At 42.2% G+C, this 144,179-nt stretch overlaps 1 protein-coding gene across 5 annotated transcripts; it reads right to left on the bottom strand.

Moving 5' to 3' along the window:
• Positions 1-5,047: 5,047 nt before the first annotated feature.
• On the bottom strand, positions 5,048-71,735 carry LOC132398223 (cysteinyl leukotriene receptor 1-like). Of its 5 annotated transcripts, XM_059977344.1 has the most exons (4): positions 28,796-28,814; positions 18,445-18,556; positions 15,827-15,911; positions 5,048-8,852 (listed from the first exon to the last, which is right to left on the bottom strand). In XM_059977344.1, exon 4 carries the CDS (start codon positions 8,823-8,825, stop codon positions 7,740-7,742), a length of 1,086 nt encoding a protein of 361 aa, XP_059833327.1. In that variant the 5' UTR covers positions 8,826-8,852; positions 15,827-15,911; positions 18,445-18,556; positions 28,796-28,814; the 3' UTR covers positions 5,048-7,739. The 5 variants fall into 5 exon arrangements, with proteins under 5 accessions (XP_059833327.1, XP_059833324.1, XP_059833328.1 ...); XM_059977341.1 differs by lacking the exons at positions 15,827-15,911; positions 28,796-28,814 and adding an exon at positions 71,614-71,735; XM_059977345.1 differs by lacking the exons at positions 15,827-15,911; positions 18,445-18,556 and adding an exon at positions 71,614-71,735 and having other exon boundaries at positions 28,796-28,880.
• Between the last annotated feature and the right edge of the window lie 72,444 nt (positions 71,736-144,179).

A 144,179-nucleotide genomic window follows, 5' to 3' on the forward strand; every position in this document is an offset into this window, starting at 1 on the left:
ACCGTCAGGTATGGAGGCTGCAATTTGCAGAATCAAAAGAGGCTGCAGAGATTTGTAGAGTCAGTCAACTCCATCACAGGTACAAGTCCTCCCACCATTGAGAATATCTTCAAAAGCTGGTGGCCTGTCTGAGAAATAAAGGACATTCACCACCTCCGACATTTCCTCTTCTCATTACTACCCTCAAGGAAGAGGTAAGACTCACATTCAACATTTTATGAACTGCTTCATCCCCTCAGCCACCAGCTTTCTGAATTATCCATGAACCCAGGAACATACCTTACTATTCCTGTTTTGCAATGTTTATTTTTTATTGTAGCTCACAGTAACTCTTTTTAATTACACTGTAATGCTGCCATAAAACAACAAATTTCATAATATATCTGTGACAATAAACCTATTCTGATTCTATTCCAATAACTAATTGACATCTTTTTAATTGACATAAAATGATTTGTGTATTTACTTGCGCGTAGCTTTGGAATTGAAAGCCAGTCTGGGGGGATCTTGTCAAAACTGTAGCTCTGGGATATACTGTATTCCAAATGTACGAGTTGTATTTAAACATAGAGTCCATGAGATTCACAACAGTGCTGTTAATCAATATCCAACAAAACTTTTTGCATTGATTCTCAGGAATATGTGTTTAGAAATTACAACAGCAATGGACAGAGTAGCTGTTCCTACCCAAATCATAATCATAATCTTAGAATTCTCTTGAAGAGCTGAGGCCAATTTCAACTTTGGCTGAAGTGGAGAAGAAAGGTATGTGTAGTAACCCGAGCTGCTCTGTGCCTATGCAGTCTGAGGCATCCAGTAGCTTTCCAAGAGTTCAATTCTGCCCATCTCTCCTAATCCTCTCAATCTCCTCAGGGTCAACAATTTCCTCATGGATCAACAGAATTGCTTTGCATCCACTTAAGGGATGTGCGTTTCACAGGCTGAGCCAGCACTGAATTGCTCTTCCATTGTTACCCTTGAGAAGGTAGTGCTGAGCTGCCTTCTTGAATTGCTGATTTTGCCCAGGTCTTGCTGCATTGAGTTGTGAGCTGCTTGATCATCTGAGGACTCGTGAATAATGCTGAATGTGTATTTATGAATGAAGGAAGGTCAATGACAGAGCAGCTCCAGATAGCCGGGCTACAGCATTACCCTGAGGAACTCCTGTATCTGAGATGATTGACCACCAACCACCACAAACACTATACTGATCATCCTTCGTGTTAGGTGTGATTCCAAACCGTGGAGGATTTTCCATTAATTCCCATTGGCTCTAATTTAGCTAGAACTATTTGATGTTAAAATCAGTCTGAAGCTGCCTTGATATCTAGTGTTTAAGTAAGATGCAAAAATCCTACAATTTCTTTCCTTGTTTTCCACAATGTCCTAGGAGACAGCTACTTAGGCATGGGGTTTAATCACTTTTATATCCCTCAACATCTCTTTCAAAATGTCAATATGTTTCAGGACATCATTGTTGTCTTTCCCAAATTTCCTGGCTTTTCTGACTCTTTGTAGTAAATACCAACAAGCAATATTGATTTGTCCTCCCCCATCTCCAATGGCTCTAAATGTGGGCAACCACATCAATCCTTAAGGGGACCAATTTTCTCCCTAGTTACACTTTTGCTCTTAATATACCTTATACATATATTTAGGATTACTCCTTTATGCTTTCCTTATTTCCTTAAGTGCACCTATATCCCTTCTACTTCTTTTGCTTGAGCACAGCTGCCTATATCTGACAAATACTTCTTTGCTTTCACTGATCAGACTCTCAATATCCTTTGGGAACCAGTCTTCCCTAATCCTGCCAGACTTGCCCTTCACTCTAAGAAAAATGTTGTCCTTGAACTTTTCCCCATCTCACCTTTAAGTCTCCAACTTGCCAGCCATTCCTTTTCTTGCTCAAAGCCTCTGCCAGTTAATGTTGCCTTGATGTCTAGTGGTTAAGAAATCCTTACAGGGCTCCTGCAATTTCTTCTCTTGCAAATTCTTCTTTCCTGAATCTAGGACTTTAACATGTGGATCAGTCCTATCTTTATCAAGAACTATTTTCAGACAAATAGAATTATGATTACTGGTCCCAAATGACTTTCCCGCCAACTCTCCATCTACTTCCCCAGCCTCATTTCCCACTAAGAGATTGAATTTCCCCGCCCCTTCCCCCCCCCCAACAGCTGCCAGTAGGATCTAGTAGGATCATCTACATATTCACTGAGAAAACTTTTCTCGACACACCTAAATTGTACGCCATACAAACCCTTAGTACTATGGCAGTTTCAATCAATCCTTGAAAAACTAAATTCATCTATTACACCAGCCCTACAACTATCTGTGATATTTTCTAATTCCTGCTGACTTAAAGTGCATATTCATCAAAGTGATTGGTCCCTTCATATTTCTAAATTCCTCCTATCTAGCCTCACTGTGCGATCCCTCAAGTACTGTATTTCCTTCCTAAGTACTGCCATGACGTTCTCTTAACTCCATCTCTCTTATGTCTGAGTATCTATACCTTACGACACAGAGCTGCCAGACCTACCCATCCCTCAGCCATGTTTCTGTCATAGCTATAATATCTTAGTTCCATGGGCACATCCTCAACCTGAGGTCACCTGAATTACCTGCATTTTTGAATTAAATGAATGATATTTAGCTTACAAGGAATTTGTCACTTCCTGCCTCATCATTCCTCTGCTTATCCTATCCAAACTTACCTGCTTTAACTTATACATATGCCTCAACTTTCTCATTTGCCACACGAGTACTTTGGATCATACCCTCTGCCAGACTAATTAAATCCCTCTTGAGCAGTTCTAGCTAATAGACAGATATTGTCTCACCTCTGTTTTGCATATTTCCTGCATTTTATGCATTTATTTCTGGCCACGTCATACCCTCCAGAAAAAGATTTATAAATTCTAGCTACCACGATAATTCACATGTACAAAAGCTGGATGAACTCAGCAGGTCGGGCATATAGGGCCCCTGCTCCGTCCTTCTTCAGTCCTGACGAAGGGTCTCGCCCTGAAACGTTGACTGCTCATTTCAATGGATGCTGCCTGACCTGCTGAGTTCATCCAGCTTGTTTGTACACATTCATTTGACCACAGCATCTGCAGTGTACTTTGTGTTTATGATAATTCACACATAGGTCACATCCTTAGTGAAATCTAATAACTTTTAAAAACAGAGGTGTTCAGAAGTTTTCAAAAACATTTAAATACTTCTAAAGCTTGTGATCAATAATAAAGAACTTAAATAAAATATTTAGAATTATATTTTGATACATTCAAACACATAAATACCTATAAATATTTCTAAAAGATAAAATTAAAAATCCAACTAAATATAAATACTTCTTGGAAAGATCTAGAAACTAAACTTCTTCAATTAACAGCCAATTTAAAAAACTTTAAATGACCGAATTCTTACCTAAGGCACTTGCCCCCATTCTTTTTCAGTTAAATCAGAAAATACCCCCATGACATATTGCAGAATTCTCCAGCAAGTGGAACAGCACTTAAGTACCCTCACCCATTCCGAACCGTGTAAGGATTCCTTCAGTCTGATGCAGTGTAAACCATTAGCGGTATTGTGCTTTCCATTTTAGCATATACGTGTGCAGAAATAACACAGCTCTCGTTATATTACATGGATTATTAATACCATAAGACATAGGAGCAGAATTAGGCCATTCAGCCCATCGAGTCTTCTCCACCATTCCATCATGGCCTATCCCGGATCCCACTCAACCCCATACATCTACCTTTTCGCCATATCCTTTGATGTTCTAATCGATCAATAAAATATCAACTTCTACCTTAAATGTAACTTCTACCTTCTACCTTAAAGGTTCTTGACCTCCTCCACAGTTTGTGGCAGAGCATTCCACAGATTCACTTCTGTCTAGCCAAAAAAATTCCTCCTTACCCCTGTTCCAAGAGGTCACCACTCAATTTTGAGTCCGTGCCCTCTAGTTCTTGATACCTCCACCATAGGCAACGTTCTCTCCACATCCACCCTATCTAGTCCTTTCAACATTTGGTAGGTTTCAATGAAATCCTCATGCATTCTTCTAAATTCCAGTGAGTACAGGCCCAAAGCTGCCAAACGCTTCTTGTGTGTTAACCCTTTAATTCCCAGAATCATCCTCATGAACCACCTCTGGACTCTCTCCAACACCAGCACATCCTTTCTGAGGGAATAGGCCCAAAACTGTTGATAATTACATATAGACTGAAGACACTGACAATTTGCTACCACATAATCTGGGCCTTCTGCTGATGGTTTGGTTGATAATTAAATATTCCAAAATAAGATTGTGCCTTCTGGTCATCACCTTGGTCAACACTGTTTATAGAAGGCAAAGTATAGGAGACCACCCTTGTCCAGAGCAACAAGAGGCCCTGATATTTTTCAGTAAGTCATTGAATCATGAGAACTGGATGGAATCTTTAGATTGCAAGTTCAGTAGTGAGTTGGAAGCATGTTAGCCAGAGAGCCTGAAAGGAAGCAATTTTTGCTGCTACTTATCTACATACAGTAGATGTCTTCCAAAAATTCCACATATTTTAATTTGTTCAATGTTTGAAGCATCTCTGGGATATTTTCTACTCCGGATTGTTACCTAGCCAACTGAGGGCAAAGTCTCTAAGCAGACTTACTTTTGGGAAAGGAATCTGTTTTTGGAAAACGCTGCACTTTATATAGCCTTGACTTCGTAGTATATTGTTTAAACCCAAACTTCTTGGACTTATGAATGAACCTTCCCACAAACCCTCATCAAAAGTTATATTGGGCTATTATCTAAAACATAGAAACTGAAATTATCCTTAAAATAACATTTAAAGAGCTATTGATAATAAAAGATACATACAGTCCATTAGGACATGAGGATGCAGGGTAAACAAATCTCATCATGCCTAAAGTGGGGGTGAGCAGATGAAATGTGGTCACATGGAGGAGATTCTTTATTTCATACGTAGCTTTTCAGTGAGATATTGCAATGTGAAATAACAGAAATGTGGAATGTAAAATAAATTTATTTTTTCATTGCTCAGAAAAACTTTATAAAAACTGATTAATAAGAAAGCTTGCTTTCTGTTTAATGACATTATATTGTGCAATTCTAATGATGTGAGATATCATAAATCAGTAAGACAAAATTACAAGGTATTGTTTCAAAATTATTTTGATAACTAATTCACTAATGTACATATATTTTACATTTTTGTGCTTACCTTCTAGTATTTTTCAATTGATGTAAAATTGATTTAAAAATACTAGGTTATAAGTTCTGTGTTTTTCTCTCTTAATCAAATTGACCTGACATTCTTTTACCCATGTTTTTATTTATCTGTCTCCTTGCAGGAGTATCGCTGTGTGGGACACAGGTCAATTTCTTGTAAGAAACAACCAAAGTTCATTAATTATGACATTTAACCCATTGTGAATTCTGCAGTTCTGGCCAACAATCGTTTTCCAGAAATAACTGGGTTAATTTTAACCTTATTGGCAATGACATTTAATAGGATGTTAGAATCCTATTATACAGAATATAAAGGCATAATGTTCTTCAGTTATTTCTTTGCAGCTGTCATTTTTTTGAAATTACTCATGATGTGATGTGTAGAATTATGAATACCAATATCGAAGTGCAACATGTTAATCTGCTATACATTTAGAAGTCAGTGCATTTTCATTGTAAATATTCTTAGAACTTCAATACATATTGATATTGAGTGAATTACACTGAAGCAAAGCTGTCCAAAACTATTTGAGAGAGAATTTCATGGGTCCTTAGGCACCATTTTCAAAGTCTGAATCAACTCTAAGTTAGTTTGCTCTAATGTCAAGGTGATCTTATCACTAGCTGTTGGTGTTTTATTTAGCATTTAGTCTTCAATGGTGTTACATCTATAGGAATAATTATATTAAAGTTTCCGGCTTTATATAATCAACCTGAGTAATGTCCTAATTGATTTGTAAAGTACACAGAATTTCATAAACTAGTTTGAGGTGGATTGCAGAGATGTAATCTGGAAACTTCAGCAATGAACTATGGAAACTGCTTTGAATATTTAACCTAGCTGTCATCACCATCTGCCTCTACGTAAGGAATAGTAGATCATTTGGTCCTAGTGCCAGTTCTGTTATTCAATGAGATTATAGCCAACAGTTTAACTCAGTGCCAATTTCGTACCGTAGTACTATATATAAAAATCTCTACCTTGAATCTCCTCAGAAACTGAGTCTCCATAACCCTCTGGACATGCAAGTTTTAAAACTTCACTATTTGCAAGTCGGAAGTATTTTTCCCCATCTCTGTCTAGCATGGCAATTCCTTTTGAGGCTCTGCACTTAGTTCCTCTGCCAGAGGAAACGTTAACTCCATACCTGAACTGCATACATAATTTTGTATGACATCCCAAATCTTCTTCCCTCAAAGGTTTTTGTTTTGGCCAATTTTACTTCATTGCTCTGCAAAGCATTAATTTCAATAAAATACTGTACATGAAAGGTTGGTAGAATTTTTCCAGAACACCCTTTAGTTTTGCAATGAGACCATGTTGGTCAACTATAACTTTTGTGCTTAGGAACATTTGTCTTAAACAAATTTATGTACATATTTAAATTTAAACAGAAGTAGGTATTTGTTAATGAAAAAAGCTGTTTCTACCAGAATTAAAGTGATCAATTACTTCCTTCTTGTTCACTGGAAGCACATAGATGTTTTTATTCCCTCTCCTTCACTGGCAATGGTGGGCATCACTTGTTCACCCACTCTCACACAGAAGGACATGTGGCAAGTATAGATATCAGCAGACATTTTGAGCGTGAGGTAAATTAACAGACAAGGCTCAATGAAACCCAAGTCATAAACACTTCCAGTGCATGCTGATGAACAAGTAGATAAAGTGATTCAATAATAATTGCATACTGGCTTGGCTGTGATGCTGAACTCAACAGTGCAATATGGTGACAGTCTTCTCTTTTCAATTCCACTGTCTCTCCTCAATAAGTGACGATATTTTATGCTTGCCTTTCAGCCTTGTTATCATTCAAAGAGCTCCACAGATTTTTCAGAACGTCTAATAGCCCATTCTTCTTAAGGAAACAATCCTTTTTGTCCCTTTTTTTGATGCATGGTCATCTTAAACTTGTGCTCCCTAGCCCCAGCTCAACATTCTGCTCCAACAATCTGGTAAAATCTATACGTGAGGCGATTCAAATTAGACCATATCCCCTTTCAGAGGTTGTTCAATTGACCAGAAGTTAGAAATAGACACAATCCAATGTAAGCAAGCTCCGTGGTGCTATGGAGTCTGTGGAAGTTGCAGAATCTTCACCGTCAGACTTTTTGAAGCAGTTGTCATTAAACTAATACTAATCAGAATGTAGAAGGCTCATAAAACATCAATCAGCAGCCTAGGAAAGGTAAATCTACTTCAGCATTTACATTTCAGATACCTTCGGCGCCAGCACTTGTAAATAAGCAAAATTATGTCTGATGTCTAAAATGTTTTTGGGGAAGCAATGCCTTTTTAAAGTATCTTTATGTCTTTGTTGTAAATGATACCAATAAGGAGATACTCTTCGACTGCTCCTCTGATTGAATCTAAGGACCTAACAGTGAAACTTGCTTTGTATTTGTTTTGCATAATAGAAACGTGATAGTAACAAAAGTTATGTTACAAATTGAAAGGTTGTTCCAAAGGTGTACAACATGGGATTCAGATTTTGCTGTTGTTGCTGTTGCTTGACGCTGCAGGAATGTAAGCATTTCCATCGGACTTCTCATTTTCTTGAATCATCAACGAGCGTTTCCTTTTGTTAGACATTTGGTGGCTTGACAAAGATGATTTTCTGCTGAAAGAAATTGTGAGCCTTCGTCTGAAGTTTTCACCTGAGAAGAAGTATAATAGTGGGTCAAAGCAGGTGTTGGCAGCAGCCAGACAGAGCGTGACTACAACTGACTTCTGCATATAAATTATGTCTTCGCAGCTCTTCACGTCTTGGTTCAGGAAGTGCAAATGCACTGTACGTTGTACGTGATACGGCATGAAGCTGATCAGGAAGGCAGCAAGCACAATTATGATTAGATGCACTGCTCTTCGACGCGATGCTTTTTTCTTATGAATAGCTGCTGTGCTTTTCATTAAAGTCCTTACGATAAAGGTGTAACAAACAAGGATGATGAGGAAGGGTAGGATGAAGCCCAAGACCACAGATACGTAGTTCATGATCAACAGGCTTTTTAGGCCATTTTTATCTCGTGAAGCTGGAGGTTCAAAGCACTTTGTTTTGTTTTCCACCTGGTGAGAGCCGGACATCAGGAATGGAGCACTCGTCAATGTCACAAAAATCCATATCACTGCACAGACGATCTTAGCCTTCTTAATATTCACTATTTTCATATTTTTAACAGGGAACACGATGGCCAGGAATCGGGTGAAACTCATGGCAGTCATGAAGTAAATGCTGCAGTACAGGTTAACATAGAGAGAGTAAGAGGTGACTCTGCACATTAAGTCCCCAAAGATCCATCTTCCTTTGAAGGAGTAGTATATCACTCTCAAAGGCAAGGTGCATACACACAGCAAATCTGACACTGCTAGGTTCAGCATGTAGATGTTGAAAGCTGTTCTTTGTTTAAAAGTCTTCACCAGCACATATACAGCAAAAGAATTTCCTGCTAAGCCCACCACAAAAACTAGGGAGTATACCGTGGAATAGACTTGATTGCGAAAATCATCAATCATCGGGCAGTCAAGCTGATCGACCCCTGATTTGTTAGTTGGGGTCACCTCCAGATTCATTTTAGCTTTTTGATATGTCTTCCAGTTCTGAAAGGTAAAACACAGAGAAACAATCAATGCAGTGAAATTTGATGTACACTTTTCAAATGTATATATTTTTATTCAATAATAGGATAAATATGAACTAACAAGGCTAATGTTTATGGCTCAACCACAGATTCATACAATCTCACCAGCTCATTCCTCTTACAGTGGGAGAGCATCTTGGAAATAGTGAGTGTAACTTGGTAAACACAAGGGATACTGCAGATTCTGAAAGCCTTGGGCAACACACAAAATGCTGGTGCAACTCAACAAGTCAGGCAGCATCTACGGAGGGGAATAAACAGTCAACACTTCCAGCGAGACAGCCTGATGAAGCTTCTTGGCCAAAACATCAACAGTTTATTTCAAACCATAGATGCTGCCTCCAGTGCTTTATGTGTGCTTCTCATGATTTGATAAGTTTTCAGATAGTTAAAGTTAAGGACTGGATATTGGGGGAAAGTGTTAAATTTGGTAAAAATAATTACAATAGTATTTGGCAGGAGCTGGTGAGCATAGATTGGGAATGGTTGTTGTTGGGTAAGTCTTATATCATAAGACTAGAAGTCAATTAATAAAGGAGCAGAATCAGGCCATTTGGCTCATCAAGTCTGCTCTGCTATTTGATCATGGCAGATTTGTTATTATTCCTCTCAACCCATTCTCCTGCCTTCTGCCCATAACCATTGACACCCTAACAACCAAGAACCTATCAACCTCCACTTTAAGTACACCCAATTACTTGGCCTCCACAGCCGTCTGTATTAATGAATTCCACAGATTCACCGCCCTCTAGCTAAAGTAATTCCTCCTCATCTCAGTTCCAGAGGGATGTCCGAGACTCCCTGACAATAGGAAACATCTCTCCTTATCCACTCAATCAACAATACATCTTTCAAATTCCCCTTTCTTCCAAACCACAGTGAGCACAGGCCCAGAGCCCTCTGGACTCTCTCCAATGTAGGCATATCATTTCTTAGATAAGGGGCCCAAAACTATTCACTATACTCCAAGTGCAGTCTGATCACTGCCTTATAAAGCCTTAGCATCACATCCTTGCTTTTATAATTTTGTTTGCTTGTTATGTTCCATATCATATGACATAGGCAATCATAGTCTCTGGATAACCGGGACTGTTCTTGGCAAATTTATCAGCAAGAGTGGTTTGCCATGATCAATACTCTTCAGAGTCAGTGGTCGCTAATCAGGACTTGTGATCTGCACCAGTTGTTCATACGGCCATCTACTGCCTGCTCCCATGGCTTCACATGACCCTGATCAGTGGGGGCAGGGGGGGCGCGCTAAGCGCATGCTACACCTTGCCCAAGGGTGACTAGCGGGCTAGCAGAGGGAAGGCGTGCCTTACATGTCCCATGTCCTCTAGTAGAGAAGTATCTCCATCCACCTCAATTTTATATTCTAGTCCTCTCGAAATACATGCTACCATTGCATGGTTCTATCTTAAGATGACACTGGTTTAAGATAGTGACTACTTACGGGTGGCAAAAAGACAAAATCAAGGAAACTACTACAGGTAGTCCCCGAGTTACGAACGTCCAACTTACGGACAACTTGTCCTTACAAACCGAGGAAGGAGAACACCGTCTGCCATTTTAAGTCAGATCGCGATGCTGTCTGCCATTTTAAGTCATTGCTGTTGACACTGTGTTGTGTGTTTAACTTTGTATTTGGCTTAAATTTTTCTTAGTAAGATTCACCCTGACCCCACCCCCCGTTCCGGTCGACTGGTGGCGCAACGAGATCAGTGCCAGGCTCGAGAACGGAGGTTACTGAGTTCGCTTTAGTGACAGACTGCTCCTGTGCAGGGTTGATGTCGATCCAGTGACTCCCATACCATCTGTGCCGGGTTGATGTCAAGCTCGCAACTTGACCTGGTTAAAAAAACACTGCCACCTCCAGTTTAAAATCCCACGCGGAATATTGCGGAGGATCAAATACCCAAACCCAGCATGGCCCCCACTTGTCCCATTTAACCCGTCTCAGTGTGGTGGAGTTTAGGACCCAGCGGACCTCGGGAACCGGCGCAGGTCGGGACCCTCCACTCACAGTGTTCCTGTTCCATTGACGGGAAGCGATCACAATTGAAAATAAAGCGTTTGGAAAGAGGTGAAACACCATCAATCATTGGAAAAGCATTAGGCTACAGTTGGTCAGCAATCGGAACAATTTTAAAGGATAACAGATAAAGTGAGAATAATGGAGCATGTGAAAGGCCCTGCCCTGATGAAAGCTACAATTATTACTAAGCAATGCAGTGATTTAATTATTGGAATACATATGTTTCTTAAGTGTTTTATATGCATAGAAAGGTAAAATATATACTATATACTAAGACAAACTGACGCTAAATAATACCGGATGTACGTGTTCCAACTTATGTACAAATCCGACTTAAAGACGGACTCAGGAACGGAACTCGTACGTAAACAGGGGACTGCCTGTATACACCTTATTAATAATGATCAACATTAACAATCCTAACAAAAGGTGAGCAGAGGGTGGTTGAGGCAAGTGGAGGTGGAGGTGCTGGCGTGGCATGGTCAGGGCAAGTAGAGACCAGTGGTAACATTGGCACAGGGAAGATCTGGTCTTGGCAAACAGAGTCAGAGTCAAGGCAGAGTCATGGCACCCCCAAGAGGAAGAGAAGTCCGATGTCTGATTGATTTAACCACCGGGCTGAAATGGAAAGTTTGGGTATGGGTCTAATCATGGTGGCAGGGTCCCAGCCCCAGAGCGGTCCGAATGCGAGCAATGATACGATGTTTTGGATGATTTAAGTGCTGGGCCAGATTGTAAAAGTCAGGGTGTCAGGGGCTGGTTCTTCTGGCTGATCTGCAACGTTTCTCAGCTCTACTCTGAAATGCAGTGCTGGCTGCAGTGATGCCTGGCTTCATGTCTGTGTCTTACAACATTTGCTCGACTTTGCGATGAACTGTGGCTGTTGCCTGCCCCAGCTGCAGTGATGCCTGACTTCGTGTCTTTCGTAAAGCTTCAGTTCTGAAGCTATTTGCTTATGTCTATTGTCTGCATGGTTTTTTTTCATTCTTTGCACATTGGATGTTTGATGGGCTTTTTGTTTAATGCGTTCTTTTGTGTCTTTGTGTTGTGACTGCCCATAAGGAGATACATCTTAAAGTTGTATATACTGTGGAATACATACCTCAGTAACAAATATACTTTTGCCTTCCTTATCAGGCCTGCAATGCTAACCTTTAGGGAACCATGCACGAGGCTCCCAAGTCCCTTTGCATCTCCAATTTTGAATATTCTCCCTGCTTAGAAAATAGTCTATGCTTTTATTCCTTCTGTCAAAGTGCATGACCATATACTTCCTTACACTGTATTCCATTTGCCACTTCATTCCCATTCTCCTAATCCCTCCAAGTCCTTCTGCAGACTCCCTGCTTCCTCAACACTACCCACCCTTCCACCTGTCTTTTTATTGCTCACAAACATGGCCACAAAGCCATTGTCGTTGAAATCATTGACATTTTATATGAAAAGAAGTGGTCTCAACACAGACCACTGCAGAACACCAAGAGTCACTAGCAGCTAACCATAAAAGGCCCTGATTTTTCCCACTGCTCGTCTCCTCGCCAGTCTGCCAATCTTCTATCCATGCTTATGTATTTCCTGTAATACCATGGGCTCTTATCTTGTTTACCGGCCTCTTATGTGGCACCTTGTTAAAGATGTGCTGAAAATCCAAGTAAACAACATCCATCAATTTGTCTATTCTGTCTGTCATTTCCACAAAGAATTCCAACAGATTTTTCAGGCCAGATTTCCCCTTAAGGAAACAATGCATTGCCTAGTTGGGCCTAGTTTATTATGTGCCTCCAAGTCTCCGAAACCTCATCCTTAATAATGCTCCAATATCTTCCCACTGATGCCTTTTGCCTCCCTCACTTTTTAAGGCGTGGAGTCATACCTGCAGTTTTCCAGTCCTCTGGAACCATTCCAAACTATGGTGATTCTTGAAAGCTCACCACTGATGCTTCCTCACTCTTTTCAGCTACAACTTTCAGAACCACGGGGTGTCATCCATCTGCTCCACCCAATAACAACTGGTCTGGAGTCAGGACCAACATGTTCCGAGGAAGAAAAAATGGTTTAATGGTAAGATGTTGCAAATGTAGTTGGAAAGGAAAAAGAAACACATGTAAGGTTTGGGGAGTGTTTTCTCTGGAGCATCAGAAACTGTCTGGCATGGAGGCATGGATACTAGATAGCCAGAGTCATTTTTCTAGGGTGGTTTTGTCATAGATTTAAAGTGTGGGAGCAAATTTAAAGGAGATTTATGAGGCAAAGATTTTTTTTATCTCTGTGCCAGACAGTGGTAGGTCCCTGGAATGTGCTGTCAGAGGAATTTTTGAAGACGGTTACAATCTACATTTAAAGGGCACTCAGCCAGGCCACATGAGCAGAAAGGGAATGAGATGACATAGATTACATGCAGGCAGATAAGATTAGTTTAGCTTGAAATCAAAGCCAGCACGGACATTGTAGGGCAAGTGGTGGTGTTTCTGTGCTAGACCGTTCTATGTTCTACGTTCAGTCTGCTGTGCCTGCTCAAGCAGTCAAAGTAATTATCATCACTAATCCCATTTTCCAGTACTTGGCACATAGCCTTCTCTGCTTTGCCATTTCAAATGTTCATTTAACTACTTATTAACTGTTAAGTGATGCGGTTCTTCAGAATTCCCTCAGGCATAAAGTTTCAGATTTTAACTGCTATCTGGGTACGAATTCTTTCTCCAAACCCCTCTGAATTTCTTCCCTTGAGATTTTAGCCTCTGATTATAGATATCTCTGTTTTTTGCTGTACTTGTTATGCATGCCTTTCATAATTTTTGCTTATTCTCAATCTTCTCTGCTCCAAATTAAACAAACTCACCCAACCCAGCCTCTCTTTATGCTCAATTGCACACAGTACTTCCGGTTTAAGATGGCGCTAGTGATGCCCAGTGACTACTTACCAGCGGCACAAAACAAAACAAGTAAAACTACTAAATACCTTGTTAATAACGATCATCTCTAACAATGGAGAAGCAAGCGGTGGCAGTGGTGCAGATGAGAAATGGCTGAGGGAAGTGGAGGCAGAGGCCCAGGGAAAGCGAAGGTGGGGTCTAGACAGAGAAAAGGCAGAATCATGATATCCTTTAGAGTGAGGAGAGTCCTGATGTCTGATCAATTTCAGTGCCAGGCTGGGTACAGGCCAAATCTTGACAGCAGGGTCCAGGCCCCAGAGCTGGTTGAGAGCAAGAACAACACAATGTTTGGATGAGTTAAGCACGAACCAAGATTGAAAAGGTCAGGGTGTTGAGTCCGGAGGTGAGGTGAAGACTGGTTCTGTAGCCTGCTCCAGCTGCAGTGATTCCTGGCTTCATGTCTTTTGTAGAAATTCAGTTTTGAAGCTATTTGTTTACGTTTATTGTTTGTATGATCTGTTTTTTTATCTGTCTGTGCATTGAGTGCTTTTTAAGGTTTCTTTGTTTAGTGGCTGCCTGTAAAGAGATGAATCTCAAGGTTGTATAATGTATGCATACTTGGATAATAAATGTACTTTGTACTTGAACTTCTGCACTGGTGAATTACCTCTATATCACTTACAGTGCAGTCTTTTCCTTCCTATAGTGTGGTGACTGGAACTACACACTCCAGCTGGCTTTCATCCAACCCGTGTTCTACATAGTTGAACAAAACCTCTCTGCTCTTGTATTCTACACTTTGGCTAATGAAGACAAGCATTCCATTTGTCCTTTTAACCAGTGATGCTGCTGCCTTAGGGGATTTACTATTCTTCAAAACATCTTTGGATCCTTTATATCCCAGTATTATTAGTCCTTCCAAAATGAAAGACCTTAAATTTTCTGAGTTAAATTCCATTTGATCTGCAGCCAAAACTGCCTTTTTTACCTGTCAACACCGCCAACGATTTTCATATCAACTGTGAACTGAACATTCACACCTCCTCTATTAACATCCATTTTACATCCAATCGACTAAATTGTCAATTTCCCATGTGGGTCCTTGTCAGCATGTGAACTGCATTAAGAGCAGTATCTTCATTTACACTCCTCTTTAACTCTTCGGAAAATTCAAAATCAAGAATACTCAAACCATAGTACCCATGACTATAAATACAAATGCAAGGTATCCTTTTCAGACCTCAGCTCTAACCTTTGCTTAGATTACTACCTGGGCCTTAATCTTTCTGTTGTTATCCTCGTGCCTTTAATATACTGATAAAATGCTTTGAAATTTACTTTAATCATGCCTACCAGTACCAGTTCATTCTTCCTCTTTCCCTTCCTGCTTACATTTTATTTTCAATAGGAAAGTCAAGTACTGATTAGCAATGGTCAGCTAATCTTGTCTCATGAATTTGATGGAGTTGTTTTGAAGGAGTAACCAAGTGGGGTGGCAGAGTGGAGAGACGCCTCTACCAAAGGGGGTGTAAGGCTCTCCAGCCGCCTGCTAGCCTGCAGATCACCCTTGGGCAAGCTGTAGCACCTGCTTAGCTCCCCTGATCAGGGTCCCGTGAAGCCACGGGAGCAGGTGGTGGATGGTTGTATGAGCAGTCGGTGCATATCACATCCTGGTTATGCGACCACTAACACCAGACAGACAATCTCTGATAAGTATTGATAATGGCTGGGGTCACCCGTCTTCTAAAGACACTGCCCAGAAGAAGGCAATGGCAAACACCTTCTGCAGAAACATTTGCCAAGAAGAATCACGGTTGAAGACCATGATCGTCTACATCATAAGACATGGCACATGATGATGATGATGGTGAAGGAAGTCTGCCATTCTAAGGCCGGCCTCCACAGTCAGACATGCAATCTATTACATAAGTTAATAAATTAATGGTGTGTATGTCTCTCAGGTGAATGTAAAAGATCCCATTACAGTAATCCAAGAAAAACAAGGACCAAAGGGTAATCACTAACCTTCAGAACTGGATGCAATTGGCAGTCAGTAAGTTTGCAGATGATATCAGAACTGGTGGTGTGGTGGAGAACTGATGAAGGTTGCCTAAGATAACAACAACATCTAAAACAGCTGGAAAAGTTGGTAAAAGGAGTAGCAGATAGAATTTATCATATATGATTAATCGGGTTGTGGAGTAGAGATACAGCTCTACCAAAGAAGGTGTTAGGCACTCCTTCCCTCTGCTAGCCTGCGGGTCACTCTTGGGCAAGGCGTAGCACCTGTATAACCTCCCCAAACAATGTCACGTGAAGCCATGAGCAGCTGGTGCATATCACAAGTCCAGATTGTGAGACCACTGACACCAGGCAGACAGTCTCCGAAGAGTATTGATAATGCTGGGGTAATCCGCCTTGTAAAGTCACTGCCCAGAAAAAGGCAATGGCAAACCACTGCTGTAGAAAAATGTGCTAAGAATAATCATGGTCATAGGACATGATTGTCTACGTCATTTGACACAGCACATAATGATGCTGATGGACCAAGGAGAATGAAGAGGACTGGGTGGTTTACATTGTCTATGTGGACCTTTACCAGACCTTTAGCAAGGCCCACATAGTAGTCTGGTTCAGAAGGTTGAAACACATGGATTCCATTGTGAGCTCAGATTGGAGACCTGTGCACAGTGGTATCTCAGTCATCGATGCTCAAACCAATGTTGCTTGTCATGCATATTAACGATTTGGAATAGAATAGAATGTAGATGCATGTAACATTGCCAGTCTATAGGAAGAATATAACTGAGCTAGAGAAGGAGCAAAATAGATTCACATGGATGTTGCCTGAACTGGAGGGCTTGAGATATAAGAAAAATTATACAGGTTGGAATTGTTTGCCTTGGAGCAAAATAAAAGTGAGATTGTGACATGTTAGATAATGTAAAACGATGGGATGCAATGATAGAGTAGATACCTGTGGTTTAAAGTAAAGGAGCTAGGAAGTTTATAGGAGATCTGAGGAGTAATTCTTTTACACAAAGAATAGCTAGTGTCAGAGAGTTATACTACATGGATAACGGTTCTTCATTGTTGCTGTTCAAGATGCCTAACTTGAGGCAGTCCCACTTGTCTATGTTAGACCCATATCCTGCTGTTTTTCTTCTATCCATGTAGCTGTCTAAATGTCAGTTAAATGTTGTAATTATTCCTCTCTCCACCACTTCCTCCGACAGTCATTGCATATATCCACCATACTCAGTGTGAAAAACAAAATTACCCCTCCAATGCTCTTTAAATCTTTCCTCTCTCACTTTAAAACTCAGTGAGGGAGATTTTGTGACTGGGGAAACAAGTTTCCAGGCAAAATTATTTGGGTGGAGGGAGGGTGTAACTCTTTTATAAGATAATATAAATTCAATTGATCATTAAATCCTAAGGAAGTAGAAAAATCAGGGACAGACTGCTGAGGTTAGTTAATAGGCTGAATCTTTGAGGAGTTAACACTGAGAGTAAATAAGAGCAAAGATGTTGCTGCCATTTATAGAGCTTGTGATAATCACTCACTTGGCATGATGAAAGAAGAAAATTATGAGAGAACAACAAAATGGAGCCAAGATTGGCTCAATATCTGGAGGCAAGGTGTAAACACAGAAAACCTGCTAATCTGAAAGGAATACTGTTAGCACTGGGGTTTCACAGAGTGAAAACAATTGTTCTCTGTATGAATGAATTACAACATAGAACACAAGAACAGGCACTTCGGCCCATGAGACCTGTGCCAGCTATGATGCTAATTTAAACTGTACTTTGGTATGGAGTTTCCATTCTCTGTTTGTACATGGTCTGTAACCCTCTATTCTCTGTCTGTACCCCTCCATTCTCTGCCTGTATATGGTCTATAACCCTCCATTCTCTGTACATGGTCTGTAACCCTCCATTCTCTGTCTGTACATGGTCTGTAATCCTGAATTCTCTGTCTGTACATGGTCTGTAACCCTCCATTCTCTGTCTGTACACGGTCTATAACACTCCATTCTCTGTCTGTACACGGTCCATAACCCTCCATTCTCTGTCTGTACACGGTCCATAACCCTTCATTCTCTGTACATGGTCTGTAACCCTGTATTCTCTGTCTGTACACAGTCCATAACCCTTCATTCTCTGTCTGTACACAGTCCCTAACCCTTCATTCTTTGTCTGTACACGGTCCATAACCCTTCATTCTCTGTTTGTACATGGTCTGTAACCCTCCATTCTCTGTCTGTACATGGTCTGTAATCCTGAATTCTCTGTCTGTACATGGTCTGTAACCCTCCATTCTCTGTCTGTACACGGTCTATAACACTCCATTCTCTGTCTGTACACGGTCCATAACCCTCCATTCTCCATCTGTACACGGTCTATAACACTCCATTCTCTGTACACAATCTATAATCCTCCATTCTTTATCTGTACACAGTCTATAATCCTCCATTCTCTGTCTGTACATGATCTATAACCCTCCATTCCCTGTCTGCTCCAATTGCCACTGAAAATTTGTACCCTGTCTGCTTTCACCTCTGGCAAGGGTGTCCGGGCACTACTTGCCATCTATATTAATGAACTTGCCTCATATCTCCTTCATATTTTTCTGCACTCACCTTCATTCTTCACTCTCTGGGTTTCGACATTTCCACCTTTAGTTGGAAGTGCCACAGTTCATAACAATACAAAAATTGACCGTGTGATCGATATGGGTATGAACTGTTCAAACTGCAAGATAAAGATGGGCAGAAAAACAGGAAACACAATTTAATGCAGAGAGATGTGAGGTAAAATGCAATAAGATAATGGACTACTAAACGATTAGACAGATATTGAAAGCTATTAGGAACAAATGGACTTCTGAGAATATACTCATAAATGCTTAAAAATAGGAGAACAGTTTAGTTGAAAGATATCATGAAAAGCCACTTTATTATTTGAGGCACCGAATATAAAAGTAAAAAGGTTACGCCAGAACAGTTTACAGCTGGTAAGTCATAACTTAGGAACTGTATACAGTTCTGGTCACCACTCTTAACAGGAAGGATGTGGTGAGTATCTGGAACAACATGTTCAAGGAAGCTGCAAGAGGTGTGTTCAATTATGTTTAAAAGACATTGGGACAGGTATATGCTTGGAATGAGTTGGAGGGAAATGCAGCCCATGTGACTCGCTCTGGTCCGGATGGATGAGTTTGGTTGAAGTATCTGTTTTCTACGTTGTACAATTATATAAGTGAACTGGAGAACATGTGGAGAAAATGTACCAGGGCAGGAAAGTAGTAGCTATGAGGAATAACTAAATGAGGTAGATTGTTTTGTAAGAATTAAGAAAGCTGTTCTAATTTTACACACACAAAATGTTGAAGGAACTCAGTAGGTCAGACAGCATCTATGGAAATGCTTATCTTGAATCAATTCTATTCTCTTGGCTCAGTCCATTCCAATCTGCATCCAAGACACTTCACATTCTCTTGATCTGCTCAACAACTTTCAGTTCCCTAGCCCTGACCACATTATTTTCACCATAAATGCCCAGTTGCTGTACACCTCTATCCCCCATAAAGAAGGCCTTAAAACTCTCCACTTCTTTCTCAAAAAAAGATACAACCTGCTCACCTCCATTACCACCCTCCTCTGTCAGAACTGCTTATCGCCCTCAACAATTATTCCTTTGGTTCTTCATACCTTCTTCAAACTCAACAAAAAGCCATGGATATCTGCATGGGTCTTAGTTATATCTGCCTTTTCATTGCAACCTGGAACTGGAACAGTCCATGTTCCAAGACTTCCTTGGTAACGTTCTCCAACTCTTCTGACACTACAGTGGCGACTGCATTGGTGCTGCTTCATGCTTCCATGCTGAACTTGTCAATTTCATCAATTTTGCCTCCAACTTCTGCTATTCCCTTGTCTCAGATCCTTCATCTCCATCACTTCTGTTCCCAATATGAGGCTTTTCTTTCCAGGGCATCAGAGATGTCCTCTTCCTTTGAAGAATGGGGTTCCCTTTCCTCCACCATTGCTGTTGCTCTCACCATTTGCCAGATATCCGTGCTCACCCCATCCTCCTGCTGCCTTAACAGGAATAGAGTTGCTTTTGCCCTTACCTAGCTCCCCGTGAGTCTCCGCATCCAACACATCATTGTCTGCAACTTCTACCATCAACATCACCTAACACATCTTTACTGTCCCCCATACTCTCTGATGGCATTACTCCCTCTGTGATTCACATGTCCATTTGTCCCTTGTCCCTCCCCTCTAATCCCCCTCCTGGTGCATATCAGCAACAGGCAACAGAAATGCTACACTGCCTACTTACTTCCTCCCTCAGCTCCATTCAGGGCCACAAACATCCATGTGAAGCAACACATCACCCGTGAATCTGTTGGGGTTGTCTGTTGTATCCAGTGCTCTTGATACAGCCTCTCCTACATTGGTGAACATTAATGTTAATTGGTACCTCCATTCCATCTGCCAAAAGTGGAATTCCCTGGTGTTCAACCATTTTAATTCTATCTCCATTCCCACATGTCAGCCCATGACCTCCTCTTTTGCTATAATGAGGCCACTCTCAGGGTGGAGGAGCAACACCTCATATTCTGTCTGGGTAGCCTCTGACCTAATTTCTCCTTCCAGTAAAAATTACTTTTATTTCCTCTTCCCTCTTCTTCTATTCCCCACTCTTGCCTCTTACCTGCGAACCTCTGCCTCCTGGTGCCCATCCTTCTTCTGATTCTTCCATGGTCTACCTTTCTCTCCTATCAGATTCCTTCTTCTCCAGCCTTTTACCTTTCCCATGCCGCTGGCTTCAACTATCTCCTTTTAGCTAGCTCTCCTTTCTGTCCTCCCACTTTTTTTTGGCATGTTCCCCCTTCCTGTCCACTCCTGAAGAAGGGTCTTGGCCCAAAATGTAGATGCTGCCGGGACCGCTGAGTTCCTCCAGCATTTTGTGTGTTGTTACTCTGGATTTCCAGTATCCGCAGAATCTCTTGTGTTCCTAATGTTACATATCTCACTTAATTGAAGTGTATGAAATTGTGAGGGGGCTGAATATAGAATGAGAAAAAGGTATGCTAACCTGCGCACATGGATAGTCAGTGATTGGGAGGATTACAAGGAGATGAAGAAACAAAATCTCTCTCCTAAAGGGTGATAGGAATTTGAAATTCAGTGACTGAACAGATGACAGATGAATAAACTTTTATCACATTTTAGCTATGTAGATAAGAACATAAAGAGTTGTTAATAAATGACTATGGAACTAGTTCTATAGGGAAATGGGATAGATAGATCTATTTTTATTAGCACTGACAAGGCCTTCTCTGCCTTAACTTTTCTGTGGGTCTATTTCCTCCATTCCCCATGAGAATTCACTTCCGCATCAGTATTCAGAACCAAGTATTAAGAAGAGAGCAAGATGCCCTCAGAAGTTCCCCAGACCACAGAACCATAGAACACTACAGCACAGTACAGGCCCTTCAGCCCTTCATGTTCTGCCAACCCATATAATCCTTAAAAAAAAGTACTAAACCCACACGACCCCATTACCCTCCATTTTACTTTCATCCATATGCTTGACTTTTTCTGTCCATTCACCCATTGCTTGGTCTCTCTCTGCCTATACCCTCAGCTGTAAGATGACCACCTTGTGAAGCATGTTTTCTACAGCACATAGAGTCTTGTCAATAGTCTCCAATGACATTACCCTAAACTTTGCTATCCTTTGACTGTTAATACTTCCACCACCTGCAGTTTCTGAGATATGGAATATCCTGGGTATTTTCCATATGACACAAGATACTCATTCCACAAGTTGTTACATGCTCTATTCAAAGATAAGCTATTTTTTTTAGCAAAAATAAACAGCTTTTAAAAATGAGAAGTTCTTACCAGCAACGTTTTGTTGTCCTGAGTTCATCCAGTAAGGATTATCCTTACCATTTTGTGAAATCTTACTATTGTCCTTCACCAACTAATCCCAATGCTATATCTCCACTCTAAGGTTTTACCACGTCTTGCCCTTTTTCATGATTGCTCCAAGAGAAACACCAGAGTGAGTGTTACTAACAGTTACTATACTTAGCCTACCAACTCACTCATACTGCAGATACAATGCTGCAGATGCTGGAAACTGGCACAAAACCATCTGCTGGATGTACTCAGCAAGCTGACCAGAATCAATGGTGTAAAGGATCAATGGACATTTCTGACACTTCTTTTTCCTTTTCCAGATCAGTCTCTCTCTTAGAAGACAAACCATCAACTGATATTTCCTACAAACCCACTAACCCCAGCAGGTACCTCTTCCCATCCTATCTCTTGTTAGGATGCCAGCCCATTTTCAGCATTTCTAACACATCTGGTCTCGAGATCAGGCCTGCGATTCCAGGACATCTGAAAAGTCCTCCTTTCTCAGAAAATGCAACTTCCTTTCTACTGTGGTTGATAGAGCCCTCTCAGAGCCCTCTCTCATATTTCCTCTGTTTCTTGAACTTCTGCTCTCACCCCGCCCTTCTGCATACAGGACAGAGACAGTCTAAGTCCAAGCACAAACTAGTGACCAAATCATAGGTTCAAGATTGTTTAGTGTCATTTCCAGTATGTAAGTGTAAAGGAGAATGAAATGATTGTTACTTTGGATCCAATGCAGCACAAAACAACAACACAATAATAATAAAACACAATAAATATAAATACATAAGATAGCTTATATACATAGACCGATTTCCATAAATTGACACTAGAAGACAGCAAACTGTGTAAATGCATATGGAAGTAAATAGCAATATGTAATGAGACCATGAGATAACAAGTTATGGTCCATAAAGTGAGATCATTGGTTGTGGGAACATCACAATGGATGGGCAAGTTGGTGTGGTTACAAATAAAATCTGCCGATGCTGGAAATCCAAGCAACACACATAAAACATTGGAACAACTCAGCAGGCCAGGCATCATCTATGGAAGAGAGTACAATCGATGTTTTGGGCCGAGACCCTTTGGCAGAACTTTACTTATCCTCTTTTGTTCAGGAGACTGATGGTTGTGGTGTAGTATCTGTTCTTGAACCAGGTGGTGTGAGTCCTGAGGCTCTTGAACCTTCTACCTGATAGCAGCAGCAAGAAAAGAACATGGCTTGGGTGGTGGAGATCTCTGATGATAGATGCTGCTTTCCTATGATAGCATTTCATGTAGATGTGCTCAATGGTTGGGAAGATGTACTGGGCACAATCCACTACCTTTTGTCAGATTTCATAATACTGAAGTATTATGTTTAAATCTAGCCATCTCATTAAAGCAAGAATGGAAGGCATTACAGAAATTCTGGAAAGAATCTACAAAAATAGTTCCAATGGATAAGGCACAACAATTAGAAGAATAGGTCAGAGAGGCCAATACATTTCTCTTTGGAGAGATGACTAAGGGCAGATTTAATTGAATTGAATAAAATATAGAGAAATTAGGATGGTAACAGACTGTTTCCTTTGGTAAAACATTTGAGGACTACAAATCACAGATGTTCAAGTTTTTCTTCTAAAAAAGTATGATTGAAATACAGGATACATTCAGTGGCCTTTTTTTTAGGTTCACCAGCTTGTTAATGCAAATATCTAATCAGTCAATCACGGTGGCAGCAACTCAGTGCATAACAAAACGTGCGGACATGGTCAAGAAGTTCAGTTGCTGTTCAGAACAAATATCAGAATGGGGAAGAATTGTGATCTAAGTGACTTTGACCATGGAGATGATTGCAGGTACCAGGCATGGTGTATATCAGAAACTGCTGATCTCTTGGGATTTTCATGCATGATAGTCTCTAGAATTTACAGAGAATGGTATGAAAAGCAAAAACAAAATTCCCAGCGAGAAGCTGTTCTGTGGGTGAAAGAGCTCTGTTAAAGACAGAGGTCAAAGGAGAATGGCCAGACTGGTTGAAGTTGACAAGAAGGCGTTATTAACTCAGATAATCATGTGTTATAATAGGGGTGAGCAGAAGGGCATCACTGAATGCCCAACATGTTGAACGTTGGAGCAGATGGTCTATGGCAGCAGAAGATAACACCAGGTTCCACTCTTGTGCCTAAGAAGGTAGCCAGTGCGTGTATTCTCATTGGGCACCCAACGACTCTGTGTTGATCAGGATGCTTGGCTGTGTGGGAAATGCCATTCAGAGAGATTTGTTGAGGAACTGTACATTTGATGCACCATCAATAACTCACACTGAGACGTAGGCGAGATATCGGCTTTTATTGACTGGAAGAAGGAACCAGGAGTGAGTGTCTATCATACAAGGTCTTGGAGACTGAGGCCGAGCGTCAGGCCGCAGATCTCCTTTATACAGGGGCCTGTGGGAGGAGCCACAGGAGCAGTCAGCAGGGGCGTGTCCCGACAGGCACATAGTTCACCACAACATTATACTGTATTTATTTGTAGTGCACCACTGCAAAGGAAATTTGTTTCCATTCCTAATCTTTTGTTTGTTATCGGAAATTAAACGGAAACAGATTGCGGGGAGGAGAGAACAAGGTGATGGTCACAACAGACAACACGTGACACCAGACAGCAGAACTAGAGATGAAACTAGTAAAGATAACAGTGAGGAAATGTGCAAGTGAAGCAGAATTAACACAGGAAACAGAAAGAACAGCCATAGCACTAACAAAGAGCGAGACAAAGAGATGGACAAGAAGAATACAGAACAATTTAAACAATACAAGAAATTAACCAGAGATCAGGGTTACTGAGAGGTAAATGGGATTGAGAGGGATATGTGGTTATGGCCCAAGTGCCAAGAGAGAAACACTGAAATGGATCAACAGTTCACTGACTTTTAATAGGAACAGTGCAGAAATAAATGGAAAAAAACAACAATAAATGCTACATCACTAGGGCTGTTTACTAGAACTGTCAAACTAAAGCTAACGCTGATATGGTGGGTCAGCAGTAAAAGCACATTAAGTAATTACTGCTCCTTAACAGCATCAATCTAAATGATAGCCTTTTTTCCCAGAACCTGGACAATGGTCAGCAGGGAGTGCTGACTTTGCTCTGTTTTGGTCAAGTCTCGACAAGACTGAAAGGGAAGGAAGGGACCAAATTACCACCAGAATGAAACACTTGTGGTGAACTACATATACCTGTCTGGACACGCCCCCTGCTGACTGCTCCTGTGGCTCCTCCCCCTGTATAAAGGTGATTGAGGCCTGAGCCCGGCCTCTCAGTCTCCAGGATGTAGTATGGCGGTCAACCACTGCTTGTTCCTTCTTCCAGTCAATAAAAGCCGATATCTCGCCTTCACGTCTCAGAGTGAGTTATTGAAGATGCATCAACACTACTTGTCTGGCATGCACATACTCACGAGCATGACTGCTGAACCTGTTCCGCAGCCCGTAGGTGCTACTCCCAAGATGACAGACCTGTCTCTGCTGGATGTCCCAGCTGAAACACTTGTACAGCATATCATGGACCGGAACCCTTCCTAATCCATGAGATACTGACCTGTGACCCACAACTGGCGAAGAACCAGAACATGTCACCCAGAATAAATCACAGACCCATCCACCAAGTGGAGAGCTGGGGTGACTGGAGCAAGGGCAGAGCTGGGAATCATGGAATACTGGATGAATCCTCATTGTTGATCATAAGTGCAACCTATATGAGGCCTTGTTGATAACTTTCTCCACTATAAATAGTTCCACGTGGGGACACTTTGCAGCTCTTGACTTTCAGGGGAAGATCGCTAGACTCCAGCCAGACCTTCTCCCCTGGGTTAAGAGGTCTCAGCCGTGGGTGGTGCTGATCAACCTGCCAATTATGTTTCCGAGTGCGTAGCAGAGAAGCCCTGTAGTGTTGGACAAACTATTCAGCAGCAAGAAATTCCACGTTAATCTTTTGGTCAGTGAAGACCAGTGGCTGGAATCCCTCCTGGCATTCAAAGGGGGACATCCTGGTGGAAGATGACTGCACGTTATAGTCATAGTCTCTGCCCAAACAAATTGGGCACTCCAGGACGTGGGATTGGAAGAGACAAAGCAATACAGAGTTGTCTCCAGCTGTTGATTCTCTCTCTCAGTCTGGCCATTAGATTGGGGGTGGAGAGGCTGGCTGGGGCTCCGGCAAAAGAACAGAGAGCCTTTCAAAAGTGGGATGTGAACTGTGGACCTTGATCAGACTCTAGTCCTGAGGGAGACCATGTAGAATGAATCATGGGGGTGGTGGCCTCATAAGCCACCACTTAGGGAGCTTAGGGAGAACAATGAAGTGAGCAAGGTTGAAGAATCGGTTTACACCCAGCAGAATGGTAGCATTTCCATCAAACGTTCTACTTTATTAGGTGCTTGGTAGATTTGGCATGTCACCAAAAACTTTGACAAACTTCTATAGATGCAAAGTGGAGAGTATCCTGACTAAATGAAGAAACCTATTGAATATTGAAACACATAGTCAAAGGGGATGTGGAAAGGATGTTTCCTACGACCGAAGGGCACAGCCTCAGAATAGAGGGACTTCCATTTAGAATGGAGATGAGGAGGAATTTCTTTCACCAGAAGGCAGTGAATCCGTGGAATTCGTTGTCACAAATGGCTGTGGAGGCCAAGTCATTGAGTATATTTAAAGTGGAGGTTGATAGGTTCTTGATTAGTAGGGAAGAGTCAAAGGTCACAGGAAGAAGGCAGAAAAATGGGGTTGAGAGGGATAATAGACCAGCCAGGATGGAATGGCGGAGTAGGCTTGATACGCTGAATGGCATAATTTTACTCCTATGTCTTAAAGTTGCATCACAGCCTGGTATGGAAACACCAGTGCCCAGGAATGGAAGAGGCTAGAGAAAGTGGTAGATACAGCTGTGCCTATCACAGGCAAAACCCTCCCCACCATTGAGTATATTTACATGGAGCGCTGCCACAAGTAAGCAGCATCCATCATCAAAGACCCAGGCCATGCCTTCTTTTCACTACTACCATCGGCAGGAGATACAAAAGCCTTAGATCCCACACCACCAGGTTCAGGAATAGTTATTATCCTGAAACCATAAGGCTCTTGAACTGGCATGGAAAACTTCAATCACCACTACTCTGAACTGTTTCTACAACCTACAAACTCACTTTCAAAGGCTCCTGGTTGCTTGTCTTCACTGTTTATGTATAGCTTTTCATAAATTCCTCTGCTTTTGTTTTCCTGAAATTCCCACAACAAAACAAATCTCAAGGTAGTATATGGTAACATATACGTCCTGTGATAATGAATTTACTTTGCAAAAGGCCAGCGAGACCACCATGGATTACGGGGAGTAGAAATGTCAGACTTCCATGTAAGCAGAACAGTCCAGATTAGGATGATTCAGTCTTTCTGTATTTGCTCAAGGAAAGCCTGAGCTCAGCCTATCAGGAGATTCTGGACCTAGATGTAGCAGTGTTATCTACTACCTGAACAATAATACCATGCGTCCAAGAGGGAGGAATGGTCACACAATTGCTGCAATAGGTATATCTGCCACTAAGAGTCTGTAGGGAGAAAACAAGCAAAATCTACACATCTTCCAGACATAAGTGGAAGCAAGGAATTGGAATTTAGGATTGTTGAGGATGGAGATATTTTAATTTTGTAAAGAGAGACATATTGCTCTGGAGTGTAGGACAAACAATCTTACTATTTGAGTCCCTTTATGGTTCAGAGGTTGGATTGTGACAAAACATGGACGTTGTTTCAGCTTTGGTGCTGTGAGGATGTTTGAACATGTGCTTCTTCATTACCAATAACTTCCTGTATTATTTTGTTTTAAAGTCTTAATGTTTAAAAGACTCCTTAATTGTATTTCAAGCTGTTTTGTCAACTGTTTAACCCTTAAGTGCAAGGAATTCTTTGAACTGATTCCAATTGTGAATGGTTTGTAAGTGTTGTACGAAGTATGACAACTTGTGAGTTAATATTGATTTGCACGTAGTGGGGAGAAGGGAGCAGAGAGAGCTGGATTCCATACTGAATCCAGGTTGATTGTACCTGTTGGACCATAATGCCTCTCTAACACCACCTTCTGTATCACTCTTTTTTTCCGGCTCACTACTCGTAAATTATTGTCCTTCTTTACTAGCCATTTCTGCAGTACTCATTTTAAGAGGTAGGACTACATCCTTGAATGGTGTGTAGATATTTTTTCACTCCCTAATCCATCACAGCAGTCAATTTTTGCAGACTCCAGCTCCCTGACCATAGTTTGAGCTCATAGGACTAGATGTTTCAATCCCTTTGATAAGCAGAACCTAACTCGGATCATAGCATAGAGACCTTGAGGTGGGGCTTGGTAGGGGGCAAATGCTTCCCAGGGTCATCAGGTGGGCACCCCCCTTCTTAGATGTTGCATCAATTATGCCCACTACATCTCCAGAGGGCTGAACAGTGCAATGCGGCATACAAAGTGCACCCCCTGCTTCACATCTGGCCAGCCATGGGTCATTTTAGGGCCCAGCTACTGTCACTCATCTCCATCAATAACCAGTGGCTGCTTCACTCGGCTACCTCCAACACTTATTTTATAGCTTACGACTGGCCCTGGCCTCAGACTCCGATCCCTTCAGCAATCTGACCACGGAAGTAGTGAAACCAAAGTTTTGAACTACAGATGTTTTCTGAGGATGTGGCTGCCACCATTGATCAAGGTTTTCATCAACTTTCGTCCTGCCACGTGCGTCATAGAGACAGAGCCAGAGGGCACAGAAGTAAGCCCTTCAGCCCATCAGGGCCAGTGTGGATAGCATGGACCTTTATGCTGGCTGCCACATTCCCATCAATATCATTCCAATTTGATCCATTCCTTTGCTGTTGGTGCTTATCTAAAGACATAAATGCTATGAGAGTTCTGCCTCACTCTTAAGGCCAATTTATACTTCTGTGTCGAATCTACACCGTAGTCACCGCATGCCCTACACCATAGGGTGACGTGCACCTCTCCAGAAAAGTAACTCACTCATTGTGGTGATGCAGACGGCAACAACTGTGATTGGTCCAGTTGGTAGCATCGCATTTCCGGTTGCTTCTTCTCCGCCATGTCTCTACACCGATGTGAAATAGAGGAGCCAAATTGTCAAATCTATCTGCCAGCATGCAAAAATGTTCAAAATGCATTTCCTCATCCATGTCTCTCACAAAGAAACTCAACACAGTGGCATAGAAACCCCATTGCCAACTAGCATTTTGGCACACACCACACTGCTTGCTATGGTGTAGAGTCTATGCAGAAGTGAAAATCAGGCCTACGGCGTAGCCCATATGCTGAAATATAAATCAGCCTTTAGGCAACACGACTCCAACCACTCTTGGGTGAAAATGTCCCTTACGTTTCCTTTCAGCCTCTTTACCCCTTATCTAAAATTTGAAGGCAGGATACCATTGCCAGGGACATAGATTTCCCACTATTTGTCACATTTTTAATCCTTTGCCATCAGACTCTTCTGCTTTAGAGAAAACAAATCCAACCTGTCCAGCCCCATTTCATATCTGAACCTGTCCACTCCAGATGCTGGTGAAACTCCTTGATGCACCATCAATAACTCACTCTGAGACATAAAGGTGAGATATCGGCTTTTATTGACTAGAAGAAGGAACCAGCAGTGAGTGACCATCATACTACATCCTGGAGACTGAGGCCGAGCATCAGGTCTCAATCGCCTTTATACAGGGGCCTGTGGGAGGAGCCACAGGAGCAGTCAGCAGTTAGCCAGTGCAATCATGACCATCCAACTGTGCGGCAGCCAAAACAATACCAAATTCTCTGGTGTAGCCCAACCAATGTTTTCTCAATGTGAACCATAACCTTTCTGCTCCTAATTTTATGCCCTGTCCAATGAAGGCAAGTATCCTTTATGCCTTTTTAATCACCTTATGTACTCACACCTTCAGAGATCTTTAATTTCTATACTAGGGTCACCATCATTCAGTGTGTAAATGCTAATGAGTCATTTTACCCTTATTAACCATACTTTCTACATTCCTATTGAAATTACCAAACAACCATAGCCCCAGGACCTAGTACATCACTGGTCATAGGCTTCCAATCGCAAAAGCCACCCTCCCTATTATTCTCTCTCTCCCATTACATGTAATTTTGGATTCAATTTGCCAACTCATCTTGGTTTTGTATTGATTCTAAACTTTAGGACCTGTTTCTCAATGTTAAAGACTACATCAACCATGCTGCTGATGGCAATGCATCTTGTTACCTCTCTATTTGGTTACTTGGGATTGAGACACTGATTCAGAAAGTCAAGAGATATGGGATTCAGGGAAATCTAGCTGTTTGGTTACATAGAAGGCAAAGGGAAGTTGCAGATGGATCAGATTCTGCCTGAAGGTCCATGACCAGCGGTGTTCCACAGGGACCCCTGCACTTTTAGATTTTTATCTATTGACTTGGCAGATGACATAAAAGTTGGTGGAGTTATGGATAACTTAGAAGGTTGACATAGGTTACCATGGGACATTGACAAGATGCAGAGCTGGAATAAGAAGTGTTAGATGGAGTTAAACCCAAAAAGTTGTGAAGTGATTTATTTTGAAGGGTCGAATCTGAAGGCAGAATAGAGGGTTAATGGAAGAATTCTCAGAATGATCATTGGGTCCACTCCCATAGATCCCTCAAAGTCACAGCAAAAAAAGTTAGTGTTGTTACAAAAGTGTATGGTGTGCTAACTCCCATTAGTTGGGAGAATTAATTCAAGAGGAGTGAGGCAATGTTGTAGCTCTATAAAACCCTGGTTAGACTACACTTGGAATATTGTGCTCAGTTCTGGTTGCCCCCTTTATAGGAAAGATATAGAAGTATCAGTCAGGTTGCAGAGGAGATTTACCAGGGTGCTGCCTTGATTAGAGGGCATGTCTTATTAAGTCCTAGCTTCCTCAATCTAGGACTTTTCTCTCTGGAGTGAAGGAGGATGAGAGGTCACTTTTTCCCGGGGCAGAAATGGCCAGTGTGAGAGGCCATAATTTTGAGGTGATGAGAGGAAAGTATAGGGGAATGTTGGAGCAAGTTTTGGTTTATATATGAGCACAGAATGGTAAGTGTGTAGATTGCCCTGCCTTAGGTGGCAGTAGAGGCAAATACATTAGGGGAATTTAAAAAAACTCTTAGATAGGCACATGGACGATGGAGAATGGAGGGGTATGTCAGAGGGAAGGGTTATACTGATCTTGGGGTAGGTTAAAAGGGCAGCACAACATCGTGGGCAAATGGTCTGCACTGTGTTATAATGTTCTATGTTCTGTGGTCTAAGAGACATGAGCGACTGCTTCAGGCCAAAACGTTAAAAACACTTTTTCTCTTTCTCTTGCTACTCAACCTTCTGAGTTTCTCCAGCAAATTGTTTGTCAGAATGTTCCCCTATAAACCATGCTGACCATCTTTGATTAATCCCTGATTTTCCAACTGTAGATCTTTTAAATAATTCCTTACAGCTAAAACTACTCCATTATACTTAAAAATCAACTCTCACCCTTGACAGCAATCTACTACTACTAGATATACAAGTTCTGGCTGTATCAAATGGTACTGTATGCAGTTATAACTGATTAAGATCACATTTAACAGCAAACTGTAACTTAAAAAGTACTTTCCTGAAGTTAAGTGAAAGTTTAAGATAGCAGAGATCAGAGCCATGAGTTTGCTGTTTTTGAGGAAATGTTTAAATGCTGTACGTTGTCAATTCATTTGGATGTGGTCCAAATGTGGAGAGAGAGAGACACTGAAGTGGTCAATAGTTCAGATTTTAATGCAAACAGGGTTTTAAGGGAAAGGAAAACAATAAATGCTAGAACAAGGCGTGCCATTAATTAAATCTCTCAAACAGAAAGCTAGATACCAGCACTGCAGCTGAAAGGAATAAATACAAAATGAACGCTGCCAGTCTTCAGCATGATTCAACTCGACAGTCCAATTTCTCAGGCAAGGCCAAATGCAAGCAGGTAGTGCAACATTGCTGTGCTTTGCTCAAGTCTCAACAAGCGCTACAATAAAAAGGAGGGAGTTAAATACCACCATAATGAAATAAAAAACATTATTTGACACGTGCATATTCAGGAACGCAATTGCCAAATCTGCTGCACTGTGAGACTGTGGTTGTGACCGGTGCAGCTCCTGAGCCCTAACAGACATGTACCCACTGGAAGTCCCAGATGAGTGGCTTGTCCAAGATGTCCTCCGCTGGGATCTAAGAATGTTCTTCCAAACCATTCCTTTCCCAGTCCACAAGGTACAGGATCTTACCATGTATCTGGCGAGATGCCAGGAAGTGCTGCACTATATAGACCAGGGAAACATCAACCATAAGACCATAGGAGCAGAAGTAGGCCATTCAGCCCATCAAGTCTGCTCCGCCATTCAATTATGTGCTGATCCAATTCTTCCAGTCATCCCCACTCCCCTGCTTTCACCCCATACCCTTTGATGCCCCGGAGGAGGGGGCAGTAGGATGTCTGGAGCCAGGGGAGAGTAGTAACTGGCTTGAGCTGGGAAGCATGGAATACTGGGTGGATCTTTTTCATTTTGTGGCTCTTGACTTTCAGAGGAAGATCCCTTGATGCCAACCAGACCTCCTCTCCTGGTTTGAATGGCTTTTATCTACGGGTGGAGCCGATCCGCCTGCTGGGCCTGTTGTTTCTGGGTGCGCAGCAGAGAAGCCCTGGCTTGTCTTCAGGTGCTCGTAGCGCTGGATCAGCTGTTCAGCAGCCGGAACTCCTACATCAACCTCCTGATCAGGGCAGAGTGGGGGCTGGAATCCCTTCTGGCATTCAAAGGGAGACATACCTATGGAGGATGACTAGAGGTTATTGTGTGTTATCTCTGCCCAAACCAGTTGGGAGCTCCACGACGTGGGGTTGGAAGAGGTAAGGGCAGTGCAGGGTTGTCTCCACTCCTGGTTCACTCTCTCAGTCTGGCCATTGGATTGGGGGTGGAAACCGGATGAGAGGCTGGCTGTGGCTCCTACAAGAGAGAAGAAAGCCTTCCAAATGTGGGAAGTGAACTGTGGTCCATGATCAGACACTGTCTTGAGAAAAGCCGGGGAGCATGAACACATGTTGGGACATTCTGGGACACCAAAAATTGGTCACCAAAATTGTCTCTTTATGAATTCCTGGGTCTGTTGAATTCCTAGATGTCCAGCCAGATGGGAGGAGTGATCCCATTCCAACACTTCAGAGTGCACTGTGACAGGGACAAACGGCTGGTTGGTAGGTCTGTCGCCTGGGCCTGGGTCCGACTGTTGGGCGGCCCTCACCTCTCTGACTCTTCGCCACATCACTGGAGCAGCATTACAAGAGCGAGGAAGAAGGGGCTCTGATCCATTGAACTGCCCAGAGAGAGCCCTGGCCTTTGTATTCTTGCTGCCAGGACGATAAGTGAGGGTGAAATTGAACGGTGTGAAGGAGAGAGCCCACTGGGCTGGAAGAGAGTCCCTTTGTGTCCTGAATGTAGGAGAAGTTCCTGTGATCTGTACAGACCAAGAATGGATGCTCTGCCCCCTCCAGCCAGTGTCGCCATACCTCCAGGGCCTCCTTGACAGCCAGAAGTTTTCAGTTCCCAACATTGTAACTCCTCCTGGCTGAAGTCAAGCTATGGGAATGAAAAGCACAAGGGTGCAATGGGCTATCGGCAGAATAGTGCTGAGAGAGGACAGCTCCAATGCTGACATCCGATGCATCCAACTTGACTATGAATAGCTGCCTAGGTCTGGATGTTGCAGCACCAGGCCAGTGGTGAAATGTCACTTTAGTTCTGATCATGCTTGGCCGGAACCGCCTGTCCAATGGAGTCCTGCTGAAATCTTCCCAGTGAGTGCATTTATGGGAGCTGCAACAGAGCCGAAGCAGCGACAAAAGTTTGCAAATCCCATGAAGCACCCTAAGTGAAGATGGTCTGGGCCACTCTGCAACGGTCTGATCTTCACCCGGGTCTATCTGAACACTGGATGGGGCAAGTCTATAGCCCAAATACAACACCTGGTCTTTATGGAAATCACATTTCTTGAGCTTGGTGTACAGGTTATTTTTGAGGAGCCATCTGAGAACTCTCCAGACATGCTGGACATGTTCCTGATGAGAGCGGGAATAGATAAGGTTGTCATCTAAATACACAAAAACAAACTGGTTGAACATGTCCCTGAGCACATCGTTAACTAAGGCCTGGAAAACAACGAGAGCATTGGCCAGACCAAAAGGCATCACAAGGTACTCATAGTGGACATTAGAGATGTTCAAAGCTGTCTTCCATTCATCCCCATCTCTCATATGAACAAGACTGTAAGCATTGCGCAGATCAATTTTGGAAAATATGGTTGCTCCCTGGAGATGTTCAAACACAGATGCCTGGGAAGGATTAGTGCCAGGTAGAAGGTCTATGACCAGTCGTATGGCCAGTGTGGAGGCAATGTGGGTGGCCTTCATTTTACTGAAGACCTCAAGAAGATCAACATATTCAGCTGGAATCCCGGACAGGTCCACATCCTTAGCTGACACAGGAGGGGATTCATAGACTGCACCCTGAGTTGGAAGCACACAGATAGACAGACATCCCAGTCCCCACTCCAGGAGTGCTTTAAGAGACAAATCAATCCATGGGTTATGTCGGAACAACCAGGGAGACCAAGCACCAGTGACAGCTCAGGCAAATCAACCGGAAAGAAAGAGAATTCTTCATGATGATTGCCTTCGAGCACCAGTTGGAGGGGTTGGGTGGAAGGGTGAATCTGGCCGGTGGCCTGAGGTCGACCTTCTGGGTCACCAAGATGTTGATCAGTTCTCTTAATTCCTGAGTCAGAATTCTCCACCTTTGAGCCAGAGAGATGTCCATGAGATTCCTGGCTGCACCAGAGTAGATATTTTCCTTAAGTTCATGGGTCTAAGACAAGGAAGCCGGGAGCATCACACAGTTAGGAGAAGCTGTCTACAGAGAGACCCAAACCATCAGAACTCCACTTCCTGTTGAGCAGTTTCCTCTTTTACTGGACTCTTGGGTCATGCCACCCGGAAGTGTCCTGGATCGCCATAATAGAAGCAGGAAACTATTCTCCTGTGCCAATCTCATTCCTCCTGAGATAGGCATATGCACCCCACTTGCATAAGACTCTCTGTGGACTGGGTGATGGGTGACGAGGGAGAGGGAGGAAGGACAGTGATCAGATGGCACGTAGGAAGCTTGAAACACCCTTTCCCTGCGCAGTCATCAACTCGAATAGCCAGATTAATCAGGTCATTCAGAATATCCTGCTTATCATGGACATCAACCTTGCGTTGAACCCCTGTGTTCAGTCCACACTGGAAAGCAGTGATGAGAGATCTCTCATTCCATGCCGTCTCTATTGCAAGTGTGCGGAAATTGACTGCATAGGCTTTCACCATCCTTCTGCCTTGGCGCAGGTCCAAAAGTCGGTGGGCAGCCTCCTGATCCCATACTGGAAGGTCAAAAGCTCTCCTAAACTCTGCCACGAAGTGTCAGAACGACTGGGCTGTGGAGTATTCTTGCTCTTGTAAGTGTTGAACAGACTGAGTGGAAGTCCATCTCGGAGATTAACTATGTACACCATTTTTCATGCATCATCACCAAAATGATCAGGCTGGGCTTGAAATGTCAGCTCGCATTGGGAAATAAAATTCCTGGAGCATCAGAACCACCAGAATATCTGCCAGGTGGTGGAATACGGTCCCTGTATGGACGCAGGAGTCTGTGGGGGTCTGGTCTGGGTGCCGGAGTGGGACCATTAGTGGCAGAGACTGTCGAGGTTTGAGAAAAGGAGAACCTGCGAGACGCTGGGAGTGGGACTGACATGGCCAGAGGCTGCTGAATTGTGTGGCTGACCACAGTGAGCTGGTGGATGGCGGCTGTGAGAACAGAAATTGCAGACACCTGTGTCCAATTGTCAGTGGTGAGCTGTTCAACTGTTGCAGCCAGAGATGATACCTGTTCCTCCAGATGAGAGTGGGCTTGTTGGCACGGGATTATCTGCCTCATTGCCTCTGTAACTTCACTCAGAACAGATTCCATTGCCCATGGCTTGTGAATCTCAGGGCCAAGGTCAGCTGCTCTCCCTCTGCTGGGTCTATCTTTGTGTGATCAAGACCTGCTGCCAGTTTGTTTGGATATGGCCCAAGTGCGGAGCAAGAGAAACTGAAATGGGTCGATGGTTCACAGACTTTAATGCAAACAGAGTTAGAGGGAAAAGAAAGCAATAAACGTTAGGCCAATCAGGGCCATTAACTAAAACTCTCAAATGAACAAATTAAATGCCAACATCGCAGCTGAAAGGAATATCCAAATACAAAATTAATACTGCCAGTCTTCAGTGTGATTCAACTCGATGGTCCACATCTCAGGCAAGGCCAAATGCAAGCTGCTGGAGTAACGTTGCTGCGCTTTGCTCATCTCGACAAATGCCGCAATGAAGAGAAGGGAGCTAAATACCGCCATAATGAAATAATAATTAGCTAACACGTGCATTTTCACAAGCACAATAGCCGAATCTGATGCGCTGCTGAGTCCGTGGTTCTGACATTTCTGGAAGAATGGAAGAATGTCCTCTTTAACGTATTTCAGTATGTTAATGTGTTTTAAAGAATAAAAATGCCCGTTAAAAAAACCAGGAAAGCTTACAACAAACTGAAATCCTGAGCGTACTTGGCATTCCAAAACGGAGGTAAAAGCTGGTGAAGCACATTGAACAGAGAGGAGTTCAAAATGAAACAATTGCTCGGCATACATCACCTGAATTCCCATCTACTTACAAATGCCAACACAAATAGACTGCTGCCTAATGAATTTACCAAATTTATGAAAGGGATAAACAGACCCAGTTCAAGGGCTGTGTGCACACACCCATAGCTTCCATTGCCCTTCAACATAAAAACGACCTCAAGAAGAATTTTAAAGCATCTCCACTTCACAATACAGTAAAATAGTGACAGTGTAAAATAAATTCAAGGCAGTTTGGGTGATTTCATTATACATTATTATTCAAATATTACTGAATAATTTAGGTAGAGTAAATGCCTCTGAAATGTTGCTACTGTACCAACTTCTACCACTTCCCTTGGCTATGCATTTTCAACACCAACTACTCTGTGTAAAAATACTCGACTTGCACATTTCCTTTAAAATTCTCCCCTCTCACGTTAAAGCTTTGCCCTCTAGTACGTAACATTTCCATTCAATTCTATCTATGCCTCCCAATTATTTATACCTCTGTGAGGTCATCTCGCAGTCTCTGCTGCACCCAAGAAAACAATTCAAGTTTGCCAAACCTCAGCCTATGGCTAATACTTTCGAATCCAGTCAACATCCTGGTAAACGTTCTACTACAAAAACCTCTACATTGTTCCTGTAATGTGCTGACCAGAACTCAACGAAAAATTATAAATTGCCCTAACCAAACGGGAGCATGAATTCCTGACCTTTATTCTCAATACCCAACTGATGAAGGCAAGTAAGTTGTGCACCTTCTTTATCACTATCTACTTGTGTCCTATTTTCAGAACACTATGCACATGCACCCCAAGATCTTCCTGTACATCAACACTTCTGAGGGTCCTGCAATTTACTGTCTACATTCCTTTTTTCATTCAACCTCTCTATGTACAATTGTTCACACTTGTCCCAATTAAACTCTTCTCTGCTCACTTTTCTGAAAGCTTTCATGTAATTTGCTATTAGTAATTAACCCTCTTATATTTTCATCCAAATCACTTTATTATATCATAATCAAAGGAGAACTAATCCTTTGGAATATACCTTCTGTCAGAACTTCACCCCTTCACCACTGCCCTGTGCTTTCTGTGGCCAATCTGATTTTGAATCTAATATACCAAGTCTCCATGGATCCCATGTTCCTTAATCATCAAGACTGGCCTCTCATGAGGAATGTTGCCAAAAGTTTAAAGTCCATTTATACAACATCTCAGGCCCTACCCTCATTCCCATTCATTTTGATCTCCTTCTAAAAATAAAAAAATCAAATTCATGAGGCATGGCCCCCCCTGCACAAAACCATGCTAACTTTCCCTCATGTTTATGCTTTTCCAGATGTGAGTAGATCTTATCCCCAACAATATTCACAAATAATTTCCTAACATGGACGTAAGGCTCAATGGCCTAAAATTTCCTGTTTGTCTTTTTTAAACAGAGGAACATTCTTGAGTCCTCTGCTCATGAAACAGGATACAAAGGTCAGTGTCAAGACTCCAGTAATCCCTTCTCATCTCTCTCATTAACATGGAATGGATCCCATCAGATCTTGAGGATTTATCCATCTCCATGTTCAAAAGCACCAACTCGGCTTCCATCTTGATAGTAACATACCCTAGAATGTCAACATCTCCATCCCTAATCCATGCCCAGACTGCATTTTGGAAAATCTGATCACTTGGCTGTGCTTCTCCTACCTCCATACAGGCAGAAGTTAAAGAACAAGGATCCAGAGATTAGTGCAACAAAGAGGTGGTATTGGTAGGTAGAGGAGCAGCTATGGGATTGCTTCAAGTCAGTGGACTAGCCCATGTTCAAGGACTCGTCTAAGGATCTGAATGAATACACCATTGTTGTCACAGACTTAATAAAAACGGTCATAGACTTGCACTAACACACAATCATACAGACTGTTCCCCAACCAGAAGTCCTCAGTGGACCATGAGATCTACAATCTGCTGAGGGCCAGATAAAAGGCATTCAAGGCTGGCAACCAAGAATGTTACAAGAGATTCAGATAGAATCTCCAGAAAGAGATCTATTTCATGGGCGAAGTGACAATTCTGGACTAAACATGAATCAGCTTGAATAAACTTGATGCTTTACAGTTTGGCAGGACTTGAATGCCATTACATCTTACAAAGTGAAATCAAGTGACATAAGTGATATCAGGTTTTCACTTCCAGATGAGCTCAATGCCTTCTATGCTCGCTTTGATTATCGAAACATGGAGGAACCATCACAAAATCCCACGGCCCCGATGATCCTGTGATTTCAGTCTGTGAGGCTAATGTGAGAGCATCCTTCAGGAGGGTGAACCTATGGAAAGCACTTGGCTTAATATAGGCCGCGTACTAAAGACCAGTGCTGATCAACTGGCTGTAGAATTCCCTGAAATCTTTAACCTCTCACTTGAGTATTCTGAAGTACCCACCTGCTTCAAGAAGGCTTTAATTATAACAGAGCCTAAGAAGAACATGGTAACCTGCCTCAAAAACTATCATCCAGTAGTACTTACATCCACAATGATGAAGTTGCTTGTGAAGCTGGTGAAGAAACATATCAACTTCTGCCTGAAAAGTGACTTGGATCTACTCCAGTTTGCCTACCGGCAAAACAAGACCACAGCAGATGCTCTTCACTCAATCCTGGAACAAAGATTCATACATCAGGATGTTCTTCATCAGCCACAGCTCAGCATTCAGGACCATCATCCTGAAAGCTAATCAATAAGCTCCAAGACCTTGGTCTCAATACCCTCTTGTGCAATTGGATCCTCGATTTCATCACTTACAGAACCCAGTCAATTTGGATTGGCAATAACACCTCGTCCACACTTTCCATCAGCATACATTCACCATGAGGCTGTGTGCTTAGCCACCTGCTTTACACTTATGACTGTTTGGCTAAGCACAGGTCCAATGGCACATTTAAGTTTGATGATGACATTGCCATGGCAAGACAGTTTGAAGTGGTGATGAATCAGTAGATACAAGGGAGACCGAAAAATCTGTCTGAGTGGTGTCATAATATCAAACTCTTACTCAATGTCAAGAAAACCAAGGAACTGATTATTGACTTCAAGAGATGGAAACCAGAAGTCCAGAGCCACTCCTCATCAGAGGATTAGACGTGGAGAGGGTCAGCAAGTTCATAGAAACATAGAAAACCTACAGCACAATACAGACCCTTCAGCCCACAAAGTTGTGCCGAACATGTTCCTACCTTAGAAATTACTAGGCTTACCCATAGCCCTCTAGTTTTCTAAGCTCCATGTACCTATCCAAAAGTCTCTTAAAAGACCCTATCATATCTACCTCCACCACCATTGCTGACAGCCCATTCCATGCACTCACCACTGTTGTGTAAAAAACTTAACCCTGACATCTCCTCTGTACCTACTCCTCAGCACCTTAAACCTGTGTCCTCTTGTGGCAACCATTTCAGCCCTGGGAAAGAGCTTCTGACTATCCACACGATCAATGCCTTTCATCATCTTGTACACCTCTATCAGGTCACCTCTCATCCTCTGTTGCTCCAAGGAGAAAAGGCCGAGTTCACTCAATCTATTCTCATAAGACATGCTCCCCAATCCAGGCAACATCCTTGTAACTCTCCTCTGCACCCTTTCTATGGTTCCCACATCCTTCCTGTAGTGAGGTGACCAGAACTGAGCATAGTACTCCAAGTGGGATCTGACCAGGGTCCTATATAGCTGCAACATTACCTCTTGTTCCTAAATTCAATTCCACGATTGATGAAGGCCAATTCACCGCATGCCTTCTTAACCACAGAGTCAACCTGTGCAGCTGCTTTGAGCGTCCTATGGACTCGGACCCCAAGGTCCTTCTGGTCCTCCACACTGCCAAGAGTCTTACCATTAATACTATATTCTGCCATCATATTTGACCTAGCAAAATGAACCACTTCACACTTATCTGGGTTGAACTCCGTCTGCCACTTCTCAACCCAGTTTAGCATCTTATCAATGTCTTGCTGTAACCTCTGACAGTCCTCCACACTATCCACAACATCTCCAACCTTTCTGTCATCAGCAAATTTATTAACCCGTCCCTCCACTTCCTCATCTAGGTTATTTATAAAAATCACAAAGAGTAAGGGTCCCAGAACAGATCCCTGAGGCACACCACTGGTGACTGACCTCCATGCAGAATATGACCCATCTACAACCATTCTTTGCCTTCTGTGGGCAAGCCAGTTCTGGATCCACAAAGCAATGTCCCCTTGGATCCCATGCCTCCTTACTTTCTCAATAAGTCTTGCATGGGGTACCTTATCAAATGCCTTGCTGAAATCCATATACACTACATCTACTGCTCTTCCTTCATCATTGCGTTTAGACACATCCTCAAAAAATTCAATTGATCTCGTAAGGCACAACCTGCCCTTGACAAAGCCATGCTGACTATTCCTAATCATATTATACCTCTCCAAATGTTCATAAATCCTGCCTCTCAGGATCTTCTCCATCAAATTGCCAACCATTGAAGTAAAACTCAGAGGAACCTGTCCTTGGAAATTATGAAGAAAACATGGCAGTGCCTCTACTTCCTCGGGAATTTGCGAAGATTTGGCATGGCATCTAAAACTTTGACAACCTTGTATAGATGCTTGGTGCAGATGGCTGCCGGGGCTCCATCAAGAAGGTGACTCGTACAAGCAGCTCTGATGGAAGTCATCAAATATTCTCATTTCAGCCTGCTGCAGCTGAGAACTACAACTATGTCTAAATTAGAATCAGGTTTATTATCACCGGCTTGTGTTGTGAAATTTCTGAACTCAGCAGTAGCAGTTCAATGAAATACATTATAACATGGAAAGAAAAATAAATAAATAAATAAATAAATAAGTTGATCAATTACAGTAAGCATATATGTATATTGAATACATTAAAATAATGCAAAAACAGAAGTAATATGTTTTTTAAACAAGTGAGGCAGTGCTCATGGATTCAATGTGCATTTAGGAATTGTATGGTAGAGGAGAATCACTGAGTGTTTACCTTCAGGCTTCTGTACCTCCTTCCTGATGGTAACAATGAGAAGGCAGCATGTCCTGGGTGATGGGGGTCCTTTATAATGGACAATGCCTTTCTGAGACACCGCTTCTTGAAGATGTATTGGGTACTATGGAGGCTAGTACCCAAGATGGAGGTGACTAATGTTACAACTTCCTGTAGCTTTTTTTGGTCCTTTGCAGTATCCCCTCCCCCCATACCAGACAGTGACGCAAGCGGTCAGAACACTCTCCACGGTACATCTATAGCAGTTTCTGAGTGTTTTAGTTGACAAACCAAATCTCTTCAAACTCCTAATGAAAAATAACTACTGTCTCACCTTCTTTATAACTGCATCAATATGTTGGGACCAGGTTAGATCCTCAGAGAGCTCGACATCCTGGAATTTGAAATTGCTCACTCCCTCCGCCTCTGATCCCTCTTTGAGGGTTGGTTCTTGTTCTCTCATCTTACCCTTCCTGAAGTGCACAATCAACTCTTTTGTCTTACTGACATTGATTGCAAGGTCGTTGCTGTGACACCACTCAACAATCTCACTCCTGTATGTCCTATCACTTCCACCTGAGATTCTACCAACAAAGGTTGTATCATCAATGAATTTAAAGATAGCTACACAGTCATGGGTATAAAGGGAATAGAGCAGTGGGCTAAGCACACATCCCTGAGGTGCACCAGTGTTAATTGTCAACAAGGAGGAGATATTATCACTAATTGTCTGGACAGTTAGTAACATTGTTTTAAGGTGATTAAAAACTCTTTTACTACTTAAAGTTGACAGAACTTGAATGGATTCTAGTGGCTGACGCAGTCCCCTTTAAGACAGTGGAAGAGAGGATGCTGCTCTAATTTAAAAGTTTGTTTAAGGAAGTGTGGCTTTCAACTCCCAATGCCGACCATCTTGATGGCAAGCATACGGTCTCTGGTAAATAAAATTGAAGATCTCAGAGCTAAATTTCGGTACCAGAGGGACTTTAGGACCAGTAGTTCTTTTCGTTTCATGGAACTTTGGTTAACTCCCTCCATTCCCAACACAGCGATACAGCTTGATGGGTTCAATAGACTCCACCAAGATAGGGCTGCTGAGTGTTTCAAAGGCAGAGGAGATGGAGTATGCTCTATGATCAACTCCTTGTGGTGTACAAATGTTGTGGTGCTGTCCCAGTCCTACTCTTCCGACCTGGAAAATCTCGCCATCAAGTGTTATCCATTTTATCTGCCACGGGAGCCTTCAGTGATCATTTTGGTCGTGGTGTACATCCAACCTCAGGCTAGTGTCAAACAAGCTCTAGTCGAACTGAGCGATGTAATAAACAGGCAAGAAACAGTGCATATTGATACCTTCCTTATCATTTTGGGGGTCTTAACCAGACCAACTTGAAAAAGTCTCTAAATAATTATTACCAACAAATCACTTGTAGCACTAGAGGAACCAACACACTGGAGCACGGTTACACCACCATCAAATGTGCTTACTGTGCCATTCCACGCCCACACTTTGGAAAGTCTGATCACCCACTGTACTTCTACTGCTTGAGTGTAGGCAGAGACTGGAGACTGCAGCACCAAGAAGGTATGGACAAGGGAGGCTCTGGGGTGCTGACAGGACTACTTTAAATCAGTGGACTGGACTGTGTTCAGGGATTCATCATGTCTGAATGAGTATGCCACACCTATCACTGACTTCATTAAAACCTGTGTGGATGAGTGTGTGCCTACCAGAACCAGGGGCTTCATAGACTGCTGAGGGTTAGATCTGTGACATTCAAGTCTGGCGATCCAGGAACGTACAAGAAAACCATGTACAGCTTGCAGAGGGCTATCTCAAGAGCAAAGCAACACTTATGAATGAGGTTGAAGGCAAAATCGAATGCATGTCAACTCTGGCAGGATTTGCAGGTGCGTCAAGGTAAAACGGAACATCGTGAATGGCAGCGATGCTTCACTCCCAGATGAGCGCAATGCCTTTTATTTACACTTTCAAAGGGAGAATAAAACTACAGCTCATGAGAATCCCTGCAGCTCCTCGTGGTCTTGTGAGCTTTGTCTCGGAGGCCGACATCAGCTGCCCTTCAAGAGGGTGAACCCTTGGACGGCAACAGGCCTTGATAGGAAACCTGGTAAGGCTCTGAAAACCTGTGTCAACTAATTGGTGAGGTTCTTCAAAGACATTTTTCAATCTCTCATTGCTACAGTCAGAAGTTCCCAACTGCTTCAAAAAGGCAACAATTATACCAGTGCCCAAGAAGAGCAGTGTGTGCTGCCTTAATGACTATCGTCCAGGAGCACTCATACCTACTGTGATGATTTGCTTGAGAGGTTCTTTATGGCTAGAATTGACTGTTCTCTCAGCAAGGACCTGGACTCACTGCAATTTGCCTATCGCCACAATAGGTCTAAGGTGGATGTGATCTCATTGGCTCCTTACATAGCCTTGGTTCATGTGAATAATACAAATATCTACGTCAGGATGCTATTTATTGACTGCAGCTCAATGTTTAACACAACCATTCCTACAGTTCTGAATGAAAGGCTTTGGAACCTAGTCCTCTGTATCCTCCTCTGCAAATGGAACCTTGACTTCCTAGCCCACTGCTCTACTCTCTCTACACCCATGACTGTGTGGTTTGGTGTAGCTCAAATGCCTTCTATAAATTTACCGATGATACAACTATTGCTGGCAGAATTTCAGATGGTGATGAGAAGGAGATATGTCAGCTAGTTGAGTGGTGTCGCACCAGCAGTCTTTCACTCAACGATAGCAAGATCAAAGAACTGATTGTGGACTTCAGAAACATTAAGATGAGGGAATATACACCAGTACTCATAGAGGGATCAGAAGTGGAAAGAGTGAGCAATTTTAACTCCCAGGATTTCAATATCTCTGAGGATCTAACCTGGCTACAAAAGGCACAACATGGCTACATTTCACTAGGAGTTTGAGATTTGTTATGTCACCAGAAACACTTGACAATTTCTGCAGTTGTATCACATAGAGCATTCGAACTTGCTGCCATCACCAGCTGGTATGGAGGAGGGGCGGGGGCTACTGTACAGGATCAAAACAAGTAGCAGAGAGTTGCAAACTTAGTCAGCTCCATCATGGGCACTTGCCTTCATTGTACCCGGGACATCTTCAAGGAGCGATGCCTCAAAAAGACGGCATCCATCATTAAGGACCCCCATCACTCAGGTCATGCCTAGTTCTCATTGTTACTATCAGAAAGGTGGTACAGAAGCCTGAAGTCACAGTCAGTGATTCAGGAACAGCTTCTTCCCTATTGCCGTGCAACTTCTGAATGGACATTGAACCCATGAACACTACCTCACTACTTTTTTATTTCTATTTTTGAACTGCTTATTTAATATGACTATTTAATATATATACTTACTATTATTCTGTTATTATGTATTGCACTGTACTGCTGCCACAAAGTTAACACATTTCACAACTTATGCCGGTGAACCTGATTCTGATTCTACATGAAAACCTGGTATGGGAACACCAATGTCTTGAACAGAAAGTCCTACAAAAAGTAGTGGATAAGACCCAGCCCATCACAGGTAAAGCCCTCCCCGCCGTTGAATATATCTACACAGAGCTTGGTCACAGGAAAGCAGTACTCATCATTAGGGACCTCCACAACCTAGGTCATGCTCTCTTCTCACTGCTGCCATCAGGATATTGGTACAAGAGCCTCAGGACTCACACCACCAGGTTCAGAAGCTGTTATGACCCTTCAACCAACAGGCTCCTGAACCAGAGGTGAAAACTTCACTCAGCTTCTACTTGCCCCCTCCCTGAACTGTTTCCACAATCTGTGGACTTGCTTTCAAGGTCTCTCCATCTCATGTTCTCAATGTTTATTTATTTATCATCATTGTCATCATTACTTCTTTTTTATTTCTTTCTGTTTGTACTTGTGCAGTTTGTTGTCTTTTGCACACTGGTTGTCTGCTGTTTGTGTGGCCTTTCATCGATTCTATTATGGTTATTGGATTTACTGAGTATGCCCGCAAGAAAATAAGTGACGGAGTTGTTTATATGGTGACATATATGTACTTTGATATTAAATTTGCTTTGACCTTTGATCTCTTGATCCATCATGCTCTTGTCTGTAGTGAATACCAAAGCACAGTACTCACCTATTACCTTATCTACACCGTCTGGCTCCAGACATAAATTTCCAAGAGTACACCTACTGCTCTCTTGTTTTTAATGTATGAATAAAATACCCGAGATTCTCTTGAACCCTTACAAAGATATTTCATGTTCCCCTTTTGCTCTCCTGATTCTCTGTGTTCTCTTCTGCTTCATTTATTTACCTCAAAAGACTTTCTTAAACTTTACATAGGTTCTTTTACCTACAGCTTCAACTAAGTAGATTTATAGAAGCTATCTGACAGTAAATGTGATGTAGCCTAGCAACAGTAGTTGGCTACTTATGGTATTTAAATTTTTTAGAAAAGAAATAAGATATGAATTTCTCTGTCCCTTAAAAACAGCTGCTAAAAAGTTTTGGCACTGAAGTGCAATTTTCAATCATGGCCACTCTGCCTGAGAGAAGACCCATAATGCATTGCTTTCCTCACTGGTATATACCCATGACATTTTAGCAGAATTAGTGAAGGTAAAACTCAGCAGGGGTGTTCAGTGTTCGACTACTAAGTACACATGGCAACTTATTCAAACAATGCTATTATTCCAGGCACCTTGCATCTTGACCTTGGAGCTGTCAAGCCAAGGGCTTCAGGATCCTTCCCCGTTCTGAGATGATGTGCTAATGGGAGAACATGGAAAGATAAATCAACATCAGTTGTGAGGAGCCGGTTGAGAAATGGAAAGGGTTCCGCCTCAGGGAGCTAAGTGATGATAATGGTGTTACGTTTTGGCAGTGTTTTTTCCCCTCTCTTTAAAGTTGTACATTGTAAAGCTTTCTGTTTGCATTATTTCTTTCTTATCGAGAATAAAGTCTATTTTTAGGGGCAAAAAAGTCAGGTGTGAGGCACAGTGGCCCCGATACAAGCGTGAAAGACTTCTTTAATTTATTCTAGGTAAATACGTTTCCCATAAATCCCATCTGAATATACCATTGACACTGTCCTTTAGGCTGCCAAGCCATTGCTGACACATACATAAACACACTTTCACACTCTGCAAGAGAAGATTGCTCAATTGCAAATTGGAAGTTCCACCCTTTAGTCTCAGTGACACAATTCTCTTGAGAACCCACTGCTGTTAATCATCGCCTTTGTACCGTGAGGCTAACAACTGGTTAGGGCCCAACATTATTGCAAATCACAGTACCTACAAAACTTACTTAGCATATTCTATAATCTTGCTGTTTCTTCTGCTCCTATTCAATAACAAGTCACAAGAGCACCCTAATTACTCATATCCTCTCCCCCCCACCCCCACTCGCTGTTATGCTTTAAAAAAAATTCAGACCTGCAGGCAGTCCCTTTGGAGGAGAGACACATGCCATTTGGCCAGATAATCGCAGTACCAATTTCCACCAAGGTCAAAGTCAATGCTAGTTTTGTTGTGGGTGATCAGGAAGGGAACTACAAAAGGGGAGTCTGCTGCTGATGCATCTGGAGAAGACTGGCATGTTATCTGGTCTGTCAAAAGTGGAGAAGTGAAGTACTGGACTATCCTGCTCCAATCACTTAGAAAACTTTGCTTACTTCATGGCAGTTTTGTCTGTTAAAGGTGACAGATCTCCTGATGCTTCAGTTCTTGGACAACTGATAGTGGGAGTGTGTCTCGCCAAATACACTAACAGATAAGCCCTTCAGACACATCTATACGCAGAGCCTCCTACAGACTACCTCATTATAGTACAGAGTTCAAAGTAAATTTATTATCAAAGTACATATATCTTCATTTCCTTGAAGGCATTTTCAAGAAAAAAAGAAATGCAATGGAACTTTACAAAAATCTAAACATAAACAGACAAAAAATAACAAACAGCCACTGTGCAAATAAAAATAATACTGAGAACATGAGTTGTAAGAAGTCCTGGAAAGTGAGTCTGTACGTTATAGAATCCGTTCAGAGTAGTGGTGAGTGAAGTTATCCACGTCGGTTCAGAAGCCCTGATGGTTGTAAGGTAATAACTGTTCCTGAACCTGGTGGTGTAAGACACAAGGCTCCTTTACGTCCTGTCCGATGGTAATCATGAGTAATGGGCCTGGCCTAGATGGTGGTGGTCTTTGACAATGGATACTGCTTTCTTGTGGCAGTGCTCCATGTAAATGTATTGGTTTGTGGGGAGTGTTTCATCTGTGATGGGCAGGTCTATCTAGCACCTTCTGTAGAATTTTCTGTTCCTGGGCATTGGTGTTTCCATATCAGACTCAGTTAGGATCCTCCTCACTTTGCTGATGTTGAGTGAGGCTGCTGTTGTGACACCACTCAACCAGACTTTCAATCTCACTCCTATAAGCCAATTAGACACCATCTTTGATTTACCCAATCACAGTGCTGTCATCAGGAAATTTAAATACGACATTGGAGCTGTACTTACCCATACAATCATAGTTATAAAGTGAGTAGGGAAGCGGGCTACACACACAGCCCTGGGTGAATCTGAGCTAATGTAAGTGTGGAGATGTTGTTCCCAATCCGTACTAACTGGGGTCTGCCAGGGAGGAAATAGAGGATTCAGTTGCACAGGGAACCGTCCTCCTCCAGATTCACCAGAGCAGAGCTTTGATTTGGAGGAAATCAGCACCGTGCTCTCCTGGCCTAACTGCTACCCATCACTGGTAGCTGTCTCTCCATACGAAATTCAGAGGGAACTCCTGCAGTAATAAAAGGGTATCAGTGGGTGAGGAGGGGGTACAGTTAATTGGAGGCAACACACACAAAATGATGGAGGAACTCAGCAGGTCAGGCAGCATTTATGGGAATGAATAAAAGGCCAATATCCTTCTTCATCACTGTCCTTTCCTTCCTTCTTGTAGGTCCTCTGGCAATACTGGGTTGCCTTAAGACCCTCTTGTGTCTTGGCTGGGCTATACAGAGCTAATAGTACCAAAGTATTAATCACTATGTACCCTGGATTCCTCAACTACCTGTGGAAGCTAGGCACCTGAAATGATCAGCTAAGGTACACTTGATTTCCCAACAAAGTTATATTAGTGAGTTAAATAACAGAGAATAGTTCTGCTGGTGAAATCCTTTCTTGTGCATGGCCCAAACTGTGTATAAATTACATATGCAGGGTTGCATAGGAGCTAATGTCATTGTTACAGACTCTGAGCACCAGAGTGTACAGAGCATGCCAAGATCTTCCTAAAGAGGGAAATGCAAGTAATTAAATTTGGTGTTCCAGTCTCTGGGGGAAAGCAAACACCAGCATAATGAATCTGAGGTATGGTATTTGCAAGCCAGTCACAAAATCCCACCAGCTCGTGTGCATCTTTAAGCATAGATAGATATTTGATCTTGGTTGCAAAGACCTAATTTCCAGGAACGTGCCAACGTCACAGCTAGTCAGCCAGTTGGGCTACTTCGGAAATAAGTTATTGTGCATGTAAACACAAAGAGGTCTTGTCTCAATCCACTTGTAAAGACACTACTAAGAAATTCCCAGCCCCAGCAACAAGCATGAACTTGTTACTCCTCACTGCTGTGCTGTGCTCAAGCTACAAAATCTAGTTGCTCTTTAAACGCATATTTTACCTACAGTAAAACATTCAAATAATTTCTTGAGCTGGAATAGATTACTTCACGAAATTGGCTTGGAAATCTGTAGAACCCTCTAATTTATCTTCTCAGCAAACCTACCTATTTAATTCAAGCTTAATCACAGGACATCAGCCAAGAGAAAAGGGTAAACTCGTTCCACCTACACTGCCTCAGGCACATATTTCCCGTTTTCTGGCAGGATAGAATCAACAACACAGAGGTTCCACAGTGGGCTGACACCTCCAGCATCCACAGACTCAGCTACAGACGCCTCAGATGGTTCGGCCACGTCAAACAGATGGACCAGGGACGCATTCCCAAGGACATGCTGAGTGAGGGTTACCGCCCACGAGGAAGGCCATGCCCCTGCTACAGGGATGTCTGCAAGCGTGACATGAAGCTGGCAGGCATTGACCTCAGCACACAGGAGGAAACAGCTGAAGACCAGACAGCATGGAGGGCCACAGTCAAAAGTGATGTGCAATGTATTGAACTAGCAAAGACCAATGTGCTCCTCAATTACAGAGCCAGAAGAAAAGCCAGAGCACCTTCCTCCTTCACCTGCGGCCACTGTGAACAAGACTGTCACCCGAGAGCAGAGCTGTATAGCCACTCCAGAAAGTTCACATAAGCCCGAACCTACAACCCCAAGAACCATCAGAACGAGTGTCACACCATCGTCTCCTGAGATGTATGGACGTTGCTGCCACCATCGATGAATCTCAGGACAATTTACAATGACCAAATAACCTACCAACTGGTACATCACTGGGGGAATGTGGAAAGAAACCCACACCAACACCAGTAGGGATGTACAAACTCCTTACAGATGGTGTCAGAGTTAAACTCTGAACTTAAGACACCCCAAGCTTAACAGTTGCACTAACTGCAACGCTACCATTTTCAGAATCAATGAAGTTACAGACTCATTCATTGCTGCTTTTTGCTGACACATGATACTTAATTTTCATTCTAAAATGCAGATAAGGGAAAGTTATCTGTAGTATTTGTAGAAAGTACTCCATTGCAACAGTTGTTGAGACTATGAAAAGGCAAAGAGAAAATCTTTAGTAGATAGCAGTGAAACTCTGTTACGGATGGTTCCAAGCCCGTTTGCAAAAGGAGGACGGTTAGGCCTGTAAAAACACAGACCTACTGAAACACCAGCAGAAGCTCCAAAGATCTAACCCCAGGAAGAGGAAGGATACACCAAGGAGGTGGGCTATACCTGGAGACAACATGAAAGACTGGCCCAGGATAGGACTCTCACGAAGAACTGTTGGAGGCCTGTGCCCTAGTAGGGATGATGACCTTAAGTACATAAATATGGTAGCAGTGACAATTGAAAGTCAATTTGAGCTTGAGGGCGTCACACCAGAATGAGATTTCAAGATGGATGTAGAAGGAAGGACTCTGAGTACTTGTGCAGCTTCTGTTAGATTTTCCAACACTGGATTTTATCTAACTAAGACTGGCAGAAAATAATATTGACAGATAATTTTTAAATTACTCTATGACAACAAACTGTTTTACTTATTTTTATGAATTCTGTACAGAGAATTCTGATATCTATAAAAAGAGCAAATTGTGTGATATAATCGTCAAGAACAGTGCTAATTTATTTGTCTGCAAATAACAAAGTCTGGTATTTTTGGTATTTCATTTGAAGTAAAGATAATGCCCTTTCAAATTTTAAACAAAATTGCAACATAATTAACAATGGGGTAGAATTTCCCACAGGCATAGGAATGAAAAGAGAATAAGAGTACTGCTGTCCAACTCATGCAAATTACAACGTCCATACCTGCAGTTCATAAGATTAAATCTGTGAGGATATTTTCACATCTTTATCTGTTTTCCAGTGAATTTCATTGATTAAAATGTGTAGCCTGTAATATTTATAGATAAGTCAATTTGAAACACAAGCTGAAATCATTTTTCACTGACAACTAAATGAGATAAACATGAGTGAATGGTATTATTTCTTCAAAGTGATTAATTGACGAAGTGAAAAGCTTAGAATACATTTCTCAAAATAAAGGTCGGAGTTCAATGATCTAAGAGGTGAAACATATTTATCATATGATCTCTGAAGAAGTAGCCTAAGCAGTTAAATATAAATTTAACATGTAACACAAGTACTTTTCTCTTTGAGCTGTAGATATAATAGTTCTGAGGTTAGTGCCAGTGATGCATAATCTTCTACAAAAGTATGTCCTACAAGCAGAAAGAAATTGCCAATCAATTGCTCAAATCACCAGTTATTTCAAAAGTCCCAAGTTAATACTCAGCTAAATAATGAATGTTCATTAATTGATTACACATGCTTAGAGCATAACAGAACACCTCATAGCCAACAAATTGTTTTTGGAGTATAGAAATTATCACTGTATAATTATTGTGTGGCAGGGGCTCACATATGCAAATATTGAGTCAGAAATTAAGCATATCACTGATGATAAGATATCAAAAGTGACATTTCTATACAAACTGGCAGAAATACCATCCTGTAAATATAGTCTGAAAATGGGACCTGCCTTGCAGTATCTGTGAACAGGACAAAATGTATAGTTCTCGTTGAAGCCAGGGAAATGCACTGATGTGCCTAAGTCAATACTAACAAAAATAAATGGGGGAATAGATTCCAACTCTGAGTAATCAAAGCTTTGCACAATTATCCAACATGAAACATTGAGCAAACTCAGGTCTAAATCCATTGCATATGAAGTTACTCCATGGTAAACATACCTCTTATGCATACATTTCTATTTTTTCCAGCTCATTATAGTGACCTTTCCTCACCGAGGTTCAAAGTTCCATCAGTCATTGGGCCTAGCTGTAAAATTGTTCACAATAGTAAATAATATAGTATTTTTCTGATGATTTGTATTTTTATTTATCTTCACATGCATGTTCTGTTTCACACATCAGTATAAGCTATGTAATCAGAATCTTAAGCATGTGCATGATAGACATCCTTCAGCTCTAACTTAAAACAGAAGCTAATGGTGTGATTTAATAACTTTACTCCTTTACATAATAGTGAAATGCAGCAATAAATATCAGGCAACTAGACATCTGCCTTATTCAGTTGAACATACTTCCTAATAATATTGGACAAATAAGCACGTGAGCTTCTATTTTATATCTGCCTGTTATTTGTATTACTTGTTTTTGTTTGAAGTGTTATAAAGCTGTAAGTACTTCCAAAATCAGCCAACACATTCTTGTCTCTCAGGGTGGCTCTTTGCTGAGCTCCCTGTAGAGGTCTGGTGCATATATTTGTTCAATGATAAGAAATTCAGCACTGCTGACCTTCAAAGGGACTGAAAGCCAACACACAGGAGGAGCAAGTGATTGCAAGAGCAAATGGAACGTTAAGCTTTATTCTGATCAGGTAATAGGAGTAAGGGAGTCTTAATAAGATCTTGGTGTAAATTACTTGGGATTTAGTGTAATGATTTGATCTCCATACTTAAGAAAAGAAATACTTGCCATAGAGAGAGTGCAGCAGAGAACAATCACTAGAGTAGTTACAGGGATGGTGGACTTGCTATGCCAGAAGAGATTGATGAGTCTGGTTTAGTTGCCATAGACTCTGAGTAAAACAGCAACAGAAACAGGCTCTTAAGCCAAATTTCCTCATGCCAACTATGGTGCCCACCAATCTAGTCGTATTTGCCGGTGTTTGGTCCAAGTGGCTCTGAACCCCTTTCAAACCCCAATCACTACTGCTAAACAAGAGCATCATGCACATAATCAAGTTGCACACTATTCTGATTTGTAAACATAGCACAGGTCCTTCACCATTTTTGCTTCTGATTCCTGGAATTCCCTACCCAACAGCAGTACAGGTAATCCAAAAGGACAGCTGCTGTTCAAGGTAGTGAATCATTCTACCCCTCAGCGCAATAACTGTGGGCTTACTAACAGTGCTCAGATCACAAAACAACTCAGAAATCTTCTACAAAGTCAGTGTGACTAGAAATTGCCACAGCATATGTTGTTATGCTTCCACACACACACAGCCAACTATAACACTTCCTGTGTATGGATCATTGCCAAATAAGTTAGATCAGCTTCGCCTGCAAGCAGCTGCCTTGGAAATATTGGACCTCCACATACTAGCAGAGCACAGGGTGTTCCCCAAATTCCATGTTAATTGTTTCATCCTTTTTCTATCCTCTTCAAGTTAATTGATGTTCTTAGTTCTCCAAACACACACAAATCCTTAAAGGATCCACTTTGCCCTGATCTCTCACCCACAAACTCCACCAATCCCTGCACAGATCCCAGCCTTGGACCCAGATACATAGTTTTATTCTGAGCTTCCTAATCTGCCCTATATCTTCACCATGTTCACATTTTTTGCAGCTTTCCAGCATCCATGTCACTTTTCTTCAAGGAATCACATTTTGAAACAAGCTTTGCTGGCTCCTCCCCACCATTTCCCAACTGGGTCTCCAAAGCTACCCTTCTAACCTTTGCTGGTTTCAGTTCCTTTCTTAGATTTGGAAAGGTATTTATCAGAATTAACTTTCACGGCCACAACTCTTTTCTTGGTAAATACTGCTGGCTCTGACTTATTCCACATGGTTTCATTCCAACTTCACAGTTTAGAACACTCATTTTTCAGGAAAGGGCATCTATCTGGAAAGGGTCATATGTCTGCCTTGCCAACCCCGCTCAGTTGTGCTGCTTTGTGAATTCCAATATAAAACACAAGCCACACCACAAAGACATGGTTTGAGAGGTCAGTAAGTTCAGTTAAAACCACACAAGCTGTCTGCTGCAACTTAAAAACTCTCATTCCCAGTTAAGATATCATCTTTTCTACAGGCACACCAGCCCTCACAGGGATCAGAAGCATAAAGAGTAAGCAATTTCAGCTTCAAAGTAAAATATATTATCTGAGTACATACATATCACCACATACAACCCCGAGATTCGTTTTCTGCAGGCATACTTAGCAAATCTATTGAACAGTAACTATAAACAGGATCAAACTGTGCAAATGCAGATATAAATAAAGCACAACAAATAAAGGGCATGAAGTAACAAGATTAAAGAGTCCTTAAAGTGAGAACATCGGTTGTGGGAACACCAAAAATAGAATGAATGCAGTTATCCTTTTATGTTCAAGAGCCTGATGGTTGAGGCGTAGTAACTGTACTTGAACCTGGTGGTGCAAGTCCTGAGGCATCTTTATCTTCTACCTGATGGCAGCAGTGAGAAAAGAGCATGGCCTGGGGATGTGGATCTTTGATGACGGATGCTGCTTTTCTACTGTAACATTTCATATTGATATGCACAATAGTTGGGAGGGTTTTACCTGTGATGTACTGGGCTGAATCCACTCAAAGGCATTGGTGTTCCCACACCAGGCCATAATGCAGCCAGCAGCACACTTTGAATGAATGAAAGAAATTAATTTATTTCAGTCAGTACGAACATAACAAAAAGCATCATTTACAACAATGATTTCACGGGACAAAATTACAATAAAAAACATAAATATTCTTTAAAACAGACCGAAAGGGTGTAGGCTGAAGCTACAGCTTATTATGCCTACCCCTCTTACTTAGAAAACAACATATTTGACATCAATCATCACATCAAAAACAAAAAAATTAATCTTTTAATACAAAATCCGATTCCAATTTATTTACATTACTCCCATTCATTTTAAATCATGTATTTTATATTTGTTCATTAAATATTTCTTAAATAATTTGTTAAACTTATTAAGTGTTATGCATGTTTTTAAATTCTTAATTAATCCAACTGTTCCATAGATTCACCCCTCTGACTGAAATACAATGATTTTTTACATTTGTTCTTATCCTTTGTTTTTGAAATACACATGTTCCTCTCAAATCATGTTGACTTTCTCTCATTTTAAACAATCTTTGGATACTTTGTGGTAGCTGTCCATTTTTACCTTATACATAATTTGTATTATTTTAAAATCAATGAAATCTCTAAATTTTAAAGTGTTTAGTTGAATAAATACTGGATTGGTTGGCTCATAATTTGTCTTATTTACAATTCGTATAACTTTCTTTTGGACTAGAAAAACAGAATTTGTATTTGTTTTGTATGTATTTCCCCACACCTCTACACAGTAAGTCATGTATGGGACTATAAATGACCAGTATAATGTATACAAAGATTCCTGATCTAAGAAATCTTGCGCCTTGTATAGTATTGCAATAGATTTTGACATTTTTGCTTTGACATAATTTATTTGTGGTTTCCAGCTTAATTTACTCTCTATACCACTCCTAAAAATTTTGTTTCAGATACCTTATCAATTTCAACATCATCTATTCTATGGGTTTGGTACACGGTTCCAAATATTATGAATTTAGTTTTACTTAGATTCAGTGATAATTTGTTGGTATCAAACCATTTCTTCATACATTTTAGTTCTTTCTCCACTGTATCCAAAAGTTGTTTCAGGTATTCCCCACTACAATATATAGTTGTATCATCAGCAAATAATATACATTTTAATGTCTGAGAAATCATACATATATCATTTATATACAAAATGAACAGCAATGGGCCAAGCACTGAACCTTGTGGAACCCCACAAAGCTACCTTCGAAAGTTTTGAATTTGAGTTGTTTTTATGTACATACTGATACCTGGATTCCAAATAACTACTTAACCAGTCATGTGCCACCCCTCTAATACTATATATTTCTAATTTTGTTAATAATAGTTTATGGTCAATGGTGTCAAATGCTTTTTTTAGATCAAGGAATATTCCCATTGTGTATTAATTTCTTTCTGTAGCGTTTGATATTTCTACAAAATCTTTTAATACTATTGCAGTGGTTCTGTTTTTTTCTGAAACCATATTGCTGTTTACAGAGTATATGATGATTTGTTATAAAATCATTTAACCTTCTTACAAATATCCTTTCTAATATTTTGGAAAACTGTGAGAGCAAAGAAACTGGTCTATAATTTGAAAATACATATTGATCTCCAACTTTGTATATTGGAATGATCTTGGCTATTTTCATTTTATTGGGAAATTTTCCAGCATTCAAAGACTGATTACAAATATGAGTCAGTGGTTTCACAACAGTCAATGATGTTTTAATTTAAAAACATATCACATCCATTCCAATCTGTTGATTTCTTACTCTTTGATTTATACACTCTATCAATTATTTCTTTTTCATCGGAGCAACTGATGAACATAGTGTAAATATTTATATTGATAGTATTACTATTTACTCCATCTTTATTGCTGGGGTCAGTAATTGATTTAGCTAATTTAGTTCCCACATTAACAAAGAAATCACTAAACCTATCTGCAACCACATGTCAGGAGAAGTTTGCCAAGGTTTTTGATGACATGCTGATTTTCTGCAGAATCCTGAGGAAGCAGAGAGGCAGTTTGCTTTCTTCGCAATTATATCTATTTGATGGGTCCAGGACTCGTCCTCTAAGATAGTGACTCCCTGGAATTTAAAGTTTCTGACCCTCTCCACCTCAGATCCTCTGATGAGGGCTGGCTCGTGCTTTCCCTCTCCTGAAGTCTACAATCAGTTCCTTGGTCTTATTGACATTGAGTGAGAGATCGTTGTTATTAAACCACTCAACCAAATTTTCAATCTCCCTCCTGTACGCTAATTCAGCACCACCTTTGATACAGCCCACAACATTGATGTCAACAGCAAACTTGTATATGGAGTTGGAGCTGTACTTAGCCATACGGTCATAAGTGTAAAACGAGCAGGGCAGGGGGCTAAGTACACATCCCCACGGTGCCCCTGTGCTGATGGACATTGTGGAGGAGATGTTTTTGCCCATCCAAACTGACTGGAGTCTATAAGCGAGGAAGTCCAGGATCCAATTGCACAAGGGGGGTACTGAGGCCCAGGTACTGGAGTTTACTGATAAGTTTTGAGGAGGTGATGGTGTTAAATGCTGAGCTGTAATTGATAAAGGATATCCTGATGTGTGCACCTTTGCCGTCCAGATGTTCCAGGGTTGCGTGTAGAGCCAACGAGGTAGCATCTACTGTAGACCTGTTGCTTCAGTAGGTGAATTGAAGCGGATCCAAGTCACCATTCAGCCAGGAGCTGATATGCTTCAAGACCAACTTCTCAAAGCAGTTCATCAGTGTGGATGTAAGTGCCACTGGACATTTGTCATTTAGACAGGTTACCATGCTCTTCTTGGGAACTGGTGCAATTGAAGGCTACTTGAAGCAGTGGGTACTGAGAGGTGAGAGGATGAAGATATCCATGAAAACACCAACCTGTTGATCAGCACAGATCTTCAGTACTTTGCCAGGTTCTCAAGACAGACCCAATAACTTCCTTGGATTCACTCCCTTGAAGGCTGTCCAGATGCTCAGATACTGAGACCAAAAGATCATCGGGTAGACATGGGGGTGCGGAAATGTTCCTCCCTGTTCTGGTGAGCAAAGTGAGCATAGAAGGCATTGAACTCATCTGGAAATGAAGCCGTGCAAAATTTATGTCGCAAAATTTAACAGAGATGTCAACATCTCTGAGGATCCATCTTGGGCCCAACATATCAATGCAGTTACAAAAAAGGCAAGACAGTGTTATATTTCATTTGAAGTTTGTGGAGATTTGGTATGTCACCAAAGACACCTGCGGATTTCCACAGATGTACTGTGGAGGACGTTCTAAATGGCTGCATCACTGTCTGGTATCGGGGAGGGGCACACTGCACAGGACCTGCAGCCAGTTGTGAACTCAGTCAGCTGCATCACGGTACCGGCCTCCCAGCATCCAGGATATATTCAAGGAGCAGTGCCTCAAAATGGCAGCATCCATCATTAAGGACCCCCATCACCCAGGACATGCCCTCTTCTCATTGCTACTGTCAGAAAGGAGGTACAGAAGCCTGAAGACACACACTTATCGACTCAGGAACAGCTTCTTCTCCTCTGCCATCAGATTTCTGCACAGACATTGAAACGATTACCTCACTGCTTCTTTTTTCCACTACTTGTTTAACTTTTACGTATATATAAAACTTCCTACTGCAATGCAGAGTTTGTGTATTATTATGTATTGCAGTGTACTGCTGCCACAAAGACAAGTTTCATGACATATATTGGTGAAATTACACCTGATTCTGATTCTAACTCCAGACTGTTTGCAGCATTTTCTTGTTGGGGTAACTTTAGATTTCCGCTATTTCCAGGGTTGTTTTTTTTTTCCACTTCATGTTTCCTGAAAGGATGATCCAATGAGCAAAAAATAAGTGCTAATTTTCCATTTGCACTTGTCCTACTTTACGATTTTTTTGCTAGAGAGCTAGATATTTGGGCAGTCCAGACTATGTCACAGATGTGTGGTTTCACATGTTTTGAACATCTCAAAATACACATTCTGCTTTTTTACTGTCACACATTTGAACACCAGTAAAGAACAATCCACCAGTTGAAATGGTTCCCTTTCTACAAGTGAGAAGTGACTTCCATAAAGAAGGAACAGGGAAGCTTTGTGTAAGACAGTCTGAAGGTCACAGAGCTATTCAGCACAGGGACAGGCCCTCGGGCCCAACTTGACCACGCTAGCTAAGTTGTCAGCCTCAGCTAGTCCCTTTGCCTGCATTTGGCCCATATCCCTCTAAATCTTTCCTTTCCAACTGTCTTTAAGCATTATAATTGTACCCAACTATATATGAGGGGTGATTAATAAGTTTGTGGCCTAAGGTAGAAGGAGATGAGTTATTAACTTCAAACTTTTTGCATTTTCACTCAAAGAGTTGTAACGAGAGCTGTATAACTCATCTTCTACCTTAGACCACAAACTTATCAATCACCCCTGCTGTGGATCCTCTGCAGGCACGTGCAGTCAACTCTTTGAGTGATAATGCAGTACGTTTGAAGTTAATAACATCTCCTTTTACCTTAGGCCACAAACTTATCAATCACTCCTGCTGTGGACCACTTCTGCAGAGAGGGGATCTGTATGCTCCGCAACTCAGCAGGTCAGGCAGAATCTATGGAAAGGAGTAAACAGTCAAAGTTTCAGGCTGAGACCCTTCATCAGGACAGGAAAGGAAGGGGAGAATTCAGAATAAGAAGGTGGGGTAGAGGGAGGAAGAAGTATAAGGTGGTGGATGATAGGTGAAACTAGGAAAGGGGGAGGGGTGAAGTAAAGAGCTGGGAAGTTGACTGGTGAAAGAGATAAAGGGCTGAAGAAAGGGGAATCTAATAAGAGAGGACAGGAGACCATGGAAGAAAGGGAAGGGGGAGGAGTACCAGAAGGAGGTGATGGGCAGGTAAGAAGAGAAAGTATGAGAGGGAAATGGGAATGGGAAATGGAGATGGAGAAGCGGGGAGGGGGTGGGCAATTACTGGAAGTTTGAGAAATCAATGTTCATGCCATCAGGTTGGAGGCTGATATTCAGACAGAATATGAGGTGGTACTCCTCCAACCTGAGTGTGGCTTCATACCGGCAGTAGAGGAGGCCATGGGAAAGAGAGGTAGAATTGAAATGAGTGGCCACTGGGAAATCCCACTTTTTGTGCTGGACGGAGTGAAGATGCTTGATAAAGCAGTCTCCTAATCTACGTCTGGTCTCACCTATACACAGGCCACACCAGGAGCACCAGATACAGTGTATGACCCCAATAGACTTGAAGGTCAAGTAGCATCTCACCTGGAAGGACTCTTTGGGACCCTGAATGGTAGTGAGGAAGGAGGAGTAGGGGTAGGTGTGCCACTTGTTCTGCTTCAAAGGATATGTTCCGAAGGAGATCAGTGGGGAAGGACGAGTGGACTAGGGAGTTCTCTCCTTTCAAATTCCCCCTTCTCCAGCTCTTTATCCCTTTCACCAACTTCCCAGAGCCCCCTCCCTCTCTTGGCTTCACCTATCTTCTGCCACTTTGCACTTCTTCCACCCACCCCTCCCTCCAACTTCTTATTCTGACTTCTCCTCTTCCTTTCCAGTCCTGATGAAGGGTCTCAGCCTAAAATGTTGACTGTTTACCCTTTTCCATAGATGCTGCCTGGCCTGCCGATTTCCTCCAGAATTTTGTGTGTTTTGCATAGAATTATTGAGTTCTTTCTGAACGCAAGCAATAAGTTCTCAATAATTATCAATGCTTGGAGGGCAGAGGGAAGTAAGATTCCCTAATCTTGTCATATTTGCCATTCACACTTAGAGCTGGATTTCTAAGGGAGGGACTGAACAGGCTGGGGATTTTTCCCCCCTGGAACATTTTCCGTGTTGCTTTGGATTTCCAGAATCTGCAGAGTTTCTCATGTCTGTTGATAATTTTATTATCTTTACTGTCAATGTCCAACTTGCTCCCACTTTCACATGTGTACAAAATATGTCTTTTCCTCTCCTTAACATCTTAATTGCTATCTCAAAAGACCAGATAAGCTACAAATATTCATTATATCAGCTTAGCAGGGACTAGGATCAATTGGGAGAGTGGGCAAGGGAATGGTAGATGGAGTTTAATTCCAACAGTGCCGTGTGGGATGGTGCAATTTGGGAAGTCAAACCAGAGCAGAATATGCATAGCAGGACCTGGGTTTGTTGTTGAATAAAGAGACATAGGTATACAAGAAGGTAGTTACCCGAAAATGGGAAAACTGGCAGACACATTTGGGAGGAAGGCAGGGAACATGCTTGCCTTCATCAGCCAAGTTACCAAGTATAAGAATTCACATGTCAAGCTACAGTTGTACAATATTTTAGTTAGGTTGCATTTAGACCATTATACTCAATTCTGGCGACTAAAATTCAGGAAGCGCATTGTTAAGCCAAAGAGGATGCAGAAAAGATTCACAATAATGTTGCCTGGATTGTAGGACCAGAGTTATCAGAGAGATTGGATAGGCTAGGTCAGTTTTTTCCTTGAGCCAAGGAGGCTAAGAGGTGACATGGTAGAGGTATATACTATTATGAGAAGTGTAGATAGTGCAGATAACTGTAAACTGTTTTCCACATCTAAAACTAGAAGGAATAGTTTTAAGGATAGGGATAAGGATAGGGAAGTTTCAAGGGGATAAGATAGGTTATTTTCTTTTCAAAGTAGTTGGTACCTGGAACGAGCTGCCAGAGGAGGTGGTGGAGACAGGAACAGTAACAATACTTAAGAGGTATATGGATGGGTACCTAAATAATCAGGACACAGAAGGAAATGGGACCAATGATATTGAACCTGATTCTGACTAGTATACGCAGGCATGATAGTCAGCATAGACCCAATGGTCCGGAACCTACTCCTATGCAGACGATACTGTGATTCTTCCAGCTATCTCATCTATACCTCCTCTCATCCTGCTTCCTCCATTCCTTTCTCCCTCTTTCTCTATTTCAGTCATATCTGTTCTGATGAAAAATGAGATCTCTATTAAGATGTTCTTCTCCTGTTTAAACATAGCCTTTTCTCTGCTATAATTGACAGGGTCTTCCATTTGTTGTATGCATCTTTCACTCTCTCAACTCCATCCCAGCAAGCTCCACATTCAATGGGATATCTATTAAATGAAATTATGTTCTGTCACCTACACTAGGATTCCACCACCAGACATATCTACTCTTTGTCTTGTCTTGTCTTGTCCATACTGCACCAACCGCTGCCGCTGGGCTATAAATGTGCAGGAGCAGTGTATGGTTAACTGTTTTGCTCAAGGACGCACACGCTGCCTCGGCTGAGGCTTAAACTAACGACATTCAGACCACTAGACCAATGCCTTAGCCACTTGGCAACGTGCAGTAACCTCTTTGCACATACAGCATTATGAGGGGACCATTCCTGACCATAACACTTTCCTATGCAAGCAAGATCGGTCGACCTTTATCTCTTCACTTTCCACCAGCCGGCCAGGGATTGACAAAGTCCTTCCAACTGAAACATCCATTCACTTGCATTGTTTCTACTTTAGTCTACTACATTTTGTGCCCACATTGTGGTTCTTGCATTGGAGATACCAAGCACAGATTGATTGCCTGCTTTGCAGAATATCACCAGTTTATCCCTAATCCACCAGTTTCTTTCATTTAACAGCCTGCCCGTGTCCCCTCCCCCCGACCTCTGAGACTGTAGAACAAAAATTACATTTGTGTTGGATCGTTGTATAAGTGAGTGTTGTTTGTTATTACAGAGTCTGTGAGCTTAATTTCCTTGTGAAATGACCAAAGGTAAATATTAATGAGTTTTCTCAGAAGTAAGCATTGAAGCCCATTGTTGGAAATAGCAAATGTATGGTACATGATAGCAAGCTAGTAATAAAGAGCACAGAGTGAATATAAATAAATGTCTAAAGTAAACTGGATATTACGTATAGTTACCAAATCATTCTTTGCTGATATTTGGCATCTAAATTTGTGTCATTTTAACATTGACAATCAATGTCATTATAGGCAATTGATGATATTTTCACTTTTCTAAAAATGACCTCAAGCAAAATGCAATTGCCTGGAAATACTGCCAAAGGAAATTTCAATTTGACAAAGACATAAGGCAAGTTAAATTGGAGGATTTCTCCAGTGTCGGATGGGGTGACGTCTGTTGTAACACTTGCCTAAAATTTAAATCAAAGTTTAAAGCTGGATCTTGAAAAGTTACATTTCCCAAGCTGCTGAAAATCCACAAAAAAGATAAAAATGTCTCAATAAGTGTTGTGGTTTTCACTTTATTTGTAGAGAACACGACAAAAATTCCATCAAGGTCAGCAAAACAAAAGAGTTTGACATTGACTTTGAGAAGTAAGGCAGAATACACGCCACTGCTTGTATCAGTGGTACAAGGTTGAAATGGTTGACAGCTTCAAGCACCTGGGTCTAATCAGTACTAACTTTTTGCCCTGATCTAGCCTCATGGACAATACAGCTAAGTAAGCACACTAAAACCTCTACTACTTCAGAAGGCCAAAGAAATTTGCCGCGTTCCTGATGACTCTCACCAATTTTTTTTTTAAACATACATATTGACAACATTCTATTCCAATCCATCACCACATGGTATGGCTGCTACTCTGCCGAAGACCACAAGAAATTGCGGAGAGTTCTAAGCGCAGCCCTGTTCATCGTGAAGACCAGCCAACCCTGCATTAACTGTCTACACTTCCTGCTGCCTTAGGAAAGCTTACAAAGTAATCAAGAAGCCCTCATTCTCTCCCTCCCCAAACACAGGGCAGAAGTTAAAAGAGCTTGAGAACATAAATTACCAGCCTCAAGGACAGCTTCTGTCCCATCTTTATCAGATCTGTATGGCCTCCTTATATGCTAAAGAGTATATCTTGATCTTTGTATCTAAATGGTCGTGGCCCTTACACCTTATACATCTACCTGCACTGTCCGTTCTCTGTAACAGTCACATATCATCCTGCATTCTGTGTTCCTATTCACTACTTCAAAATAATTGTGTACAGAATTACCTTTTCACTGTTTTTCAGTATATGTGCCATTAATAAATCAATTCCAATAGAAATCCCATCTCTGAATATGACAAGTGTCATAAAATCAATCAGCATTGAAACAGGCCCTTCGGCCCACCAAGTCTATGCTGACCATCGTGTCCATCAATTCTAGTTTATTCCCTCATATTCTCATAAACTCCCCAAACTTTGGCAAAAGACATTGAAGTAGAACAAGTGCAAGTGGTAAATTACCTTTGCACACTAGAAATGATTTGCAATGGGCAATTAAACCTCCAAACCATGCTCCTTTGGGATGTGTTTGGAAACAACAGCACCCACAGAAAACACACACAGTGAGAGGGAGAACACAAAAACTCCATAAAGAAAGCACTGGAGATGGGAATAGAACTGGCCAGCTGAAACGTAAAGCAACAGGTCTATCAGCTAAACAACTGTGGACCATTATGTTAACCACATTATAAAGCCTGTATTTCCTATAGTTATGTAGGTATAAACATTTGTTAAATACAAGTCAGGGAAGAGTAATTCTTGTGTGAGGGATGGGCTGATTCAGCTCGCCGCTCAGCTCTATGCTGAACTAAGGGTCTGTGGGCAGACTGTCTGTGGAGTCGGAACGCTTTTTGGTTGCGCTTATTGTTTGCTCGATTTGTTCTTTTTTCTGAGTGTTTGGCCAGCCCACCTTGGCCATGCCAACAGTGATGCCTATCTATGCTAATTTCATTGGCCCTCATTAGGCTTGTGTCCCTCCATGCCTTTCCTTCACAAATATCTTTCAAATGTTCTAATTGTGCCTGCCTCCAATGCTTCCTCTGGCAGCTCATTCCAGATAACTACCTCCCTCTGTGTGAAAATCTTACCCCTCAGATCTCCTTTAAATTTCTCCCTTCTTATCTTAAGATTGTGCCTTCTAGTTCTGGACACCCTTGTCCAAGAAAAATAGACTCTACCTCATAATGTTATAAACTTCTGTCAGGTCACCCCTTAGCTTCCTTCATATCAGTGAGAATAAATCCATCCCATTTAATCTCTCCTTGTAACTACAGCTGTCCATTCCAAGCAACATGCCTAAGAAATTCTTCTGCACTCTCTCTATTGCCACTGCATCCTTCCTTTAGTGTGGCAATAAGAATCGTGCACAATGCTTTAAATGTCATCTAACCAATGTTTTGTACAATTGCAACATTACCCCTCAGGACTTACACCCAACACCTTGGTTTACAAAGACAAGCACACCAAATGCCTTCCTCACCACCTTATCAAATATGTAAATGCTTTCCATGAGCTATGGGCGTGTGCCTTGAGATTCCTCTGTACATTAACTATTTGTTCTATATCCCATCAGAATTTGACTTCCCAAAGTGCATTACGTCAGGTGTGCCTGAATTAAATTTCATCTGCCCCTACTCTGCTAATTTTCTGCCTGATCTAAGTTCTACTGTATCCTTAGGCAATCTTCTTCACTCTCTACAACCCCATGAATTTTTGAGCAATTTGCAAATTTACAATTCAGACCACTCACATTATCATTTGAGCAACAAAGCTTCCAATGTCAATCCTTCAGGTTCACTGCTTGTCAGAGTTTTCCAATCAGGAAGACACACTCACCACTACCTACTTTCTCCTATCACCAAGCCTATTTTGGAACCAGTATGCCAATATGTGTCAAATTCCAAGTCCCTTAACCTTTTCTAACAACCTCAACCATGTGGGACTTTGTCAAAAGCTTTATCCAAGTCCAGGTAAACCACATCAATCTTTCTGCTCTCAATTGTTTAGTTAGCTTTCCTTGACATCCCATGATAGATAAGAGGCTGGGAATTTGTCCACTAGAATGTATGCCAATATTTCTAATGCTTCTCCTTCCTAATACAGATATACTCCAATATAAGCATATACCTCCCTTATCTATTTTGCCACCAAAACTTCTTGTGAATACAGTTGAGCTGTATTCATTCAGAACTTTGCTCATATTTCAGCATGGAAACAAGCCTTTTATCCAATTCTATGCTGACCTGGTTGTCTGTCTGAGCTAATCCCATTTGCTTCTGTTTGGCCCACATCTCTCTAAATCTTTCCCACATTCACATCTGCCCAAATATATTTTAAAGATTGTAATGTACCACCACTGCCACTTCCTCTGGAAGCTTATTTAGATACACATTGTCTGAAAAACTTGCCCCCTCAGGTTCTCTTTAAATCTCTCCCCTCTCACAAATCTTTGCACTCTAGATTTGGACCCACATTCTTGGAGAAGGGGTTGACCATTCACCTCATCTGTGCCCCCAATGATTTTATATCTCTCTATAAGGTCACCCCACTCTGCTTCTTTCACTCCACGGTGGATAAAAAGTCCCAGCCAATCAAGTATTTCCTCACAGCTTGCAATTTACCATTTCTAGCATGATTTGGGTGAGAACGTATAAGTTTGTTTCGTTAATTTGCAGAATAGGTGTCAAAGAACAGTGAAGCTGGTTACAAGATTTACAGACTGACTGTGATCAGCTGGGCAAGTGAGTCAAGAAATTGCAAATGGAGTTAAATTTGGATAGGTGCAAGGTTTTGCATGACATATCAGTGTAGAACTTTCTCAATGTATTGCAGGGCCCTGGGGAATGTGGTAGAACAAAAGGATCTCTGAGTAGAAGAAAGTTTAGTAGTAGGTTTGCCTGAAAGTGCCTTTGCAGGTACACAGGGTGGTACTGAAGGTTTTTAGCATACTGGCCTTCATCAGTCTGAAAGCTGCGATGTTATGTAGCAGTTGTATGAGACATTAATGAAGCTACTTCCGAAATATTGCTCTAGCGTTAATTACCCTGCAATAGGAAATATGTTCTCAAGCTGGAAAAAGTGCAGACGACTTCTGGAGAGTGATGGAGTGATCGAGCTGGTTGGGATATTTTTCTCCTGTGGGAGAAGGAGGGGTGATTTTATGGGGGTGTGAAAAATCATGAGGAGCAGAAGTATGGTCAGTACACACAGTTCCCCCCTACACCCCCACCCTGCACTGAGTTGGAGAATCAAGAACTAGACAGCAGAAATTTTTAGAATGAGATAGAAGGGAGTGAATTGGAACCTGAAAGGGTAACTTTTTCACTCAGAGGGAGGTCAGCTTATGGAATGATCTGCCAGAGGAAATGGTTGAGGCAGGTACAATAACAACATTTAAAAGTTGGTTTAGAGGGATGAGCCAACATGAACTGATTGGGCTACCTTAGATGGTAATCTTGGTTGGTGTTAACCATTTGGGCTAGAAAACTTGTTTCTGTGTGATATGACTCTATGACCTAATGACTCAATCCATCCAGCCTGATACCGTCCTTGCAAACTTTTTTTACACTCTTTGCAGTTCAATGACATCTTTCATTCAGCTAGGAAACCTGAAATACACACAATGGATTAGCAACTGGAATCTTAACTTTAATTTCTTTCATTGAATTACCACAAAACTGAGTCAAGGGTCCGGAGCTCACTGTTCTAAGTAGGGGTAGAATGTGGATAGCATGAAACCTCAAGATGTTTAAAAAGCACTTGGATGAGCTTAACGTGTGGACTGAGAACAACAATGTATCAGAGAGCTGGATGGCACATAAAAAATGCTAGAGGAACTCAGCAAGTCAGGCTGAGACCCTTCATTAGATCTTATCATTTTGTGGGTGCTGCTCAAGATTGCCAGCATCTGCAGAATCTCTTGTGCTTATGTTCATGCTGTGCAATTCTCTTTGGTCCAATGAGCACACAGTGGGTCCACTGCTTTCCCCTCTGCCAAAATTGTCTGTGATTCTATCTGGTTCATGAGGCAACATTAGACAGAGAGAGAAAATCGCATGATAACTTTTAAGCTGCAGAAAAATTTATGGGCTAACAGCTTCAGCCAAACAATTTAATTAATAGTTAAATCACTTGTGAGACAAATGTTAGTTTGTTTATCTTTACAGTAGTAATATAATACACAGGCTACAAAATATGTTGGCACATTCTGAGAATACGATTCTCCCATGCATTTATTTCTGCCCTTGTTTATTAAAATAAAGAACAAAACACTCAAAATATGTCTAAATATTTTTAAATTAAAAGAAGTAAAACATGCAAAGTCACATGCTGGGTTATTTAGCTTCTGTGTTCTGCATCTTAAATGTAAATATTAACAGATTAGCATTCATTGAGACAGATACTTAGTAATTGTATTTTCTTCTTTGAGCCAAGCCAATGGACCTGTTATTTAGCGTAACACAATTATAAAAATCTAGACATGCAGAATGATCATTTGGAGGCTTTTCCCTGAACTATTTCTAATTTAGCAGCTTCTGAAATTTGTACACTGACAAATGTGCAAATGTTATACTGCAGATGCAAAAGGTTTTAATAAAAATAAACAAAAGGACAATGAAAAATCTTGTAATATTACACTTACAATATATTAGGCATTTTACTGTAAAGTAGCAACTTTTAGACTACTACCATTAGTCTGTGGATATGTCATAGAACATATAAGTCAATGACATGACCTGGGATTCTTGGTGAGGGTGGACTGAACATTATCAGCAAAAACACAGACAGTATTTAACAGATTTTGAACACTAAATTTCAGTTGGTCTGATACCAACAGGTATTTCTTATTGTTTCATAAAATTCAAAAATATGCAATTTTGGCAAATGATAATAACTAAGAAGTCAGACGTAGCTAAAAATAAAATCTCATTAAATATCAATCCTTAGTAGAAAGGTAACACAGATTTGTGTCCTTGTGAAAATCTATGCATTATTATGAGGGCAAGAAGATACAGAAAGACAGCTCTGCCAGTAAGTAAGGGAACTCAAAATGAATGGTAAGAGAACTTAACATCCAAAACTTTGACAGCAAAAACTTCAGAAGTAAATGCAATAAAATTACAGTAAAAACAACATCCACATGCAGTGAAAGAACAAAGAGGAAAGCCATTCTATTCTTTCTACACGCAAGGCTATGAGGCTAAGGCACAGCTAAAATGCCAGTTATCAATTCAGTGATAACACCATTGTTATTGGCAGAATCTCAGATGGTGGGAAGATGTATTGGACGGAGGCAGATCAGGTGGTTGGGTAGGGTTGCAACGACAACCATACACTCTACATCAGCAAGACTAAGGAATTAATTGTGGACTTCAGGAAAGAAAGTTAGGTGTGCACCCACCAGTCGTCAGTAAGGAGTCTGTGGTAGAAAAGTTGAGCAGCTTTAATTTCCGGGGCATCAATATCTCAGAAGGCCTATCCTTGGTCCAAGACATTGACACAACCATGAAGAAGGCAAACTAGTGGCTCTACTTCATTAGGAGTTTGAGAGAGATTTGGTATGTCAACGAAGACTCATAAATTTATACAGGTGTACAGCAGCAATCTGACTGGCTGCATTACTGCCTGGTATGGAAACTCCAATGACCTGGATTGTAGGAGGCTACAGGTGGTTGTAGCCAGTGCCATCACAGTCACAACCTTCTGCACTAGTCTGTGCATCAAGAAGTTGGCATTTATCATTAAATACTCTCACCATTCAGATAAACCCTCATTGCATTACTACCTTCAAAGCCTGAAGACCCACACTTATAGCAGCTTCTTATACTCCACCGTCAGATTTCTGATTGATCAATTAATCCACAAAGCTTACCTTGTTATTCTTCTTTGATTTATTTACTTATTCAACTTAGAGTAATTTTTATTTCTTACGCTGTACTGTTAATGGAAAACAAATTTCATGACATTTGTCAGTAATAATAAATTTGATTGGTATTCTGATTCTTAAATAGAATGGTAACTACATCTGAAAATAAATACATGAAATAGTTATCTCTACCAAAAATGAATTGCTAAATACATGAACTCAGAGAGAAAATGAAACAGTTGCTTATAGTCCATGACAAGAACACGGTAAAACAAAACAAGCAACATATAAGAGGCACATATAGAAAGTTACAGGAGATGTTGAGAAAGGAGGCATGGATTCTAAACTGCATCTCAAAAAGAGCTGGAGAGGCGTGGAAGCAAATAGATTTAGCGGGGAAGCTCCAGACGCTGCATCCCTGTAGCTATATACATATATATATATAAAGTGTTAAAAACCATAACATTTGCATAGTCTTCAATCTGATTTTTTTCTGCAGAAAATGCAATAGCTTTGCAGCACTCGGCTTCCCTTCTAGCTCCTTTTAAACTAGGGTGACCTGTTTCTTCCTTCAGTTTAACCTCACCTGGTTTACTGGAAAATGTATTGTGTAACATCAAAAAAAGATGAATTAAAAGTTTGTTGCAGTAACAGGAAGTAAATTCATTAGACCAGAAAATATGCCAGTCTAACACCACTAATGTCCAATAATAACTTTTTTTTGGAGTTCTGCTATACATCAGTTAAGACAAAGTGGAATCAGATACGATTTTTTAAAAAAGTTTTAGCCTGAAATTAAAAGTTAATAGCTTTCTGGAACAGGAAACATCCAAGTGCTTGATCGGAGAAGACTGAATATACTTTTACCCCAATCGGAACCGGTATAAAACAGAGCACGCTACCTACTATAACTGGCATCCCTGGTCTGAATAGCTGGCTGGGAATTGTAGTGAAAGCCGGAAGTTTGGTAGGTATGGAGACCCCAGTACCAACTTGACTGGAGGAGATCTGGTAAACGGTAAATCCAAAGGAAGGCAAAATGTAGAAACAAACTCTAAGGGGGAAAGAATGAACTATGAACGTTTAAAGTGGATGAGAGAGTGACAATTCGACCTCAAATTCATCTTCCCCTCTATTAAGATCCTTTCCCTTCAAGTGCCAGTATATTCTACCGCCTGGCCTCTCCGGCACCGTCCGGTGAAACTACCCGCGACGTGGATCAACCTGTCACTGTTCAACCAGCATTTCTGTGAACGAGAGCTAATTGTAAAAGCGTCCATCGCCACGTTATCAGCCGTGTGCCTGCGGCGATGCTCCAAAGAAGATTTGTCATTGCACCAGAGCGTGTGTGTGCGTGTATATACATATAAATAAATAAACACACACACACACACACACACACACAGACACACACGTGTCTATGGCAATAAACTGAACTTTTTGACTTTATATCGCAGCACTGACGGACTGGCGCAAGTTTAGCGATGAATTGGTTACAGAGAGCGCAGGTGTTGGGGCGAACGCTGAGCAATAGCTGACACAGAGTAGTTGTTACACAGCGCCGAGGTCCTGGGGTGTCCCTTGGATACGAGACCCCTCTCTGCACTGCTCTTGCCAGCGGAGAGAATTCCCTCCGGATCACGCTCAACAGATGATGTCCACGGCATTTGAAAGACTTCAATATTCAGTGCAGCACACGACGTCGATTTTCCTTCTAGCTCGAGAAGAAATTTCCATTCTAACTATATTTTTCCCTTGATACTTCTCTTAGACCCCGAGATAATTATCAGAGCAACAGTGCTGATTTATATACACCGTTGATGAACGCCTTGGTTTAAAGGTAAAAAAAATGCTGAAACAGGGAAGTCCGATGAAAAGCCGACCTGAAATCTTTACAACGTTTTCCCCTTTTACAGATGCTGTCTGACTTCCCAGAAGGATTTCCAGCATTTTCTAGTTATATTCCAAAGTTTTAGATTCACCATGAATAGATGCGTTTAGTCTTCTAAAAAGACAACATTTAATTTATTTATAATTGCTGTCTGATTGACTGCATCAGCTACAATATTTACTGATGCAGGTTATACTTGTATATCAGCGGACACATCAGCCCAAATTCAAACACATCCTCGGTATAATACTGACTGTTTTAAAAGATCAGATTTTCGCCTGAAATTTACACACAACGAATAGTCACTGATAAGTCGTTAGACTTAACAACGGTGAATTCGCGGAATGTATGTCCTTCTGTATAAATACTGAATGAACACAATTTTCCAACCTCACCTTATGAGCCACTTCTCAGTTCGTCAGCTTTCTTCGCGCAATTTATAATCTACCGAAATGCATTCATCCGCGATCGCTCCTCTTTCTGCTCGTGAGCAAACGACGGCTGGACAACGAGCAGGAAATCCTCCTGCATTTTAAAAGACATTACACCGTGTCAGAGAGCCACCCCCTGGTTTATGCAACAACGCATAAAGCTGGCGAAATGCCAGAAACGGACGCAAAACCTGAGGACGCGACTCCAGGGATTCCAGATGCTCCAGAAGGGAAGATAAACAGACATTTTACGGAAATTAATTGGCCCACGTCACCTTCAATCACAGGAACCTGACGGAAGGGCGCGGATTTGGAACGGGACCTGGGGTTCGGAGTACTTCTGGTGGCGAATTTTCTCCGTGTGTCCGCCTATCTGTTCAAGCTTACAAGCTTTCTAAGGCACTTGGAACAGAAACACAGTTCCGAACCCTTTCTACCACTTTAGCAAACGTACTTCGGCATTTAGGAAGTGGAATCAGCAAAGTCCCGGAATTTTCGGGGCTGTTTTTGTAGGAATCTAGATAAGGGTGTTTAGGGTAATATATGAAAAGCAAAAATATGTTCACATATTGACTGAAATATCAATGTCAAGGTGTAGAAGAGAACAGGTCAAGATGAAGTTAAAGGACAATATCAGTTACTGATGCATATTGAGGTCTTTTGAAGAAGCTCCCAATCCAGCCGTCTTTCTTTTAGCTCTCCAATCCAACCCTGGTCCACTTTTCTTGACTCTTCTTCATCCATTTGCTCTTATGTTGTTCTTCCCTTTCCAATTTTCTCTTGTGCTGTCCACCACTACCTCTCTCTCTCTCAATGCTTCTCTTGCCCATTTCAGCTCCCCTACTCTCTATTCCTCTGCTGGTTACCAAGGTCAGTGTCAAATATTCCCTCAGGTTAAAGTTTCCTCAGCTTGATTTACATACCAAGAAACACATTGTGGCATTGTTCCTTATACCACTTCCTGTGGCCGCTCTCAGAGATATGGTGCTAAAATAGAAGTGGTTTGTGCTATGGAAGCAGCTGGGTATTTGCAAATCTGATTTATTTAGCCCTCATATTTAAGTTGAGTATGAGAGCATAATTGTCCAGATCTGAGGCTTTTAGCCAAAGCACGTTCTCAGAGAGGTACTGAGCCCACTTGTTTCCACTCAAAATGATTTATCCCAGCCATACCTCAAGCTTTAGTCACTGTTGTTGTATCTCAACTTCCAATCTAGATTCTGCAAACAATGGATCTACAGCTGACTACTTGCCCTAAAATCAGAAATTGATCCAAAAAAGTTTCTAAATCATAAAATTATTGCTGAATTCCACAAAGGATACGTTGTGACTGATATGCCTTTCTAGTCTGACTGCTTGTTCACAGGCATTGAAACTTCCTTTTCAATTTTTGTTTATGAAACTGTGTATTAGCTCCTAATAGTTATCGCTGGTGCACGTTGCTGTGTACGGGATGTTACGAATGTGCCACAGCTCTGAGGGGCCGAAGGGTAGCCCTCTCCTTTTTGAGAATCGCAAGATCACTATTGAGTCAGTTCAGGAGACCCAGGAAATGAGAGAAAGACATGCAGAATCCACAAAGAGTTTAGAATGTGTCCTGGCCTCTGAAAGGCGGAACCATTGATACTGGCTATTGTCTCTTGGAGAAGGAATTGTGTATTGAATCCTGTACGATGCATCAAAGCCCCAAGCAATGAACCGAGGGGGAGGTTGGTGGAGGGATTGCATCATCCCAACCTGATTGACATCCAAGACCCTGTGAGTCAGGATAAAAGAGGGTCTGTGGGAACAGCCCCTCAGACGCACCAGAAGAAACGCTAGCGATCCCGTATTAGCAAAAGCTGGTGGGAAGGCCACGTGCGCCCGTTTCCATTTGCCCCGGAATCAGTGAGCCTTTACCATGGAAGAACGTTTTTTAGCTAACAACGGGGAAATCAACTCCCAACGACTCTCGAAGGATTGACATGATAAAAGGAATGGGCAAGTTTTACCCGTCTTTCTCTCCAACCAAAAAGCTGCAGCTTGAATGAACTAAAGTGACTTTTATATTTCCATCGGACATTATCCCCTAGACAACGATAGAGCTATTTCTTATTGATTATTATTATACCCGTGCTTTTAGATTTAGTATTGACAACATATATTATCTGTATGTTTGTATTGATATTCTTTTTGTGTATTTTTATCAATAAATACTGTTAAAAATAGTACCATCAGACTTCAACGGACCTCTCTATCTTTGCTGGTAAGTGGCCCAGTTACGGGGTACGTAACAATTGGGGGCTCATTTGGGATTTGACACCAAATTGGGAGGCCAGTGAATCGGGCTTGTAAGTCCAAACTTGGACCTGGTTACGCGGGTAGCCAGACGGGAAACCAGCAAAGATGGACATGGGTGAATTTATAGAAAACCCGACTCTGGAGGCGCTAGAGGCGGCCACCAAATGAGACTTGATAAATTTGGCGAAGGGATTAAACCTTGCAGAGATGAGGTTGTCAATGAAAAAGCAGGAGGTGCGAAGGGCAATAACTCAGTATTATATTGGGAAGAATGTGTTTGCAGCTGAGGTATTGGAAAATATCCCTGAAAAGGTACCAGCTAGTGGGACGGCTCAGTTAGAGTTGGAGAAATTAAGGTTGGAACATGCAATTAAGTTAAAGCAGCTGGAAGCAGCTGAGAAGGAGAATGAAAGAGCTGAGAAACAAAGAGAGCATGAAATTCAGTTAAAACAGCTGGAAGCAGCTGAGAAAGAGAAGGAGAGAGCCGAGAAGAAGAGAGAGAATGGGGAGGCAGAGAAACAAAGGAAACATGACTTGGAGATGGAGAAGTTAAGGCAAGGGTGAAGAGATCAAGGGTCAGACCGAGAGGAGCAGTTTAATGTTAGTCGGGAGTTGAGGTTAGTACCTCCGTTTGAGGAGACGGATGTTGATAGTTATTTCTTGCTTTTTGAAAACGTGGCAGTGAATCAGAAGTGGCCCAGAGATCAGTGGGTGGCATTGTTACAAAGTGTGTTAAAAGGGAAGGCACAGTGGGCATGTATAGCGTTGTCCATGGAGGAGGAAGAGGAGGAGAGTTATGACAAAGTAAAGGCAGCCATTCTCCAGAGTTATGAGTTAGTACCTGAAGCGTATAGACAAAAGTTCAGAAATTTAAAGAAAGGGTGGAATCAGACATATACCGAGTTTGCCTATGAGAAGGGTGTGCTCCTGGACCGTTGGTGCACAGCAGAGATAGTGGAAGAGGATTATTGGCGTCTCAGGGAGTTAATTCTGATTGAGGAATTTAAAGGTTGTGTTTCAGAGGATATCCAGATGTATTTGAATGAGAAGCTGAATAAGTCCATCTCAGAATTTGCTAGGTTCGCAGATGAATATGCCCTAATCCACAAGACAAAGTTTTCCTTGAATAAAAGTTCCCAGAGAGACCGTGGGAACGATCGAGAAAGCCCGCCGGCTGAGGCAGAGGTCCCGCCAGGAGCTAGTGGTAAGATTGAGAGGGAAAGGCAAGATGGCCAGAGATTTCCGGGCTTTACCTGTTTTAATTGTGGAAAGGGGGGGCATATTGCATCTAGGTGCTTTGCTCTGAGGAAAGAGACAGGAAAAGGGAAAGCAGCAGTCCCTATCGGATGTGCTGTGGTAATCAGTAAATTGACAAGAGAGTCCCGGGTAGACAGAGTACGAAAGGGGTCTGAGACTTGTATGTCAAACGGAACCGTGTCTGTGAGGGAAGGAGACACACCAGTTCCAGTACGGATCTGGAGAGACACGGGGGCTGAACTATCATTGATTAGCAGTAAGGTACTAGATTTTGGTCGCAAGACGGGAATGGTAGCTGTGAAAGGAATAGGCAAAGGGACAGAAATGGTGCCCTTGCATAGGGTCATTATGAATTGTGAGCTGGTCTCTGGACCAGTTGAAATGGGGGGTGTGATCAGCATTCCCGAGAACTGACGCGGACATCCTTCTGGGTAATGATTTAACCAGTGGTAAGGTTTGGGCAGCAATGACGCTGACGAAACAGCCTGTGAGTGTTGAGGCTCTGCCCCTAGATTCCCAGATCTATCCCACATGTGTGGTCACTCGCAGCATGTTGAGAAAGGCATCTGAGACAGAGAGCAGTTTAAATCAGGCCAGTATCGATTTGGCCGAGACGTTTCTACCGACCCTGTTTCACGAGGGTTTAGAGGGTGGTAAACGAAGAGTAGTAAAGTGAAAGAGAGTAAGGGAGCGGAGGTAGATCTGCCTTTAGCGAGGAGAAATGTCCTAGAGACAGAAAATAAAGATGAGGAACCGATAGAGCGGTTAAGAGGTCCAGGGTTGGACATGGATGATCTGTCTGGTTTGGCAGAACTGTTTGAAGAAGTTGAAAATTCTAAAGGTGTTCCGGATAATGAAATGAGGGCAGTCCTAGATGAAAAGGGTGCCCTTACCTTGAAGAAGTCTGCTGGGTTGGCAGATGAGGTTGTTTCAGCCCGCGAGGTTGAGTTTACTCCGGAAGGGAGTTGCCCAGAGAGTAGCTGGGAGAATCAGGGGAATTTAAGATTTGGACTGGGTATGGGTATTGAAAGCCTGGAAGAGGCAAATGTCCCGTTTGAGTGTGTCCAAGATGTGGATGCATGTGGTACTGAACCTAATAATGGAGCTCAGAAAAAGTCTGAGATATTTGATTCAGTTAAAAAGGAAGGCAGTCCTTGCGGGTCAGATAGACTTGGTTCAGTGAAGAAAGGGTTAACCTTGGTAATAGTGGGAAGTGAGAGTTCCCAGGTGTTTGTGCTCGAAGGTGTGTTAAAAGTTAATGCGGAGATCAAAAATGGGGAGATGAATATTATTATTGAAGGAAAAGGGAAATATGTAGTTCCCAAATCGAATGAAGAAAATTTAAAGGCTGGATTAATATCAAAGGCAGCAACCATGCTCCAGTCATTTCAATGGCGTGGTACTACAAAGCCTACGGATCACTTACAGGTTGAGTTGGAAGATGACGGGGGGCCCCCGTGGTATTGTTATTCCAGAGTGTGGTGTGAAAAGGCAGAATTTGAAATGCTGCTTAAACAAAGAGTTCGAACTAACAACTAATAGCCTGAAGGGTCCTGAAGAGAAAACTAGCAACTTGCGAAAAATTAAAGAATTGGGTGGAAATTCAGAAGTTGGTCTAAGTTTGGGACACAGTGTTGATAAAATAACTCCTATGGAAGAAGCGGGCGAAAGCCTATTTCGCCAGGGTACCCAAGCTCCCCACGTGGGAATTAACCGGAAAAGAGGCAAGGGTTAATGGGGACACCATTTTTAAATAGCAAAAGCCGGTTTTACGGGATTTCAACAAAACAAAGCATGTGAATAATAAAGACAACCCCATGGAAGCCTGCCTGTTAAGTTTGAAAGCAACATCAAGATTAGTATTTGCATGAACTTTTGTAGTATACATGTAAGCTAAGATCACAACTCTCTCGTTTTTGTTTGCTGAAGGAAAGAAATAAAAATAGGTGGTTATTAAATTGAAGTCTGATGCTACAAGACTTTAGTAAGGTACAAGATGTTAAGATATTAAAGGAAGTGGCACTGTAATCGTTAACTGTTTAGATGCTGAATTGAATGTATACCTGTATTACTCTGTAGAAAAAAGAACTTTGGTGTTGTGTTAGATTCTAAAATCCTGTAAGACTCTGTAAACGCTTTGAAGAAAGGGGGTGTTACGAATGTGCCACAGCTCTGAGGGGCTGAAGGGTGCGGGGTAGCCCCCTCCATTTTGAGAATTGCAAGATCACTATTGAGTCAGTTCAGGAGACCCAGGAAATGAGAGAAAGACATGCAGAATCCACAAAGAGTTTGGAATGTGTCCTGGCCTCCGAAAGGCGGAACCATTGATACTGGCTATTGTCTCTTGGAGACGGAATTGTGTATTGAATCCTGTACGATGCATCGAAGCCCCAGGCAGTGAACCAAGGGGGGGGGGGGGGGGGGGGTTGGTGGAGGGATTGCATCATTCCAACCTGATTGACATCTGAGACCCTGTGAGTCAGGATAAAAGATGGTCTGTGGGAACAGCTCCTCAGATGCACCAGAAGAAACGCTAGTGATCCCGTATTAGCAAAAGCCGGTGGGAAGGCCATGTGCATCCTTTTCCATTTGCCCCAGAATCGGTGAGCCTTTACCATGGAGGAAAGTTCTTTAGCTAACAACGGGGAAATCAACTCCCAACTACTCTCGAAGGATTGACATGATAAAAGGAATGGGCAAGTTTTACCCGTATTTCTCTCCAACCAAAAAGCTGCAGCTTGAGTGAACTAAAGTGACTTTTATATTTCCATCGGACAATACATTATCCCCCTAGACAACGATAGAGCTATTCCTTATTGATTATTATTATACCCGTGCTTTTAGATTTAGTATTGACAACGTATATTATCTGTATGTTTGTATTGATATTCTTTTTGTGTATTTTTATCAATAAATACTGTTAAAAATAGTACCATCAGACTTCAACGGACCTCTCTATCTTTTCTGGTAAGTGACCCAGTTACAGGGTACGTAACAGGGATGTCCAGAGAGAGCGAATGGACTTGTCGTGTGCATTCTGGGGCAGTTCACCCACAGTTGCACCCACTGGACTCTCAGCTTTCCCCTGAGGCTTGTGGTACAGTAGCTGTTTGCATGTGACAGTGGCCACACCCTGGTACTCCACTTCAGTAGGTGGGCTAAACCAGCTGAGGGTAACCAGTAGGCCTCATACCCTGGTAAAATATGGACAAGTCTGTGCTACCCGGTGAAGTTGGTGAGCTTGGTGGATGAGAATAACAGTGAGATCCAATGGCCAAGAAGGCAGTTCTGCAACACCTCATGGAGAGCGAAGGGCAAGATAAGGCAAAGAGGAAGTCATAGTTATCCACTGCAATCAAGGAAGATCCCAGGTTGTGATGACTGCTTATACCACTGGACCCAGACTTCTGAGGTCACGAGAGTGAAACTGTCCCAGTGCAATGGCTTCTTCACTTTAAAAACTCTCCCACACAGGTTTCACTATCATTGTCAGATGCAATGAACAAGCAACGTGCTAACGTGTACTTTGGATTGACTGTAAATCCACGAAATTAATGCAGACACCCAATGGATTGCCTTCATACAATGCTTTCAACAATTGCGTCCTCTAAATCTTCATTTTCATTGCAACATTCAAGATGATTGTTGATATCATCAAATTCTTCATAGTTCCTAACATGTTGAAGTAGTGAAATAGTTTCATTTTCACTCATGGTGGTTTTTGGCATCTCGAAGCCTAAATGCTTGAAACCACAGTGAGCAAAACAATTCTAAGTTGTCTTAATGCTAATTTTCAGTGACAAAATTCACTGTTTTTTGAACACAACCACTTGCAAATCATGCTATTTAAAAACTGTTCACTCTATGCACAGTAAAGTGTCTATCAGCTATACAAGTTCACGTTACTGATTCTAGTTAGGAACTGTTTGGCAACAGTTTCCTGTCCCAATTAAGTGGCATAGAGTCCTAAATAAACAAAGGGAATCCTGGTTATTTTCTCTCATAGTTTCTGTGTCTTAAGAGCTGTCCTAAATAAGCTGCTACCTCAATTAACTGATGGAGCAATTAACTGGAATCCACTGTATTTTAAAAGAGCTCCCTAAATCTGCTAGTGGTGAACTGATTCCAAAAGATTGTAAAGACAAAACTGCAGGACTTAAAATCCAAATTATGTTATATAGGGTTTAGCTAATTTTAAAATTTAAATTCTGGTGACAATTCATTAACACAGTCAAAGGTTTTCATGTTCAGACTTACCTGTGCAGTTTTGAACATATTAAAGTTTGAACTGTAACCAGTGTTCTATTGGTACCGAAACAACTTGTTGGAGATGTAATTAGCTCTGGAACAAATTCTTGTTATGATTCTTTACCCTCACTGCACTTTCTTTGTAGCCATTAACTTTATCCTCAATCATTATTGTTTTACCTTGTACTACCTCAATACCTATGCAATGGCATGTTCTGTATGAACAGTATGCAAGACAAACTTTTCATTGTATCTCAGTATATTTGTCAACAAAAACCAAATGCAACTCCAGTTTCAATTTTAACTCTTCTTCAGTCCTAATGCACTGCCAAAGGAGAAGGAGGTTCTATTGTCCACTTGGGGAAAATCCACTGTACTTTACCTCTTTTCACTTCTAATCTGTTTCCTGTAACTTGTTGATTTACTATCCATGGCATTACAACCATGGGCTTCAACATTAATGACAAGCTTCTTCACAAAGTGAATCAGAAATCCACGGGTACAGCACAGAACATATTTCCCTCACTGACCCTGTCTGTTACATCATACAAAAATTTAGTAAAATACAATTAATCTTGAACAAATCTGTCTGGCTTTCTCAAGTCAATCCACACTTGTGGAACTGTTTGTTGATTATGTTCCTGATTATTGTTTGTGGAGCCTTCCTCACTACTGAGATAAAACTGGCTAGTCTATAATTATAACACCGTAAGTCATAGGAGCAGGAATAGGTCATTCAGCCCATTGAGTCTGCTCCACCATTCCATCATGGCTGATTTATTGTCCTTCTCAACCACATTCTTCTCCTTACTCCCCATAAACTTTAACACTCTGACTTATCGAAAACCTATCGACCACAAATTCTGTGGCAATTCCTCCTCATCTCTGTTCTAAATAGACATGCCTTGACTCTAATGCTGTGCCATCTGGTCGCACACTCCCCCACTATAGGAAACACCCTTTTCATATCCATGCTATCTAGGCCTTTCAATATTCGTTAGGTTTCAATGAGATCTCCCTCATTCTTCAAAACTCCAGTGAGTACAGGCCCAGAACCATCAAATACTCCTCGTACATTAGCCCTTTCATTCTCGTGAGGCTCCTCTGGACCCTGTCCAATGCCAGCACATCTTTTCTTTGATAAGGGGCTCAAAACTGCTCAGAATACCCCAGTCTGACCAGTTGCTTATAAAACCTCAGCATTACATCCTTGGTTTTGCATTCTAGTCCTCCTGAAATGAATACTGGCATTGCATTTGTCTTCCTTGCCACCAACTCAACCAACAAGCTAACCTTTTGGGAATCTTGTGCAAGGACTCCTAAGTCCCTTTAAACTTCTTATTTTTGAATTTTCTCACCATTTAAAAAACAGTTCCTGCTTTTATTCCTTCTACCAATGTGCTTGACTATACACTACCTTACATGATATTTCATCTTCCACTTCTTTGCACATTCTTCCAATCTGTCTAAATCTATCTGTTAACTTCCTGCTTCTGCAACACTACCCTGCCCCTCCCCCTATCTTCGTATCACCAGCAAACTTGGCTGCAAGGCTATAACATCAAAAGGAGTGGTCCTAACATCGACCCCTGTGGGACATTACTAGTGAGGCAGCCAACCAGATATGGCCCCCTTTATTCCCACTCTTTGCCTCCTGCCAGTCAGCCAATCTCCTATCTTTCCTTTAATGTCATAAGCTTTTATCTTGTTAAGTAGTCTCATGTGTGGCAGCTTGTCAAAGGCCTTCTGAAAATTCAAGTATACAGCATTCACTGACTTTACTTTGTCTATCCTGCTTGTTATTTGCTCAAATAATTCCAACAGATCTATCAGATATTTTATCACGTGCCTCCAAATTACCCTGAAACTTCATCCTTAATAATAGACTCCAAAATCTTCCCAACCACTGAGGTCAGGCGAACTGGTCAATAATTTCCTTTCATCTGCCTTCCTCTCTTTTTAAAGAGTGAAGTGACATTTGTAGTTTTTTCATTCCTCTGGAGCCATTTCAGAATCCAGTGATTCTGGAAAGATCATTACCAATGCCTCCACAATCTCTTCAACAACCTCTTTCAGACCTCTAAGATGTAGTCCATCTGTTCCAACTACCTTCAGACCATTCAGTTTCCCAAGTACCTTCTCCTCTGTAATTGCTACTAAACTCACTTCTGCCCTGACACTCTCAAATTTCTGGCATACTGCTAGTGTCTTCCATAGTGAAGACTGATGCAAAATAATTATTAATTTCATCTGCCATTTCTTTGTCCCCCATTACAACCTCTCCCGTATCTTTTCTGATTTCCACTCTCACCTCTCTTTTATTCTTTATTTACTGTATCTGAAAAATAATTGGTATCCTCTTTTATATTATTGGCTAGCTCAGTGTTTCTCAAAGTGAGACAGTAATAACCACAGGTTGCTAAATTTTCTGTCTTGCTATGCATTTCCACTATTTCCTGTCCTTACGTATATTTTTTTGGTTTTCATTTTGTTTTGAATTCACCCACCTTTAGCCAACCCTGAAGAAGCTCTTTTCCACTAATCTTGATGGTAAACGTTAATTGTATTTCTCTCTCCACAGATGTTGCCTGACTTGATGATGATTATTTTTTACCATTACCGCAAATTTTTCATTGCTTTCAAAATAAATATTTGAAATCTTTTTTCTAATAATATTAATGCATCAATTTAACTGTGGAATCATGCCTAGGTAATGTTAATGGGTAAAAAAAAAAGTAGATTTCATCACTGATGTTGCTATCAAAGGCAAGTAAAAAGACATCCTGGAATCTGGAAAAAAATACAACCTACTGATGAAACTTCAAACTGTTAAAGAGTAGAAACAACACGGGGAGAACAGTGAGTGAGGAATTTGCAGAATTCCTATTGATGAGAAGAGCCCACTCTCTGAGTTCCTCGAATAGTTTATTTTTCCATTAACATAAGCCAGATATGAATAAACTATATTCTCTATTTTATCTATTCCCACACATAGTGACATGGTCTCACTGGAATATCCATGAATTCTCATGATCTTTGTCATTTAGGGGTCACAATTTAAGGCTTCGTTGAATAAAATTCCATCAGTTACATCAATTGATATTTCTGAACTTGCTCAGAGTATGTTTGCAATCTTTCTAAATGCTTCGCGTGTACTTTATTCTGTTCCTTGATCTGATAGTAGTCCTTTCAATTTGCTCTTCAATCTATCCACGCTTCACTTGTGTTGAGGAGGGCAAAGAGTTGGAAAAGACCTACGTGCAGGGCAATGGCAGGGGTAATGTTAACCTTAGCACATTGAGAAGGAACAGAGCTAAAAGCATAGGAATGGTTCAGCAAATACAGTCAAAAGAAGGAGAGGTAATAAGAGAAAATTAAAGAGAAAAAGTTAAAATTAAATGGGAAACATAGTTCACAGTACTGTATGTTAGGTCCTTTTACTGGAGTCAGGAAAATAGAAATGACAAAAGAATTAAATTTAGTGACAGGAATTTGCAATGCTACAGAGACTATACATACAGTATACAGACCCTGCATCATTTTTTTTACATGCCCCTACAGAGAAGGTGTCATGACCCTGATTGTGGTGTCAAGAGAACCTCTCCCTCAACATGCAAAACAAAGGAGATGGTTGTGGACTTCAGGAGGAACGGAGACAGGATCACCACTATTGACATCAATGGATCAGGGGTTGTGAGGGTGAACTGCTTCAAGTTCCCTGATATACACACCACTGAGGATCTCACATGGTCTTTACATACTGGCTATGTGCCGAAAAAAGCACAACAGCACCTCTTTCACTTCAGACGGTTGAAGAAGTTTGGCATGAGTCCCCAAATCCTAAGGGCTTTCTACAGGGGTACAATTGAAAGCATCCTGACCAGTTGCCTGCTATGGGAACTGTACTTTCCTCAATTGCAGGACTCTGCAGAGAGTGGTGTAGACAGCCCAGCATTTCTGTAGTTGTGAACTTCCCACTATTCAGGACATTTACAGAGACAGGTGTGTAAAACAGATCATTGGAGACCCAAGTCATCCCAACCACAATCTATTCCAGCTACTACCATCCGGGAAGTGGTACCACAACACTAAAGCCAGGACCAACAGACTCCAGGACAGCTTATTCCGTCAGGCCATCAGGCGTTAATTCATGCTGATACCATTGTATTTCTAAGCTATATTGACAGTTCTGTTGTACATCTTACTGTACGTACTATTCATTACAAATTACTATAACTTGCACATTGCACATTCAGTTAGAGACGTAATGTAAAGATTTTTACTCCCCACGTATGTGAAGGATTTAAGGAATAAAGACAACTCAATTCAATTCGATATATTATTCTCCATGGGTTTGTTGATTTTATGTGTGAGGACTGGGCATCAAGCTGTGGTACCACGGGGGTGGTGGCGGGGGGTGTAGTGGGTGGGGTTGCTCAGGACTTTTTAATTCTGTGAATGTGTTCTGTGTGTGAGACTGTTGGTGACATGCTTTAGCACCTCGATGCCATAGTAATGCTATCTCGTTAGTTGTATTCATGTATGATTGAATGACAATGAAACTTGAATTGAATTGAACAAGCTGATGGGTGGGAGTAGAGTTGCTCTGACAGAGAAATGGTGTGGACTCGACACACTGATGGTCTCCTGTGCTGGAACAAGTTTATGATTCTATAATATTGATCCTGCACATTATACCCTGTAGCTGTGATCCAGCCACTGACAGATGTAGGAATTTGAACTCTTTGTTGACGTACCAAGCCTCCACTAACTTCAAAAGAAGTAGAACTGTGGGTGTGCCTTCTTCATGGTCACAGCAAAACATTGGACCCAACAAAGATCCACCAAGATGCTGATGCCAAGGAACGTGAAACTGTTCACCCATTCCACCACTGACCCCTCAATGAGGACTGGTGCTGTGCCCCTGACTTCACCTTCTTGCCGTCCATGATCAATTGCTTAGTCCTGCTGACACTGAGTGCGAGGTTGCTGCTGTGACATCACTTAGCCAGATCTACCTCACTCCTTTGTGCCTCCTCGTTGCCATCTGAGATTCTGGCAATATCAGTGGTGTCATCAGATGCTGTTTGAGTTGCGCCTAGCTGCACAGTTGTGAGTGCATTGGGAGCAAAGCAATGTGCTAAGCTCACATCCTTGAGCTTTCCTATGTTGATTGTCAGAGAGGGAAATATTATACTGATTCACACCGTCTGTGGTTTTCCAATAAGGAAAACAAGGATCCAGTTGCCAAGAAAGGTACAGAGGCCCAAATACTGAAGCTTGTTAATTACTACTGAGAGGATAATAGTGTTGAACGCTATGTTGTAATTGATAAAGAGCAGGCTGGCATATGTTCTTTTACTGTTTTCTAGGTGCTCCAGGGAAGATTGGACAGCCAGTGAGAATACATCCATTGTAGACCTGTTGTAGTGGCAGACAATTTGCAGCAGGTCCAGCTCGTTGCTCGGGCAAAAGTTAACAGTAGGCATGACTAAGTAGTGAAAGCACTTCATCAAAGCAGATGTGGCTGCTGACAGGTGATAGTCATTGAGGCATTTCTCTCTACTCCTTATGGACACTGGTCTGACTGATGCCCTTTTATAGCAGGTAGGAGCCTCTGATTGCAGTAATAAAAGTTTGAAGATGTACTGCAACACTGCAGCTAGTTGGTTAACATAGGTTTTTATTACCTTGTCTACCACAATGTTTGAGCCTGGTGCCCTGCAATAGCTTACCCTTTTGAAGGATTTTCTAACATTGGCTTCTGAGATGAGGATCGCAAGGTTGCTGGATGCTGTGGAGGTATGCAAAGGCATAGTATTATTTTCCCTTTCAAAGTGTGTGAAAAAGGAACTGAGTTCATTGGTGTGTGACTCATCGGCTGATGTATGGCTTTGTCTTATAGGACAGAGTGGCATGCATCTAATTGTGTCTCTAACTCCATACAGAATTGCTTTTTCACTCTCACAATGGCCTCCTGTAGATCACATATGGACTTCTTGTAGGGTTCTGGACCACAAGTCTCGAATGCCGCAGATCTAAAGCCTGCAACAGACTATGAATTTCCTAACTGATCCAGGGCTTCTGGTTTGAAAAGACATGGCATGATCTGAAAGGCATACGCTTGTTAGCCTCAATGCAAAGCAAACACAGACTCTCCAGTCTCTTTTCATTACGGAAATATTCCGCCCTGGGTCATATTCTGATATATTGTGTCCCGGGTAACATTCTGGTGAATCTCCTCTGCACTTTTCATTGCACATTCATCTACTTGCTACAACAGCTTAAACACACACACACACACACACACACACACACACACACACACACACACACACACACACACACACACAAAAATATATATGCTTAGAAACTAAATTACGTAACATCCTGTTTTCCTGAACTGATGGGTCTATTTCATTATCCAAGCTTCAGGACTTAGTTTCTCAGATGAAGGAACAGAATCTAGAGCGTGAGAAGCCCAGGATGGACTGAAGCAACCACTCCTGTTCTAAATGTGGTCATCTACACTCAGACATATGCAACAGGCTAAGTGAGTCATCCGTGATCTTGACAATGTAATATTGTGACTATGAGAAATCTCAATTAATCTGGGATGTCCCTCTTTGCAGTTTTTATAGAGCCCAGAATCTCAGCAGTTAATTAGTATTCCACTCAAATGCAATCTAATCCTGACCTTTTATGATGCATACAGTCTATTTTGAGTAGAAGTATCAGTGATCCTTTGATGAATCAAAGCTGTGAACTTAGCTGACCGGCTATGACCACAACACAAAGTTGTTTACAATGTCAGCAATTTTCACATCACCAGAGTGAGCTGTATGTATGGCTGGTGTTCTTGCTGCAGGCGTTTACACCAACTATGAAAAACCAATTACACTCCAATTACTTTGCACAAGTGGGTAAATACGTTCTTTGTCAACTTGAGAATAATTGCACCAATGGGAATGACCCTGTAGCGGTGTGCTACATGCAGCGCTAAAATTACGACACGGAGTCGGTAACTGCAGTCGAAGGAAAAAACTTTATTCGAAATCCTCAGCCTCACTTTTAAGCCTCCCTCAACCTGCCCCCCGTGGCGCAGAGGCTCCAAAGCTCTGTGCTCGCAAACCCCCGTAGGCTATCTAATTGTGAGCCGGTTCGGATGTGCCAGGAAATGGGTCGCCACATAACCCCCCCGCCAGAACCGGCGATACACCCCCTAATGTCCACAGTCTGGGCTGGAGCCTGCTTGGGAGGTTGGCCTCTGCGCCGAGGTGCCGGAAACTCGGCCGGTTGTGCCAGGTCCACATGGGCCGGTTTGAGGCGGTCCACCGTGAAAACCTCCTCTTTCCCCCCAACGTCCAGCACGAACGTGGACCCGTTGTTCCGGAGCACCATAAACAGCCCCTCGTATGGCCGCTGCAGCGGTGGCCGATGCCCGCCCCTTTGTACAAACACAAACTTACAGTTCTGCAGGTCTTTGGGTACGCAGGTCGGGTTCCGCCCGTGCTGTGAAGTGGGTATGGGGGCCAGGTTACCGAGCTTCTCGCGTAGTCTGCCCAGGACTGCTGCGGGATCTTCCTCTTGCCCCCGTGGGGCTGGTAGGAACTCCCCGGGGATGATCAGGGGCGCGCCATATACCAACTCGGCCGACGAGGCGTGCAGGTCGTCCTTGGGTGCTGTGCGGATGCCAAGTAGGACCCAGGGAAGCTCATCCGCCCAGTTGGCTCCTCGCAGGCGGGCCATGAGGGCCGACTTCAGGTGACGGTGGAAACGCTCCACTAGCCCGTTCGACTGTGGGTGGTAGGCAGTTGTGTGGTGCAGCTGAGTCCCCAAAAGGCTGGCCATAGCTGACCACAGGCTGGAGGTGAAATGGGCGCCTCTGTCGGAGGTAATGTGGGCTGGTACACCAAAGCGAGATACCCAGGTGGCGATCAGTGCCCGGGCGCAAGATTCGGAGGTGGTGTCGGTGAGCGGGACTGCCTCTGGCCATCTTGTGAACCAGTCCACGATAGTCAGGAGGTGCCGCGCTCCGCGCGACACTGGCAGGGGGCCCACGATATCCACATGAATGTGGTCGAAACGCCGGTGGGCGGGATTGAACTGCTGCGGTGGGGCTTTGGTGTGCTGCTGCACCTTGGCCGTCTGGCAGTGCATGCACGTTTTGGCCCATTCACTGACCTGTTTGCGGAGTCCGTGCCAAACGAACCTGCTGGAAACCATCCGGACAGTCGTCCGGATGGAGGGATGCGCCAAGTTATGAATGGAGTCGAAAACACGGCGCCACCAGGCTGTTGGGAGGACGGGACGGGGCTGGCCGGTGGCGACGTCACAGAGTAGGGTCCTCTCACCCGGTCCTACGGGGAGGTCCTGGAGCTGCAGACCGGAGACTGCGGTCCTGTAACTCGGAATCTCATCCGCCTGCTGTGCCTCTGCCAGCGCCTCAAAGTCTACCCCTTGGGAAAGGGCATGAACGGTAGGGCGAGAGAGCGCATCCGCCATGACATTGTCCTTACCCGAGACATGCCGGACATCCATCGTGTATTCAGAGATGTAGGACAGGTGGCATTGCTGGCGGGACGACCAGGGGTCGGACGCTTTCGTAAACGCAAAGGTAAGCGGTTTGTGGTCCGTGAACGCGGTGAAGGGCTGACCTTCTAGGAAGTACCTGAAATGCCGGATTGCCAGGTAGAGCGCCAACAGTTCCCGGTCGAAAGCACTGTACTTGAGCTCGGGTGGCCGCAGCTGTTTGCTGAAAAATGCCAGGGGTTGCCAGCGACCTGCGATGAGTTGCTCCAGCACCTCACCAACTGCCGTGTTAGATGCGTCCACTGTGAGGGCGGTAGGGGCGTCCATTCTGGGATGTACTAGCATTGCGGCGTTCGCCAAAGCTTCCTTCATTTGAACGAAAGCGGCGGCGGACTCCTCGTCCCAGGTAATGTTCTTGCTCGGACCCGACATCAGGGTGAACAGGGGGCGCATGATCCGGGCAGCTGAAGGGAGGAAGCGGTGGTAGAAATTGACCATACCTACGAATTCCTGAAGGCCTTTGATCGTGGTGGGTCGGGGGAAGTGGCGGACCGTATCTACCTTAGCGGGCAGAGGGGTTGCCCCGTCTTTAGTAATCCTGTGGCCCAGGAAGTCAATGGTATCGAGTCCGAACTGGCATTTGGCGGGGTTGATTGTAAGACCGTACTCACTCAGTCGGGCGCAGAGTTGACGGAGGTGGGACAGATGCTCCTGCCGACTGCTGCTGGCTATGAGGATGTCGTCCAAATAGATGAACGCGAAGTCCAGGTCCCGTCCCACTGCGTCCATTAACTGCTGGAACGTCTGTGCGGCATTCCTCAGACTGAACGGCATGCGGAGGAACTCGAAAAGGCCGAACGGGGTGATGAGTGCCGTTTTGGGGACATCGTCAGGATGCATCGGGATTTGATGGTACCCTCGGACGAGGTCTACCTTGGAGAAGATCCGTGCGCCATGCAGGTTTGCCGCAAAGTCCTGAATGTGCGGCACAGGGTAGCGGTCTGGTGTGGTAGCAACGTTCAGCCTGCAGTAGTCGCCGCACGGTCTCCAGCCTCCCGTCGCTTTGGGCACCATGTGCAGGGGGGAGGCCCATGGGCTGTCGGACCGCCGGATGATCCCCAATTCCTCCATCCTCTGGAACTCCTCCTTCGCCAGTCGGAGCTTGTCCGGGGGGAGCCGCTGAGCGCGGACGTGGAGGGGTGGTCCCTGGGTCAGGATGTGGTGCTGTACGCCGTGTCGGGGCATGGCCGCTGTGAACTGCAGTGCCAGAACCGATGGGAAATCCGCCAGGACCCTGGTGAAGTCATTGTTGGACAGCGTGATGGAGTCGAGGTGAGGGGCTGGCAACTGGGCTGCACCCAGGGAGAACGTCTGAAAGGTCTCGGCGTGGACCAGTCTTTTCCTGGGCAGGTCAACCAGTAGGCTGTGAGCCCGCAAAAAATCCGCACCCAGAAGTGGTTGGGCTACGGCGGCCAGTGTAAAGTCCCACGTGAACTGGCTGGAGCCGAACTGTAGCTGCACCTGACGGTGCCATAGGTCCTTACTGTGCTGCCGTTCATGGCCCTCAGGGGGGGCCCCGGTGCCCTGCTGCGGGTGTTGTAACTCATCGGAGGTAAAACGCTGATTTCGGCACCAGTGTCGACCAAAAACCGGCGTCCCGACCTTCTGTCCCACACATACAGGAGGCTATCCCGATGGCCAGCCACCATAGCCATCGGCGGCGGCTGGCCCTGGCATTTCCCGGGAACTTGCAGGGCGGGCGACAACGGCGGGCTTCTGCGCCCCACCGCTGGTGGTAGAAACACCAGTGTTTACTGGGCTGGGGGTTGGCGGGCTCTGCAGCCGGGCCTGGACTGGTTTGCTGCTGGGAGCATGGCTGGGAGATCTGTGCAGTGGACGCCCCACTCACCTTTTTGGCGTTCCACAGCAAGTCCGCCCGGGCTGCCACCTTCCGGGAATCACTGAAATCCGCTTCGGACAGCAGCAGGCGTATGTCCTCGGGCAGCTGCTCCAGGAATGCCTGCTCAAACAGGAGGCAGGGTGTGTGTCCGTCGGCCAGAGACAACATCTGATTCATTAAAGCCGAAGGAGGTCTGTCGCCCAAGCCATCCAGGTGCAGTAAATGGGCAGCCCGCTCGCGCCGTGAGAGTCCGAAAGTCCTGAGGAGCAGGGCTTTGAATTCCGTGTACTTGCCGTCCGCTGGGGGAGACTGTACGAACTCCCTGACCTGGGCCGCTGTGTCCTGGTCGAGGGAGCTCACCACGTAGTAGTAGCGGGTGTCTTCTGAGGTGAACTGGCGAACGTGGAATTGGGCTTCGGCTTGCTGGAACCATAGGTTCAGTCGCTGTGTCCAGAAACCCAGCAGTTTCAACGAAACCGCATGAACAGAGGCGGCGTTGGTCATTTCTGGTCCAAAAATCGTTTGGACCGTCGGGGTCACCAATTGTAGCGGTGTGCTACACGCAGCGCTAAAATTACGACACGGAGTCGGTAACTGCAGTCGAAGGAAAAAACTTTATTCGAAATCCTCAGCGTCACTTTTAAGCCTCCCTCAACCTGCCCCCCGTAGCACAGAGGCTCCAAAGCTCTGTGCTCGCAAACCCCCGTAGGCTATCTAATTGTGAGCCGGTTCGGATGTGCCAGGAAATGGGTCACCACAACCCCTTCTTTGGCATATAAAATTTTAAATCTTCTACCAAAATGTAACACTCTACACCATTCGTTTTCCTTTGTCATCCATCTGCCCATTCCTGAAGACGATCCATATCTCTTGGAGCTTTGTTACTATCTCCTCCCAGTTCACCCTCTCTCTGCAAGTTTTGTCTTCTGCTGACTCAACACCCTGGATACACAAGTCCAAGTGGACAACACAACATTGTATAGTATTGGCAGCAGTTCAATGATAGCCCGAGTGCAGACACAGAGTGAACAGTTCACTGAAAACTGTTCAGAACAAAGGAAAATAATAAAGGCCAGGCCAAACTTAACTAAACAGTAACACCATCACTGTGGCTTGAAAGCAATAGCCTAGAACTAAATTAATATTCCTCTTTAAAAGCATCTGTCTAAATCACTAATCTGTCCTGGAGTGTGGACTGAGGTAAGCAGGGAGTGTTATCATCGCTATGTTTCAATCAAGACTTGAGAATGCTGAAGCAAAAGGAAGAGAGTTAAATACCATTACAAATAAGCCCTAATTGGCTGGAACCAGTGCACTCTCATGTGTGTGATTGCCGTCTTCCTTCAGCTGCCCACCGCGAGAGCTCCCAGGCTCAACAGCAGTTGTGATTTACACAGTAAAGGCCCTTCAGCTCATGTTGTGACAACGCTTTATCCTACTTGAATGTCAATCTAACACTTCCTTTGCCTATACTTCATTCATTCATGTGCCTGTCTAGGAGTCTCTTAAGTGTTCCTGATATAATTTGACACTATGATCACCCAAGGTAGTGTGTTCCCTTCACTCTGTGAGAAATACTACCTCTAACCTGCTCCCCTGTACTTTCCTCCAATCACCTTTAAGTTATGTCCACCCATATTAGCCATCGCCACTCAGGGATAAAGATGCAAGATATCCACTCCATCAATGCCTCTTATGAATTTATACAGTTGTATCAAGTAACCTACCATCCTTCATTTCAAAGTGAAAAGTCCCAGCTCACTCATCCTTTCTTCCTAAGACATGCTCTCCAAGATTCAAAATTCAAGTTTATTTATCATGTGTATATCAAAACCTACAGTGAAGTTTGTTGTTTGCATTGGCAACCAACACACTGGAGGCTGTGCGGGGGGTGGGGGGGGGGCAGCTCGCAAAGTTGCCAACGTAGCCTGCCAACAATGCTCATCTGAAAAACACACACACACACACACACACACACACACACACACACACACACACACACACACACACACACACACACACACACACACACACACACGCACACACTCCCCTGAACTCAAGACAGTTCATATTCTTCAGCCTCCAGTGGAGCTGGATTATGACTCACATTCGGATGCAGACACGCAGACCTTGAGTTTTCAACTACCTCAGTGGACTCCCTGAAGTTTACACACTCAGTGCTCGGACCAGCAGGCCTCAGCTTCTGGACTTTCAATTCAGCCCTCAGGCCTCAGTCTTTGGCACTAACTACAGGATGGACCGATCACTGAACACCAGGCGTCAAACTCCGGACTCGCCGATGATGTGACGCTGAAAACTAGGCCTTGAACTATGGTCTCAACAAGTCGCAAACCCAAGGGGTCATCAGACCTCATTCCTCATGCCTGCACAAAAGTCCAGCTCCAGATTCCTCCAACAACACAATGACCCTGGGGCAGCCACCAGCCTTCGTCCGAGCAGATCTGTCGGCTGAACATTCAGCCTGGTCCATGGATCTCCCATGTCCATGTCACCGTCCTTTGAAAGTAGAGGAGAGAATTAAGACTCCAGAATCTAACTCCTCGAGCTCCCCCAATTCCCAAACCCTAAGCTCACCTCTAACTCCCAAAACTATCCCCACAAACCCCAAAAAATCACTAAGGAACAATGGAAGCTGAACTGTGGCTTCAAGTCGCCAAAAGGCAGCATACTGGCAAATCCTCGCTCTGCATCCTCTCTAAAGCTTCCACATCCTTCCAATATGGAGGTGATCAGAAATCAACAGAATATTCCAAGAGTGGTCTAACCAGAGTTTTACCAAGCTACAAAATTATCTTGCAGCCCTTGAAGTCAATCACCTGACTACTGAAGGCTAACACACCATCCACGTGGCAATCTTGAGGGGTCCGTGGACATGGATTCCAAGATTCCTCTGTTCCTCCACACTGCTAAGAAATCCTGCCATTAATCCTGTTCCCTTCTTTCAAGTTCAGCTGTCCAAAGTGTATCACTTCACACTTTTAAGACCATTAGGCCATTTGGCCCCTCGAGTCTGCTCCGCCATTTCATCATGGCTGATCCATTTTTCCTCTCAGCCCCAATTCACCTGCCTCCTCCCTATATCCCTTCATAGCCTGAACAATCAAGAATCTATCATTTACTGCCTTAAATATATCCAATAACTTGGCCTCCACAGCTGTCTGTGCAACGAATTTCACAGATTCTTCACTCTCTGGCTAAAGAAGTTGCTCTTAATTATAAAAGGATGCCCCTCTATTCTGAAGCTGTGTCCTCTGTTTCTAGATTCTCCCACCAGAGGAAATATCCTCTCCACATCTGCTCTATCACTCTTCATTCTAATTCCAGTGAATACAGGCCCTGAGCCATCAAATGCTCTTCATATGATGAGCTGTTCAAACCTGGAATCATTTTCAGGAAACTCCTTTGAAATCTCTCCAGTTTCAGTACTTCCTTCCTAAGATAAACAGCCCAACACTACTCACGATACTCTAAGTGAGGCCTTACTCATGCTTTATAAATTCTCAACATCACATCCTTGCTTTTATATTCCAGTGCTCTTGAAATAAATGGTACTATTGCATTTGCCTTTCCCACCATAGCCTTAACCTGCAAATTAACATTTAGGGAATCCTACACAAGCACTCCTAAATCCCTTTGCATTTCATTTTTTTGTATTTTCTCTCCATTTAAAAAATAGTCAACACTTTCATTTATTCAACCAAAGTGCATGACCATACACTTCCTGATACCGTATTCCAACTGCCACTTCTTTGCCCATTCTCTTAATTTGTCTAGGTCCTTCTGTAGCCTCTCTACTTCCTCAGAGTTACCTATCCCTCCACCTATCTTCATATCATCTGCAAATTTTGCAACAAAGCCATTCACAATTCCTTCATCCAAATCATCAACATATAATGTAAAAAGACTCGGTCCCAACACCTGTCCCTGTGGAATACTAGTAGACACTGGCAGCCAACCAGAAAAGGCTCCTATTATTCCCACTCTTTGCCTCCTGCCAAACAGCCACTGGTTTATCCATGTTAGAATCTTTCCTGTAATACCATGGGCTTGTAGCTTGTTAAGCAGCCTCATGTGTGGCAACTTGTCAAAGGCCTTTTGAAAATCCAAGTACACAGCATCAACCGATTCTCATTTGTTTATCCTGCTTGTAATTTCTTCAAAGTATTCCAGCAGATTTGTCAGGTGAGATTTTTCCTTGATTTTTCCATGCTGACTATGACCTATTGTATCATGTGCCTCCAAGTAACTCGAAACCACTTTCTTAACAATTGACTCCAACATCTCCCCAACCACTGAGGTCAGACTAACTGCCCTATAATTTCCTTTCTTCTGCCTCTTTCCATTCTTGAAGAGTGGAGTGACAGTTGAAAATTTCCAGTCTTCCTGATTCATTCCAGAATCTAGTGATTATTGAAAGATCATTACTAATGCTTCCACAAACTCGTCAGCCAACTCATTCAAAACCCCGGGGTGTACGCTAACTCAGCTGGGTGATTTATCTACCTTTGGGTCTTTCGGTTTCCTAAGAACAGTCTCCCTATAATGGCAACTTCACACACACCTCTGATGCCTGGAACTTCCAGAATACTGCTAGTGTCTTCCACAGTAAAGAGTGATGCAAAATACTTATTCAGTTCATCTGCCATTCCATGTCCCCCACTACAACTCTCTAGCATCATTTTCTAGCAGTCTAATATCCTCTCACACTTTACGTATCTGAAAAATCTTCTGGTATTCTCTTTAATATTATCGGATAGCTTACTTTAGTATTCCATCTGTACCTTCTTAATGACTTTTTTAGCTGCCTTCCATTAGTAATTAAAATTTTCCCAATCTTCTAACTTCCCACTAATTTTTGCTCTATTACATGCCCTCTCTTTGGTTTTTATGTTGGCTTTGACTTTTCCTGTTAGCCACAGTTACGTAATTTTGCCTTCAGAATATTTCTTCCTTTTTGTGAGGTATATGTCCTGTACCTTCCAAATTGCTTCCAGAAATTCCAGCCACTGTTGCTCTGCCATCATTTCCACCAGTGTTCTTTTCCAATCAATTTTGGCCAATTCCTCTCTCGTGCCTCTGCAATTCCCTTTATTCTACTGTAATACTGATATAACTGACATTAGCTTCTTTTTCTGAAAGTTCAGGGTGAATTCAATCATATTACAATCACGTACCCCAATGGTTCTTTTACCTTAACCTCTCTAATTAATTCTGGTTCATTGCACAACACCTAATCCGGAATAGCTGATCCCCTCATGAGCTCAACCATGAGCTGTTGTAAAAAATCATCGTGGGCATTCTAGAAACTCTTCCTCTTAGAATCCAGCACCAATCTGACTTTCCCAATCTACCTGCACACTGAATTCCCCCATGACAATTGTAACATTGCCCATTTGGCATGCATTTTCTAATCTCCACTTTTAATTTGTAGACCACATTAGTACTGCTGTTTGAAAGTCTGTATATATCTCCCATCAGGGTCTTTTCACCTTTACTGTTCCTTAGCTCTATCCACCATGATTCAATACATTCTGACCCTATGTCACCTCTTTCATTTTTGATTTGTTATCATTTTTTTACCAACAAAGCAATGCCATCCCCTCTACCTTCCTGCCTGTATACTTGAACATTAAGCTCCTAGCTATTATCTTCTTTCAGCCATGATTCAGTGTTGTGCCTGCCAATCTGTAACTGTGCCACAAGTTCATCTACCTTATTCTGTATACTGCGCCCATTCAAATATACCATCTTCAGTCCTGTATTCACTCTTTTCAATTTTGTCGACCTTTTACATTGCAACTCATCCTATTGACTGCAATTTTGCCCTATCAGCAGCATCTCCTTGCTAGGAGTCTCACTACACGTTTCCTCTGGTTGTAAAGTAAATCCTGCGGGAGAACCTTGCTGAGCTCAAAGATTGTTACATTTTTATACCCTTTAAATACAAAGACAACATTTTCAATATTTGGAATTGCATAGTTTTCTTCAATATTTTGGGTATGGGCAAAAGATTGCACAGAGTTGCACATTTACAAGGGGAACATAGCTTACGCGACCGATACTTTTTTTGTAATTTATTTTTTTATTGAAGTTCATCATCAAACAAACATTTCCATAAGATGTATTTCAGACATTGTACATATATATTATATTATCATATATATCACAAATCTCCACAAAGTATTTATCTGAGGTATACACTTATAGAAAAGAGTGGGAAGAAAAGACAAGCAAAAGGAAAGAACTATGTACAAGTAGGGAGTAATCTTTTTTTTTACAACAGATTCATTGATTTGTGAGAATAAAATCAGGCCTATGAGGCATTATGTACTTAAACCATTTTTCCCAGTATGAATCAAATTGTTCCAGCTTATGATTAACAGATGCAGTTATCTTCTCCATTTTGTAAATGTCCATTGTAATTTCCATCCATGCATTTAAAGTTGGGCTCTCCTGTGATAACCATTTCCTAATAAGAGTCTTTTTATGAGTCACCGACAGTATATTCATTTAATATTTATCTCTTTTCAACCATTCTTGAGGTATATATCCAAAATATATGGTCTTACTCTCTAAGGGTATTTCATTTTTAAGGATGTCTTGTAGGGCATTTTGTATCCCCCTCCAATAGTTTTTGATAACAGGGCAGTCCCAAAAATATGATAATGATTTGCATTTTGCTTTCCACAATTTATCCAGCAAACAGAGAGGTTACTATCATAATGGGATTTCTGAGAGGGTGTAATAAAATATCTTATCAAGTTTTTCCATTTCTGTGAACTGGTACACTTCCATTGATATCTCCATATTGTTGTCCATTCTTCCTCAGATATAATTATCCCTCCTTCCTTCTCCCATTTTGTTTTAACGTATGAAGTTGAATGTGTTTTAAGATTTGACAACCCCTTATACATGCTTGCCATTGTTTGAATTATATGCTTTTCTAAAGAGCTCTATCAAGCATGTACTTGCCTTGGTTACATTTTTAAGCATCTTATTAACATATTGCCGCATCTGTAAATACTGATAAAAATCTTGTTTTTCTGATAAGTGTTCCTCTTTAAGCATTTCAAAACTGAACAGTGGTCCTTCTTTCATTATGTTGTAAAGAACTGTTATTTCTTTAGCTGTCCTGTCCTTAAATCTAGCATCCAATTTATTTGGTGTAAAATCCGAGTCATATGCACACCATTTAAGAATTACAATATCTCCCGCTAGATTATATTCTTTTATAGTAGTTTTCCATATTTTAAGAGTCAATTTCACCCATGGGTTATCAATCGTATTTATGTACCTTTGCAGGTTGTTATCAGCCAGAATTGCTTGTATGGGGACGGGAAGTACCCGCTCCTCAACATTTTTCCATTGAGCGTCATATGATGGGTTGCACCAACATATCACAGCTCCCAACTGTGCTGCAAAATAATAATCTCTAAGAGAAGGTAGGCCTCATCCCCCCTTTTCCTTTGCTAATTGCAAAGTTTTGAGACGAACTCTAGGCCTTTTACCCTGCTAAATATACCTTGATAACATCTTGTTCCATTCATTGAATTGATTTTGATTAATCTCTATTGGTAGGGTCTGAAAGAGATATAACAGTCTGGGCAGTATATTCATTTTAATAGACTCAATCCTTGATCTGAGACTGAAAAAAGGAATCAGGTTCCATCTTGCCACATCTTCCTTAATTTTTTTACATAAAGGCTGATAATTACATTCTGTTAATTTTGCCAAATCTTTTGGCATAATGATGCCCAAATGTTTGAAGGACTCTGTGTACCACGCCGAGGGGTATCGACTTTCAATTTCTCTTGGTGGGCTATAGTAATATGGAAGTAATTGGGTTTTATCTATGTTGATCTTGTATCCTTATAATTGACCATATTGTTCAAAGGATTGCATCAATTTAGGTAAAGAGTATGTTACCTGCCCTAGATAGATCAAAATGTCATCCGCATAACAAGCCAATTTATGCCCTGTCCCTTTAATAGTAATCCCCCTGATATCTCTTTTTCTCGGTCCAAAGTAAATTTATTATTGAAGTCTGTATTGTTACCATGTACTGCCTTGAGATTCATTTTCTTGAATTTTCAAATGGTTACAGAAGGAAAAAAAATTATCAACCCTTCCCCCCTCCCCTTAACCCCTCCCCCATAACATATCCCTGCAGAAGGAGAAAAAAAAGAGAAGAAAAAAGAAAGAAAGAATGCCTGGATATCGGAAGATCCCCACATGCTCCATGGAGTTCAAAATAGCTTTAGTATATATATTTATTTTTTCCCCAAATAACCAATAATTTTATCTTCTGAGCACCTATATATTTAATTCTATCTTTTGTAAATAAGGGCGTCAAATTTTCAGAAATATTTCATATTTATCTCTTAAATTATAAGATTTTTTTTTAAGTGGAATGCAGCTAAAAGCTATATCTATTTTCATTATCTTAATGTATGTTAAAATTCTTTTTCTTTTCACCAGTCCATTAAGCCCATTAACATTAAAACTTTCAAAATTCAGTAAATTAGTTATTATTTTTAACAGGGTTACTCCAGTCTATAGTAATACCTAACTTTTCAACTTTCATAGTACCTTGGGGAATCTTTTTAAAATTCTCTGTGTTGCTATGTGTCTCCCCCCACCCCCGATTGTCCAGGCAAAGAAAGAAAGATGAAAGAAAAATAGATTATAAGGAAAAAAAAACAAAATACCCCCTACTAATGTTGTGAATAAAAAAAACACAACATTACCCCACTCCGTTGTATGGGTCATGGCGATCGCCATGATTACACACGTGAATCCCGTAGCAATCGATCTGAAGTTCCCCCAGATCCCCCGTAACATAAAAAAGTATATATAAGAGAAGAAAAAATATCACTACTCTCGATTAATATTTCTCAAATTTTTACCTTTCTCCCCTCGTATCATATAATTAAGAATATATTTAAATATTCTTCTGTCCTTAAACATCCATCAACTCCATTTACTGTCCCTGTTTTCATCTTTAATCCGCTTCACTTTTAAATCTTTGGCTGTGGTTAGTGAATATTTGGGAGTGCTTGTGCAAATTCTTCTGCATCCTGATAATCAGTAAAAGATCTTCTTTTTCCGTCATTGAAAAAAATTATCAGGGTTGCCGGGTGGCGCAATATAAATTTATAGCCTTTTCCCATAAAACTTTTTTCGCTGGGTTAAATTCCTTCTTTCTCTTCAAATGTCATAATTTATATCAGGATAGAAAAGAACTGTTTTCCCTTCTATCATCAATGGCCCATTTCTCTTTCTGGCAAGTTGGGCAGCCGCCTTCAGGATCTTTTCTTTATCTTGATATCTTAAGCATTTTATCAAGATTGATCGTGAATTTTGATCAACTTGAGGTCTTGATCTTAAGGCTCTGTGAGCCCTTTCAATTTCAATTAACTGGGTTCCTTCTTCCATTTGCAAAATTTCCGGAATCCATTTCTGAAAAAAATTTATTGGATCCTCTCCCTCTATACCTTTTTTAAGTCCAACAATCTTAATATTATTTCGTCTGCTAAAATTTTCAAGTACATCCACTTTTTCCAACAACCGTTTTCTTTCTGATGTCCAGGCAGAAATATTATCTTCCATTTTATTCACTCTATCAATGGTGTCTCCCATTGTTTCTTACAAGTTTTTAATGTACTTGACCATTTTGTCCTGCCTTTTCATCATTTTATCAAACATAATCTTCATATTTTTAGTATCTTATTTATTACTTTTAATGCTTTTAATTCATGCATTATTTGCACCAAAGATTTTTTATGTCTCCAATATCACCTCCAACCTCTTCCTGTTGCTCTTCTTTGTTTTTCTCTTCATCTTTGTCTGATTTATCCAGAGAATCTGATTCCACCTCATATTCACTTTCACTTTCAATTCCGATCATAGCTGGGATTTGTAGTTTGGGTTGCTCGTGTTTGCGCATGCCCCTTCCTTCACGCATGCACAATTCCTGTTGCTCTTTTTTTTTGGAAACGGTTGATGTTGCCGCAGTTTCCTGTTCTGTATCGCCAGATGTAAAATGCACTTGAACCGGAGGCTCTTTCATGGCGGCCGGCCTTGATTCTTTTCCAACTTGTGTTGTCTTCAAAGTAGTAATTTTCTTCTGCTTCTGTTTAGGAGACATATTTTAAGACAATCCTGAGTAGCTTATAAGTAATTTTTAAAAAGTATTTACTAACTTTTCTTCACATAAACATTATTTTACTGTTTTTTTACGGGAGAGCTGGATTTCCACATCTCGATCCTACGTCATCACGTGACGTCCCCATTCCCCTGGTATCTTCATTTTGTCTGATGTATTGAGCTAATGGTTCCTGATATAACACGAAGAGTAGCGGTGACCATGCACAACGCTGTCTCGTGCCCCTTTCTAGGGTAAGACTATTTGATAAATATCCATCGATTTTAATCCTAGCAGTAGGATTGTCATATAGTGTCTGTATAGTTTTAATAATTGTGTCTTGGAAACCAAATCTATGTAAAACTCTGTAAAGAAAATTCCAATTAACCGAATCAAATGCTTTTTCAGTGTGTACGCTTATCTCTATTGCTTCGATTTTATTTTTTTGTATATGATCCATAATGTGAAGTGTCCTTCATATATTGTCTTTGTCTGGTGTTGTCATATAAAACCTGTCTGATCATTACGTATCAGTATGGGTAGAAACTCCTCTAATTGTTTGGTCATTATGGAGGTAAATAATCTATAATCTACATTAAGAACGGATATTGGTCTAAATGACCCACATTCCATTTTATCCTTGCCTTCTTTCGGTATAGCTGAGATTATCGATTCCTTCCAACTGGGTGGCATTTGTGCCTTTTCTAGAGCCCAGTTCAGTGTGGAGAGTAAAACAGGAATTAACTCATTTTTAAATTCTTTGTACCACTCTGCCGTATACCCATCTGATCCTGGTGACTTGCTTAATTTAAGCCTATTAATTGCAGCTTTTAATTCAACTTCAGTTATGTCAGCAGTCATTGTTCTATTTTGTTCTTCGCTTAAAGTGGGTAACTCTAAAGAATTCAAGAAGGTGTCAATTTGGGTTATGCTTCCCCCTGGAACTTTGGAATATAGAGTTTTGTAAAACACTTCAAAAGCTTCTTGAATTTCACAGCTTATTTTTTATCATTTTCGTTCTTGGGTCCCTAATTCTATGAATTGTATTTTCTGCTATCTTTTGTTTTCAGTTTCCACGCCAGTATTTTCATAGTATTTGATCCACTTTCATAATGTCTCTGTTTCAGAAACATTAAGTTTTTCCTGATTTCTTGCATAGATAAATATATATTTCATTCCTAATTCTTTTAATTTCCCCTAATGTATCCTGTGCCAAATTCAATTTGTGTTTTTTCTCTAGTTCCTTCAGCCTACTTTGTAATTCCTCTAAACGCAAAATGCACTGCAGATGCTGTGGTCAAATCAAGATGTACAAAAATTCTGGATGAACTCAGCAGGTCAGGCAGCATCCGTTGAATGGAGCAGTCAATGTTTCGGATCGAGTCCCTTCATCAGGATTAAAGAAGGGGGGCAGGGGCCCTATAAAGAAGGTGGGGAGAGGGTGGAAAACCAATCAGAGGAAAGATCAAGGGGTGGGGGAGGGGAAGCAGGGAGGGGATATGCAGGAGTGGTGAAGAAGGAATCTAAGGGGAAAGCACTATGGGTAGTAGAAGAAGGCAGAGTCATGAGAGGTGATAGGCAGCTAGAAGAGGAGACAGAGTGAAGGTGGGATGGGGGAAGGGAGAGGGAGGGAATTACCGGAAGTTCGAGAGATCGATGTTCATACCAAGAGGCTGGAGATTACCTAGACGGTAGATGAAATGTTATTCCTCCAACCTGAGTTTGGCCTCATCATAGCAGTAGAGGAGACCATGTATGGACATATCCGAATGGGAATGAGAGGGAGAGTTGAAGTGAGTGGCAACCGGGAGATCCTGTCTGTTGTGTTGTTGCATTTGAAGCGGTCCCCCAATCTGCATCGGGTCTTGCCGATGTAGAGAAGGCCACACCGGGAGCACCAGATGCAATAGATTATCTTTCCCTCTCTGCTTTTCGCAGGGATCGTTCCCTCCGCAACTACCTGGTCCATAGTTCCCTCCCCACAGATCTCTCACCTGGTACTTATCCCTGCAAGCGTAAGTGCTACACCTGTCCCTACACCTCATTTCTTACCATCATTCAGGGCCCCAAACAGTCCTTCCAGGTGAGGCAACACTTCACTTGTGAGTCTATTGGGGTAATCTATTGCATCCGGTGCTCCCAGTGCGGCCTCCTCTACATCGGCGAGACCTGACGCAGATTGGGGGACCGCTTCGTTGAGCACCTCCGCTCCGTCCGCCACAACAGACAGGATCTCCCAGTTGCCACTCAGTTCAACTCTCCCTCTCATTCCCATTTGGATATGTCCATACATGGCCTCCTCTACTGCCATGATGAGGCCAAACTTTGGTTGGAGGAACAACATCTCATCTACCCTCTGGGTAGTCTCCAGCCCCTTGGCATGAACATCGAATTCTCCAACTTCTGGTAATTCCCTCCCTCTCCCTTCCCCCATCCCACCTTCACTCTGTCTCCTCTTCTAGCTGCCTATCACCTCTCATGACTCTGCCTTCTTCTGTTACCCATAGTGCTTTCCCCTTAGATTCCTTCTTCACCTCTGCTGCCTATCCCCTCCCTGCTTCCCCTCCCCCACCCCTTGATCTTTCCTCTGATTGGTTTTTCACCTGGCACCTCCCACCCTCCCCCCACCTTCTTTATAAGGCCCCTGCCCCCTCCTTCTTTAGTCCTGACGAATGGTCTCAACCTGAAACGTTGAATGCTCCTTTCAACGGATGCTGCCCAACCTGCTGAGTTCATCCAGCTTTTTTGTACGTCTTGTAATTCCTCTAATGTTTTATTCCTTATCTTTTTCTTATATGAAGATATCACTATAATTTTCCCTCTTAAGACTGCCTTCAGAATATCCCATAAAATGGGAGGTGAAACCTCTGCATTATCAATAAGTTCTAAGTAGAGACCAATTACTTTTTTAATTTGTTTCTTCAAGTACGGATCATTGAGTAGACTTGAATTTAGTTTCCAAATAGTATTCTTTGGTTGTAGGTCAAAATCAACAGATAAATATATAGGTGCATGGTCACTTATATCTATTGTCCCAATTCCACAGGCGTTTATTTCGTCTTTGTCTTTTCCAAATGTTATGAAATAGTCTATTCTTGTATATACAGAATGGGGAGCAGAATAATGAGTGTAATCCCTTCTGTCGGGGAAAAGGTCCCTCCATATATCAATTAAACCAACATCCTCAAAAAGTGTATTAACTTTCTTATGTAAAGATTTTGTTTCATAGGTTTTTCTATTGGAAGCGTCTAAGTTTGGATGTAATTGTAAATTTAAGTCTCTCCCGCATATCAGGAGACCTTCTGTTTCCGTTACCATAATATCAGTAATTTTCTGAAAGGAACCAATATCACTTCCCGGGGGTGCATATATTCAATAGAGTAACTGTATTTCCGTCTATATTCCCCCTTACCAGAATAATTCTGAATGTTAAAGTACATTGGTTGAGACAAAGTGGCTCATTGAGATATTCTAAAAGCTTTTGAGGTCATAAACTAGACCACTTAAAATGACTTTCTTTTACCATAAGTGAGAGATGGCTCTCTGGATATGCAAACACCTCAAATATTGATTGACAGAAGAAATATAGGTTCAGTTAAATATTAAGTGGAAAAATAGATAAGTATGAACCTTCCTTAATCCCATCCAAGTCTCAATTAACAAATGTGTTTCCCTGCCTGTTTCAGTGGTGTAAAGCTCAGGACATTTCATTTTAAATGGATGGTTCTAATGTACTGAACAATCTATTGCATCAACTCATATCACATTAGAACATCTTTATACAAATGTCCATTAAGAGAATGTTTTGCTAGTTTCCAAAGCATACCTATTAAATGGCTTCCTGCCCAAAGTTGGTATTTTGTTTGATTCTGAAGAATATCCTTGTATTTATAAAATGGATTTACTGCGTGTAGGTTACACTTTCAAATAGTCTGAAAGCTGCTTCTTGCCCACATTAATGGCTGCTGCCATTTGTCTTTTTAGTTGCTATTCCTTAACACACATGTCAAAGTATCTGTTGATATTCTTCCTGATTGTTCTAGAACTTGCCCACCAATGAAGTTAAACTCACTGGTCTTGGAATGCCTGTGAGATGTCACCTGGGATATCGTGTGCTGGTCTTGTCACTCTTGCTGCTATAGGAAGGACATGATCATGTTGGAGAGGGTGTAGCAAAGAACCACATGGTTGTTGCCAGGACTGGAGGGATTGAGTTATGAGGAGAGACAGGAAAGGCTGTTTCCATTTTCCCTGGAGCAGAGAAATTGAGGAATGATCTTAAAGGGGTTTATAAAATCATGAGGAACATAGATATGGATGGTCATAGCATTTTCTGAGGGTAAGGAAGTCTAAAAGTTGAGGACGGAGGCTTAAGGTGAGAGGGCACACTTTAAAGGGGATCTGAGGGGTAAGTTGTTCACACAGATGGTGATGGATGTCCGAATCGGAATTGGAATCTGATTAAGTGTCACTGACATAGTTCATTAAATTTGTTGCTTGCTGACAGTAGATATTAAAAGTATCACTAGAAGTAACATTCAAAAGAAATAAATCATGCAAAAGATAAATAACAACATCATGTTCATAGGTTCATGGACCATTGAGAAATCTGCTGGCAGAGGGAAAGAAGTTGTTCCCAAAACATTAATGTGCGTTTTCAGTCTTCTGTCTTCCTGATGATAAGAATGAGAAAAGCCCATGTTCTTAATGTTTGATGACATCTTATTGAGGCACTGCCTTTGAAGATGTCTTTGATGGTGGGGTGAGTTTTGCCTTATGATGGAGCTGATTGAGCCTATAATCCTCTACAATCTCTATTGTGATCCTACGCATTGGAGCCTCCATACTAATCTGTAATGCAAGCAGTCAGAATGCTCTCCGCAGTACATCTATAGAAATTTACTGGAGTCTTTAGTAACAAACCAAATTTTCTGAAGCTCCTAATGAAGTATAGCCACTGGTGTGCCTTCCTCATGATTGCATCAATGAGTTCGATGCCACTTGGATGATGATTCCCAGGAATCCGAAGCTGCTCACCATTTCCACTGCAGAATCCCTCATCAGTGATTGGTGTGTGTTCTCCCAATATCGTCTCCTTGAAGTCCACAATAATTTCCTTGGTCTTGCTGACGTTGTTGTGACACTACTTAGCCAGCCGATCTATCTCACTCCCGTATGGCTCCTTGTCACCACCTCAAGTTCTACCATCAACAACGGAGTCTTTGATAAGTCTACAGATGCCATCTGAGCTGTGCTTAGCCACACAGTCATTGATGTAGGGAGAGTAAAGCATCACGCGTCCTTGAGGTGCAGCTGTGTTGATTGACAGTGAGAAGGAGATGTTATTTCTGATCCACACTGACTAATGAGGAAGATAGGAATTCAGTTGCCGAGGGAGTACAGAGGCAAGAACAAATGGTAGAAGTCAGCGCAATTACCATGATTAAGTTATCTTTCTGCAGGTTTAGAGCAGTGTAAAAACTTTAAGCCCATTGAAACCAACCATTAAATGTGGGACATGTTGATTTTGCAGCTTTATAACTGGACAGTGGGAGACAATAAAAAAAATTATGCTAATTGGCACCCATCAACACCTTTCATTACAAAACTGTGGAGGTATGGATACCTTACTGAACAATTTTCTGTAATTTCTACTTGATGGACAAAATTGGCTAATGGATCTCTGTAACCCTTTGATGGCCAATTAGTCTTGGATGATTTATCCACTTTAAATGCTATCAGCCATGATAATACTTTTGAACTTAGTTGCAATTATATCCTATTCTAACCCTGATTACAGGACATCTTCTGGCAGTTTCTTCAGTTGTGCGAATCACTAATGCTGAGTACTCACTGTTCATGCTCTCTACTCCCACATGCAGGAAGTCTTCTCGTTGTCTGCAGCCCTCTTCCTCCTGTCCTTTTCCTGTTCTCATGCCATTGCACGTTTCCAGATTTCTTTAATGTTTATTGCTTCCCACGTTCTCCCTTTGCCTGCCTTTTTAATTTATTATTCTCCCCTGAACTCTCTATAATCTCATTAGTTTAACAATTGTCAACTGGTCCTTTTATCTCTTTTCTTTTGATTTTTTCCTCCTTCCATCACTTTCTTCCAAGCTGTTCCAAGTGTTGATGATCCTGTCAGGAAGCAGAGTGCTTCCAGCTGCATTCAGTTGAGTGAGGTACTATTGGAAACTATGTACTATCTCATTTTTATGTGTGTTTCTCTTCACATGACTTAAAGAGCACAAATCTATGACTCTTAGTGTAAGAATGAGCAGTTGATGGTTGGTGCACATTGTTGGGCTGATAGCTCTTTGACTGTGCTCAAGGATTCTATGACCATTTTTGACCAATTGTGCAAAATCTTGCACAGAAAACGAATGAGTTCCAATATTGCATCCAGGCCCAGAGCGTATCAATGTGACAGGGCCCAGGACTTAGAGCGAGGAATGACCCGATGGTTGGATGACTTAAACGCCAGGTCAGATGGATGGAAAAGGCCGGGTATCAGGACCAGAGGTGAGGGTTGGGCCAGTCCTGTTCACTGCACCATGACAATGACTCCACTCTGCATTGAACTGAGGCTGAGGCTGGGGCCTGCTCCAGCTGCTTCGGGCTTCATGCCTGAGGATTCACTTTCATTCTAAATGCTATTTGCTTCCAATTATCTTTAAAATTTGATTTTTTTTCTCTCTGAACTTTGGGTGTTTGTCTTTTTAGTGGGTGTTTTTGAGTGTTTTTGTTTTGTGCCTGCCTGTTAGGAGACAAAACTCAAGGTTGTATAACGTATATGCACTTTGATAATAAATGAATTTTAAACTTTGAACTTTCTGAGCAGAGTATTTTATAATGCAGTACAGTTTATTAAATGATACAAATGATAAGCTTTCAGCTTTAGCTCGGAGTTCAATTCAAGTTAAAGAGGTCATAAGATATTGTGATACCTCTGACACTTCTGATTTAATCTTTCCAAGCTGCGGCTCATTTTAAAACCAAACAAATGCAATCACAATGACACTAAATGAAGATAACTGGCATATGATAACATTGTACCTTTTATTCTTGAAAATAAAATTCTGCACTAAAATTTTGCCTGTTTTTGACCCTGTTATTTTTTTAACAATTCAATAGCTCTACCACTTAGAAGTTGATTTACCAACTAAAGTTTACACATTAAGTTTTGCGTTAGTGCTGAGGTCCCTCTCCGCTGGGCAACAACACATTTTTATGTAAGACCCCCAGAGACATCTTAGATTTTCTTTATTCATCAATCAGTCTTCTGTGGTATATATTAAAATGTTATCTATTAAGCCAGACTATTTGGGTGTTTTAAAAATTAGCAAAAAAATTCTCCACTAATTTGAACTATACATTTCAGGAGTTTCTAATAAGTGTATAAAAATTAGAATGAATCATTTCTAAAAGTAACTATATTCCAGATGCTGGAAATCTGACATGAAAGCAGAAAATGCTAAAAATACTCAGGAGACTGGATAGGGAGAAACATTACCATTTCTGATCAATGGCCTTTCACCAATACTAGTTCTGATCTGTTAACCTGTGCTGTTGGCCTTGTTTTTATTTTTTCATCTTTTCTATTGATTATTTGTGCAGATCAGAATACTCAACCCACAGTTATAAGCATTTACAACTGTGGGCATCTATTGTATAAGTTACGTTTATGTTTTTCTAGTGGAGGTTATTTATCTGATGCGGTGTCAGAGATGCTGCTGCAACTAAGCTTTTCATTATACTGTATTTGTTCATACATGTTGGTGCACATGGAAATAAACTCAACCTATCTGAATGAATTGATGACAGATCACTTTGAAGTTTACAATACTGTTGAATTGTGGATTCAGCCTATCTTAAAATCTCTTGTCGACAAAAAGAAGATGACTGTAGTCATGTAAACGTTTCATCTGAGGGCCTGTTGATGGCTGATAAAACAAACAGCAGAATGAGTTGGGAAAATTATTGAGTTGGATAATAAAATGGTGAATATTGGAATGAGAGAAACTGTTTAAGAATACACCACAAGGCATCTGCTGAGTATGTACACAAGGGTCTCCCTGTACCCTGTTAGAGTTTTCTTCAGCGGCTGAAATGCTACTCGCTGAATTACAGTGTGGAATTCATCTGTCTCAAGTTCTAGTGGGCCTTTTGGTTTAAGATGGTGCTGATCATGCCCAGTGACTACTTAGCAGTGGCAAAATATGAAACAAAGAAAGCTAATGAATACCTTATTAACAACACTTAATTAGTAGTGATCACCGCTATTCATGGAGAGGCATGCAGAGGTGAGGCTAGGCAAGCGGAGGTGGAGGCAGAAGTGAAGCGTGGTGGGGGCACGTGGAGGTGGCATTGGGGAAAAGGCTTGATGTCCGATCGATTAAAGCACCGGGCTAAATCATAGTGGCGCAGTCCAGGCCTCAGAGCTGTCCAAGAGCGGGGACGGCTCGGTATTTGGATGATTTTAGCGCTGGGTTGGATTGAAAAGGGTCAGGGGTTTGGGACCAGAAGTGAGGGTCGGGTGATTTCTGCCTGGTTCTCTTCTCTGTTCCACCATGTTTACTCATCTCTGAGCTGAACTGAGAAGACGTCTGCTGTTGTGTCTTTGATACAACTTCAGTTTGAAGCTTACTTCTATTGTTTGCAATTTGATTTTCTTTCTCTCTGCACACTGGATGTTTTTTAATGGGTTCTTGTGGTGTCTCTTTGTTTTGTGGCTGCTTGTAAGGAGAAGGTTCTCAAGGTTGTATAACGTACACATACCTTGAACATAATATGCACCACTGACAACTCTAAAAAAAATGCAGAGAGCAGCAACACAAGGTCTTATTTGAAATCACTCCAGACTTAATTACTTCAATCAGTAGGAACTGCAGAAGTCGCAACCCAGATTGGGTTCTCACAGTAATGTGTCTCTGTTTTTTGTTTCCCAGCAGCCTGCAAACCACAATGCTGACCAATGGGTTGACAGCAGAGCAAATCACAACTAAACAAGATTGCACTATGCCCCGAACAATCTTCTCATGGGATCAGGCCTCATTTTCAGAACTAATGAGAAACAGTTCAAAGCACGCTAACTACACCCCAGAGCCAATGACAGCTGAGTGTCAATTGGTAAACTGCAGCATGCAATTACTGAGTGTGTCTGCACACATTCAGAGGACAAACGCCAGACGCTGTTAGATTGTCCTCCTAGGCACCAGAAGGTGGGTCTCAAATCAAAACCTGGAAGGCAAAGGCTATTTATTGATCGGTGTTTATTTTAATCAATCCTTTTATTAATTTAAAAAGAGCATATATACAACAAGAGGGGAATTATCTCAAATATATATATCAATAACAGTACATAAAGAAGGTGAAATAAACATTGTCAAAATCATGCATAATATTAATCTGATATAGAATGTATAATAAGGAAAAGGATTCTCCTCTTATCAATTCATGAAGAGAAAAAAGACTTTTTGAAAATTTTATGTGAAAAAACCCCCACTGTTCTATACAAACAAAAACAAATAGAAATAAAGGACGACTGGGCAGTCCATCCTGAGAGTAAAACCAAGAAAATAAAGACTTCCTGATCAAATCCAAAACTTTGGAAAAATAACTGGAAGAGACTCAGTACAAAAATCAATTAATCAAATCATATGAAAATACTGAATAAAAGGTCAACAGATTTCTTCAAATTTAGAAGATGTATCAAATGTCTGACTTTTTATTTTCTCTAGACTTAAACAGGACATGATGGAGGAAAGCTAATAAAAAGCAGTAGGTGGTTTAGGATCCATTTAAGTAAAATGGCTCACCTCGCCAATAAATTTGAAAAGGCTATCATCCACTGAGCGGAAACAGGAATATATCCTGCTTCCGATGGAATGATCCCAAAAATTGCTGAAAAAAATTTGGTTGTAAGTCCAGATCCAAGATGTTTGATAAAGTTTTAAAGACATCTTTCCAAAAATTGTCCACCTTTCTGCAAGACCAAAACATGTGAGTTAAAGTGGCCAACTCAATATTATATCTATCACAAATAGGATTGATATTGGGAAAAATACAGGCTAATTTATCCTTTGACATATCTGCTTGATGCACTACCTTGAACTGTATCAGGCAATGATGAACACAAATAGATGAAGTATTTACCAAATGAAAAAATTTACTCCATTGATTACCTGAAAGTAACTTCTGAAATTCCAATTCCTAAGTACCTTTAATTTTATCGTTAGGTATCATTCGTAAATTCAATAACTATTTATAAATTGTAGCTATCGATCCTTTTTGAAGTGGTTTAACCTGAAAAAGGGTATCTTTCATATTAGGTGGATAAGCAAAGGGGTAAGATCTGTGTTATTGCATTTCCAACAATAATGATTCGTCTTAAAGGCTCACTGTTTCTGGTCACCTAATAAAGAATTTTTTAATGTATTCCTTGGATAGTTTCCAAATATTGCTTTGTTCTTTATTGACATCTATGTGGCTGAAATTCACATCCTTATCAATACGAATGTATATTTCTTTAACTCCTTCAAATTCCTGCTGATGCCATTTCACAATTTCATTTCTTAATTACCAGGGCACTTGATGTTCAATTGCAATTTATCAAATTGTCATTTTCACAAGATGTCAGTTCACAAATCATTCACCCTGGCCTGTTCTGTCCACTGGCTCAAAGTAGAGTGGTTTACAATGGAACACACACAAGATGCTGGAGGGACACAGCAGGCCAGGCAGCATCTATAGGAAGAATTTTTTCTATGTTTCAGGCTGAGACCATTCATCAGGGCTAACTGAAAGAAGAGATAGTAAGAAATTTGAAAGTGGGAGGGGGAGGGGGAGATCCGAAATGATAGGAGAAGACCAGAGGGGGAGGGATGAAGATAAGAGCTGGAAAGGTGATTGGCAAAAGGGATACACAGATGGAGAAGGGAGAGGATCATGGGACAGGAGGCCTAGGGAGAAAGAAAGAGGGAGGGGAGCACCAGATCAAGATGGAGAGCAGGCAAGGAATGATTGTGAGAGGGAGAGAGAGAGAGAGAGAGAGAGAGAGAGAGAGAGAGAGAGAGAGAGAGAGAGAGAGAGAGAGAGAGAGAGAGAGAGAGAGAGAGAGAGAGAGAGAGAGAGGGAGAGAGAGAGAGAGAGAGAGAGAGAGAGAGAAGGGATGGGGTAAGAAGGGGAGGAGAGGCATTAACAGAAGTTAGAGAAATCAATGTTCATGCCATCAGATTGGAGGCTACCCATACAGAATATAAGGTGTTGTTCCTCCATTCTGAGTGTGGCTTCATCTTGACATTATGGGAGGCCATGGATTGACATATCGGAATGGGAATGGGACGTGGAATTAAAATGTGTGGCCACTGGGAGATCCTGCTTTCTCTGGCGGACAGAGCGTAGGTGTTCAGTGAAACAGTCTCCCAGTCTGCGTCGGGTCTCAGCAATATATAAAAGGCCACACCGGGAGCACCGGACGCAGTATACCACACCAGCCGACTCACAGGTGAAGTGTCGCCTCACCTGGAAGGATGGTCTGGGGCCCTGAATGGTGTTGAGGGAGGAAGTGTAAGGGCAGGTGTAGCACTTGAAGATGAGGCTACACTAAGGTTGGAGGAACAACACCTTATATTCCATCTGGGTAGCCTCCAACCTGATGGCATGAACATTGATTTCTCCCCTTCTTACCTCATCCTTTATTTCTCTATCTATCTATCTTTCTATTTATTAATTATTTTTCCACTTTTTTCTCTCTCTCTTTTTTCTCTCTCTGTCTCTCTCACAATCAGTCCTTGCCTGCTCTTCATCTCTCTTTGGTGCTACCCTCCCCCTTTCTTTCTCCCTTGGCCTCCCATCCCATGATTTTCTTCCTTCTGTAGCTTTGTATCCCTTTTGCCAATCAACTTTTCAGCTCTTATCTTCATCCCTCCCCCTCCGGTCTTCTTCTATCATTTTGGATCTCCCATTTTCAAATCTCTTATTATCTCTTCTTTCAGTTAGTCCTGACGAAGGGTCTCGGTCCAAAACATCGACTGTACTTCTCCCTATAGGTGCTGCCTGGCCTGCTGCATTCCACCAGCATTTCGTGTGTGTTGCTTGAATTTCCAGCATCTGCAGATTTTCTCATGTTTGGTTTAAAATGGAATAGTTCACAGTGTTGGAAACCAATTGCAGCTTTATTCTCAGTTAATACCGACCAGGTGTCAATTAAACAATCTTCCTTCACTGTGTTTCTTCGTTCAGTGGTTCCCAGCATCTCTTCTTAGCCAGCAACATGTCCGTCTAGAGTCTGATCGGATACTTGACATCTCTCTGGCTGCAACATTCCCTCTTTTGATTCATGATTAACATCATCACTAAATTATACAAGATGTCTAAGCAGGTAAGTCCAAACACCAGCAATAAGCAATAGGAAGTTGTGGGAGAAGATATACACTGAGCAGACTTAGTCAACAGGTCTGTTAATTAATTTGAGGGGCACAAGTAACTCCTGAATAATGTTACATTTGCAATAAATGAATAAAGTAAAGGCAGTGATCCTGGTCTGGTGACATCTCTCAGTGGATGAGCATTTCAGAGACAGAGACCTCAGTTTACCGACCTTTACCATAGCCTTGGACTGGCATTGGAACAGACTGGTTGAGAAGATATTTAATTGAGGGAGGGTGTATTATGATGCTATTATGCAGGAGCTTGGGAGACTAAAATAGGAAGAGATGTACTCAGGGAAATCGAAAATGGAAATGTGGAAGCTACTTGGGGAGCACTTGCAAGAGGTTCTAGACAGGTTTGTCTCACTGAATCAAGGAAAGAATGGAAGGGTGAAGGAACAATGGTTGACAAGAGAAGTGGAACATGTAGTCAAGAGGAAAAAGAAAGAATACTTAAAGTTTATGAAGCAAAGATCAGACAGAACTTTTGACACTTATAAATAGGCAGGAAGGAGCTTAAGAATGGACTTAGGAGATCTAGAAGGGAACATGAGAAGACCTTGGTGAATAGGATTAAGGAAAGCCAAGTTTTCTACACTTACATGAAGAGCAAGAGGATAACTAGAATAAGGGTAGGACCAGTTCGGGTTAAAAAACAGAAAACATGTGCCTGGAATCAGAAGAGGTGGTTGAGGGGTCCTTAATACATATTGTGCTTCAGTACTCACCATTGAGAGGGTCCTTGACAAATATAACAACAGTGTAGGTCAGGCTAATATGCTGGAACATGTTGACATCAAGAAAAAGGATGCACTGGGACATTAGAAAAAACATTTAGGTATTGTTTTCTGGGGCTGCACAGGATATACCCCATATTGCTACAGAAAGCGAGGAAAGGGATCGCTACACCTTTGACAATGACTATAGATGTAATACCTGAAGATGGATGTTATTCCTCTTATTAAGGAAGATGGTAGAGATAATCCTGGAATTATAGACCAGTGAGTCCTACATCAGCAGTGGGCAAACTATTGAAGAGGATTCTTAGTGACAAAGTTTACAAGCATATAGAGAAGAATAGTTTGATTAGGGACAGTCAGCATGGCTTTGTGAGGGGCAAGTTGTGCCTCATGAGCCCGATTGAATTCTTCATGGAATTGACAAAACAAATTGGTGAAGTTAGAGCAGTGGATATATTGTATATGGATTTTAGTAAAGAGTTTGAAAAGATTCCCCATGATAAGCTCATTTAGGAAGTCAATAGGCATGGGATCCAGAGAAACTTGGTTGCATGGATTCAGATTTGGCATTCCCCCAGGAGACAGAGGGTGGCAGTGGATGAGCAAATTCTTCCTGGAGGTCGATGCCCACTATTGATCCTCAGGGATCCGTTCTGGGACTTGTATAAATGATTTGTTTATGGAAGTGGGATGGTGGATCAGTAAGTTTGTAGATGTCATAAAAGTTGGAGATGTTGTGGATAGCGTAGAGGGTTGCCATCGGTTACAACAGGGCATTGACAAGATGCAGAGCTGGACTGAAAAATGACAGAAGGAGTTCAATCCACAAAAGTCTGAAGCTTTTGACTGAAGGCACATTACAGGGTTAATGGCAGGTTTCTTAGCAGTGTAGTGGGACCGAGGGATCTTGGGGTCAATGTCCAAAGATCCTTCAAAATTACCAAGCAGATAGGATGGTTAAGAAGGAGTATGATGTGTTGGTCTCAATTAGTCGAAGGATTGACTTCAAGAGCCATGAGAAAATGTTGCAGCTCTATAAAACTCTGGTTAGAACTTAATTGGAGTATTGTGTTCATTTCTGTGGTCACCTCATTATAGGAAGCTTCTGAGAGGGTGCAGAGGATACTGCCTAGATTATAGAACATGTCTAATGAGGAAAGGTTGATCAAGCTAGCACTTTTTCCTTTGGAGTGAAGGAGGATGAAGGACGATGAATATGTATGAAATGATAAGATGTATTGTTAGAGCGGATAGAGAGCACCATTTTTCACAGGACATTAAAAGCTAATTAAAGAGGACATAATTTTAAGGTGATTGGAGGAAACTATAGTGGGGATGTCAGAGGTAGGATATTTTTGCACAGAGAGTGATGGGTGTGCAAAGCTCTGCCAGGGTACATTAGGGACATTTAGGAGAGTATGGATGGAAGAAAAATAGAGGGTTATGCATGAGGGAAAAGGTAAATTGAACTTGGAGTAGTTTAAAGGTCTGTCAGGCCTGCACTGTACTGTACTGCCTATGTTCTATGTTTCAATAACTAAGCAAATAAGTGTAATGATAAATTCAGCAGTGATAATTTAAATAAACAAGACAGCTGGAAAAGAAAGAAAAAATATAAGTTCTCTTTCGTGTAAACTTTAAAATTAAAATGTTAAATTATAATCTTCTGTGTACAGGGTGAAAAGAGACAAAAGCATCAGTCACTTCTGTGAGTGAAGTAATGGGGGAGAACCTGCTCTGCGGAATTAGGCATGGTAAACCTGCCTACTCCTGCTTCTGTGCTGACCGTGACAGCTCAGACTCTCGGGCTACAAATAAAGCACTGGTTCTGATGATAAGGACATGCCACTGGTGACAATTGTGCTGAGAGGTGACTGCTTTTAGTCAATTAACATAACACCGATTAGTTTTTCCATTTTCTAGTGTGAATTGATAATATGCTGTTGAACTGCCTTATGTAGTAAATGTTTAGAGTATGCAGTAATCTTTAATTTAATTTTGATGTGATCAGTGACGTTGCTGTACTGGGTAAATTTCTATTTTATCAAGTCAGCATCTTGCATAACCTTTCCTGTAAGCTGAATTAGCTGGTCAGAATGAACAGCACAGATAAACCCCAACAAGTAAGTGTGTGTAACCAAAAATTGTGCTGTAACTTCTGCTGAATGTAGTTCATGTGGGAAAACTTTGACCCATTTAGTGAAGGTATCCACAAAAATGAGAGGATGCGGTGTACCTGTATCTCCTTTGCAATTGGGGTCCAACATAAAATTTGCAATGCAATCCACTGAAGCCTCATTTGCATGTTACCAGTTACAAGACGAACTTCAAGTAGATCGCAATTTTGCATTGTACAGGAAAAGCACTATGATTACATCAAAAAAACTTTCCAAAAGACTCAAACACATATGCGAAACATCTTAAACAACATCTTCTAAATTTTGACTAAAATGTGGTTAGGAAAAGCAGCATTTAAGGTTACTCAACACAAACAAAGTGCTAGAGGAGCTCAGTAAGTCAAGCAAAATATTTGGGGGAATAGAAAGTCAATGTTTTGGGCAGAATTACTTTATTCAGATCCTGATTTTAAATATATATTAATCACCAATTTCTCCATATTCAAGTCTAAAAGCCAAGACAGTTCAAGAGGTCTAGGGACGATCTCCGGAAAGCCATCTCCCAAACGAAGTGGAAATTCCATACCAAACTTGAATCAATGAAGGACGCTTGACAGTTGTGGCAGGGCTTGAATACTATCACCTCTTATAAAGTTAAATCAAGCCACATAGGCCACAACAGAGCAATGCTTCCAGATGTGCTCAATGCTTTCTATGCTCACTTTAAACAGTGTGAACAATGTGTGAACAGTCTTCAGGAGGGTGAACCCTCAAAAAGCATTTGGCCTGGATGGGGTACCTGGAACTGGCTGGCGTGTTCATTGAGATCTTTAGCCTCTCACTTTGGCAGTCTGAGGTACCGAGCAGCTTCAAGCAGGTTTCAGTTGTACCAGTGCCAAAGAAGAACATTGCAACCTGCCTCAATGACTATCATCCAGAAGCACTTACATTCACAGTGATGAAGTGATTTGATGATTAAACGTATCAACTCCTGCCTAAAAAGTGACCTGAATCCTTTGCAATTAGCCTATTGGAGTAAGAGGTCCATAGCAGCTGCCATCACATTGGCTCTGCACTTAATCCTGGAACATCTGGACAGCAAAGGTACGTACATCTGGATGCTCTTTATTGACTACAGCCCAGCATTCAGTACCATCATGGCCTCATAACTAAGCAATAAGCTTCAATTCCTTGGCTTCAATACCTCCTTCTACAATTGGATCCTCAATTTCCTCACTTGCAGACTCCAATCAGTTCGGGTTGGCAACAACATCTCCATCACGATTTCCATCAGCACAGTGGGCACCACAGGGCTATGTGCTTAGCCCTCTACTCTACTTGCTTTACACTTATGACTGTGTAATTATGAAGAAAGTACAATTTGCCCCTACTTCCTTAGGAGTTTGCGAAGATTCGGTATGACATTTAAAACTTCGACAAACTTCTTTAGATATGTAGTGGAGAGGATATTGACAGTCTGCATCACAGCCTGGTATGGAAACGCCAATTCCCTTGAATGGAAAATCCTCCAAAAAGCCCTCTGCACACCATTAAGCACTTCTCTTGGCAAATATCATCCACCTTCAGGAATCCCCACCATGCAGGACATGCTCTCTTCTCGCTGTTGCCATCAGGAAAAAGTTGCAAGATCCTTAGAACTCACACCACCAGGTTCCAGAACAGTTACAGCCCCTCAACCATCAGGCTCTTGAACCAAAGGGGATAACTTCACTCAACCTCATTAGCTCCATCATTGAACTATTCCCACAACCTCTGGATTTATTTTCAAGGATTCTTCATCTTATCTTCTCGATATTTATTGCTTATGTATGAGTGCTGGCGCATGGCCTAGTGGATAAGGCATCAGTCTAGTAATCTGAAAGTCACTGGTTCGAGCCTCAGCTAAGGCAGCGTGTTGTGTCCTTGAGCAAGGCACTTAACAACGCATTGCTCTGCGATGTCACCGGTGCCAAGCTGTTTAGGTCCTAGTGCCCTTCCCTTGGACAACATCAGTGGTGCGGAGAGGGGAAGGCTTGCAGCTTCCCTGCCCAGGCCTGTGCCCTGGAAACCTTCCAAAGAGCAAATCCATGGTCTCACGAGACTAACGGATGCCTATATAAAAATGTATGATAAGATGCATGATAGAGTGGTCAGAGAACATCTTTCTCCCCGGGGCAGAAATAGCTAATATGAGGGGGCATAATTTTAAGGTGATTGAGGATGTCAGAGATTTGTTTGTTAACATGGAGAGTGATGGGTGTGTTTCTGGGCTGTATGCTTTCCATGGGTTCACTCTCCTAAAGGATGATCATATATTGGCCTCAGAGACCAAAATCACAGGACCATTAGAGTCTGTGGGAGTTCATGATGGTTCCTCCATGTTTTGACAGTCACAGCAAAAAAAGAAGGTATCGCGATCATCTGGAAGTGAGGAGCCATTGTCGCTTGATTTCACTTTGCAAGAGGTGATAGCATTTAGGCCCTGCCCCAGCCGTCAAGCATCCTTCATTGATTCTAGACTTGCCACTTCACTCGTAAGGTGACTTTCCGGAGATCGTGCCTGCACCTCTAGTAACTGTCTTGGTCAGCAGAATGTTTCTGATCTGGCCCTCAACAGACTGTGGATGTCATGGTTCATCCAAGGTTTCTGGTTGAGGAAGACTCTGAATGATTTTCTGAGCGCCCGATTTTTATAAAGTCCGTGACAACAGTAGTGTGTTCATTCAGATCCAAAGAGCATGGCCCAGACCACCATCTCAAGCAATCCCATAGATGCTGCCCTGTCTCACACAACCTCCTCTTTGTTGTCCTAATCTCTGTAGCCTTGATTGTATGCTGACTGCCTCTCTCAGGCCGCCTGCTTCTGAAGGGACACAAACCCAGATTATCTAATTCCTTCCCAAGCCTGAAATGCTTCATTCTAGTCAAGATGGCACCTTCAAACAGTGCTCCCAAGGTTGATATCTTCTGGAGAGACCACAAAAGTATTTCTTTCACTTCTTTCCTGTCTTTTACATCTGTTTTTCATATTGAATGTGTTTCTGGAACTGTTGGAACCTGTGATTTGCAGTCTGGAGATTATCTGGGTGATCTGGCACTTTGCTGTCCTCGAGAGTATTCCAGGAGACAGCGAGCACGAGCATCGAGGTGAGGCGGCTGTGGTGGGGTATGAGCCAACGTTTGGCTCCATTTCGCCAATTAAGGCTTCCATTGTTTGCTGATTGAAGCAATGAGGGAGATTGAGGCAAGTACGGAGTGTGAGGTCCAGCTGCCTGCCTGGTGGGATCACTCTGCTGCCAAAGAGGGGAGACTGTTTGGCCAGCCGCTGAGCACAGAGGATGTTACTGATGTTTCTCTGTTTGAATTTGGATATGGAAATGGATTTGAACTATGGTCTGGACTTTTTTTCAGGCTTACAGATTTTATATTTTGTGTTTTTGGCTTAATTTTCCTTGTTCTTTTGTGCAGGCAAGCGGGAAATTTGGGGTCAATGCTCTTTTCTTTTCCTGTTCTTTTCCTGTTGGAGAGAAACAGGAATTTGTCTGGAGAAGAAGAATTTCAGAGTTGTATAATTTGATAATAAATGAACCTTTAAACTTTTAATGTTCTGATGAATCATGTCTATATCATCAGTGAAACTACATTTGAAAATGTTGGACTAGACTTTCCTGCTTTTATATGTGCCCCAGTTAATGAGGGTAAGTGCCCTTCTTCCTTATCTACTTTGCTACTAACTTCAGAGATCCTCACACACCAAGGCCCTTCTCTTCCTCAGCACCCCATTGTGAATACTTAAATAATTAAATTCAATTTGCCGCTGCTCTGCCTAACTTAGCAAATGAACATCTTCCAGCACTTAACCACTATTCGTACTATCAATAGCAGCATTTCTTGTGTCATTTGTAAACTTACCGATCATACCTCCTGCATTGATATCCAAACCCATATCTCATCCGCTCATCTGACAGTTGGTTGATTACAATCTTTTATGAACTGCTGCAGTCTTTCTATTGAAGATACATGTACAATGCTGCCAGGTACAGCTCCAGAGTTTATACCCAGCGACGCTGACAGAAAAGTGATATATTTTCAGACAAGGATACTGTATGACTTGGAGGGAAATTCAAAGATGGTGATGTCCTAATCCAACGGTTATTGTAGCTTGTTAGTTAACATATTTACAAAAGAGTAATGATGGCATTATTTTACATATCAACATTTATAAAGAGCATGGAGACAACATTGAGAGCATTTTAACAAATGCAAGTTCATATTATTTTTTTAACGCAGACTCTAAATGCTCAATAACCTTTCCAATCTTTAACTTCTGTTCGTCTACCCCAACATAGAAACTGATATTATTGAAAGGGTGCTCAAAATCTTATTTGATCTGGTTTTAAATATAATCAACGATCCTTTCATTTGAATTGAATTCATTAATATTGAAACCGATTTCCAGCAAGTTCCTTGAATCCCAAGCCCTGAATCACTTCTTCTAATCCATTCAGCAAAGGAGTAGATAATTCATTTTACAATGCCTGTGCCAGTTCACCCACTCCTGACCTTTTCCCTGAGTTCCACAATATTCTCAATTTTCTAATGATTCACCTTTGACCGCTGTTGAAACTGTGTATTCTAAACCAAAACTGAAGTGCAGCCTAACATATTTGCAAATGAAAAGTAAGATGACAAAGTCAAGTGGTGTAGAAGCATTTGTGTAACAACTGGCAAATCATCCCACAGTGGCTGTAGACATACACTCCTGAAGAAAGTTAGAGCACGGTCTGCTTCTCAGCTCATCAGTGGAATTGATGGTTTTCCATAGGGACATATCAGCTCTGCTCCAGTTTCTCCAGCCTGAACCATCATGGCCATTGCCATTGTCCATCAGAATGGTGAATTCACTAAGACTCATCCTTGTCATCATGAAGGGACTTTGATGTTTGTCTGGAATGCAAGCCGTTTGAGTTGGTCAGAGAGTGTAGCCTCTGGTGCTCTTCCTTTGGGCATTTGTCTAAAATCAGGAGTGTATAAATGGAATGAATGTACATGATTTCTAATGGGGGGGGGGGCAAATCAAGAACCAGAGGATATAGGTTTCAATTGAGAAGGGTGAGATTTAATAAGAACTTGAGGAGCAAGTTTCTTTTTTCCCAGGGATTGTCCTTATGTAGAATAAGCAGCAAGAGGAAGCACTTAAGGCAGTTACAATAATAACATATAATCAAGAGAAGATCTGCAGATGCTGGAAATCCAAGCATCAGATACAAAATGCTGGAGGAACTCAGCAGGTCAGGCAGCATCTATGAGAAAGAGTAAACAGTTGATGTTTCAGGCTGAGACCCTTCAACGGGTCCTGATGAAGGGTCTCAGCTCGAGACATCGATTGTTTACTCTTTCCCCACAGATGCCACCTGGCCTGCTGAGTTCCTCCAGTATTTTGTGTGCATTGTGTATATAACTCACTTTGACAGGCACAAGGATAGGCTTAATGAGTATGGGTCAAACATGGGCAAATGGGACTAGCTTAAAGTGGGATCTTGTATTGACAAGGACCAGTTTGGCCAAAGGGTCTCTTTCCATGCTATAGGTCTCTACGTGCTCCATGTGTCTCTTCAATAGAGTCAGTGAGCTTCTAGTCAAGTCACGTCAAGTCAAGTCAAGTCACTTTTTATTAACATTTCGACCATAACTGCTGGCACAGTCACAGTAGAAACGAGACAACGTTTTTCAGGACCATGGTGCTACATGAACAATACAAAAACTACACTGAACTACGTAAAAACAACACAAAAACTACACTAGACTACAGACCTACACATGACTGCATAAAGTACACAGAACAGTGCAAGCATTACAATAAATAATAAACAAGACAATAGGCACAGCAGAGGTCAGTAGGCTGGTAGTCCGATGGCTTGGGGGGAAAATCTGTTACATAAATAATCAGCTGAAGGCGGCGTCCAGAATTCCATCCGTTTCTGTACTCTCACCGAGTATTTCGTTGCCACTGATGTAGTTCAATTTAATGTCCATTGGAGAGCAGAATGGACGGGAGATCCGGCTGGCTAGGGCTTGCTTTTTTCCTGGCACGGACTCCTGCCCACTTGCCTCACTTCTGCTTCCTCGCACGCTGCTTACGCTGTCCCCACCTCCGGCCACCGGCATGAGGTAACTCCAAGGTCCGCAGGCCTGATTCCCTCAGCAAGCGGACATTGGAGAGCAGAATGGACGGGAGATCCGGCCGGCTAGGGCTTGCTTTTTTCCTGGCACGGACTCCTGCCCACTTGCCTCACTTCCGCTTCCACACACTCTGCCTACGACGTCCCCAACTCCGGCTACCAGCATCAAGTGACTCTGAGGACTGTAGTTGTACTGTAGTTGTAGTGTAGTTGGTACTGATATGTTGGTCTTAAGAGATCTTCAAGAATTTTTTTTGAGAACGTGAGAATGGAAACTGCTCAGTCTCCTCTCAGGCTTGGAATAATGGTCCTAACCCTTAACAGTCGTGAAGAACGAACCTGATGGCAGAAAGCTAAAAGATATTCGTATCTATTCATAATTATCAGCTTGTTTTTCTAGACATGTCAGATAAACGTGAGAGAAATGTCAAAGGCTCTGATTTTCGAATTATGTCATACCAATGCCTATCAGATACCAGAAGAGCTGTAGGGCACGTTTTTACAACAAAGGTTGTGCCCAAGTAGAATGTGCTACCAGTGGAACCGGTGGAAACAGAAACAATTGCAACATTTAAAAAACATTTAGATGGATACTGGGATAAGTAAGAGTAGAGGGATATGGGCCTAATGCAGACAAATGGGAGTTGTGTCAATAGGCATCATGGTTGGCATGAGCAAATTGGGCTGAGGGCCCGTTTTCTGTGTTGTGTGGCTCTGATCCTCGTTCAACATGTTTGGACCTTATTTTATGTGGTATATTGGTTACTATGACATAACAGCTGCCTTATTGGAAGTGATTTCCATGTTGAAGTTGTTGCATGCTTCCATGAAATTATCCTTCATGATTCGGACCATGTTCATAAGTTATCGGATCAAACCATTATTGCCTGTGAGTATAGGAGCATAAGAAATCAAAATAAAATAGGGACAAGTTATTCTCACATATTGTTACAACATAGAGAGACATTATTCATCCCAACAAGTATCTGCTAGGTCTCACAGCATACATCTTGTAACTGCATTCCCATCAGCTCCATCATTCAATCCTCAGTAATGTTCCATTGTTGAATAAAAAGTTGGCTCTTCAACTTTCTCTGTCATGCACAACAGAAGAGTCATTATAACGTAAAAACATGAGGAAATCTGCAGATGCTGGAAATTCAAACAACAACACACACAAAATGCTGGTGGAACACAGCAGGCCAGGCAGCATCTATAGGGAGAAGCGCTGTCGACGTTTTGGGCCGAGACCCTTCATCAGGACTAACCGAAAGGAAAGATAGTAAGAGATTTAAAAGTAGTGGGGGGAGGGGGAAATGCGAAATGATAGGAGAAGATCGGAGAGGGTGGGATGAAGCTAAGGGCTGGAAAGGTAATTGGCGAAAATGATACAGAGCTGGAGAAGGGAAAGGATCATGGGACTGGAGGCCTCAGGAGAAAGAAGGAGGGGGGAAGCACCAGAGGGAGATGGAGAACAGGCAAACAACTAAATATGTCAGGGTGGGGTAAGAAGGGGAGGAGGGGCATTAACGGAAGTTAGAGAAGTCCGTGTTCATGCCATCAGGTTGGAGGCTACCCAGCCGGTATATAAGGTGTTGTTCCTCCAACCTGAGTTTGGATTCATTTTGACAATAGAGGAGACCATGGATAGACATATCAGAATGGGAATGGGACGGGGAATTAAAATGTGTGGCCACTGGGAGATCCTGCTTTCTCTGGCAGACCCAGCGTAGGTGTTCAGCAAAACGGTCTCCCAGTCTGTGTCGGGTCTCACCAATATATAAAAGGCCACACCGGGAGCACCGGACACAGTATACCACACCAGCCGACTCATAGGTGAAGTGTCGCCTCACCTGGAAGGACTGTCTGGGGCCCTGAATGGTAGTGAGGGAGGAAGTGTAAGGGTAGGTGTAGCACTTGTTCCATTTACAAGGATAAGTGCCAGGAGGGAGATTGGTGGGAAGGGGTGGGGGAGCCTCTTCTGGTTGGCTGTCGGTGACTAGTGGTATTCCACAGGGATGGGTGTTGGGACCATTTCTTTTTACATTCTATGTTAAAGATTTTGATGAAGGAATTGATGGCTTTATTGCAAAATTTGCAGATAATATGAAGATTGGCTGAAGGTCAGGTAGCTTTGAGGGAGTAGAGAGACTACAGAAGGGCTTAGACAAATTAGGGGAATGGGCAAAGAAGTAGCAGTTGGAATACAGTGTCAGGAAGTGTATGATCATGCACTTTGGTTGAAGAAATGAAAGGGTTAACAATTTTTTAAATGGAGAAAAAATACAAAAAAAAAACTGAGGCACAAAGGGACTTGGGAGTGCTTACGCAGGATTCCCAAAATGTTAATTTGCAGGTTGAGGCTGTGGTGAGGAAGGCAAATGCAATAGTAGCATTCATTTCTAGAGTACCAGAACATAAAGGCAATGATGTAGTGTTGAGAGTTTATAAAGCTCTGGTATATTATAAGCAGTTTTGGGCACCTTATCTCAGAAAGGATGTGGTGAATCTGGAAAAGATTCAAAGGAGGTTCACCAAAATGATTCCAGGATTGATTGGCTTGTCATATGAAGAGCTTGCTGACTTTGGCCTATTTTACAGTTCGCCTGCAAGTAACCCAAATTCTCATCCTTAATAATAGACTTCAACATCTTCACAACCACTGAAATCAGGATAACTGGCCTTTAGTTTCCTTTTTTCTACCTACCTCCCTTCTTAAAGAGTGGATATTTGCAATATTCCAGTTCTCCACATCTATTCCAAAATCTAATGATTCTTGTGAGATCATTACTGATGCTTTAGCAATTTCATCAGCTGCCTCTTTTAGAGCGCCTGAATGTAGTCTATCTTGTCCAAGAGACTTATCTACCTTCAGACTTTTCAACTTCCAAAGCACCTTCTCTTTAGTACTTGCAACAACACTCAATTCTTTCCTCTGAGACTGGCATACTGCTAGTGTCTTACTGATGCAAAATGCTTATTAAGTTCATTTGCCATTTCTGTATCATTTTCCAACAGTCCAATATCCACAGTTGTCTCTCTTTTACTCTTTATATATCTGAGTAAACTATTGATATCTCTTTTTTATATTATTGACTAGCTTACCTTCATATTACATCTTTTGTCTTCTTACAGCTGTTTTAGGTGCCTTCTGTTGGTTTTTAAAAGCTTCCCAATCCTCTAACTTCCCACTAATTTTATATATTGTATGCCCTCTCATTTGCTTTTATGTTGTATTTTCTCCCCTTGTCAGTCATGGTTGCCCCAACATCTCTTTAGAATATATATTCATACTTAGAACCTCTAAGAAACCAAAATTCCTTAAACCTGTTATCTTTACAATAGACAATAGATGCAGAAGTAGACCATTTGGCCCTTCGAGTCTGCACCGCCATTTTGAGATCATGGCTGATCATCTATGATCAATACCCAGTTCCTGCCTTGTCCCCATATCCCTTGATTCCCCTATCCATAAGATACCTATCTAGCTCCTGCTTGAAAGCATCCAGAGAATTGGCCTCCACTGCCTTCCGAGGCAGTGCATTCCAGACCCCCACAACTCTCTGGGAGAAGTTTTTCCTTAACTCTGTCCTAAATGACCTACCCCCTTATTCTCAAACCGTGCCATCTGGTACTGGACTCTCCCAACATCTGGAACATATTTCCTGCCTCTATCTTGTCCAATCCCTTAATAATCTTATATGTTTCAATCAGATCCCCTCTCAATCTCCTTAATTCCAGCATGTACAAGCCCAGTCTCTCTAACCTCTCCGCGTAAGACAGTCCAGACATCCCAGAAATTAAACTTGTGAATCTACGCTGCACTTCCTCTACAGCCAGGATGTCCTTCCTTAATCCTGGAGACCAAAACTGTACACAATACTCCAGGTGTGGTTTCACCAGGGCTCTGTACAAATGCAAGAGGATTTCCTTGCTCTTGTACTCAATTCCCTTTGTAATACAGGCCAACATTCCATTAGCCTTCTTCACTGCCTGCTGCACTTGCTCATTCACCTTCAGTGACTGATGAACAAGGACTCCTAGATCTCTTTGTATTTCTCTCTTACCTAACTTTACACTGTTCAGATAATAATCTGCCTTCCTGTTCTTATACCCAAAGTGGATAACCTCACACTTATTCACATTAAACGTCATCTGCCAAATATCTACCCACTCACCCAGCCTATCCAAGTCACCCTGAATTCTCCTAACATCCTCATCACATGACACACTGCCACCCAGTTTAGTATCATCAGCAAATTTGCTGATATTATTCTCAATGCCTTCATCTAAATCCTTGACGTAAATCGTAAACAGCTGTGGTCACAATACCAAGCCCTGTGGCACCCCACTAGTCACCACCTGCCATTCCGCTACCCTTTGCTTTCTATCTGCCAACCAGTTTTCTATCCATGTCAATGTCTTCCCCGTAATGCCATGAGCTTTGATTTTACCCACCAATCTCCTATGTGGGACCTTATCAAATGCCTTCTGAAAATAAATTTTTAAAAAATTACCTTTTATTCTGACAGCAATATACAAGCTTTGTACTCTCAAAATTTCACAACTGAAAGCCTTCAACTTACCGTGCCGATAAAAAAAATTCACCCCCCATGTTTTCACATTTTATTGTTGCACAGCATTGAATCACAGTGGATTTAATTTTTTTTGACACTGATAAACAGGAAAAGACTCTTCTGTGTCAAAGTGAAAACTGATTTCTACAAAGTGATCAAAATTAATTACAAATATAAAACATAAAACAATTGATTGTATAAATATCCACCCTCCTTTAATATGACACACTGAATCATCACTGGTACAGCCAATTAGTTTTAGAAGTCAATTAGTTAAATGGAGATCTGTTTTTGAAGGCCTTTGAGCAGTCAAGGTGATTCCAGATACACCTGTATTTGGAAGGTCCAACTGCTGGTGAGACAGTATGCTGGCAAAAACTACATCATGGAGACACTCCAAACAACTCCATGAGAAGGTTATTGAAAAACACAAGTCAGGAGATGGATACAAGAAAACTTCCAAGTCACTGAGTATGCCTTTAATAAGTTAATTCAATCATCAAGAATTGGAAAGAATATGGCACAGCTGTAAATCTGCCTAAAGCAGGCTATCCTCAAAAACTGTGCGCCTGTGCAAGAAGGGGACTAATGAGAGGGGCCACCAAAAGACCTTTGACAACTCTGGAGGAGTTACAAGCTTCAGTGACTGAGATGGGAGAGACTGTGCAAACAACAACTATTGCCCAGGTGCTTCACCAGTTGCAGCTTTATAGGAGAGTGGCAAAGAGAAAGTCACCAATGAAAAACTCACATGAGATCTTGGCTAGAGTTCGCTAGAACTCTGAAGTCAGCTGGAAGAAGGTTCTATGATCAGATGAAACTAAAATTGAGGTTTTAGGCATCACACTAAACACTAAGTTTGGAGTAAACCATACACCGCACATCAACGAAAACACACCAACCCTACTGTGAAGCATGGTGCTGTCTGCATCATGTTGTGGGGATACTTCACTGCAGCAAGCCCTGGAGGGCTTGTGAAGCTAGAGGGTTAAATTAATGCAGCGAAATACAAAGAAATCTTGGAGGAAATCCTAATGTGGTGTGCAAGAGAACTGCGACTTTGGAAAAGATCTGTTTTCCAGCAAGTCAATGACCCCAAGCATAAAGCCAAAGCTACACAGGAATGGCTTAAAAACAACAAAGTTAATATAAGCATGGAAAACGCAGAAAACCTACAGCACAATACAGGTCTTTCAGTCCACAATGCTGTGCCAAACATGTCCTTTCCTGAGAAATTACCTAGGGTTACCCTAGCCCTCTACTTTTCTGAGCTCCATATAACTGTCCAGGAGTCTCTTAAAAGACCGTATCGTATCCACCTCTACCACCATTTCCTCTGCACCCTAATGACTAGAGTGACCAAGTCAAAGTCCAGACGTCAATCCAATTGAGAATTTGTGTCTGGACTTGAAAAGGGCTGTTCACTCACGATCCTCATGCAATCTGACAGAGCTTGAGCAATTTTGTAAAGAACAATGGGAAAAAATTGTAGAGTCCTGATGTGCAAAGCTGATAGAGCTGTATCCACACAGACTCAAGGCTGTAATTGCTGTCAAAGGTATATTTACTAAGTACTGGGTATATTTACTAAGTACTGACTTGAAGGGTGTGAATACTTATGCACTCAATTATTTTGTGTTTATATTTGTAATTAATTTAGATCAGCTTATAGAGATCTGTTTTCACTTTGGCAGGAAGGAAGTTTTTTCTGTTGATTAAGTTTCAAAAAAGCTAAATTAAACCCATTGAGAATGATTGTTGTAAAACAATAAAACATGAACATTTACAAGGGGATGACTACTTTTTATAGGCACTGCACCATGTACATCTTTGCCTGAAGACAACCTGTTTCAATCCACATTTGCCAGATCCTTTCTGATACCATCAAAACTGGCCTCTCTCCAACTTAGTTTTTCAATCCAAAGACCAGACATATCCATCTCTATAATTATCTTGAAACTACGGGCATTATTATTACTAGATGAAAAGTGTCCCTGTGCTGGTGCATGGCCTAGTGGATAAGGCATTGCTGTAGTGATCTGAAGGTCACTGTTGCGAGCCTCAACCGAGGCAATCTGTTGTCCTTGAGCAAGGCACTTTACAACACGTTGCTCTGCGACGACACCGGTGCCAAGGTGCTTGGGTCTAGTGCCCTTCCCTTGGACGAAGGCTTGCAGGTTGGGCAACTGCCGGTCTCTCTTACAACCCTGCCCAGGCCTGCGCCTTGGAAGGAAACCTTCCAAGGTGCAAATCCATGGTCTCACGAGACTAACGGGTGCCTAAAAAAGAAAATGTCCCTCAACACAAACTTCTGTCACCTTCCGCTCTCTCCAGTTGGGACTTGATTAAGAAAAATTCCCTGAACACATTTGATGCACTCTATCCCATACAGTCCTTTTACATACTTTGAGAGTCCTAGTCAATATGTGGAAAGTTAAAATCACTTATTATTACACACAAAATGCTGGAGGAACTCAGCAGGCAGACAGTAACTATGGAAAAGAATACAATTGATGTTTCAGGACAAGACACTTTGGCAGTCCTGAAGAAGGATTTCAGCCCGAAATGTCAACTGTACTCTTGCCCATAGATGCTGCCTGGTCCGTTGAGTTCGCCCAGCAGTTTGCGTGTGTCGCTTGGACTTCCAGCATCTGCAGACTCTCTCTTGTTTATTATTACAAGCTTATGTCTCTTGCAACAGTCTGCAAGACTGTCTCTACCAATTTGCTGTTCTAAATCCTGGACTGTTGGATGGTCTGTAATATAATCCCATTAACATGATATTCCCTTTCTTGTTCTTCCATGCCACCCATTTAACCTCAGTAGATGAGCTCTCCAGTTTGTACTTCCTGAGCGTTGCTGTGACATTTTCCCTGCCAGTCCTAGCCCTCCTGGAGCCAACTCTTATTAATGACCACGATATCATAATTCCACATGTTGATCCATGCCCTAAGCACATCTGTCTTTCCTACCAAATTCCTGGCATTGAAATATACATAACTCAGAACATTAGTCCCACTAGGCTTAATCTTTCGATTCTTGACTTTGTATGTTGTCTTATCCACATCTTTCCCCGTAGCATTCCACTATGTTGTTCTGATGCTGCGGTTCCCACTCCCCTGCACATCTAGTTTAACCCCTCCTCCCAAGCAGCACAAACATTTTTTCCTGCCAGGATATCAGTCCCCCTCAAGATCAGGTGCAAACCACCTCCTCTGTCGGTATAGGTTCCACCTTCTCTATAAGAGAGCCCAATGTTCCAAAAATCTGCAGCTTTCCCTCCTGCACCAACTTTTTAGCCACGTGTTAAACTGTATGATATTCCTATTTCTGACCTCACTAGCAGATGGCATGGATAGCAATCCTGAGAACACAGCCCTGGCGGCCCTGTCCTTTAACATAGCACCTAACTCCCTAAACTCCCTTTGCAGGACCTTTTCATCCTCCCTAGCCATGTCATTGGTACCAAAATGGACCACGAATTCTGGCAGACGTGGTGTAATGCACACTGATACAAACTCACACATACAATATCAGGCAGAACACAATGTTTTACAGATTACACTTTATAAATTTACTAGAAATAGGTAATTAATAGCGATACAATATAAAAAGAAAGAAAAAGGCACCAAAGCTTATCAAAGTTCAATCAGTTCATGCACAACTGTTGGAGCTCAATTATCAAAGGCTTCTATTCCCATTCAATCTTCTCCAGCCTCCTCGACCCGCCGCCAGGACCAATCTCAGTGGTCGACCAGAGCGCGTCCTGCGCGTCCTTCCTCTTCAGTTCTTCTCCCGAAAATCCCACCACTGACTCCAGGTTCCCACACATACAACATCACTTCCATTGGTTAGTTCCTCCGTTATCAATAATTATAACCCAAACTTTTCAATTAAACAGAGCATTACCTCATCAGTTACCTACAAAGAAGCCATTTCATTATATTGCTACAGGGAAGCCATTTTATATATACAGTTAACCGTTAACGTTACATTAAATAATCTGAGGACCCTACACAAGGGCACCCAGGTACTCTCAAACTCATCTCAATTGGTTTCAATACATACACTTAATGTCGGAGAAATGTATACAATATATATCCTGAAATGCTTTTTCTTTGCAAACAGCCATGAAAGCAGAGGAGTGCCCCAAAGAATGAATGACAGTTAAAATGCTTGAACCCCAAAGCCCCCCCAGCTTCCCCCTCACGCAGAAGCAGCAGCAAAGCAACGACCCCGACTTCCCCCTCCCCATCTTACATCCCTCCTGTTTTTTTCTATCGCATCCATGTATATCCTTCATCTGATGGAGGCAGAGGGGAGACCTGCTGGAAGTCCGTACAATAATGAAGGACATAGATAGTCTTATTTCTCCCTTTTTGGATATCTGTTAATAGTGCCTTAAGGACCTTGAGACATCCTTATCACAACTCACATTCCCACTTAGTCTGCTGTCATCACCAGATGTATTAACACACACAAAGTGCTGGAGGAACTCAGCAGGCCAGGCAGCATCCAATTCAAAAGAGTACTGTCGAGGTTTTGGACTGAGACCCTTCAGCAGGCCTTCATCGGCCTGAAACATCAACTTTTTACATTTCTCCATAGATACTGCCTGACCTGCTGAGTTCCTCCAGCATTTTGTGTGGGTTGTTTTGGATCTCCAGGAACTACAGGTTTTCTTGTGTTTGTGACCAAACATTTTAACATCGCATTTTGCCAGTGCAGCCAAATCATGAATGGGGATGGTGAATATTTGGCATCCGAGCACTGATCACTGAAGTGCTCTACCAGTCTCTCTGCCAGTGTGTTAGAATTCGTGTGTTGGAAAGTGCACTGCAGAAAGAATAGAGAAGAACACTTCTAAGACAAATGTGTTTTGAACTAATTTCAATAGTGCTGAGTTGATATTTCATCTCGTACTGGGTGGTTACGTTTGGAACAGTACCTGGTGATAAGTACTTAATAGGATCACGTAAATGCTGTTCATGTTACTGTGTTGAGATAGAGTCATAGAGAAGTACAGCATGGAAACAGGCCATTTGGCCCATCTAGTTCATGCCAAAACCATTTAAACTCTCCCATCAACCTGCACTGAGACCATAGTCCTCCAAATTGCTACCATCCATGTATCTACCCAAACTTTTCTTAAATGTTGAAATCCAGCTTGCATGCACCACTTGTGCTGGCAGCTCACTCCACCCAATCATGACCCTCTGAGGGAGAAGGTTCCCCTCATGTTCCCATGTGTTACAATGCAGGAAGAGGTCAGTTACTTGTGGGGTTTTTTCTTGTAACCAAAACAGAATAAAGGAATATAAAGAAATACCTAGTCGAAATACAGAATATCAAATTACAGCTCTGAACTCGTGCTCCCGCTGAATCTTCCGCTTCTCCTTTTCTGTTTTGTTTGCACAATGTCTGTATTTTTGTAAAGATGATGAGATATTTTAAGCTTTGCAGTTTGTTGTACTTGTCTTGCCATGGTGCAGGCTGTCTTCCGACTAGGCTGCAGGGACGTGGCTCAGTCTGCCTCTTCCTTTCTATCCTGGAGATGATCATAAACATGTTGATGGGTGAAGAGAATCAAACTGCTTGACAACTCAGTGGATTAAGCACTATCGGAGGTTAACCCTTCAGGGTGAGACCCTGCACCAGGGCATCAGGATGGACAGACTGGGTTTGTCATTTTTGGAATGGAGGAGGCTGAGAAGGAACTCGAGGTGTATAAAAATAGAAAGGACATGCCTGTAGATAGTTGGATAGTGGTGAATACTTCCCCAGGAACAAAAAAGCCTCCAGATGCTGGAAAGCTGAGCAACACACACAAGTTGCTGGAGGAACTCAGCAGGTCAGGCAGCATCTATGGAAAAAGTACAGTCGATGTTTCGGGCCAAGACCCTTCAACAGGGCTTGGCCTGAAGCATCTACAGTACTTTTATCCGTTGATGTTGCCTGGCCTGCCGAGCTCATCCAGCATTTTGAATGGATTGCTAATACTTCCCCAGAGGCAAGTATTAGAGGTTAAGGGGTAAGAGGTTTAAAAGAAATCTGAGGAGAAGATACAGTCAGGGTGGCTTATCTGTGACTCTATGAAAACATTTAATTGAAAACAATGAAGTGGTGGTTGCTGGTGTTAGGTTTTGAGATGCAATCAATAATAACATAGTAAAAAAAAATCATATCTCCTGTAACTTCTACCAACCTATACCCTCTGGTTAATGGTCTTTCTGCTGGTAAAAATAACTTGTCCAACAAAGATCAGATCACGTCACAAATCAATCTCCACAAATAAATTATCTCTCGTTTATCTCCCATTTTATCTCTCATTTGATTTTTACTCCAGAAATATAAGCTGATTTACCAATCGGTGCTTTCTTCCCTCTCCATTCTCCACAGCCCTCATATTGAAGTTAACAGGAAGCAAACAGTGACGTAGCTTGAATGCCCCTGAGGGAAAGGTGTAGACAAGCACTTGTATAACTCTGGAGCAAAGTTACAGGCAACCTGGCCTCTGATCTGTTCTTATCATAACGTCCATCCAAACGAATTCCATCTGCCTGCATGTGGTCCATGTTTCTCCACTCCCTGTATGTTCGCATTTTGTCTAAATGCCTTTTAAATGTGCCATTTTATTTGCTTCCCTGGTAGAAAATCTGGACATTTTTTATGAGGAATTGTCCTTTAGACTTTCCCCTCCCAACTTGAAGTTATGCCCTCTGATACTTGGATTTTCCATACTGGGATCAAGGCTCTGACAATTTATAAACACAAAGTACACTGTAGATGCTGTGGTCAAACCAAGACGTACAAAAAAGCTGGATGAACTCAGCAGGTCTGGCAGCATCTGTTGAAAGGAGCAGTCAATGTTTTGGGCCGAGACCCTTCATCAGGACTGAAGAAGGAGGGGGCAGGGGCCCTATAAAGGTGGGGGGAGGGTGGAAGGTGCCAGGTGAAAAACCAATCAGAGGAGGGAGGAGATAGGCAGGAGAGGTGAAGAAGGAATCTAAGGGGAAAGCACTCTGGGTAGTAGAAGAAGGCAGAGTCATGAGAGGTGATAGGCAGCTAGAAGAGGAGACAGAATGAAGGTGGGATGGGGGAAGGGAGAGGGAGGGAATTACTGGAAGTTGGAGAATTTGATGTTATTGCCAAGGGGCTGGAGACTACCCAGACGGTAGATGAGGTGTTGCTCCTCCAACCTGAGTTTGGCCTCATCATGGCAGTAGAGGAGGCCATGTATGGACATATCCGAATGGGAATGTGAAGCAGAGTTGAAGTGAGTGGCAACCAGGTGGTCCTGTCTGTTGTGGCGGATGGAGCGTAGGTGCTCGATGAAGTGGTCCCCCAATCTGCGTTGGGTCTCGCCGATGTAGAGGAGGCCGCACCGGGAGCACCGGATGCAAACAGTCCTTCTAGGTGAGGCAACACTTTACTTGTGAGTCTGTTGGGGTAATCTATTGCATCCGGTACTGCCTATCCCTCCTGCTTCTCCTCCCCCACCCCTTGATCTTTCCTCTGTTTGCTTTTTCACCTGGCACATTCCACCATCCCCCCAACTTCTTTATAGGGCCCCTGCCCCCTCCTTCTTTAGTCCTGATGAAGGGTCTTGGCCCGAAACATTGACTGCTCCTCTGACAATTTATCCTGTATGTGGCTTTAATAGTTTTATCAACTTTGATCAGGTCTTCCCTCAGCATCCAATACACCAGATAAAACAGTCCAAGTTTGTTCAACTTCTCCTTGTAGCTAAAGCTCTCTTATCCAGGCAACATAATGGTAAACCTCTTCTGCACCCTTTCCACATCCTTCCTGTTGTGCAGTGACCAGAAATACATGCAATACTCTAAATGTGGCTTGCCCTAAGCTTTATACAACTGCAACATGACCTTCTGACTTTTAAACTCAACACACTGACTAACAAAGACAAGTATGGCCTTTCAAACAAGAGAAAATCTGCAGATGATGGAAATCCAAGCAACACACACAAAATGCTGGAGGAACTCAGCAGGCCAGGCAGCATCTATGGAAAAATGAACAGTTTACGTTTCTGGCTGAGACCCTTTGACAAGACTGGAGAGAAAAGGAAGTATGCTCTTTCCCTTCTTTACCACCCTGTTTACTAAGTTGCACCTTGAGGAAATTATGGACTTACACACCAAAATCCTTCTGTATATCTATTCTCCTAAGGGTCCTACTATTTAGAACATAAAACATAGATATAAAACATTACAGTACAGGCCCTCCAGCCCATAATACTGTGTCAACCTTATAACCAACTCTAAGATCAATCTGCCCTCTCTTACATAACCCTCCACTTTTCTATCATCCAAGTGCCCCTGATGTACCTGCCTCTACTACTACCTCAGCAGGTTGTTCCACGCAACCACCACTCTCTGTGTAAAGAACTTACCTCTGACATCCCTCCTCCCATGCTTTCCTCTAAGCACCTTACAATTATGTCCCCCTGCATCAGACCCTTCCACCCTGGGAAAAAGTTTCTGGCTATCCACTCTTTCTTTGCCTCTTATCATCTTGTACACCTCTATAAAGTCACCTCTCATCTTCTTTCGCTCCAAAGAGAAAAATCCTAGCTCAATAAATCTTTCCAGATTAAATTCCATCTACCCTTTCTTTTCCCACACTTCCAACTGATCAAATATCCCACTGAATCTTTTAGAAACCTTCTGTCTTAACCACATCACCATTAATCTTGCAACTTTACTAAACAACCCACCTACATTTTCATCCAAGCAACAGAGCTCCCAGCACTGATCCTCGCAGGACAACACTGATCACAGATCTCTTGTCCAAATAACTGCTCGCCACCACGACCTTCTATCCTTCTTGGCCAACTTTATTTTGATTCCAATCTAACAAGTCTTTATGGATCCTATTAATTAATCTATTAGGTCAGCCTAATATGAGGGATCTTATCAAAAACTTTTACAGTGGTCCATGAATACAATGTCAATGCTCTACCCTCGTCAATCATCTTTGGCATCTTCTCAAAAAACTCAGTGAAGTTTGTATGACACCCACACTAAATCACACTGACTATCTGTAAACACTACGGATTCTGCAGATGTGGGATATCCAGAGGAACACACACAAAATGCTGGAGGATCTCATCGTGTCAGGCAGCACCTATGGAGAGGAATAAATAGTCAATATTTCGGGTTGAGACACTTCATCAGGACTGGAAAAGAAGAGAGAAGAAGCCCAAATAAGAAGTTGGGGGGGAAGGGCAACAGCCCATACTAGAAAGTGATAGATGAGAGGGAAGGCAGAAGGGACGAAATGAAAAACTGTGAGTTGATACGTGGAAGAGGTCAGGGCTGAAGAAGAAGGAATCTGATAGGAAAGGACAGTGGAGAATAGGAGAAAGGGAAGGAGGAGGGGGACCAGATGGAGGTGATGGGCAAGTGAGGAGAAGGGAAGGGGTAAGAGGGAGCCAGAATGAGGAATGAAACAAGAGAGAAAAGAGAAGAGGGTGAAATTAGTGGAATTTAGAGAAATAGGTGATCATGCTGTCAGGTAGGAGGCTATACAGATGGAACATGTGGTGGTGCTCCTCATTATGCAGAATGGGAATGGAAATGGCAGGAAAGTCCAACTTTTGTGGTGAATAAAGCAAAGTTGTGGACAGATGGAACATAGCCTCCTGTATTCAAGGTAATACAATCCCACCCTACCCATTCTCATTGGTCAATGCCTCCAGGAAGCCCTCTCTTAGCAGCTGTGTGATGTGTTTTCTCCTAATCAGAAAGGCAACTCCCCCTCCTCTCCTGTGTTCACCCCTATAACACCAGTAGTATAAGTAACCTGGAACATTGGTCAGACTATCCTGAGTTCATCTCTTTTACCTTTCAGGCTTCTTGCCTTAAAATAAATAGAAGCAGGTACAGAGGAGATGTCAGGAATAAGTTTTTTATGCAGAGAGTGGTGGGTGTGTAGAATAGGCTGCCAGTGACGGTGGTGGAGGCGGAAACAATAGGGTCTTTTAAGAGACTCCTGGATAGGTACATGGAGAGAAAAATAGAGGGCTATGGGTAACCCTAGGTAATTTCTAAGGTAAGGACATGTTTGGCACAGCTTTGTGGGCTGAAGGGCCTGTATTGTGCTGTAGGTTTTCTATGTTTCTATGTTTACAAATACAGCTTAGTCTAAAAACCGTCATTGTACCCAGTCCTGTTCCTGCTTGTCCTGTCTACTGAACTTACTTGCTTTAACTTCTGCATTTGCCTCTACTTCCTCATCTGCCACATTGCTATATTGGGTTTCACCCATTGCTAGACTACCCATAGCAAATGTCCCCTCAGGGATATTGGTCCCCCTCCAGATGAAGTGCAACCCATCCATTTCCATAGTTCACCTCTGGGAATGGGAAATGGAATTAAATGGATGGCCACCAGAAAGAGATCCCAAGAACCCTTCCCTCAGCTCCTCAGCCATGCCGTCATCTGCCCCTCCCTAGCATCTGACAGTGGGAACAGTCCGGAAATCACAACCTTTGAGGTCCCACACTTTAACCTTCCGTCCAAATTCCTATGATGAGGGACTTCATCCTTTTTTATCCTTATTATTAGCGCTACTGTGCACAACAACTTCTGTCTAGCCATCCACCCCCTTGAGAATGTTTTGCATCTGCTTGGAGACAGCCTTAACCTTTGCAATGGAGAGGCAACACATCGTCATTCAGTCTCATATGTGTCTATAGAATCTCTTGTCTTTGATTACTATGGCTTTCGGTCTCCATTTAATCTCTGTTGTCCATCAGAGCCAATTATGGTGCCGCAGATCTAGCTGCTACTGTCATTTTTCTTGAGATATAATTTCCCCATCCATCTCAGTAGTATCGATAGCAATACAGTCGCACGAGAGAGGGGTAGTCATGGGAGAATCCTGCACTACCTGCCTGCCCCTCCTGATGGTCACCTATCTCTTTGACTGAACCTTTGGTGTTTACCATCTTCACGTCAAACTCAACTATTAGTAAAGGGATGTCAGCAAGACCAAGGAATTGATTAAAGACTTCAGGAGATGGAAACAAGAAGTCCATGAGCCAGTCCTCACTGGAGGATCAGAGGTGGAGAGGGTTTGCAATATTAAATTCCTGGGTGTTACTATTTTAGAGGATCTGTCCTAGACCCAGCACTAACTGCAATTGCAAAGAAAGCACGGCAGTGCCTTTACTTCTTTAGGAGTCTGCGGAGATCTGACCTGACATTTAAAACTTTGACAAAGTTCTACAGATGTGTAAAGGAGAATGTATTGACTGGCTGCATCACAGCCTGGTATTGGAACACCAAATTCTTGGAACAGAAAATCCCACTAAGGTGGTGGATTTGGCCCAGAACATCCAAGGTAAAGCCCTCCCCACTATTGAGCACATCTACATGAAATGCTGTCATAAAAAGCGGCATCCATTATCAGAGATGCCCGCTACCCAGGTCACGTTGAAAGTACAAGAGCCTCAGGACTCACTCCACCTGGTTCAAGAACCATTACTGCCCCTCAACCATCAGGCTCTTGAATAAAAGGGGATAAATAACTACATTTACTTGCCTCATCATTGAAATATTACTATAAACATTGATCTCACTTTAATGACTCATTATTTCATTATCTCATGTTTTAGTAATTTATATTTGCAGTTGCACAGTTTGTTATCCTTTGCACCCTGGATGATCTTTCATTGACCCTATTATATGTATGTATTTGATAATAACATTTACTTTGAATACATTTACTTTGAATTTTGAATCTCTTGTGATTGCATCACACCTCTATTTGGTAAGAACATGACTCCAGATGGTTGTTTGTAGGGCTTCAACATGTTCCACTATTATCTGCAGCATATTTTGTTGCAATGACAAACCCTGTGTATTTGCTGTATTCCACTTCTGTAATTGTATTTTACACTGGCAGTACAATGAGTAGTAGTAGAGTGTTCATCCATCATAGCCCGCTGTCCTGAACTCTCTTCCGAAGTTCCACTCTCATCCATTAAAATTCCTCTTTGAGGCAGATTTTCAACTAAGTCTTCACTTTTAAATTCATATTGTTGAGGATCATGAAGGCATTTTTTTACATTGGTGACTTGACAACTGATCTTATCAGGCTTCCTCTTAATGTCGTTACTTGAATGTGTAAAGATACAGGAACATAACATTTGTGTAAATAGTTCTTTAACTTTTTGGAAAAAAACACATCTTATGCTTTTGCCCTTTTGCATGTAAACTCAAATTTGGAACTCTGGAGATGAAAGGCAACCTCTGTTAGAGAGAGAAAAGGTGATTAAATTTATGGAGGGTAATCTTTGAATCAGAATAAATGAAAAGTCCTGATGATAGTTTCTCAGCCTGAAATATTAACCCGTTTTTGTGCTCCACAGATATAGCCTGACTGATTTTCAGTTTTTATTACAGAATTTCAGCATTTTTTTTGTTTTTAATTGCTGTTTCTACATAGCTAGTTTCAGTTCTGCATGCCATTTGATTTTCACTTCCTTTGCATTTGCATCAAAGACAAAATGTATTTGCAACTGACTGAAACACTTCAATGTCTAAACAATCTCTTTGAATGCCCTCTTTAATACAGATGTTAAACAGGATCTTATTTTGATTATGCTTCTTAGAAACATCTTTGCTCAATATTTAAAACTATTTAAAATAGGTTAACTGCATTTTGTTTCTAAGAAATTTTGAAAAGTACTTCACTTGAATTACTTTGCAACACAGTGATCCTAATTCAATTCAATTTACTGGCAACTTGCATACAGTACAATCCCACAGAATGAAATGTGTTGAGTGACTGACTGACCTCTTTTAGGAAAGGAACATTACCAAAACATCTGGAGTTCTGTGCGTTCCTCATTAAAAGTTCATGGGATCTTTGATGACCACATAAACATGACTTCACTTCCAAGTCAAAAGGCTTTGACAATTACTTGTACTAAATACTTTGTCTACATGGTTTCATAGTCTGTTAATTACAGAAGTAATTCTCTTCCCTACTGAAAAACATTTGGATTCTGAAAACTAAATACTGTTCCCAATATACACTCAGGATTTTGTTCATCTCTTACTTCCACAAACAGGAGGGAAGAGTGGAGATTACTTGCATCACACACTGGCTGCTCTCTTCAATTACCTAATGAGTTGACCGTAGCCTTTGGTCAGGGGCAGATGTCATCAGGTGGTGCCCAGCCTTCACAGAGCATTTTGACCCTTAACCACTATACTCTCCAGTTGGCCAGTCAGTAGTGGTGGCCAAGTCACTGCCCATCTGCTGCTGACTTCCAGCTCAACTCCTCCCGCCTGCTCCATATCCAGCAAGAGGTGCTTTCCACTTCCTCCCCCATCCTGTGAGCTGCTTGGTTCCTGCTCTTTTCATCAAGGCCCAAGCGCAGACAGCAACCTCCACGCCGACCTTGCTGGAAACCCTCTACAGCCGATATCCATGGGGAATAGCGATGTCTGCCATCCTTTGTCCTTCACTCCTGGACTAAGGACTGGCACTTCATGGCCTTCTTCTCTTGAGCCTCCTCACATCCTTCCTTCCATGGTACTGTGAGATCCACCAGGATGACTTTCTTGTCTTCAGTGGACCGCAGTACACTGTCTGGTTGAAGTGTGGTTTGCACCACCTCCAGGAACTGCAGTTTCCTCTCCACACCGCCCCTCATCTCTCATCATTTGGCAGTTTGCGGCAGCTTGGATTTAGGCCTCTTTGATATGACTGGCGTGGCCCTCTCCTTGATGAAAATGACTGCCCTGTTTGCCCCTCTGCTGGCTGGTTGCTTTCTACACCTCTCCTGCTCCAATGTGTCAGCAAGGGAGACCAGCACCTTGTCAGGGTGCCACCTATACTGTCCTTGCATTAAAGCTGTCTTTCATCCTGACAGTATGTGTGCTAGTGAACCCCACTGACCACAAAGCTTGCAGTTATTCTCGGCCCCCATGGACACAGCTGTGAAGGCGTAAGGAGAGTGTCAAACATGCACTGCGAAAGGCTGCAGTCCCCAAAGCTCTGCCCAAGTGACCCTGCCCTTGGGAAGATCCCACTTTGACCAGGAACCCCGAGACCCCCAACTCCACTGCCTTTGATAACCACTTTTCATCCTCACAGTTCCATACCTCTGTCTGGACTGTGTCACACCTCCCCCAATGTTGCAAGTGTGCAGACTCCTCGCCTGCTCTGTACCCAGCAAGAGGCCCTTTCTGCTCCCTCCCCCCATCACTGCCTTACGATAACCACTTTGCACTACAGTGGACTTAATTTTTTTTAATACGATTGTTCTTTCTTGTGCATAATTTTTATTGAGTTTATGTTTTTGTTGTGAATGCTGTTTATCTTCTGCCATGTTCCTGTGATGCTGCAGCAAGTGTGTTTTTCAGTGTACCTGTGCATACATGTACTTGTGCTTATGAAAATGAAGTCGACTTTGACTTTACAGCTCCATTGACTCATTATTAATCCTGAACTATCGTGTTGTCTGTGTGAATTTTGCCTATTCTCTCCCGAATACTCCAGCGTCCTCACACATCCCAATGACATGCTGGTTGCTAACTTCACTGGTTGTTAAAAATTACTCCTAATATAGATGGTGATGGAAGAACCAAGGGTAACTGACAAAAGAGTTAGAGGATAGAGGACAACAAGTGGAGAAATGGGACAAGTTGGGATCATTCTGAAAGCAAACAGACTTATCAGCAGAATTGTAAGGACATGTCTAAAGCTATGACTGGTGATGCTACCAAATGAATTGGAGTTAGTTTCAGAATTAGTTTGTTATTGTCATATTTACTGAAGTGAAAAGCTTGCCTTGCATCAGTTCATTATACAGTACATTAAGGTAGCATAAAGTAAAACAATAACAGAACGCAGAATGAAGTGTAACAGCTACAGATTGGCAGCTACTATATGTCTTCTCACATGTCAGTTTTAAAAATGCCATGCCCCTTTGCTCAGTTCCTCCGTCTCTGCCGTATCTGCTCTCAGGATGTGCCTTTTCATCCCAGAGCTAATGAGAGGTGTCCTCCTTCTTCAAAGAAAGAGGCTTTCCTTCCTCCACCAACAATGCTGCCCTCTCCTGCATCTCTTCCATTTTGCACATCCCATCCTCCCATTGCCACAACAGGGATAGAATTCCCCTTGTCTCACCTACCACCCCACAAGCCTCTATGTCTAGCACATAATCTCTGTCATCACCAACAGGATCCCACCACCAAGCACAACTTTCCCTTCCCTGCACTGTCCAGTTTCCACAGGGATTGCTCCCTACACGACTCCCTTGTCCACTTGTCCCTTCCCACAGATCTCCCTCCTGGTACTTGCCCTTGCAAAAGGAACAAATACCACACCTGTCCCTACACCTCCTCTATCACTACTATTCAGTGCCCCAAACAGACCTTCCAAGTGAGGCAACACTTCACTTGTGGGTCTGTTGGGGTTATCTGTACCTGGCGCTCCTTGTGTGGCCTCCTATATATCGGGGAGACCCGACTTAGATTGAAAGACTGCTTTGCCAAGTTCAGCAAAAGAGCTAGACCCTTTCCATTCCCTTTCTGACATGTTAGATCATAACTCCTCTGCTGTCATGATGAGGCCACACTCAGGTTGGAGGAGCAACTGCTGATATTCCAGTGGGGTAGCTTCCAACCTGATGGCATTAACATTGATTTCTCAAACTTCTGGTAATTGTCCCCACTCTCCTTCACCATTCCCCATTCCTGGTTCCCTCTCTCACCTTATGTCCTTACCTGTCCATCACCTCCCTATGGTGCTCCTCCCACTTCAAAGTAGTACTGCAAAAGTTCAAAATGCTTACAGTCCATTAAAGGAGAGACTTTTTTAGACGACCTAAATTCTCTTTCACATCATGTTGCTGCGGTTCCCAGTGGAACTATACTTTTCCCGGAGAATTTACGAAGATGAAAATGAAATGGCTTAAAGGCACTGACCTTTCCTTGATGAAACTGTACCGAACCCTTTCTGTTATTATTGCAGGGGTTAACACGGGTGCAGCCAACGAGTTCCTTCCAAATGAGGATCAAACAAGGTCAAACCTGTTTCACCGTCGAAATCTACTTCCCTCAATCTTTTAGCTCCCGAACTCCAATCTTTACTCTCCACTGATCTTTAACTGGCAGCATTATAAAGAAACTGCCGACAATGACCTTTTAAACTTTAGGCATTAAGTAAAACTCCACCTTTCAACAAAACTGCATCATAATATTGGACCACACAGTAGCATAGAGTTAAAATGGTAAATCCAGCCATGAACTGCCCCTCCTCACAGGGAGGGGTCCTCCTTTTATATCCTGTTGAAAAAAACTGTCACATGACCTCTACTGGCAGGAAAATGACGTCACTCCACCATCACAAGACCATTACCTTAAGACCGGTATAGCTTCAACACCACTGTCACGTGACAAGTACAAGTTACCCATGGGTACGTAACACATAAAATAACACACACACACACACACACACAATCATTGCCTCATCATTCTGCTGTCATTGTGGTGAATGAGTGCATTTCAATACCTTCCCCGGTATGTTCTCATTATGGGTTAATCCACTCGGATTGGCTTTATAGTGCTTTTCATGCCATGTACTTTGGATAATTCCATTTCTTTATTCATAAGGATGTGTAAATGCATATACATTGTTTGTATACTGTATTTAAGGTAGATACATCTGTTTATTTTGTAATATGATAGTAATTACATTGTGAGGTGCTGATGCACCATCAATAACTCTCCGAGACGTGAGGCAAGATATTGGCTTTTATTGACTGGAAGAAAGAACAAGCAGTAGTTGACCACGATTGGGGGGCAGGGCTCAGGCCTCAATCACCTTTATACCGGGGTCCGTGGGAGGAGCCATGGTCAGTGGGATGAGCCACAGGAGCAGTCAGCAGGGGGCGTGTCCAGACAGGTATATGTAGTTCACCACATTCACCCCCCCTTTGTTTTAAAAGAGTGTCCCCATGTGGCGAAGTTTCTTACTGGTCAAATCAGTTGCTGCGATCTACGTAGCACCGGCTGTGATTGCACAGATGCCAGTGGTGATTGCACAGGTGCCGGTGGTGATTGCACAGGTGCCGGTGGTGATTGCGCCGGAGACGGAGGTTGTGCTGGTTCCGGCCTAACTGGAGGTGTCAGCCCACTAGGCGTCAGTGATCCCTCATGCGTGTGCGAGGCGCCTGGTATATGTGCGTGCGAGACGCCCGGTATAGGAGTGTCGTGAGGAGTCTGTGTAGGGCTTGGTGTGCGCAGTGTCACCTTGGGTACAGGGTTCATAGTTACTGTGGAGTGTTCGGGGTAGTGGTCTGTTGCTCCTGCGGGCGCCAAGTCGTGGACGGAGACCGTGTCCTCCCGCCCATCAGATAAGACCACGTAAGCATACTGGGGGTTCGCATGTAGAAGGTGAATTCTCTCGACCAGCGGGGAGTATTTATTACTCCTCACATGTCTCTGGAGCAGCACTGGTCCTGGGGATGACAGCCAAGCTGGTAGGGTGGTCCCAGTGGCAGACTTCCTGGGAAAAGAGAATAGGCGCTCATGAGGGGTGGCATTGGTGGACGTACATAACAGGGAGCGGATAGAGTGGAGTGCCTCGGGGAGGACCTCCTGCCATCGAGAGACCGGCAACCCTTTCGACTTAAGGGCTAAAAGTGTGGCCTTCCACACTGTGGCATTCTCCCTCTCCACCTGTCCATTTCCCCGGGGATTATAGCTCGTGGTCTGACTAGTAGCAATGCCCCTAGCTAGCAGGTACTGGCGCAGCTCGTCACTCATAAAGAAGGACCCCCATCACTGTGGATATAGCAGGGATATCCGAACAGAGTGAAGAGCTGGCGCAGGGCTTTTATGATGGATGTGGCAGTGGTGTCGGGGCAGGGGATGGCAAAGGGGAACCGCAAGTACTCGTCGATAATGTTGAGAAAGTAGACATTGCGGTCAGTGGAGGGAAGGGGGCCCTTAAAGTCAACACTCAGTCGCTCAAAGGGGCAGGTGGCCTTGATAAGTTGCGACTTTTCAGGATGGTAGAAGTGCGGTTTGCACTCAGCGCAGATTTGGCAGTCCCTGGTC

The sequence above is a fragment of the Hypanus sabinus genome, chromosome 8 (assembly GCF_030144855.1).
Source record: "Hypanus sabinus isolate sHypSab1 chromosome 8, sHypSab1.hap1, whole genome shotgun sequence".
NCBI classification, from domain to species: domain Eukaryota; kingdom Metazoa; phylum Chordata; class Chondrichthyes; order Myliobatiformes; family Dasyatidae; genus Hypanus; species Hypanus sabinus.